This window comes from Rhea pennata, chromosome 3, assembly GCF_028389875.1.
Source record: "Rhea pennata isolate bPtePen1 chromosome 3, bPtePen1.pri, whole genome shotgun sequence".
NCBI lineage: Eukaryota > Metazoa > Chordata > Aves > Rheiformes > Rheidae > Rhea > Rhea pennata.
Window position 1 is genome coordinate 35,864,553 of NC_084665.1, and position 123,490 is coordinate 35,988,042.

The 123,490-nt window shown below is 54.9% G+C and overlaps 7 protein-coding genes across 17 annotated transcripts in view; 2 read left to right on the forward strand and 5 right to left on the reverse strand.

Annotated features, from left to right (window-relative positions):
• The window catches only part of TMEM151B (transmembrane protein 151B), a 10,516-nt gene extending 7,841 nt beyond the window's left edge, over window positions 1-2,675 (reverse strand). Inside the window, exon 1 of the mRNA XM_062573617.1 lies at window positions 2,586-2,675. Within this exon, the coding sequence (XP_062429601.1) occupies window positions 2,586-2,675 (90 nt within the window). The remainder of the gene's footprint in view (window positions 1-2,585) is intronic.
• Window positions 2,676-14,549: 11,874 nt separating this feature from the next.
• NFKBIE (NFKB inhibitor epsilon) lies at window positions 14,550-29,571 on the forward strand. The gene is made up of 6 exons (XM_062573618.1): window positions 14,550-14,845; window positions 26,734-26,836; window positions 27,432-27,663; window positions 27,899-27,987; window positions 28,309-28,557; window positions 28,921-29,571. The coding sequence occupies exons 1-6, from the start codon at window positions 14,550-14,552 to the stop codon at window positions 28,984-28,986; spliced, it is 1,035 nt and encodes a 344-aa protein (XP_062429602.1). The 3' UTR covers window positions 28,987-29,571.
• Window positions 29,572-30,751: 1,180 nt separating this feature from the next.
• On the forward strand, window positions 30,752-36,072 carry SLC35B2 (solute carrier family 35 member B2). The gene is made up of 4 exons (XM_062571990.1): window positions 30,752-30,815; window positions 31,755-31,948; window positions 32,439-32,599; window positions 33,919-36,072. Exons 1-4 carry the CDS (start codon window positions 30,805-30,807, stop codon window positions 34,855-34,857), a joined length of 1,305 nt encoding a protein of 434 aa, XP_062427974.1. The 5' UTR covers window positions 30,752-30,804; the 3' UTR covers window positions 34,858-36,072.
• Window positions 36,073-39,286: 3,214 nt separating this feature from the next.
• On the reverse strand, window positions 39,287-45,592 carry HSP90AB1 (heat shock protein 90 alpha family class B member 1). Its single transcript, XM_062571984.1, is given in 12 exon segments — window positions 39,287-39,853; window positions 40,617-40,950; window positions 41,409-41,677; window positions 41,959-42,005; window positions 42,007-42,104; window positions 42,383-42,573; window positions 42,769-42,934; window positions 43,369-43,668; window positions 44,180-44,313; window positions 44,495-44,654; window positions 44,978-45,184; window positions 45,342-45,592. Coding segments are annotated over 12 exon segments (2,169 nt in total). The 5' UTR covers window positions 45,501-45,592; the 3' UTR covers window positions 39,287-39,749.
• A 2,068-nt stretch (window positions 45,593-47,660) lies between these two features.
• On the reverse strand, window positions 47,661-89,825 carry SLC29A1 (solute carrier family 29 member 1 (Augustine blood group)). 5 transcript variants are annotated; one of them, XM_062571985.1, is made up of 13 exons: window positions 89,632-89,825; window positions 55,805-55,887; window positions 54,844-54,925; window positions 54,398-54,567; window positions 54,031-54,170; window positions 53,640-53,774; window positions 53,293-53,390; window positions 52,867-52,957; window positions 52,658-52,749; window positions 52,405-52,513; window positions 52,049-52,134; window positions 49,340-49,539; window positions 47,661-48,681 (listed from the first exon to the last, which is right to left on the reverse strand). In XM_062571985.1, the coding sequence occupies exons 2-13, from the start codon at window positions 55,831-55,833 to the stop codon at window positions 48,570-48,572; spliced, it is 1,344 nt and encodes a 447-aa protein (XP_062427969.1). In that variant the 5' UTR covers window positions 55,834-55,887; window positions 89,632-89,825; the 3' UTR covers window positions 47,661-48,569. The 5 variants fall into 5 exon arrangements, with proteins under 5 accessions (XP_062427969.1, XP_062427970.1, XP_062427972.1 ...); XM_062571986.1 differs by lacking the exon at window positions 89,632-89,825 and adding an exon at window positions 75,664-75,739; XM_062571988.1 differs by lacking the exon at window positions 89,632-89,825 and adding an exon at window positions 75,313-75,457.
• A 1,780-nt stretch (window positions 89,826-91,605) lies between these two features.
• Window positions 91,606-119,200, reverse strand: LOC134138403 (spectrin beta chain, non-erythrocytic 1-like). 7 transcript variants are annotated; one of them, XM_062571994.1, is made up of 33 exons: window positions 118,581-119,199; window positions 114,762-114,869; window positions 112,146-112,307; window positions 111,405-111,536; window positions 111,046-111,237; window positions 110,463-110,546; window positions 109,982-110,100; window positions 109,693-109,807; window positions 109,328-109,414; window positions 109,046-109,161; window positions 108,287-108,440; window positions 107,928-108,034; window positions 107,538-107,631; window positions 107,197-107,346; window positions 106,974-107,111; window positions 106,338-106,594; window positions 106,068-106,194; window positions 105,634-105,828; window positions 105,179-105,334; window positions 104,293-104,513; window positions 103,055-103,232; window positions 102,516-102,662; window positions 101,741-102,133; window positions 101,218-101,337; window positions 98,091-99,803; window positions 97,475-97,555; window positions 96,132-96,218; window positions 95,761-95,852; window positions 95,381-95,466; window positions 94,567-94,633; window positions 94,090-94,256; window positions 93,306-93,455; window positions 91,606-92,258 (listed from the first exon to the last, which is right to left on the reverse strand). In XM_062571994.1, the coding sequence occupies exons 1-33, from the start codon at window positions 119,007-119,009 to the stop codon at window positions 92,023-92,025; spliced, it is 6,660 nt and encodes a 2,219-aa protein (XP_062427978.1). In that variant the 5' UTR covers window positions 119,010-119,199; the 3' UTR covers window positions 91,606-92,022. The 7 variants fall into 7 exon arrangements, with proteins under 7 accessions (XP_062427978.1, XP_062427976.1, XP_062427975.1 ...); XM_062571992.1 differs by having other exon boundaries at window positions 94,090-94,250; window positions 108,287-108,476; XM_062571991.1 differs by having other exon boundaries at window positions 108,287-108,476.
• Window positions 119,201-119,320: 120 nt separating this feature from the next.
• MYMX (myomixer, myoblast fusion factor) lies at window positions 119,321-119,699 on the reverse strand. The gene has a single exon (XM_062573620.1). The coding sequence runs from the start codon at window positions 119,697-119,699 to the stop codon at window positions 119,511-119,513; it is 189 nt and encodes a 62-aa protein (XP_062429604.1). The 3' UTR covers window positions 119,321-119,510.
• Between the last annotated feature and the right edge of the window lie 3,791 nt (window positions 119,700-123,490).

Below are 123,490 nucleotides of genomic sequence, written 5' to 3' on the forward strand. Positions count from 1 at the left end.
CCTGAGCAGCAGGGACAAAGGAATTTTTTAGTTTGTTCCCAGACTGAAGAGCTTGTTTCATGACTTTTCACATCCTCTCATGTGGAAATGCATTGCTGAGTGAGATTCAGCTCAGCACTGGTAAGAGTAGATGCATACATGTGATGCCAACAGGAAACAAGGGCTCAAACTGCAGAGTAGCCCCTCTGCAGCCTGCTCTGGCTTGCTTCTTGCCTTGCTGGGACTAGCTAGGCAGCATCTGAAGTGTTACAAGGCTCTTAAGTATGCTGATCTGAAATACGCCAAAATGAGGCACCTTCAAATGGGACAGAATTTATTTCCCATTTGCCAGTTCCCAGATACCTCTTCCAGCTCCTGCTAGTTCTGTCCCAAGAGTCGTTATAGGCGGGCTTCAGACATGCTCTTCGGGCACTCAGCAGTATTGACAACTGCAGTAGATCCTGGCAGGAGTGGGAACATCCCATTGCTGGGGGAAGTTAGGCCTTACACATACACCATAAGGGAGCAGGAATATCTCCCCCTAATATTCCTGGAGACAAGAAGATGACTCTAAATCAGTCCATGAATCCGAACTCCCCATACTATGCCACTAAGATCACTTCTCATTGCATCAAATAAGCTACTAGCAAGCATACACTCTGTAAGGAGAGAGTGAAGCTTCCTCCTCCTCTACTGGCTGCTTCACGTAAGAGTGTGTGATAGCTGCTGGCTGAGGGAAGCATGCCCTTAGCCTAAGCAGAACAGGTCATAGATTCAAGCCCTTCTGTCTGCTCCCACAGGGTAAGACTAAACTGACACCCTAGTTGGCAGCCACAGCAGAACGATCAAAGACCAGACGATCTTCTCGTAATCCCTGTGAGGCAGGGGATGCTGCAGGCAAGGGAAACCGACCCTGACAATGTCCCTGCTACACTTGTTTCATCCAAACGGGCTCTCATTCTGGCACCTCTCAAAAGCCACTGTGCTATCTTGTATATAGTACTGATTCACAAAAACAGAGAGCTAAGGAACACAGGCCTGTCTGAAACAACACCACACTTAGCTGCCCCTCTGGAAACCCAGAATTGTCAGAGCCTGTTCATGGCACAGAAGGCACGAGACTGCTCCAGCATGGCATAAGCATGTGCTTATGCCAGAAAACCACCCCACAGTTTAGCTACAATGGTCAGCATCTTCTTGGAGACCTTGGACACAGGACACCAGGCATTGTTGAATGGTAGTAGGAAATGAGGAACATCAGTGGGGAGGAATATAAACAACTGTGTAGCTTCCCAGTCCTTGAACTTCGGTATTCCTCTCCCACTATTATTTTTATCTAAATAGAAGTCTGTATATATAGAATAACTATATGCATGCATGTTCTTCCTAAGCCACGGGGTCAGAAGATACTGGGGATTATGCAGCAGTTGCTAACTGCAGATCCTCAAACAGCAGAGGACAAGTGATGTGCCAGCTTCCAAGCACCCCCACCAAGCTGCCCTTTGAGCTGTGTATTCACAGGTGAGAACAACTCACCAAGCCAGGGTAACAGTGCCCCCCTCCTACACTGCCTAGCTGTTCACTATATGCTGTTGGCTCCCATGGTCTAAGGTGGCTCTTCCTAGTCCACGCAGTTGCTCTCACTCCTCTTGGGAATCCCAACCTGCAAGCATGTTTCATGGGGGTAAACAAAGGAGCTCACACACTTGCTTCCCCTGAGGTGCCTCCTACACACAATCCACGCCACTCCTTACACTGTGGCATCTGCTGCCTGGACTCTAGAGAAGCCATCAGCCAGGGGGAATTGCAGTTTGCCTGCAGGCAAGGCTGTGCTGCTGTCCAGCCTGTCCTAGTCTGCACTCCGTTGTCCTCCTCAGCCACCTGCCCCCAGCAGCAGCCACCGGGGTCAACCCCAGGATTTGGCTTGTCCCCAAGCCCCCTGCCTTCCTGCCAGCCAAGCCTTCCACAGGCACCTGTGCTATCTCCGGGCACTTCATTGAGCCACAGGGAAGTGTGTGTGTGTCTGTGTGGGTCTCCCACATCCATTTTTATCAGGCATGACAACCTCTTCCCATTGCAGTTACAAGCCAGTACCCTTTCAAGGCAGTGCTTTTCTTCCGTGGTTTTCTTTTCCTCCTAAATCCCAAATCACCCACTACCCCAGTCCCCATTCACATCTCCTGCGTTCCCTCATCATGCCAGCAGGTCCGCTCCTTCCAGGTGTGGAAAGTACAGGCTCCAAAGCCATCGCAACGAGCGCGAAATGAAAACCGAGGGACGGAGAAGGGGGACAGGCAGAGGCACCGGACCACGGGCAGCACAACCCGGACCGAGGACACGCGGGCTGGTTTTTCTCAGCCCTCCTCGCCGGGCCAAGCTGCAGCGAGGGAGGACAGGAGCGGCTGTGAGAGGGGCCGCAGCCACCGCGTGCCCTCGCCAGCCCCTGCTCCGCGCCCGCGGTGCCGCCCCCCGAGGGGCCCGGCCGCCCCGCGGGGCTCCCTTCGCGCCCGGCGAGGGCTCCGCAGCCGCGCGGCGCGCAGCGGCCCCCCGCGGGCGGCGGGGGCGGCTGGGGGGCGCGGGTGGGGGGGCGGCCGCTCGCTCCTCACCTCCTCTCGGACCCCCTCCGCCTCCTCCTGAGGCACCGAGGTGCTGCTGCCTCCCTCGCTGGCCGCGGCCGCCGAGGCCGGGGGGGACATGGCTGCGGCGGCGGGGGCGCCCCGCGGGCGCTGCCTCCGGGCTGCGCGGCAGGGCCGGCCCGCGGCCGCATTATCCCGCCAGGAGCCGCATTATCCCGCGGCGGGGCGGCGCGGCGGCATGGCCCCGAGCCGCGGCACGGCACGGCACGGCGCGGCACGGCGCGGCACGGCGCGGCGCGGCGCGGCGCGGCGCGGCGGCAGCGCTCCGCCGCCCGCCGGCCCCGGCCCCGCCGCAGCGCCGCGCAGCGCAGCGCAGCTCGCGCGCCCGGCGCGGCGGAGGGCGGGCAGAGCCGCGGGGGAGGGCCCGGGGGGAAGGCGCGGGAGGCGGGCGGGCGCGGGGGGCGGGCGGGGCGGCGGGTCACCTTGAGGAGGCGGCGGCCCGCCGAGGGGCTGCCTCCCCGGGCGGGAAGCGCAGGGCTTGCGCGGCCGCAGCGCGGGGCTCAGGCGGCGGCTCCGCGTTGCCGGTGCCCGGCAGCGCCAGCGAGCGCCGGGGGAAGCGCCGCCGCCGTAGCTCTCCGGCTGGCTGGGAGGGCTAACGCGGGCGCCAGACCTCACCTCCGGGCGAAAACCCCGGGAGGTTATGTTGGGCTCTGCTGCGGCTGCTACTTGTGATCCGCGTCTACCCTGCTGCCACGGAGCTGACTGCAGCTCACCTGGAGACCGAAGCCTGCTTCGTTGCAGTGATGAGCAGGAAAGTCTCTTCAGACCCCCCCCATCTAAACTCACAGTAATGTCCTCAGGACATACAGAGTCTTCTTCTCGGGAACGCTCAAGACTCATCTAGGTCCAGATTTTGCAAGTAGAGCCTAGCTGCCTCGATGGTCTTGTGAAAGTAGGTGCTCCTCAGAGTCAAACTGGGGAAATACATAAACTGCAGAATTTGCTGGAAATTGCTTCACTTTTTCTAAGCTCTGGGACTCAGCATTGGGGCCAACATGAGTGTGGCTTGCTCTTGCCTGCTGTGCACCCTGGATGGGGATAGGCTTTCTGGTCTCACTCAAGGAAATGCATATGAGGGGAACTGCCAGCCACCAGTTCCTATAGAAACAGGTGTGACAGCCAAGGGGTGCTGCTGAAGCAGCTTGTCTTCAAAAGAAGCTGGGGATGGATTTCCTCCCTTCTTTCCCCTGTTTCCATGGGAACAGCAGCAAGCAGGAGCAGCCTGCTCTGAATTTCACTGCCTACTGCTCAGGCACCCCCCCCCCCAGTCCTGTAGGCAGATTTTGGCTCCCAAGGGCTTCCAATCCACCCCCAAGTGATAGATCTCCAGAACCACCCTCAAGTGATAGATCCCATACCTCCAAGGAGAGCTCACTTGGATGGATCTCATGGCAAAGCAAGGCAAAGAGGCACAAGCCCATACCTACTAGGTTTACTGTAGTAGTACTGTATGCTATTGCATACACAAGACTGGACATAAGCAAATAATTTACATACATACATGCATGTCTGCTTTTCACAGTGTTATGGGCATAATGCTCTTGGAAGAAAGGACCTAAATTGGACTAAAAGATGCCTGTAGAAAAATCACACTCCAAGAATATTTCTGTTTTTCTCTCAAAGATGGGAAGGTCACTCAAAAAGGGCAAAGCAAAAGTGAGGAGGAAAAAAAAGGTGAAAAAATGTTTCTGTCATTGTATTTAATTATCTGTGATGGCTTTTTCTTCAATTAATTTGTCCATTCCCTTTTTGAATTCATGTTAACCTTTAACAGGTGCAACAGTCTGTGCCAAGAAGTTCCATACTATAATTACAATCTGCGAGAAGCAGCTTCTCTTCCTTCACTTGTTTTGACTTGTTACTTATTAGGACTAACCACTGTGAGAAATGTTGCTACCCTCTCTGTGGAGCCATCTGTATGAAGCCCAGCAACATATCTCTTATTAGTGGATTCCATAGCTATTGATGAGCCAGAAGAAGGCTTTTTATATCAGGCATCTTGGATTCTGGCCCTGGCAGAATAGTTTTTTGTCTTAGAGACAACACTGCCAAGCACATCATCTGCTATGTTATTTTTGAGTTGAGAAGTCACAAAGAGGTTCTGTGCCCTGCTCTATCTGAACTGAACTTGTACAAATTCTTACTTTCTTGGTGGAAGAGTCACATGACTGCTTTCTCTCTTCAGACAGAAATCTGAGGGCATGGCTGATAACATGAGTTGGAAAGAACACAAGTGTTTACCCTCTAGAGAGTAAATTAGAGGAGAGAGAAGACTATAGAGTGCAGAGGTCTTTTTTGCCCAGGGCACCTTTTTGCAGATGGACAACCACCTGTGTATGAAGAAAGATCTCTCTGTGGTTGAAAGGGAGGAGCAGGAGGTGTCTTACTTGGTTTCCTGGAGTTAGTCCTCTTTCTCTCTGAAATGAAAACCCAGTCCTCCTAAACAACCAGTTTTCAGAATCTCTGTGCCACAACTTGCTGTGACTTACTGGCTCACCAGAATTTCCAGGTACTCTGTTATCACTAAAACTTATTGGGTGGTATAATTCCTGTAGCTAATTATGCCAGGGAAAACTAAAGCAAGAAGGCCAACATCCATGGCTGCAGGCTGTGTCACCACCAGAGTGCTAGTTCACAAGGAGTGCTAATTATAACCCACTGTCTAACTACACAAATACCCTTTTGAGGACAAAAGGCAAAAACATCTTTGCTCTAACATGTGATAATCCCCCACAGTTTTTCTAGTAGGTTTAGGGTTGCTCTACTGAAAGATCATGTTGGAGAGCAAGGCATTTCTGGTACAGGGGCATTTCTGATATGATAAAATGATTGAAAGAAGTAGGGAAGCTTGTAAGAGGATATGGCAACTGAAGTAGAGAGGGTGTCTAGGTTTATTCTCCAGATATAGCCAGTACCTGCCACCCTGCAGAAATATCCATATCCGTTCTAAGCAGATATAAGGCAGTAGGTCATATTAACGGTGTTGTCCATTCATTTTCCATAATGTGCCAAGCCAGAAACAGTCTTGCTCTTTCTATCTCTGTCATTTACGGAAAATGGACTGTTAACTCCTGGATAATAGTACGGTTATTTTTTTGCCCATGCCATAAATTCACATTTAGTTTCCAGCCTCTTTGAAGGAGGCTACATTTTAAATTAGATGAGCATAAATACCTGTCCTCATGCTGAGATTTGTATCCTAAATATAAAACTGTATTTGTAGAAAAATTCTGTAGCACCCTGTGTGTGTATATAAACACACACACACCCATATAAATAAAACATTCCCTATGTTCACATAGGGCAAATATGATCAACCCTTAGTCTCTCGTTCATAAGCAATTACTGTTTTCTACTAATCTACTTCTTTTTCTCTCTTAAAAAGACATAATAAAGAATTCCCTCATGTTGGATGCCAGATTTTCTAAGCTTGGAAACTACAGTCTTTTAAATTTAGAAATTTCAAGGATATTTTGTACTGACTGCCTTAGCCTTCCAGAATGTGTTGCTCCAATTAAATTACTCCTTAATAATGCAACGGCAGGAGTGTGGGTGATGGAATGTGTTTCTTGGTCCAGTTAAGCAATATCCCTCTGCCATGGCTGCTCAGCAGTGTTGACTGCTCTGGTACCATGCCTCTGCTGTCATTATTTCACATGAAATCTTTGCCATGAGTTACATTTTTCTTGACTACATTCAGACTTCATGTCTGCCGGGAACATCCAGATGAGCATAATTTCCCCTTCTTTGCAACTTTGTTTTGTGGGAAAGAAGTTCACTGAAACCCCCGGGGGTCTTTGCCTCTGGCCAGATCACTAGTGCCTGGGAAATCAGTTTCTCAAGGTATGTTGTAGGACATGGTGGATGTAGCTAAGAAAAGTAAATCTGTTGTTCAGCATAACATGACATCTATATCTCTACCAGCAAGGTGCCAATAGTCCATGAATTGGAAAAGTTTGAAAGCCTGTGAAGTGGGTGCTCAGTGATATTATCTCACATATGGGAACTGCTGTCATTGGAAACACTTTGGTTCCCTCTCTGATCCTCCCTTTTCCAAAAGACTACGTGTGTGCCGTCTGCTTATTTTCCATCCAGCCACATGAGAACCTATTTCTTCATCACAATTATTTGTGAGGCTCCACTGAGGTTTCTGGCTCACATTAAATTGGTTTCCTCTCTACAGCAGCCCAGCAGGCTATCCAGTGCCCTTCCTCGTACTCCCTCTAGAAACGAAAAGAGGATTCACAGCTACCCAGGTGTTGTTTGACAGTCCTCAGGACAGCTATCTTGTCTGATATAATTCCTGAGCAGCAGAAACTTCCCCAAAGACCTGGGAACAGAGTTAAATACTACCATTGCAAATGTTTTTTTTCTGCCTGAATGTTTTTGGTCCACCCCACCCCCAAGAAAGGAGTAAGTCACAGAAATAAGTCACTTAGAGAACGTAGCATAACAGTAGTTATAGATCTGGGAGCTGCTTCCCCAAAAGCAGAAAACAGGTCCCTGATGAAGTTTGCCTTCCCCCACTGAGTGGAGCTCACACCTTTCTGAGGAAGCACCCTCACTTCACTCGACTCTCCCCAGGGAGTTGGGGGAAAGGGGCTAAAAGCCCCCTGCATGGCTGTTCTCCTGCCTGTCTGCATCACTTACGAGCCATCGTGCTGGCTGGGGTTGGCAGCAAGGAAACCATCCTGGGGAATGAATGCTGAGCGCAGGCTGAGGGCACCGGGAGCAGCCTGTTACCTGGGCAACACAGACCAGTTCATCACTTATTCATGGAGCCTGGGCTCTGCAGCCCACACTGGGCTGAGTCCCCCAGTCCCTGGGGAGCAGCCACCTGCCCTTTGCATGCTCTGTGCCCAGCACCTGAATATTTCACCAGGCAAAAGGCCTGCTCCCTCCCACCTTCCCTCCATCCCCTCCCAAAGCCAGCTCTTCCTGCTCATCCATCTCTCCTAACCCCTTCTGGGTTCTCCACTTACTTACAGCAGTGTGGCTTTATCGGGCCTATTCCCAAATCACGCTGATGCAAGTGTGGAGAGACACGAACTCTAATTCAGTGTGGCAGCTCTGGCGTTTAACTCTCCTGAGAGCAGAGCCGAGCCTGTGTGAGTAATACCTCTGGCAGCGCTGTGCAGCTTACCAGGGACCAGAGCAGTAGCCACTTTAATGTTGGTAGGGGAGGGCTGGACAAGCAGAGGGGCTGCAGGGCTGCAGACAGAGTGGCGGGAAGCCAACCACTCAAAAATGAAAGTTAATTGATGCTTCTTTCTCACTGTCAGCAATCCCAGAGAGGTGGCTCTGAACCGCAGGTCTGCTGGCAGGAGACCGCATATTGTATCCTCCCAGGCAAAATGGTGTGTATGTTCAGACCTCGACGGAGGCTGACTCCATCCTGCACTCTCCGGCAAGGTGAGCATAGCAGGTGAGCTGAGGTTGTTGCTCCATTGTGGATAGCCCCTGCTGGGCAAGCAGAGAGCTTAGAGTCATGAAAAAATCACTGCAATGGAGCACTGAGTTCACACTGCTATTCCACAGGAGGAGGAGCACTTTTCATTAAAGTATGTGGCCAGACAAAGATCGTCAGAACTACCCTCCTGAGCTGAGTCTGTCTTCCCACTAGCTATAAAGGGAGGCCCAGGTGATGAGATTTCTCAGCAAGGGCACAGTTTCACCATGAATTTAAGCATGATTTCACTATCAATTGTCCAAGATCATCTGCCTTCCTTCCCCTGTTCATAGCCACATGTGCCATCTCCCTTGGGAGAGCTCTAGAGCTCCCATAGCTGCAGCCTAGAGATCCTGCTGTGAGCTGAAATACATGACAGATCCCTTTAGCAGCAACCTCTCTGTAGATCAGCTTAAACCTATCACAAAATTGCAAGAGTGGGTGTTATAGTTAGGCACTTCTGAGATTAATCCAGGCCAAAGACCTTACAGAGTAGATCTTTCAGACTATTTCCCTGTACAAAGAAGCCTGTAGTTTCAGACTGTCATATATTTTCCCAGGCTACAGTGTTTTGAGTGTAGATCCCTCAGATAAAGGGCTATTAAAAAAAATACAAAGACCCATAAACACACAAATACATATATACGTACTTACTCCAGCCCTTATTGTCCATTCATTTGCACAGATGTGAACACAGAGCATTGCTGCTAAAGTCACTGAGCTGACAATTACACAAGGAGGATCATGTTTATAATGGGATTTTGTTAAAATATCTGGATTTGTGTCTCTTCACTTTATAAGCTTGAGGATTTTAGTGAGCCTTTATGTCTATCACATCATACATTAGGAAGTGAATGCAATGGCCATCCCATGGCCAAAAGCAGGATGAGTTAGGTGTGATCCCCACTGAAAGGATAAATTCATCCTTCTTGCCCGATTTCATACATTTCATACATACTTATACACAAGTGACAGAAGGAACTAGAAATTGCCTTGCTGCTCTGCAGTACTCTGTGCAACAGTGGGTATTGCATATCCTTGTCATGAAATGCGTCAGTGGAGAACCTTGATGACTGTCTACCACACACAGACAAAACTGATCACCTGCTGCATTTTGGGTCATCTTATTCAAGTGGTTGTTCCCATAAAGTCATAGGAGTGCACAGTGAAAGGACAAGATGCAACCAACAAAAATCACAATGAAGAAAATTCTGACTGAAAAAGTTCACTACAAAAACGGTCAAACAGTGGATCAAATGTCCAGAGGGGCATCCTTGGAGAGATTCAAAGTTTTAAAGCAACTCTGTGATTTCAGAGTTACCATAAGAGGGCAGCTAGGCTCATTCCCCCCCCCCCCCCCCAAAAAAAAAAGGTACCTGAACAGAACCCAATTTACCATAGTCTGCTAGAAAATCTGGCCTTGCCTCCAAGCATTGAATCCTTTGATAAACATGTTCCTGTTTTACTCTGTTAGGTCAGAAAGTGAAGTGACCCAATTTGGTGTATCACAGAGTTGATTTGCTAAGGGATATACAGAAGAGCAAGCCAATGAGAAACCTTGTCACTTTTTCTGTGGCTTTCCCTGTGCTCTTGGGGTCTCTGCTCCAAGTCAGGAGCCTGGCATATGTAATTTCTTCAGGAGCTGAGCTGGAGCTGGAATTGCAGGTAGAGGTCTAGGTTGCTGCTTGTGGTATCCAAAGATATCCCTAGTATTGAAAACTTGCTTGGAGCTTCCCCAGACTGGGCTCTGGCATTTTCCTAATGGTCTCAGGAACCCTGCTGCTGGAAACAGGGGAGATAGGGCTGCATCCCTAGGGAATAGGGCTGCCCTGTGCTGGAGTAGGACTAAAGCTGTGTGGTGGACAGTTTGCATAGAGGAAAATCCACATGGGTGCTGAGGTAGCAGCAGTGATGTTGCTCCAGCTAGGTCAAGCGAGTTTTGCACTCTGAAGGAAGCTCAGCAGCCATCATAGTGCTCTTCTGGTACCCTAGGGAGACAGTGTTTGGAGCCCTACCTTATTACTCGCTAAACTATGCAGTCCTAGGCCAATTCTGTGATGAAGTGAGACGTAAAAGGAAGGGGAAGCAGACTGATCCCTCATTCACAAAGGCCAAAATCTCTCACTTTTAAGATTCTTCCCTAACATCAGGCTAGCGCTGTAGAGGGCCAAAAAGAAATTGTTAAAGTGTCATAGAAAAGAGCATCTAAATTTTAGTATTACTAGTTAAGATGATCTTAGCCTAAACTAAATGATGAATGAGAAAATAACCAGAACCAGCCATGGGGAGGTGGAGTTGCTGGACTCCAGAGAGCTGCATTTGTAGTGGCAACGTATGTAGTATAGAAGCTATGAGTTTATTTTGTGGTTATTAAAATCCTGATGTAACCACTGGTCTAACCCTTGCCTTGCAACGATCCCAAATGTGCCAAATATGTGTTAAAATTCAAATACGTAGCATCTAACTCTGGTATAAATGACTATTACAATAACTTTATAATGATTTTGGGTACAAACACTGCTTAAACATGGTAGGAGAACACAGCTGGGAGTTAATGTACCTCTGTTTGTCCTCAGACTAGATACAGACTAGGCATAAACTCCCTTTCTGCAAGTCTCCCAGACTCATCTCGTTTATCTCACCAAACTAACAGCTTGAGGAAAAGTGCGAAAGAGGAAGACAGGAGGCTCAAGTTGCCATTAAAGTAGGCAGAATTCGGGTCTAAGAAGTCAAATGCAGAGATCTGCATTTTGCTTAGGAAATTAAAGGGCTGTACTGCAGGGCAGTGCATTGTCAGGGACAGTACTGGGAGTTGCATGTCACCTGGGGAGTCCTTCCCGTGGATAAGCTCTGTCCCAGAGCTCCTGGCAATGCAGTGTGGTGGGAACACCTTTCTGCGCTGGGTTTCTTGTCAGTCTCTGTTGGAGAGGTTATTTTATGCAGGTAGTTTTGAGTGGCATGTGTTGACACTGACCTCTAGTGGGAATAGATTGCTTTCTCTATTTTTCCCTGCAATTTTAACTATTTTAAATGACACATTTTAAAGAGAACTGGAGAGAGAGCAGAATTAGGGCTTCATTTTTCTAAATCCTCAAAAGCAAATCAGAACATGAAAATTGGCCACATATTGTATTTAAATGTTCATAGTCCCTCCACCACCACCTCCCCCAAAAGTATATATAACAGTCTAGATTTAAAGCACCTGAAGAGATTGGAAGCCCAAAATCAGTGTGGACAGATAGAAAACTTTTCTGTAAGGGAGAAATCATGAAATGGAGCCCAAACCTTGCTGAATGAATGACAGAAGGCAAATAAGGAGGCAGACTGGCAAGCAAAGTTCATATCAGATTTTTCGTTCAAATTATCCGAAGGGCAGTAGAAACAAACACACACACACGGAAGAGAGATAGCAAGAACCTGCTGATTGAGCTGGGTATTAATGAGAAGTCAGAAGTCGGCTGGGTGGTAGTGAGAAGGTCAGAGCACAGAGTGGTTGGACCTGGATGCCTAGATTGTATAGCTGACTTTCATGGGGAAAGGGCATGAGCACCTGGTCTCCGCTGTTCAGCACATACCACCGCAGTAGACCACTGCAAGACAGGCCTGGGAGAACCCTAGCCTGCTCTAGAAAGTTCAAGGCTCACGTTAGGGAGGCTGTTAGATCACTCACTCCAGTTAAGCTCATAGCAGCAGCAGCAGAGGAAGGTCACTTCCAGGGGCCATTTGGTAGCCAGATACGTACTACAGTTTGCTGTGGACTGGCCTGTGGAGACAAAAGTGGTGTCTGCATACTACGAATCCCACAGTTCCCACTTCCTAGGTGAGATAAGCTGACTGCATACTGACTGCATACCCTTGCACTGTGCTGAGGCTGAGAAGCCCTGCCAGAAACTGTAGCATGGGAAGACGACTGAGTAACGCTTCATAGAGCCAGCCTGCAACTGCTAGGAGTTGTACCAAGCCCATATGAGTGAACATATGACAGATCTATGCTAGCTGCATAGGAAACATAGCAGGGTTTTTTGTATGAGGACTTTGAGCTGCATCTCCACAGAGCTGGCTCAGCTTTCCAGGGCTTATTAGCTCAGGTTCTGGGCTTTAGCTGAACCACTCCTGGACAGCCAGCCCTGGGAGCAGTCTCTACATCTATGCCACAGCTGGGAGAGGTCATCATGAGATAATGGAGGTGTGACTGTCACTAGAGGCAAAGCCAGACAGCAGATAGTTAGCAGGAAAAATGAATCCTTTGTGGATCACCACACAGGTTCCTGGTTACTGCTAGAACAAGGCAGGGATTCTCTGGTATGTGAAGGGAGGATACATGTCCATTGGGGAGATCACATTCCTGTTCTGTACCAACAGTCATCAGTCTGCAGGACTTTAGGAAAGTACTGATTTTACCAATACAGATTTCATCAAATACCTGATTTCATCCATGCAAAAGAATCTTAGAAATCAGCGCATGATGGGGCTTCAACAGGGTACAAGAGAAAATGGCAGAGGCATTTGGGAAGGTATTTTGTGGGTAATCCAATAGCAGCTGGGTACATAAAGCTGAAAACAGAAATTCTGGATGAATGGGAAGAAAGGAATAACCACAATTTCTGTGCCGCAATTGGGGTCAGCTGTGATGGTAAAATAGCGAACACCCAAGATCAAAGGCAGTCCCAGTAAGATTTTGCCCAGTGTTGGTACCTACAGGTTATCAGACTTGTATGCAAGGGGATCAGGAACATCAGCTGTGGATGCTGCCACCGCCAGGGTGTCAGGGTATACATGGGTATATAACCTGTACATTTGCTCTGCATTGAACAGAGGGGATGAGGTACAGAAGAGTCTCCTTTCCCATAGCAGTTGTGGTCCTGCATACAGACAGTGCCAAAACACAAGTGGAGAAATTGAAACAGGTCCTGAAAGTGGGAGGCAAACTTGTGCCTGGAAGTTACTGATGCCCACAGAGATTTCCTCTGCCTGCCTCCTGCTGTGCTCCCCCTGCCCTTATGCCCCAAACTGTTTCCTCCTGCCTGCACAGAGGTGCTTTTCTTGGTTAGCTTGCATGCAGCAATGCTGTGGTTTAAGGCCTGGCTGGCCAGTGCTAGGAGAGTGACGCAAACCTGAAGTGGCAGCTGCAGCATATGAGGTGGAAGTCACTTGCACTTTGCATGTGGTTTCTGTGAGCTTTGTCCCTACATCCCCCACCAAGCTCTTCCCAGATGAGCTCCTTTGCAGATGTGTGGCATGGACAGATCCTTCCTCTCCTCCTGGATGAAGTGGAAAGCTGTCTACCTTGCAGAGGAGAAGGTGAATTTCAAGCAATAGAAATAACAAGTTAAACTGATCTTAAAGAAGTGTCATCGGCATTCAGAGCTATCTAGATTCTCTTCTGAGGAAAGCTCATTTATCAGGACATTAGAAAGTAGCCAGATAAATGCTATGCAGGTCCACAAGGAACACAGTTGGGTAACTTTGATCTTGGAAGCAGAGCACTGAAATGCAGCCAGGCCAATAGTTCTCAGGCAGAGATCTGAGCCTTTGTTTTTAGCTTTTATTTTCAGCTTTGATCTTTGTGTACTGGATGTCCTTGTGTACGCCCTTGCACCCACTCTGTGCTTTATGTTTGCTATTAGTAGCACAGAAATATGGTGTGAAGCAGCTCAGGACAGAGTGACTCGTAGCAACTGTCTGGCTTTTCCCTTCACCTGTACAGGCAGAACAGGCAAGACAGTGTCTCAGCGGGTAAGATGAGTTAAACCATGCACACAGGAAAAGCATATGTTTCGTTCACACCTATCTCTACTACCAGTAAGTGACATCTACCATGTCATTTCCCACAGAGCCTGAGGCTGTAGTCAGCACCTGTGTGTGTGTGACAGCATCCTCACCCATGCAACCTGGTTTGACAAGGTCCCTCTCCCACGTCTGGCAAACCTGCCAGTTATTTAAAGAACCAAAACAAACACGCTGAGGGAGGAGGCGGGTCCAGGACACATCAGCACCCACCACTCTGTGTAGGAAAGTACAGTGTAGCACCGTCCCCCGCACACCCGAGGCTGCCTGGCCCTTGCACACACGTACATGCCCGCATGTGGATTTGCTTCCTCCTGCACTCCTGTGCCCCGCTCTCCCCCCAGACAAAGCAGCCGGGGAAAACGGGCAGGGAGAGCAGCCCCCAGCCCGCCGTCCAGGGGAAGGCTCGCGGGAGCAGGGCGGGCGCCCCGGGGAGCCGCGTCCACGCGTGGTACCAAAGCCCGGCGCGGAGCCGGGGCCGCGGCCGGCGGCGGGGGGAATCCCGGGCAGGCGGGGCCGGGCGCGGCTGAGTCAGTGCGGGCGGGAGGAGGAGCCGCGCCGCCTTAGCCTCTGCGCCGGCCGCAGCTCGCCAGCTTTCCGGCCATGAGTCCCCCGGCGCCGGGGCTCGCCGCGGGGCTGGGGCCGGGGTCGGGGCCGGGGTCGGGGCGGGCGGGCGGCGGCCGCTGAAGCTCTGCGGGATGTCGCGGGCGGCGGGCGGCGAGTGTCGCAAGGAGGCGGCGGGCTGGGAGGGCGAGGAGGGGCAGTGCGACTCGGGCATCGAGTCGCTGCGCTCGCTGCCGGGCGGGCGGGAGACCCCGGCCGCCGCCGAGGAGCGCCTGGACTCCAGCTACGGCTCCGGCGCCTTGCCCGAGCCGCTGCCCGGGCTGCCGGCCGCCTGCCGCGCCGAGCCGCCCTCGCCGTCGCCGTCGCCGTCGGAGGGGCTCAGCCGGCAGCAGCTGGAGGCGCTCACCTACATTTCGGAGGACGGAGACACGTGAGTGAGCCGCGGGCACCCTGCCCGCCGCGCCGCGCCGCGCCGCGGGGAGCCGCGCTCTGCCCCGCGGGTGCCCCCGCACCGCGGCTCCCCGCCCCCTGCCAGCCCTGGGCTTGCCCCCCTCGGCTGCTGGACAGGAGCCAGTGCCGCGGATAAGGAGGTCCTTATCGGCGGTGGTCCCCAGCGGCCGGCTCCTCCCGAGGAACAGCTACCCGGCCAGGCTGTGGAAGACTCCCTGATCCCCTGACCTAGAGCTGCTTGTTTCGGGTCACGCACAGGTGCTCAGCTCTCTGGCATAGACTTGGGTGGGTGACCAACAAGTCACCCGAGGCAGGTCTGGCAGGGCAGACAGGGATAGGCAACCCTGCTCCTCTTCCTCCTCTGTGCCATCAGGGCACAGGCAGCGTGGCACAGAGCAGACACGCTGCAGGAAGCCAATTTCCACTTTGTATGGGGCTACTAGCAACTGGATGGTGGCGTGGGAACAAATCAACCCCCACCCCCTTCTCTGGGGGATGCAAAACTTCATCATCAATGGGACTGGCTTGTCTGTAGGAGATGGCATGTGAGCAAAACCCAAAACAAGATCAGCTATGCAGAGCAAGACCTGGTGACAGCTCTGCTCTGCCTGCAGGTTCTGCTCAGCTGAGCAACCTGTGAACTACTTGTTCTCTGGTCAAAATCATCTTGCTTTGCCTACCCAGCAGCTGAGGGACAGCTCTCTGCAAATTTGTGGTGCAACACTCTGCTAAGGGGCAGTCCTTCTGAATCTCTGTGATGGAGAGAACGAGTTTCTCTTGATGAGAGGGGCTTCCCACATTCGTAATGCCCTCTTGAGGGCAGAAACATCATATTGGAGGTATTTGGGTTGGCTTCTGGTAACTGCATTCAGCTAATCACGTCTCTTTCCTGTTTTACATTCCCTCAACGGAAGATCTTAATCACAAATGAGGGCAGAGTGTGAGTGAAATGTGCTCTCAGCTGAGAAACACAAAGCTTTGACCCAAACCCAGGCCAGAGTTGAATACTGAGTAATGGTGCAAGAGGAAGAGAAACTAAGAGGCACTAGCAAAGCAAGACAGATGAATTCACTGGTGTCCACACAACAGGCTTAAACAGGAGCTGCAAGGAGACTCTGTCCTTGCCTGGTAGAGCACATTTGTCTCTGAGATTGAAGATGAGCTGGGAGCAAGCCCAAGTGTTTATTCCCTGGGTAGTATGGAACCTGTACATCTGCTGATTAGTTCATTAATGTTCACTGTGGGATCTGCTCAGAGGATTGGCTGGAAGTCTCACAGCGAGCAAGGTTAGACTAAACGCAACCACCCACGCTCCCCAGCGAGGCACTCGGATAGCTTTCTAGTGCTGTCCTATCTATATGCTGGCTCTGCAGCTCCCCTGCATGGGAAAATTCGCTAGCTTACACAGCTGTAACTCCAGAGCCAATGTGCACAGAGACAACCACAGGTCTTAATTAGGCCAGTAGAAGTAATGCTACAGGAAAGCTCCCCCAGTCCCGTTATGTTATGTTATGCTGTGCCAGGGCTCACCAGTCCCTGTTCTTTAGTGAGTCCAGTACATGCAGCTGTTTGGAGATGCTTTTCCTGTTTGAGTCTGTCTTGCAAGGTGGCTGAACCCACTGCTTGTCAAACTTGCTTAGCTAGAACATAACGCAAGCATCTAATTAACTAAGGAAACATTAATTGGCGCTGCCTTAGTAACTCTAGGCAGGAGAGGCTTTCAGAGAGCTTTCCAAGTGGTTGCCATCACTCTTCTGTTTTCCCTCATGTATGGTTCAGTTTAGAACAGGAAATCTGTAAAGAGCGAGAGAGGGAGTGAAAAGTCTGCTGTTAGTGCAGCTCGAACAACTTGGGGCTAGGGAGGTCAGTGCAGGGAGTCTGCTTTCCTGAGATCTGCTCTCAGTGCTGGGAAAAGAACATATTCTTGTGGTCAGAGTGGTGAGTTTATGGACTTCTGCCTCTTCTATTCCTGACTTGTCTCCTAACCCTGTGGGAGAAGTAGGCGGCATTTATATTTAGCAATGCTGGACATCCACCACTCCACTCGATGCAGATAGGACTGTGAGCATCCAACATCTCTCTGAACTGCCACCACTTTTCTATGCAAAATAGATTCCTAAAGTCTAAGGAAAAGTCACTCTTCATGTGATTGGAAGTCTCCAGAAAAAAGGGGATCAGATAGCCATAGGCTGCTTCCTTTTCACCTAGCGAGGCAGACCTGACAACTTCTTTTCATCTCAGTTAGCTGCACTTCACCTTGTGTGCCTTGCTTGAATGTCTGCCACAAGACAGATTCAAGACAAGGCTTAGAATCATAGTATCATTGTTTTTTCAGCAGACTTGGGCAATAACACTTCCCTGTAATCATTGTAATTCTGGAAATACAAAAAGTTCAAGGTTTATTTGAACAGTTCCTGTTTCCTCAGCTGCCCTTGCTGATACCGAATGGAGAGGAGCACTAGCACAAAAGGAGCTAATCAAAGTGTTGGCTGCCCATCTGCTCTACCCTTCCAGCATGCATAGCTTCCCCAGTCTTGCCTACCTGTGCCTCCTCCAGACGTGTGTGCGGGAGGGGGTTGTGTTTGTCAGTCTGGCACCTGTGGTAGAAGTATACAAAGTGAAGGTAGAGGGGAGAAGCATGTGCTCAGACAGTTAAAGTCTCAACAGGATCTTCCTTGGGTTACTTCTTGCCACCTCTGCAGGAGAAGAACATTATTTGAGGCAGGATGAAGCAATGGTTCTAAAACTGACTGTTCCTCCCTCAAAATTAGAGGAGTCTGGTTTTGTAGGAAGGAAATTAGCTAACACAGGAGATGTGGGTGTAATGGCCAATGAAATGTGTGGGTACCTCTGAGCAGCCGTCTTCCATGAATCATTTGCTAAAACCCCAAACCCAACCACCCCCTCCCCAGTGCAACTGGTAGTCTCTGCTTTGAGGAAGTCAGGGCTGTAATAACTGGGCAATGGCACATCAGCCTTGGAGCAGGATCAGCAGAGCTGTAATAGCAGGAGAGGTCAAGCAATGCGAGGAAACCTGGAGCGACAGGCAGAGGATGATGGGTGCACTTAGGCCGGCAGTACCCTGGTTATTCCATGGCAGGGTAGAGAGCAAGCTCTGCCAGAAGGCTGCTCTCTTGCCCTCAAGCTCAAACTGTCTCCTTCAAGCATCCGTCTCTTCCTTTTGAACCAGCTCCTTTTCTGCTGAATTGAATCCTGATGAGATTGCTTTGCATGGAAGTGAAGAGAGGGGCTTTCCAGCTGCAGGAATGGCTAACTCCGGGCAGGCTACAGTTTGTTATCATTGTGCCCTGGCCTTCAAACACACTCAACTTTTGTTAAGAGTCCCCAAGGAAACCCCCTTGTTGCTGGCCTCACCAGGCACGAGAGCTCCAGTGTCCTGGGAAAGGGGTGGGTGTAGGGCCATCTCCTGTGGGGTGGGATGGAATGTCACAAGATTGTATGTTGCATTCCAGCACAAGGGAAAACCTCTCCATTTGCTAGAGCTTGTGACAGTTTCTGCCAGCTCTAGAGACAGTTGATTTATCAGTGTGGGAAATTTGGCTGAGCTTCCTCTCTCTAGAACTGTATGTTCTATCTTAACCATGTTTCCCCTTCTTGCTGTCTTGGTCCTTGGGCCATATGCCAGTTTATGTCCTCGGTACCTGATGCCACAGTGATGGACTCCTCGGCAGTGGGCAGCTAGGCACAGTGTAGATGAAGCATTGCAGCGTTTGTGCTGTGAAAGGTTTGATGCTACACTTCTGCAGAAGGGTTGTTGCTTTCTGCATGGGGCTCTCTATGCAAAGTAGCATGGCTTTTCTGCGGGGGTGAAGGTCGAGGGTCCCCAGCTCAGCATCCTTCAGATGGAAAATGGGACAGAGCAGTTTTGGTCAGGCGTATGTGTGTAGGGGGTGGGTTGTGTCTTGGGGAAAGAGGGTGGCAGAGGAAGCCTGACTTCCTCCTTCCACTAGAGACAAGAGCTGCCGTGTCTGCTGATAAGAAATCACGTGCTGGTGACTTGTGGGCTGAGATGCATTAGCAAGAGTTTGGAGAGAGTTAATTAAGTAAATTTTGGTCCCCACAAGAGCTGATGTTCTAGGCTGTCTTTCAAGTGATGGTAACTGGCAATTGTGGTAGTGTAACAGGTTTCTTCTACAGAGCCTTTGCCTGCGTGGGTAGCCATAAAGTACCAAGCCTCATCTTCTAGGGCCAAGAGCCCCTTTTAACAACTGACCAGCATGTGCCAGCCTTAACTCTCCCATTTCATGTAGCCCTGCTCTAGCATTCTTCTCCATTCAGGGAAATAGAGAACTTCCCCATTCAGCCTGTCTGCTCCTGCGTTGCTGCTTGCTCAGAGCCTGGCCTGCTGAATATAGATGTTGCTGAATGCCCTGTACTCTCTAGATCCTTGTGTGTGTGCATGCAGGAGTCACAGGCTTGAGGGAAAACTCAACGTGTGAGAGCAGAGAAGAGAAACCATGGTAAAAGAAAAGAGCAGGGGACTGGAGGGACACACTTTTAGGGGAAGCATTAAAGAAGTCCAATGCAGAGAGCATACCTCCTTGTTTCTGGAAGGACTGGGAGTCCCTTTGCTGAGCTATGTTGGGCTATTGCTGGCTGTCCGGCAATGGGATGGCCATAGTTAATGGGAACTGGGAACTGGTGTCCTGCAGTGGAGCTGAATGGTCTCACAGGGCCTTTCCATGCCTGTTGCCTGCATTCTTGCAGCCTGAGTTTCTCCACTTTGCTTTTGATTAATATACACGTGGCCCTTCTGTCGGATGTGCTGTGTGATTGCCTCATGCTTTGAGGAGGTACCTCCGTATCAGAGGCTGTGGGTCACGTGTGCCAATGGCTGGGCACTCAGTTGACTTCACATTCTCCCTGCTGTTCCATGTACTCAAGATTGGGCATGCAGGACCCCAGCTGGTGCCCTTTAAGAGTCACAGACCTCACACCAGATGTGAGTAGGCATGCAGACAAGGAAGCTCTTATCTCAGGAAATGGTCCTTATGGGACTCAGTCTGGCCTCTCCCCTGTGGAGGCCACATTCTGGGATCTTTATGTCAGGCAGGACCCTTTTCTATGAGTAACTGATCTCCAGGGAGTTCCAGTCCATCCCTATTTGCTCCTTAGCACATTGCCATTGTGGAGGAGAGAAGAAAATGAGGCTTAACGTGTGGCTGGTTGGAGGGAGGAGATCTGCTGTGTCCAGTTCCCTTTGCCTGGACTGTCAGCTCTTGCGCTGTACATGTCAGGATGTGGGTTGGCAAGAAAGGCCTTGGAGCCCCTTAAAGCCAATGCAGGCTGCTCTGGGCAAGGCTCCTTTAGGATGCCTGTCTGCAACTTCTTAGCTGAGTTTTCCCCAGACACCAGAAATTCCTGCATGTTGCAGGGTCACACACATGCATAACACTTGATGTGACACGGGTAAGTCCTCTTAGGTAGGGATTGGTCCTCTGAGGTAGGGTTTTTTCCCTGTCCTGATGACTTCAGTCTGGCCTAGAGGAAGTTTCTTCAGACTTTCCGCCTGTCCAGATTTACCTTGGAGCTGGGGAGAGACACAGGGAACTTCGGCACAAAGGAAAGGAAAGAATGGCTGGAAATTTCCATGCCCTGGGTTGCAGAAGCCTGTTGCCTGGTTATAATAGATGAGGGCTTTGGGTCCTTGCACTCTGTGGATGGGCTTGGATGCTGAGCTCAGCTGAATTAATGAAGAAAGGTTTGATTTGCTGTTGTTATTACTTTTTTTTTTATCCAATGTGGATAAAAGAGGAGCCAGACTTGACTGCGTAGGAAGAGAGGATGTGGGGTCTGAGCTGTGAAAGTGGTTATACTGTGTTCTTTTCAGTGAGCTATGTAGGATGATCTCTGCTCCCCAGAGATGGGAAATCCCACTGATTAGAGCAGATGCAGGGGTGGAAGGGGAGCCCTGTGAGATCCTAGACCCAAAGCTTATGCCCCATTAAAAGAACAATCCTGTGTCAGCGAGGAAACACATGCAGGGCTGTAAATGATTATTAAGAGTGTGTTGTACAGGCTCTGGCAAAGCCCAGGCACTGTCCTCTTGGAAGAGGCTATTCTGACCTGAAGATACCTGTGTGTGTACAAAAACTGTAGGAGGGTATTTTTAGTCCTTGATGAGCAAGAAGGGGAATCTGGTCTGTTTGAAATGGAGTTGTGTCGGCCAGTGAGCCTTTCAGGTTGTTTCCTGGTTTTACTGCAGTCCTTCATCTCACTTCTCAGCCTATGTCCATGAAACTAGCTTCATCCTCCTGGTCTGGGATGGGCTGATCTGCTTTCTGATTTGCGCCATCCCTCTGGTGACTGGACTGCAGGTCAGACCTGTTGTTTTGAAGAGGGTAGTCCAAATGCACCTGATGTTTAGTATTCCTGTGATCTGGGGCCCGCCATTCGCTCAAAACGCTCAAACCTGTGGGTGCAAGTCCAGAGGCTGTGAGATGGGGGCTGCAGTATGTAGGTGAGTCGCGAGGCACCTCCATTTCTCCTCCTTCGTTTCCCCCACCTTGGTATGTATCTGAAAAACAAGATGCCTGCTGCCCTATCTCAGTGCCTCTCCTGTCAGCCAGTCTCCCGTAGCCCTCATCCACCACCTGCTGCCCTCATCTGCCGGCACTGAAAACATACCTTCTGCAGGGTGACACAGGAAGGAGGAGGCTGTCTCCTGTCTGTCGATTGCTTCCCAGCTCCCTCTTTTCCCCAGGAGCAGCAGGCTGGGAAACAGAGTGGTGCTGCCCAGGCTAGAGTTCGGGCCATTCAGATCTCCCCTTTCTACCTCACTGTATCTCCCCACCTGCCTTTCCAGCAGTGCTGCCAGAGGAGCTGGGGAGTTAGTTTTCAGTGAGGTGTCTGAAGACAGCAAATCTGAAGCATTCACCAGGGAGTGATCCCTCTGTGCTCTGGCTGACAGAGCTTTGCTTCCTGCTAGCCATGGCATCCTCCCAGGGCCCCTCAAATAACAGATGTGTGCTGCCTTGGGGAGGAAAGAAGGAACCTGCAGAAGTGCATATGTGGAACCCAGGCCAGAAGCCGAGAGCATGAGAGTAAGGCTACAGCTGGCTGGGATCAGTTGCTTCCTCGGAGCTGTCAGAGGAAAGCTGGAACAGTTTTAACAGGACAGGACAGAATTGCATTTGCATGGGGAGAGGAAGGGATCCCAGGGCTAGGCTAGCAGGGGGCTGCAGGGCAGGATGGTGCTGTGTTTCCTGAGCCTTCTGGCAAAGGTTCATGCTGGTCTCCAAGGAAGTGGTTAGCAGGGCCGGTTAACTGGCTGGAACAGGAGAGCAGGATTAGTGTGGAATTCCCCTGCAGTTTTCCTCTCTGCTATCTCTCCTCTATATTGCTGCTGATGCCATTTCCTCCCGTCTCTTGTGTGAACTGTTTGCATGATTTCCTACCCATCTGCTTAGAGAAAGTGAGGAGCCAGGAGCAAATTCTTCCTGCTATGGCCTGCAGACATTGAGTTTATCTGGAAAGGGAGAGAAATTTGTCAGATTGGATGCTTGATCTCTTTTCCTAGATCCTTCTAGTATGAGTTGATGAAGGGAGAATCTGCTCTGAGAGACAAGGTTTCTTACCCAGTGGATGGGGGGATCTCCATGGTCAGCTCTTTTTCCAGAGGGAGGAGAAAAAATACCCAGGGAACTGAAGTAACTTCACCAGTTCTATTTGTGTGACAGAGCTGAGTGTCACCCTTAGCCCATTCTCCATGCCTTTAGTTGCAGGCACCCTCAACAGATATGGACACTTTTCCTACCATGCATTTCAGGTAACTTGCAAGCCTGGGAGCTGGACAGTACTGTGAAATGGGCTGTGCTTCATCCAGGACCACCTTGGATATGGCAGTGCTACGTGTTCAGACCTGGGACCATGTTCACCCCTAGGGACAGCTCTGACCCTTTTGCTCCAGGATCATGGATATCTTTCATGATGGCTAGATCATCTTATGCCATGGCTGCTTTCTATCCATGGACTTTTGCAATTCAGAGCACTTAAAGAGTGCCCTTGTCCCAGGATGGAGCAAGTGAGCAAGCAGAGAAGCTGAGGATGGACCCAGCAGTCCACCCCTAGGTTGGCCATGCTGCCCTTGCTACAGCTCCTCTGTCTGTTGCCCTTTTCAAAACTCCCTGCAGCCCTTTCCAGAAGTCCCCACTGCCCTTCCCCCGTGGCTGCAGGCATTAGCATGAGGAGAGAATGAGCAGGGAAGTGGTACAAGGCAGAGGAGAAGCGTGTGGGCGGCTGAAGGAAGGGCAGAGGTCTTAGCATGGTGTATGGCAGGGTAGAGGGCTTCTTCTGGCAAAGGCACTGGGCTGGAGTTGGATGAGGAGGGGTGTTTAGCAGCCAGTGGAGATGTCTCCATCCCCACTTCCCTGGTTTTGTGGCTCAGCTGCGAGCACTGCATGCCAGCAGGTAGCAGTCTGACGATGGCCTGGCCTTGCGGCTGCCATGCCAAAATGGGAGTTGTGCTTCTAGCCTTGGCTGGGATAAAGCAGGGATTCACATGGCATGTGTGCCTCATGTCTCCTGGCATTAGGAGGTTTACAGGTTAGCAAGAGACAGTCCAAAATCCTGGCTCACGTTACTATAATGCATCCATCCATGGCAAAGAGTCCCGCTGCCCGTGTGTGCACGTGCACACATACACACACGCACCCACACACGCACAGTGGGCTCATTCCACTCTGGTGGCTGCTCTGTGGTTCCCTTAAGTAGCTCCTGGCTCTTGCACCCATTTCAGGAAGTCAAGGCCTGGCAACAAGGAAAGAGGAGAATTAATGCAGAAATGAGAGCACAGGAGGAGGCTGTGTCTGGATTGTGAAGGAAGTGGGGGAACAGAAGGGGAAACCAATCCTTTGAAGCAGGCACGTCCCAGCTTCAAGGTGAAAACCTGGGCTCTGCCTAGGTGGGAAAAGTCAGCCATTGTATAACTGTTAATGTTTCTGTAGCATAGATGTCCAAACTTGCTAGTCCTTGGCTTCAGCTCTGGGAGCTAAGCCCAGATCTCCTGGCGCTCAGCCACCTTGTTGAACTGCAGAGCCACCAAAGCCAGGAAGAGTGAGGTGCTGGCAGTGGAAGCTGCCTGGGGTTTCCACCTCACGCGTCTGACTGCCCCACCTGCCCCATGTGATGATGTGGGCAGGACGTGGGGAGCTGCTGAAGGGACCGGGGGATTCCTGGGGTGAATGGAGGTGTGAGGCTCACTGCAGCAGGGTGCAACCCTGGTGTACATTCTCTCTTGGTGCAGCTCTGTCCCCTGGGAGCCGAGTTTGGCTCTGGAAAGTGAAAGTAGCAGAGGCTTAAAGTTCAACCTGAATTGCCTTGGAAAGTCCCCTGCCTGAGCAGTCTTATCTGTCCTATACCTGAAAAAAAAGGCATATCCTGTAGCTTCCTCCAACGTGTGGCACTTGGGAGTGGGTCTGGAAGAACAGGGGCTGTCCCTGAAAATGGGCAAAGGACACCTCGGCACAGGTGCCACAGGCTTGTCTGATTGAAAACCTGTTAGGGAATCTCCCCGTCCTGATTTACCAGGACTAGGAAAAGCGAGAAAGCACTGGGGGAGAGCTGTGCCACCACGTGAGTTTTGCAGCTGGCTCCCTGGCCCTGCCCCTACCCTGCAGCCCCTGCCAGCCTGGACCCAGGCCCCCTTCTTGCTCCTTGTTCCTGCCCCATGGCCTTCCACCAGCCCAGCCCTGGGCCCCCCGGCTTGGCCCCTGCCCCATGCCTGCTGAAGGATGCTGCCTCCTGCCCGTGTGGCCCCCGAGCCAGGCCCCTGCCCTATCTCGTGGGCCCCCTGTCCCTGTCCCAGGGAGCGCTGGCGGCAAGGGGGCACCCCATGGCCTTGTGGAGGCAAATGTGGGTGGCCTCTCCTTCCAGCGGGGAATTCCCTGCCTCTGCGTGACCTGGGGCTTCCCCGGGGACGCAGCGTTTCAGGCACAGCCTCTCCCCTGGCGGCAGGGCGAAGAGGAACATGTTTGCTTTGCAGCCGAAAGGGGGGCTTGGCTGAGGGTCTCTGGGGTCCCAGGCACTGGCCTGGCCCTTGGGCAGTGCTTTGGAGGAGGCGGAGCTGCAGCCCTGCCGCTTCTCTCCTCCGTCCCTTCACCTCATGCATCCTGGCCCCACAGCTCGGGCCTCCCCCTTGCCCTGCTGTGGGGAGGCTCTGGGTTAGCGACCTGCGGGGTGCCCTCTTTATCTTGGCCCAGGAGCAATTGCTCTTGTTTTTCCTCATGCCGCGCTTCCTTGTCAGCGGCAACCGGACAAGGAGTGGAGCCCGTGCTGGGGAGCGTGTGTCATGAAGATAAAGGACTTCTGGAGGAGCTGGCCCTCGGGCTGCTCAGCGAAGCCATGTCCTTCCCCTGCAGCTGGCTAGAAGGCGGTCCCTGGCCCAACTTCACCTTCTTAGGGCTAATATTGCTTTTTTTTTTGATGTGTGAAGGGAGGCTGGCTGGTCCCTCACAGTTGCTGGTGGCACCTGGCTCTCAGGAAAGCCCATCGCTGGGGTGTCTGGCCAGGGCTGCCAAGGATGTTCATCCCTTGGCCCTGCCTGCCTCTGTCAAGCAGCGTGGGTGGCACGAGCTCAGTTAGAGCTCGGCCTTCGGTTGGAGCTGATCCCCGTCGGAGATAAAAGCGACCGCAGGGCCCAGCCCGGTGAGGAGGCAGCGCGAGGCTCATCTCTGGCATGAGCCCGCAGAGCGGGAGCTGACGCCCGCTCGCCCTGGTTGGCGCCCCTTGGGCGCGCGCGTGCCCGCGAGCTCAGCCCGCAGCCCGGCGCGCGGACGCGGGCGCCTGCTGCCGAGCGGCCTTTGGGTGCGGGCCCTGGCGGCGCGGCCCCGGCGCAGCGGGGCAGCGGGGAGGAAGGCTGGGCAGCAGAAGCACGGGGCTGCTTGCTGGCGGGCTGGAGCCCCATAGGTTAACAGCGCAAGCTTGGAAATTCCCTCCCGGCTCGCTTCTGTCTCTCTCTCGCTTCTGTTCTGACTGCGCCGAGGACAGCGAGGGCCGGCGTGAAACTCGCCCAAGCGCAGCTTGCAGGCTCTCGCTCGCGGGCCTCGCGGTGGGGCAGAGGAGGGGGAGGGCAGGCTGGAAATAAAGCCTCGGGCTGCGAGGCCTCAGCCTGCGCAGCCATGAACGCCGGGTCCGGAGCAAAGGTGCTCCCTGCTGGCCCCCCGGCTCCGTCGAGTACGCTGAAGCTGCCTAGTGCCGGTGTCCCTCTGCGTGCCGGCCCTGCCGCGCCAGAGCCAAAAGGGAAGGATGCGGATGAGAGGAAATCGGTGAGGACTGGCAGATAGCTTGGCGCGGGGCCTGCGCTGTGCAGGTGATCTTGGGGCGCTGCCAGGCTCCTGCCCAGCTTTTGCTGTCTGCCTCTGCGGAGGGGAAAGCAGAAGTGTGGTGTGCGGCTGGCGGTAGGGGAAGTGGAATTCCCCTGGCAGCTGCCAGAGTCCAAGCCTCCAGTTCCCTCCGCGGCAGCCAGGCCCAGCCCACGGGCTCTGCAAAACAGATCCTGGGCTCCTAGGACTTCCTCGGTTTGGAGGCCTGGCTTTGGGCAGCTCGCACTCGGCTTGAGTCCTGTGCACGTTGTGAGGTTGGAGGAGGACCCTTTAGCTGCTCAGAGGGGACAGAAGGGTCACGTTCTGCTGTGACAGTCAGGCTGAAGGTCTGCCCAGGGGAATCTCAGGCTGCCTTTCTGTCTCGCTACTGAGCTTTAACTGAGAGAGGGCAAGATCGTGGAGATCTGATTTGCTGGGAAGGGTAGATGGCTGGGAGCAAGGTGAGAAGATTATTTCTCCATGAAGCACTGGAGGATCTTTGCTTTTGATCATGACACTCATCACGATATATATTTCCCTTCTGTAGGTTGATTCATCTGGCCATTATCCACTGTGTCCCAGAGGTAGCTCTCTGCTGCATTGCTCAACTGCCCAGAGAAGTGCTGGAGATCCAGAATGACCTTTTCCAGGTGTGCAGATATAATGAGGAAGGAAGGTGGTGCCACAGGCTGCTCCCTGAATAGGTGCCAAATCTGTCTGTCCTTTCCTAAAGGCTTTCCCCATCTCCTTCCTCCAGAGCAATGAAGGTCCTATGTGAGCAGTCTCTTTTGGGGGAGGGGAGAAGTCTGTGGGAAATATCTTGAAAGGGGGATGACAGCACCCAACACCACACGGTGAAAGGGGTGCCCATGCAGGCCCCTTACCACATGCACACCTGGGCAGGTGTCAGATAGCGGGGGCCCTGGGACTTCACAGACTCCCCCAGAGGGTGGAGCAGCCACAGCATGACCATGGTAGAGTAAATAACCTAGGACAGATCTGCCTGTTGGGATCAGCAATCTGTATGGGCGATCCCAGAGCTGAGGTGCAGGGAGCAGCTGGACAGCAAATCTTTTGCAGCCTCTCTACAACAGCCACACTTAGCCCTGGGACAGAGAACCGCTCCTACGCAGCAGCCTGCCCACACTCCTGTGGTGGCTAGTGTAGGTTGGCATTGCTGAGCAAGCCTGTCTGGCCTGCTGGAGATCCCCCACTTCCTAATTTTTGTCCCCACATCCTCACTAGACTCCGCTCCACTTAGCCGTGTACCTGGAACAGCCCAGCGTGATCCAGGCACTCATCCACAAGGGAGTCAACCCCAGCCTGCAGGACCGCAATGGCAACACCCCACTGCACTTGGCCTGTGAGCAACAGCAGGTGCAGTGTGCCCAGCAGCTGCTGCAGGGCACAGCCCTCACAGATGACACAGCCGAGCTCAGTGGGCACCAGCAGGACCTGCAGCTCCAGAACTGGCAAGGTGAGTGAGACCTGCGGGCAGCCCAGACCTGCAGTGGTGGGTGCAAGTGCCAGGCATGCATCTGGAGCTGCAGGGGGTGTGTGCAAGGGGGGCCAGCTGCTGTGTCTGGGTCAGAAACTGGATGTTGCATCTGTGGTAATCTGGGTGCCTAACAGAGTGGGCTTGGAGCTGGGCTCAGTGTTCTTCAGGGTGACCTGCAGTGACCATGGCACTCTCTCCTGTCTTTCCACCGCAGGCCTAGCCTGTCTGCACATCAGCACCTTGAAGGGGAATATCCAGATGATGTCTCTGCTGCTGCAGAGCGGGGCCAACATCGATGTTCGGGTAATGTTGGACATGGTGCCTAGGCACTGCTCAGTCAGGCTCCCTTTTGCATCTGCAGTCCTGTGAACTCCCTCCAGTCTTGGGGCTGGCACTGCCAGGCAGTGTCAGGATTGCTGTGGGGCTTGAAAATGCCAGATTTTGAGGGAGAAGAGAAGAAAGCCTTTTAGGGGCTATCAGGTGGCAAGGGGAGATTTGGCTGCATGACTGCAGTCAGGGCAGGGGCCTGCCTTCTTTTTGCCCAGCCAAGGGGGTGCAGATGGGTTCAGGGAGGCCCATCTGAGGGGACTTTGCACCCATGTCCTTGTCATCTGCTTGTTCCAGGAGGGCACGAGCGGGAAGACCCCATTGCACCTGGCTGTGGAGTGCCACAACCGCAGGGCTGTTCAGTTCCTGCTGCACAACGGGGCATATGTGGATGCCCAGATGTATAATGGGTGCACCCCGCTGCACCTGGCCGTGGGCCGGAAGGATGCTGCCATTGCTGCCATCCTCTCGCACTCTGGGGCTGACACCCTGCTGAGGAACATGGAGAACGAGACAGCCCAGGACCTCGCTGATGGCAATGATGATGTGAGTCTGCGAGTGGGGAGGGCTTTGGTTCTGGGAGCATGTAGTGGGGTGTAGGAGTCAGCTGATTTGGATCATAGATGAAGGCAAGCTCCTGCTTCACTCCGGGTCCTCACAGGCTCTCACAGGACTTTCTAGCCATGTCCATCCCAGCCTTCCCTACTGGGTTGCATGTATTTGCACTGGGGGACAGTGGGGTGGCTGCCTGTGGCCTTCAGCTCTAGGGGAAGCCCAGGTGTGGTTTCTTGGCATTTCCCTGGGGAGGTGGGAGTCTGCAAGGGTTGTTGGGCAGTTCTGGGCCCCTACCCTGGCTTGGTGGAGACATGACCCTGGATCCTTACACCTCTGCAACCTTGGCCTTTGCAGCTCCTTGCCTTGCTGCCCTTCGATGATCTGAAGATCTCGGGGAAGCCTGTTGTGTGCTCTGAATGAGTGGCTGGACATCTTCGACCCGTGGGACTGCCTCCTCCCTCCATGCTGTTGCCCTGATGCCCACTGGGACATTGTCTGCCTGCAGTTCAGCGGGTGCAGAGCCAGCTTGGGAGACATTATTGCCCCTTGCCCCCCTTGGTGGCCTCGGGCTGCCTTCACGCATGGAAGAAGGTGGCACTATGAGCACTACAGAAGGGGATATTTTCCTTTAGGATTTCTGCTTGGCAGGGTCTGTGCTGCAGACCAGCAGGACTGAATTTCCTGTCTCTGCCATGAAGCTGAATTGTAGGGGTCTCCAGGCTCCAGTTTACCCTGGGAAGGAGCAGGAACAGACTCCTTTCCACACCGTACAGTGGATGGAGCATCCTCTAGCACCCCTGAACACTATCAGAATAAGTGTGGGGTGAAGAGAGTTAACACTCTAATAAATGTTTGTTCTTGCTGCGGGTGCTTGAGGTCTCATGTGATCTAACACACTCCACTCTCCTGCAGCATCAGAGAGGCGAAAAATCACCTTGGGCCACTGGCCACGTGAGGGCTCCAGATGTTTCTCATCCTGCCCTAGCCCGCCTGTTCCCTTGGGTCTTGCTCCCTTCCTCGCGCAGCAGCACGTGAGCAGGAACCCTGGCACTGCCTGCAGAGGAAGTTGGCAGGAAGGCACAGAAATGAGGAGGAAAGCAGGAGAGTCCCTGCTTGCAGAGCCTTTCCAATGTTCAAGGCCATCCCTGGGGGATCCCAACCGGGCATTGCATTCCTGTGCTGTCCCACCAAGCCTTCTGGCATGGGAGCTGAAGACAGTCTATAGAAGTACTGGAAGACCCAAGTTATTGATTCTTGCTTCTGCTATCACGACTGACACTTGCCTTACTGTGCCTTAACTTCCTCCTTGGCAAAGAAGCTGGAGAGATCCTGATCCACTTCCTGGCTTGGGAGGAGAGGATGTTTAAAAATTTAGGGTTATCTTCCCACCCCACCTGCTGTGCAGCTCACCACCCTTCCCTGCCCCTCCCCAAGTGAGAGGAGCACGTGCGAAGAAGCATTAGGGAACCCATGACCGAAGGTGCTGTACGAACGGAGCTGCTGAGCATGTCTTACGCCCCTCAGCCGCGGAAATCCCCCACTCGCTGCCTGGGAGCAGCTGCTGTTTTTTGAGGCAAACCCTGGATGGGGCAATCAGCCGAGATGCTCCAGAGCAAGCCTCCTTCTTTCTCCTCCCGTCTTGGAAGGACAGACGCAAGGGAGCGCTGCCAGGAAAGCAGCATGGGCTCCCCGCAAGCCTCTCCGGAGCTTGTCCGGCCTCTGCAGCAGCCCTTGCCTGGGTTGCTCCGCTTGTCTGAGCCTTCGTCTTCGGCCGTTCGGCAGGACCCTGCTGCAAGCAAGCCGCCTTCTGCCTGCTGGTCTCGACGAGCACCGGCCGGCCCCGGCGCTGCCTTTCCGGGACGGGGACGGCGGGCGCGGCAGGGCCGAGAGGGGGCGGGAAGGGGCGGGGGGGGGAGGTTAGAAGCCAGAGAGGTGGAAGCAAAATCTGCGCTATTTTATTTTCTTTTTTTTTTTTCTTAATAAATGTTGTGGGATTTTTTTGTGGTTTCTTTTTTCGCTTTGTTTTTTCCTAGCGAGTGTCCCGTAACGCGCAGGCGGCCCGGCCGCCCCCCACCCCCCCCACCCCCGGCCGCGGGCAGCCGGCGGCGCCGCCTCCGGGCCGGCAGGGGGCGCTGCGGCGGCGCGCGCGGGGCGGCTTCCGGGGGCCGCCGGGGGCCGCGCGGCGCGGCGCGGGGCGGAGGGGCGCGGAGCAGCGCGGAGCGGGCGCCGCGGGGCGCCATGGCCCGCAGGTGGGCGGCGGGGCCGGGCCGGGCCGGGGACCGCGCGGGAGGCGGCGGCGGCACCTCCGCGGCCGGGGGCGGCGCGGCCGCGCTGCTGGGGACCCAGGGGCGCAGGGGACGGAGCGCGGCCTGCGCCGTGCTGCCGGCCCTGGGGCGGAGGGGCGGAGCGGGGCAGGAGCCCCCCGGGGCACGGCTGCTGGGCGAAGCTGGCACCTAGCGCCGCGTTTTAAGCACGTCGGTGACCGTGCCGGGTAGCGCTGGTGAAGTCCCAAGCAGCCCAGCTGGTAGCCGGGCTCCTTCCCGGCCCCGCGCTCGGCTCGGGCTGCGCCTCGCCCAGCGGGTGCGCGCTGGTAACCTCCTCCGAGCTGCGGGAGTGCCCTGGCGCGGCTGCACGCTCGCTGCCCCCGGCGGGAGAAGGGAGAGGCTGGCAGCCCTGGTGTGTCTCCCCCCCCCCCCCCATGGCCGTCCTCCGCTCCCCTCTTGCAGCCTGAGAGGGAAGCCCTGAGCTGCTTGCCCTGAAGGGAGGGCTGCTCCGGCCATGGGCTTGAAATGGGAGCTGCCAGGGAGAAGGTGCTCCATTTGATGACCTTTTTCCACCCAAGGGCTGCACTAAAATTTAACCTGGAAAGGTTTTCCAAAGCGTTTGGTGCAAGGGTGTTGTCAAAGGCAGCTCATTAGAAGTGTTCATACATCCTGTCTGAGCGTGGAAATCAAAGTTGCCAAGCCAGAGCAAACAGTGTTAACAGGAGCAAAAGTAAACGTGTTTGCACTCTTGAATTCCAGAGGACTTTTCCTGCTCCCTGTGCTGTGATGGTTCCTGTGGTTGCTGGAGTGGGATCTGGGTGCTTCGTGCTGGCAGGGAGCAGGCTGGGAGGTGGGTGGTGCAGACGTGCTGAACGGAGCTGGCCTTGTGCCAGTCGCTCACCGCCTGGCTCCGTCTCTCCACAGACTGTACGTCCCCCTCGTGCTGGCCGCTCTCCCTGCCATGGCTGCCGGCGAAGAGATCTCCTCTGCCCTGCAGGACTCGTGGGGCGATTTCTGGCTCTTCCGTTTCTTTGTGAATGCTGCTGGCTATGCAAGTATTGTGGTGCCAGGATTCCTTCTCATCCAGTATTTTAAGAGAAGGAATTACCTGGAGACAGGTAAGGGGAGCTGCTTCCCTTGTACATGCTGCCTCCCTGTGAGCTCTCTGCCACCTCTGTTAACCCCATCAGTGTGGATGGGAGGTTCCCCTGACTCTCTGTTGGACTGTGCCTGAGCTGCTCACAGAGCTGGCTCCCAGAGCTATCCAGGAGCTACCCTGAAGCTCTCAAATTTCTCTGAGGTCCTTGTGCCAGTACACGTGGAGGTGTTCTCTCAGCAGTTGCAGTCTGCCTGAGGCAGCCCAATCAAGGCCTGCTTAAGTAATGCAAGAGCTCATCTTGACCTTCTCGCTCTGCCAGGCTAGGCAGGACTTTGGGCAAGGCAGGAGTTGGTTTCAAGCCTGCTCAAGGCCTCAGGCTCCGTCTAGCAGCACATGTAATGTAGTGAGTTGGCTAACGGGGAGGAGGCTTCTCTTCCCAAGCTGATGTGGCTTGTGGTCCCCTAGACCATGGATGATTTTTTTTTCCTGTGTCCTCTTACCCTCTTCAGGCCGGGGTATTTGCTTCCCTGTCATCAAATCATGTGTGTTCGGCTCTGAGGTGAAGTCTGTGCACCAAGAGGATGGCTCTCTCCCACCACGAGCAGAACCCACAGAGTCCTCTACAGCCCGACAGGTCTTCAAGCTGCTCTTCTGTGCTGCTGGTCTGCAGGTAGGAACCCCATATGTCTGTGTATGTAAGTGTGGACCTCCCACTCAGCAGGCAGGAGGTGGACAGTAGGTTTGTGGCCACCAGCTCCTTTAAGACTAAGAATGCAGCACTGTCCTTGATCTGGGCAGGGTTGGAGGCTGAGACACAGTCTCTTGGCCAGGACAGTCCATCATGACTGCTGTGTGGCTTCTGAGGGCCTCTGGAGGTCCATTCAGATGGCATCTGGATTGGGAACTCTTGTCTGTCCACAGTGTCATCTGCCAGTCATGGATAAAGAAAATTCTGTGATTCAGCACAGTTAAGGCCGCTTGTTCTGGCCTCACCATGGATCAGAGTGACAGACAGTTTGAATCTCTCAGACTCTTCTCTAGGCCCTTCTCTGAGAGTGATGTGTCCTTTTCTTGATGGACTGGATTTGGCTACCCAAGAGAAATATTCAATCCAGCTGCAGATAAAGAGGAATTTTTAGTCATTGTTTCCTTAAGTCCCAGTTACTGCCCGAGTGACATTAGGAAGGACAGCTTTCTGGGTCTGTGAGGACAAAAAATATAAAAGTGGGCAGTCATGATACAAAACCCGTATGTCCTGCAGCCAGCAAAAGACACCCATGCTCTGGCCTACTTTCCCAGCCCATTCAGATCTTCTGGAAGGACACTCATAAGTCATTTAATCTCTCTATGCCTCAGTTTCCCCAAATGGTGTGTGTGGTGAGAGGATGTCCATGTTACTTCTGTGACAGGATTAGTACCATGGCACCAGGGCTGTGCGAGTAGGCTTACAGGCAGCCAGTGGTCTTCCCTGGAGGCCAATTTCCTCTGCAGGGTTTGAAACTAGAATTGCTTTGGATAGAACAGGGCCTAGGGAGATAGAAGTGAAAACCATGCAGAAGCCACTGGGAAATTTGCCAGGAGCTGCAGAGGGAAGTTGGCACCCAAACCATGGCTGTGTATCAGTGATGTTCTCTGATCCTGTCTGTCTGGTTCAACAGGCAGCTTAAAATATAACCGTTTGTTGTACACTAAGATGTTTGCTTTGTGGGCTTCTCTTCCCTTGAAAATTGTGGCTGTAAACTGAGAAGGGCTGATTTCATTTGTTTAGGGCTAGATGTTCCTTGCTGTAACTATGTGAGAGTGGGAGTTCCCAAAGATGGGCTCAGTAGGGGCCAGCCCCATCTCACAGTGTCTCAGGAGAGCATTGCTATGCAGAGTATAAGGCCATGCTGGGACAAACAGGGATCTCCTGGGGTCCATTCTTCCCTGTGGTTGCTTGTAGCTGCTATTGCTGGTCCTAACTCTCCCTGTATTCCTCCTGCTGCACAGGCCTCCTACCTGACATGGGGTGTCCTCCAGGAGCGTGTGATGACAAGGACGTATGGTGCCACTGACACAGACCCTGGCGAGAAATTTAAGGACTCACAGTTCCTGGTGTTCATGAACCGCATCCTGGCTTTCACGGTGGCTGGTCTGTACTGCGCCCTGACCAAGCAGCCACGCCATGGCGCTCCTATGTACAAATACTCCTTTGCTTCCCTCTCCAACATCCTCAGTAGCTGGTGCCAGTATGAGGCACTCAAATACATCAGCTTCCCAACGCAGGTGCTGGCCAAAGCCTCCAAAGTGATCCCTGTGATGATGATGGGCAAACTGGTGTCACGCAAGAGTTATGAGTATTGGGAGTACCTGACTGCTGCCCTTATTTCTGTGGGGGTCAGCATGTTCCTGCTTTCCAGTGCTCCCAACAGGCACGTGTCCACTGTCACTACTTTCTCGGGCATAATCCTTCTGGCCGGTTACATCATCTTCGACAGCTTCACCTCCAACTGGCAGGATGCCCTTTTCACCTACAAGATGTCTCCTGTGCAGATGATGTTTGGCGTCAATGTTTTCTCCTGCCTTTTCACGGTGGGCTCACTTTTGGAGCAAGGTGCCTTGCTGGAGTCAGCACGCTTCATGGCCCGCCACTCGGAGTTCACAGCCCATGCCATGCTGCTCTCAGTGTGCTCTGCCTGTGGCCAGCTCTTCATCTTCTACACCATCAATCAGTTCGGGGCTGCTGTCTTCACCATCATCATGACGCTCCGCCAGGCCTTTGCCATCCTCCTCTCCTGCCTCATCTATGGGCACACTGTCACCGTTGTGGGTGGGCTGGGTGTAGCTGTTGTCTTCATGGCCCTTTTCCTCCGTGTCTACGCTCGCAGCCGCATGAAGAAGCGAAGTAAGAAGCTACCTCCAGGCGAGACCCCCGTACAGAAGGTTTGAAGAGCTGAGGTCGTGGCGTCTGAGCTATGCCCACTCACCTGCTTGATTTCTCCCCTCTGTGAACCCACTGAGAAGCAGGTTGGGGGGTGGATAGGCTGGACCAGTGACTCACCTTTCCACCTGCTTTTCCTGGGGAAGGGACTGGAACAAGCCCAGGGGAAGCCAGGCAGGCTCTGAGCTGCCATAACTCCAAGCCTTTCCATTTGCCTTAATGGGTCAAGACTTCCAGCCATGGCATGGGCCTGGGAGCTCAGATCCTGGGAGAAAACCAGCATGGGACTGCTGGGACTCCTGCCCTCACCCTACCTGTGACTCACAGCTTCTCTCCAAAGACACTTGGAGAGTAAACAAAGGACCCTTCTTCCTTGGTACCATCATGCCTCTGGCTAATGCTCCTCCGTTTCCGTTGCTACTACAGAGCTCAGTAGGAGGAGAGGGCAAAAGAAAAACACTCTATCTTTGAAACACCTCTGTATGAGGCAAGTGCTGAGGTGAGCCTGTCCCAAGAAGGAGCAGGGTAGAAGCTCTCAGCCCTGCCAGCCTCAGCTCTCCAGCCAAGGGGTGCTTCAGGTGGGATAGGCATGGCTAAGGGAAAGACTCCCAGTCTGTCCTATCTTAGGTAGATCTGCTCTGGGAGAACACTCTGAAGTCATAACCAGTACCTTCCAGTTTGTTTTTTTTTTTTTTTTGATCCCCTGCCCCTGTTCCATGTTACTTTTCTTTGCTTCTCCCAATCCAGGCTGATTTTTATGTAGAGACTGAGGCTGGCCAGCTGAAGGCTTGCTGAGTTGTTTTAAGTTGCTTTTCAGTTACATCTGCTGCTATCACAGGCCAAAGGCTGCAATGCCCAGAATGCTCCACCACCACCTTGGGGTGTCTCTGTACCATGGTTTCTGGGCTTGGTAGTGACCATTTAGAAAAGCACAAATACACCCTCTTCTTCCTGTTGGCTGAAGGCATCAGTCTCAGCTTTCTTGGGGCCTGGCCACAGCCAGAGATGAGGCAGAGTCCACTGCTGTGCCTTGTCCCTACTCCACAGGCAGCAGGGATGGAGCAATTGGAAGCTACTCCCCCCCCCCCGGCTCTTCCCTAGCAGCCCAGGTTTTAGTGGTTAACCCTTTTCTCCCTAACACAACCTGGCAGGTTTTGGTACTTTTGAAAGGCAACTTTTTTTCTCTTTTTATTTTATTAAATTAAAAAATATGCTGCATATGATGCCCTAGAGGTAAATGTTCATTTTTTTTCCATGTTTCTAGAAGAGAGCGAGAGCGCGTGCATGTGACTCCCCAGTCCTTCCCATGTCCCTAGTCTTTCTGGGACAGTGAAACCTTCTGTCTTCCCTTTCCAAACACAGGTGCTTCTGCCTTCATCCAGGTGGGTATCAGTCAATTTGGGACACACAGCTGCAAGGCCTGATGGCACCTCTGAGCAACAGTCTTGCACACATGACTGGAGAGCACAGCCAGGACTAGACTTCTGCATGTGCTGGCTGTGGGTAGGACACAGGCTTGCCCTTGGACAGGAGTTGGGGGTGCATGTGGAGGAGCTGTGACCTTGCACCGACCTAGTCCTGTGTCTGGCTTGGCTCATGGGTGCTTGCTCCCTGCATGGCACAGCAAGGTTAGCCCCAGTGATTATAGCTCTGTATTGTGCAGCTGGCTAGAGACAGTGCTGCAGTCTGCTGAGCGCCTGCCAGCCATGGCCTCTGCAGCTGTAGCAAGGCCCTGGAGGAGGCTGTCCTTTTTGGGGTGCTGCTGCACCAACACCAGCTCTGCAGGTCCTACAGCAGAGTTAATGAGAAATAGTGTGGGCTGTTGCATGTACATCCCCCCGTTTCACATAGGAGGCTTGTGAAAGCCTCGTCTTTAAGCTACTGCTGACCTGTCTTGAGGTTTGGTGTTGAAAATAGGAATTTGACCTAAAAGAGCTAGAGAAAATGGAGGTTGAGGTGAGGTGTCTTACAAGCAAGACAGAGGGCACTGTACAGACAGGAGCTGCTTTTCACAGTGCTATGTGGAGCCCTGGGTGAGCTGGAGAAAGCAAGCAAGGCACTGCCTGGCAGCTTTTGGCTTGATACTAATGCTGAACATAACACACACTGGAAGAAGGCTGTCCTGGTACCAGGGCTTTCCTTGTGCTGAGGCAGGTGATGGGACAGCCTTCCTCACACAGCAGCAGCACAGCCCTTAGAGGGGTTTTGCAGGGAGCAACTGCACTGGTGGATGGGGCTGGTTCTTGTTAGATCCAGGAGGCCTGAGCCCACAGATCAGCAGGTGGGCTGGATTGCAGGGACACCAGATGGAAGAGAGGGCTGTTGTCCTGGCATGCTCTTGGGATGGGAGGCAGCAGAGTGGTTTATTAGCCCAGCTTGCAGGGATAAACAGAGCTGGTGCTGAGCTCAGCCTGGGCTTAGCAGCAGACAGCCCTCCAGCAGATGCACTTATAATCTGTGTTGTAACATCATATCCTTCGCTTTGCTTCTACTCCCTGGCTACACATGCCCCCAACTGTCTTTTCCCATCACGTACTGTCCCAAATTGAAAATGGAATAGCTTTTCTTTGGTCAAAACCAAGCAGTTTCTGCCTGCCAACTTAGGAACGAGACTCCTTTCTGACTGAAATCTAGTTCTTACAAACAAACAAAAAAAACAAAACAACCCCCCCCCCCAAAAAAAAAGGAAAAAAAAAAGAAACAAACCTCTTTTCCTCTAGAAGAATTGACTTCATTGATCCCAGCTATTTTGGCAAAACCCCTTCCTGCACTGGGAACCTCACTCGACATCTTTTTTTCCTCTCTGTCTCAGGGAATGACGACCCTGGAGCACTGGCTAGCTCAGCTCCCGCAGTCACAGTAGCCAAGCGATGGCCATGCTGCAGTGCCGTGCCATGCAGTGCATGCAGCAAGGGCCTCCAGCTCCTGCCGTAGGCTGCCCTCTGCTGTCTCGGGCCAGCAAGCCCCAGGGCTCCAGGGCCACAGCTGCGCTGCATGCGGGGACGCATAGGCTCTGCCTGCCCCATATGCAAGATGGACGCTGGCTGCAGCCCACTCCATTTTGTGTCCGTGGTTGCTGGCAAGCAGCCAGCACTGCACTCAGAAGTTAGTGTCACTTCCCCGTCAAAGCCTGTGGGGGCTACTCTGACAAGAGGTGACAACCTCCCCCTCCAGAGGGGCAGCACAAGGCAGGGGGCAGAGAGAACAGAGGTGATGCTCTGCAACCCCTGGCTTTTCAGTCATCCAGGATAGAGCAGCAGGAGCAGCAGCCCACCATGCTCTGGCTTTTGCCACAGCCCAGAGGTAGGCAAGAGCCCAGAAACAATACTGACAGTGAAAGGAAAGGCTGGAGTTTAGTGCACAGAGTGAAAGCAGTCTGGCATGAAGGCTGAACAGAGGTAGCTTAAATACAGTTCTGAGCTGTCCTTCCTCCCCCACCGCTCTGCACTGAGAGGGGATAGGCAGATGGATCCTGCCACAGCTCCAGCCCACAGTCATGCTCAGATTAGACCAGTCAGCAGCACCGCAAGCTCAGGTGGGCAAGCTGTGCCAGAATTTGAGAAGTGCACTTAAAAAGGTTTGTTTGTTAGGCTGTAGGGCATGCAGGACTCCACAGAGGAGAACTACTGCCAACCTAGAGGGCATCTCTCCTGCCCAGCACAAGGCAGATACACGTCAAATACCCCCTTGGTACAGGACTGGAAGTGCGAAGTGTAAGTTGAAGCAGAGCTCTGAAAACCAGTCAAGGAGCGATCAGCTGCCTGGTGCCCTGGAGCACATATTCTCCCTGAATTGCCATATGGAAGGAGGAGGTGTGAGCATGACCAACTTGAGTCTCCTGGCTTTTAAAGTGCAGTGGCAAGGGGGATTGAAAGCCTGCAGTTCACCCCTCCTTCCCCCTCCAGAGGGCACTGACTTAATTTCAGCATATGAAGCTGAAGCATGTGAAGAACAGGCCCTTAATACTCCCACCACCAAGGGGAGGTAAGGCCATAAGCTTGATGCAAGACAGGAGACAAAGGGTGTGAGAGGCGGGTTCCCAGTTTTGCTCAGAGGCAGTAATCCCCCCCTCCCCCCCCTCCACACTTCATTCACAGCGGACACACAGCAAAAGTTTCCAACAGGAGAAGCTAGAACAGATTTACCAACCTGGCTCCTCCAAGTGCTACATTAATTCTATGCAACCTCCCTTCTTGTTCCTAGAAGGGGGCAACAGCCCTGACCCCAATTGCTACAGCCTATTACCACCCAGAAATTTTATCTGCAGCCAGAGCAGGCTTGCGCAGAGGCATAGACACAGCCCACTCCTCCACAGAGCAGAAGCTAGGCTCTGTCCAACTCTCTCCTAGAACTCACAGCCTCTCTGGACTTAAGGCCCCTCACCTTCCTCTTGGCAACACCAGCCTCAGGAACAAAACACAAAGGACCACTGCCATATAAACCACATTCTGATACTTTAATTCCAGTAGAACAAAACAACAGAAAAATAATCAAAAAATAACCAAAGCAACCAAAATACAACATCCTACCCTGGAGGTGCAGGGAGTCAGCAGCTTAGAGGAAGGGCTCTTCCCAACTCAGTAAATTGAAGTGTTTGATGCCTACTGGTAAACAGGAGATTGCGTGGAGAGAAAGGAAGCCTAACCTCTTCCATCTCCCCTTCTCATCAGCTGTTTCTACACAAGCAGAAGGACATTGACCAGACAAGCCTGGGGCTGCCCATCTTACCACTGACAAATACACATCCCCTCCCTCCTCCTCCTCCTCCAAAAAAAAATCCTCCCAAATGAGACATCACCAAGGAGTCAGCAGCAGCTGGTGGTACCAGACCCCCCCCTCTCTGAGCATAGATGAGATGAAGAGGAGGCCTGGCAGGAAAGATAAAAGCCCTCCTCCTGCTTTAGTCCACCTCTTCCATGCAGGATGCATCTCCCTCCAGAGCAGGTATTTTATCTGGAACAGCTGCAGTGGGCTCTTCTGCAGTCACTTCATCTTCATCAATACCTAGGAGAAGAAAAGAGAACAAACAGATAAGGCTTCCAGGTGGCATCTGTCACCAGAGCATCAGCCTCTCTTGAAGCAAAGGCTGGCTCCTGCCCTCTACCTGAGGGACAGGGCTATTAGCACCCGGGGGTTATCCCAAACCATGGCAATTCATGACTAATATTTTTGTCTAAAAGCTCCATCAGTCTAAAAAGTTGGGTGCAAGTACAAGTTGTCTCACCAGATAGGCCTCACCTCCCATGGCAAGCTTTCGATATTCACCGTGAAGACCTGAAAAGCCACAGCTTCGTCAGTGGTGGCTCCTGTCCTCACAGAAAACAGTCCATTCTGAGCACAGAGCCCTCCATAAGCAACTTGCTCCAGGTTTCCACTTGCCTGTAGCCACCGGACACATTTGTCCGGTTCTGTGCATCACACTAGCATGGCTCATCTACCCTGCCTCCTCCCAGCCTTCAAGACAGCTACATGCTACCCAGTTGGCCAGGCCAGCACAAGCCAGGATGCTTAGCTCTACCAGAGGCTTATCAGCCCTTTTCAAACATAGGCTGTGTTGGAGATGGCACCTCAAGCAGCTTGGGTACAGTCAGGCCAGAAACAGAGGCAAGAATTGACCATGGCTCAAGCATCCTTGCAGGGCCCAGTAACAGGTGAATCTACAGGCTGTAATAACACCATTACAAGCAGATCCACAATGAGCTGAAGCCCAACCTGCAAATATGGCTCAGGACCTGCTCCAGGCCTGAGAAGCTGCATGAACACCTACCAAGCCCCAGTTTGATCATCCTATAGATGTGGTTAGAGTGGGTCTGGGGATCTTCCAGGGAGAAGCCAGAGGAGAGCAGAGCTGTCTCAAAAAGCAGTACCACCAGGTCTTTGACAGCTTTGTCATTCTTGTCAGCATCAGCCTTCTGGCAGAGTGTTTCCACAATTGGATGGTCTGGGTTGATCTCCAGGTGCTTCTTGGCCATCATATAGCCCATGGTGGAGTTGTCCCGCAGTGCTTGGGCCTTCATGATGCGCTCCATGTTGGCTGTCCAGCCATAGGTACTGGTGACGATGCAGCAGGGAGATGAAACCAACCGGTTTGAGATAGTTACCTGCCAATTGCAGCCAAGAATTAGCAGAGCATGGTCCCCACACACTCTGAACTGGGCCTAGCCACAGTGCACACAGAAAACCCCAGGTCTTTGTCCCAGGTTCAGCTGGTGACAACCCAAAGCAAACAGGGATCCTCCAAGCAGCTCCAGGATTGCTGCACAAGACTGTGGGCAGCTCAGTCAGCACTTTCAGTACCCACTGCATTTCCCACACTTACCCTCTCCCATCAATGCACGTATTTGGGTCAGTGCCCTTCATCTGCAGCCTGGCTGCTTAGAGCAAGATGGCGCAGTGCATGCTGGAACCTCCAGTCTCCTTTAGCGGCTCCTCTGCAGGAGATGAGGGAGATCAGAGGCATGCATTGAGCTGGAGCCCTTGCCTACATCGTGGAGGGCCCAGCGCTCCTCCCTCCAGCCCAGGACACAGCCCTTGGCTGAGCTCCCTCTTTCTGTCTCACCTTCTCCACCTTCTTGTCCAGAATTTCCTTCATGAGCTTGCAAAGGGTCTCAAATTTGGCCTTGTTCTCCTCCATCTTCTTCTTCTCCTCCTCATCTTCAGGCAGCTCCAGCCCCTCTTTGGTGACCGATACCAGGCTCTTGCCATCAAACTCCTTAAGCTGCTGCACACAGTACTCATCAATTGGCTCTGTCATGTACACCACCTCAAAGCCACGCTTCTGCACATGCTCCACAAAGGCTGAGTTGGCCACCTGCTCTTTACTCTCCCCTGTGTTGGTGGGGGTAGAAATAAGATGTAACCAAAATTTTAAAGTTAGTTACAGGGTGACAAACAGCACCAGTCTCACAGCCCCTAGCATAAAGCTATGGCTGCAGATGGGACTCTGGGTCCTCTTTCCTTTCTCCAGCCCACAAGGATGGTCTGTAATTTGGTAGAGAGGACCCGCTACAAGCAGCTGGGCCTGCCTGGAGACATTTGTCTGAAGACAGGGCTGTTAAGCAGGTAACCTCTCCTCCACCTCACTGTAGCACAAGGGAGGTCTGGCTCACCTGTGATGTAGTAGATACTCTTCTGTGTGTCCTTCATACGGGACACATTCTGAAAGCGAAGTCACCTCATCACCTGACTGGGACGTGTGGTAGCGCAGCAGCTCTGACAGGCGCTTTCAGTTGGTTGAGTCCTCATGGATGCCCAGCTAGGGTTAGAGAAAATGCATTAAGTCTGCAGGATGGGACTTGCATACACTCAGCCACCCTCAGGGCACAGTCATCTCTGCTGATGCCCTAACTGCCTAAGCCCTGGACCAAGGGCAAACCAGAAGGACCAACTGTCCACAAAGGCTCTCTAGAACACTTATGAGATTCCCTCTACCCTAGCACCCACTAGATGCTCACAGTACAGGGACAAGCCTGTATCTCAGCACACTAGGAGAGGGGGGAATCCATGAACCGATGCAGGGCGCCCAGCTCTCACCTTAAGGTTCTTTGAGAAGGCCTCATAAAATTTCTTGTAGCTCTCTTTGTCCTCTGCCAGCTCAACAAAGAGCTCCAAGCACTTCTTCACAATGTTCTTACGGATCACCTTGAGGATCTTACTCTGCTGAAGCATTTCACGGGAGATGTTCAGAGGCAGGTCCTCTGAGTCCACCACACCCCGGATAAAGTCTGATGAGGAAAAAGAAAACAAGAGTCAGGCTAAGCTCTAAGCTTCATCACAGGAGAAATGCTGAACAAGACACTGGCAGCTGTTCCCCTACATTAGGCCAGTACTTCAGCCAGCCACTCTGTACCAGAGACAGTACCACAGGCTGTGGGAGTTCCAACTTCAAGCTGGGCAGCTGAGGGCAGGGGAGCTCTTACTCAAGTACTCAGGGATAATCTCATCACAGCTGTCCATGATGAAGACACACCTCACATACAGCTTGATATTGTTCTTCTTTTTCTTGTTCTCGAAGAGGTCGAAGGGGGCACGGCGTGGGATGAAGAGCAGGGCCCTGAACTCCAGCTGCCCTTCTACAGAGAAGTGCTGTGTGGCCAAGAAGGAAACACAGTTGCTGTTAACAATTCCCTTCTACAACTTCTACCAGGACCCAGCAACCTGCTCCGGGCAAGCTGAACTGCCATCCCACAGGGGATGCAAAGGGACCCAGCAGGGTCTTGCCATTTCCATCTCTTCTTCCTCAGCTTCCCTGTCCTCTGCTACGCCAACTATGCCGGGACTCTCTCACATCCTGCAGCCCTAGAGAGAGAAGTCATACTGCTCCAAGCTCAACACACTCCCAGTCTACTTTGAGGGTGGCACCACTCATCCTACCACCTGCACAAAAGTCACAGGGCAAGATGAGGCACCATCAAAGGTCTCAGGAACCCTCAGCCATGCACTGAAGCATAAACATGTGGTGGCTTTTGATATGGGTGGAAAGAGACTCTTCTAACAAGGCAGCATGGCCCAGCACCCACCTTGACAGCTAGGTGGTCTTCCCAATTGTTGGTGAGACTTTTGTAGAACTCGCCATATTCCTCTTGGGTGATATCATCAGGGTTGCGTGTCCAGATGGGCTTGGTCTTGTTCAGCTCCTCCTGGTCAATGTACTTTTCCTTAATCTTCTTGGTGGTCTTTTTCTCTCCCTCCTCCTCTTCATCAGAGCCCACATCCTCAATCTTGGGTTTCTCCTCATCCTTGGAGTCTGACTCTTCCTTCTCAGTTTTCTCCTCTTCTGCCTCATCGTCACTGATCTCTTTCTCACGTTCTTTCTCCAGCTGCCGGGAGACAGAAAAAAAAAATCAGGGCTATGGGCCCAGGCTTAGACCCAAGCAAATAGCATCAGAAGTCATTTTGCCCCAAAGAAGAACACATGCACCGCTAGGTGCAGCAGAAAGCCCAGCCCACACAACATCCAGAAACCAGGGTCTCTCCTGAAATCAGCTCTCAGAGACTTCCCACTGCTTGCAAGACTAAGGTCTGTGTCTGAGAAGATGAAATTACGGGCAGAACACTCTCCCCCCTCCATGGCTGGTTCACATGATCACTACATCTACAGAGACCAAGGCCCATGAACATGGCTAGATACCCATCACTTGCAACAGGCTCCCAACCTAAATTCATCACTGGCTGAATAAGGCTAGAAACACCACTGCTTAATACACAACAATCAGGAACTGGGGAAGAGAACGGAAGAGATAGTACTCTGCCTTTTTCCATCTTCCTGTTCCCAACACACAGCTCCACTTTAGCTTTTTAGTTGGTCCCCTAAGTCCTTCCCTTACGTACATAGAATGTGATAGGATAGCCAATGAACTGGGAGTGCTTCTTCACCACTTCTTTGACACGTCGCTCTTCTAAGTACTCTGTCTGGTCCTCCTTCAGATACAGGATCACTTTAGTGCCCCGTCCAATAGGCTCACCTACAGTGTAAAAAGAGAAACATTAGTGCTTAAAGCGCAGGGCAGCTCCTCAGGCCCAGCCACTGCTAGATAGATACATCATGTGAACAGATATGAATGAAAACCCAGTCCAGCCCAGAAGAACACCACAAAGAGAGGCTTTCTGGCTGAAAGAAAGAAGCTTAGTCTTTACAATACATACCATGGTCAGTCCGTACAGTGAAGGAACCTCCGGCTGATGACTCCCAAGCATACTGCTCATCATCATCATGCTTGGTAATAACCACAACCTTCTCAGCCACCAGGTAGGCTGAGTAGAAACCCACACCAAACTGCCCAATCATGGAGATGTCTGCACCTGCCTGTTAAAGCAGAGAAAAACAAATGGAGAGGGGTAAGGGCACAGGAGACATCTGCAACTGATTCACAGCAGCAGAGAACTGGAGCAGCATGTAGAGATGAAGCAGGAAGTGCCAACAGCAAGCCAGTCCTACTCTGAGCTCCTCCCTGCTGCAGAAGAGGTGGAGAAATACACTCAAGCAGGCAGGCAAACAGTTCCCACAGCAAGGTAAAGGCAGAGCTAGGTGCTGACTGCTGGGCATGCTCATACGGTAAGAACTGCATACACCCCAGTGAAGCTTAGGGCCCAGGCTGCAGGGAGCCAACACAGCCAAAGACAACCCACCTGCAGGGCTTCCATGAAGGCCTTGGTACCAGATTTAGCAATAGTACCCAAGTTGTTGATGAGGTCAGCTTTTGTCATCCCAATACCAGTGTCCACCAGGGTGAGCGTGCGGTCCCGGGGGTTGGGGACAACGTCGATCTTGAGGTCCTTGCCACTGTCCAGCTTGGAGGGGTCGGTCAGGCTCTCGTAACGGATCTTATCCAGCGCCGAGCGGGGAGGGCAGAGCACTTAGCTTGGCCTCGCTACTCTGCGGCCACCTCCCCGGCCCCGCTCCCGGAGACGCCGACCTCGGCGGGGGCACCAGCCTGCCCAGGGGAGGGGGCAGGGCAGGGGAGGCCCCGGGGCGGGCCGCGGCGGGGCTCACATCGGAGGCGTTGGAGATGAGCTCCCGCAGGAAGATCTCCTTGTTGGAGTAGAAGGTGTTGATGATGAGCGACATGAGCTGGGCGATCTCCGCCCGGAAGGCGAACGTCTCCACCACCACCACCACCACCTCCTCCCCATGCTGCGCCTCCTCGGGCATCTGCAAGGCAAGCACAGCCCGCCGGCGCTGGCACCGGCAGCCGGGGGCGCCCCGGGCCGCGGCAGCAGTAGGGCCGGGCGGCCCCGGCGCCCTTACCGCACTGGGCAGCGCACTGCCCCCCCCCCCCCCCCCGAGCTGCTCTTTATAGGGCCGGCGCCGCACCGCCTCCACCTCGCACCGCCCGCCGGCTCCTTCCGCCTTAAAAGGGGGAGGGGACAAGCTGCGGGCCCCACGGGGCGGGGAGGGGGACTCTGCGGACGGGTAGCGTGCCCCCCCTCACCACCTCCGCGCCGCAAGCGGGACGAGGCCGCCCTTCGCAGCGCCCTTCCCGGCGCGCGGCCTGCCCCGTCCTCCGCCCGCGGCGCGGCAGCGGGGGGACTATTTCCCGCGGGCGGCAGTGACGTGCGGGCGGAGGGACGGGGGCTGGCGGTGAAGCGGCCCTTCCAGAGGGTTCTGGGGCGGGGGGGGAAGCAGTCCGCCCGCGCCCCCGGCAGGCCCGGCGAGGGCGGCGGCTGCGCCGGAGGCAGGACCCGCCTGGGCGCCCCCCGCGGCCTCCCGGCGGCCCTGACGCTGGGGAGCTGCTCCCAGCGTGAGCCCTGGGGAGCCGCAGCCTGGCGGCTCGGGGCTGCGGGACCTGCAGGCGGGGTGCCGGGGGCGCCGCCCTCCTGCCGGCCTGGAGGGGCCGCTCCAGCCCGGGCCTGGGCTCTGGGCCCTTTGCTTACAGCAGAGCAGCTCCTCAGCTCGCCTGAACCTTACTGTAGCCCTGCTGTTACAGTCACTTGGATGCTCTCAAGTGTTAGGAAGGAAATTAGGCCGTTAATCCCTGTTAGCGCTTCCTCAGCTCCTCCAGGGTGCAGAGCTGGGACGGGCGGAGGGTGTTCTATAGGAACAAGCTGGGGTGCAGATGCAGTGCTAGAGGGCAGGGCGTGTGTGCCTTGCCCACCCCCATCCTCCAAGGGGTTTGCAGCTGAGCAAAGGAGGACAGAGCCCTTCTGTTTTAACTTCTTGCTGCGTCAGGATCTTTGGCTGTATGTAAAATGCCAGCTCCAGGCTGAGCATGTGTCTAGTAACTCTGGTGGGTGGGGGAACAGCAGGGAAACCTAGCAGGTGTCAGCCCTTTGGGCAGTTAACAAGGCACCTTTTTATTCATGATCTACATTGGTGGCACCTGTCATGTGCAGGGCTCTTTACTTCGTATGGGGAGACAACAGCTCTCCTGAGGCCAAGAACCAGAGCAGTTGGTTCCAGGCACATCTCTGGCCAATGAACTCATGGTTTTGCGATCCTGACTTTTCTGAGACTCTGGGTGCAAGCCAGGAAAGTACATGGGGAAGTACAGAAGGGGGATGCATAGGATGGAGGAGACAGGCAGGGGCAAAAGGACTTCGTGGGAGAACATGCTGCAGGGATTGTGTCAGGATGGTGGGGTGCTAGTAGAGATGAGTTCAGAGCACGGAGCAGGCCTGTTTCTGCCATCAGAAGTCAGTGTGGCAGGGAAGGTGTTTGGGAATCACTGTTTTTAGCAGTAGCTAAGGGCACAAAGGCTAAGTCCCATGCCTTATCCCTTCTCTTGGAGTCGCAGGTACATAGGTCTGTATCCCTTGCAGGGCAGAGTTCGGGCAATCTCTGACCTCTGTGCACAGCTGCAAGAGAAACTCCAGGTGGCTGCTAGCGGAAGGTGGGATGAGGGGGCCTGGGCCCTTCGAGCCTCGGTGGGGGGGGGAGTGCTGTGGCACTGCAGCAGATGAGCCCCTGGAGCTGAGGAGGCAATGGCTGTGAGCAGCGTGGGGCAGAGAGGTGGTGTGGGGGGCCCAGGGCCACTTGTGAGATGATGTAGTTCTCCACAGGAGCAGAAGGTGGCACTCCAGCTGTTCAGGCACAGGGAAGGTTCCCGGGTGCACAGGCTGCTGCTGGTCGTTGCACCCAAAACAGGCAGGTGCCAGAGGTTTGTGCCAAGGCCAGCACTCCGTATCTCAGCCATGTAATGCAGCAGTGAGGCCCTGGGCCTAGCCATCCTGGAGAAGCTCACAGTGTGGTGCTGGCCACAGGGGACCCTGGGGATGCCAAAAAGAAGCTGGCACCTGCTCCTTTCAGCTCCTGCCCTGCTCAACCCCTGTGGCCCTCTTCCCTGTGGTGATGGAGACAGACACACATACCCAGCAGGGCATTTTGGTCTTTTTATAGAAAAAGGCAACTGTACAGATACATTTATAAGGCAGGGGAGAGACAAGGGGGAGGTCAAACTCCCCCTGCAGCATAGGGATAAGCAGGGCAGCCTGGTGGGAAGGGAGATGCCTGCTTTCCTCTCTCACTTCATGGTGCCAGCTCCTGTCACATGAATAGGAGACAGAAAACAGTGGCAGAATCACCAACCAGTTTTTGAAGGGGCTGGGAAATAAGCAGGCAGGGAAAAAGGCAAAGAGAGGGAAAAGGCAGGGTGTAGAGACCTCTTCCTCAGTCTAGCCATGGTGTTGGATGGCAGCTCTTCGGGTGGGATATGGATCTGTCCCTCAGACGCTACTGTGGCAGGAGGACGTGCTAATAGCAGACAGTGGGGATGAGGACAACAAGGCTATCTGGGGCTCTCCTTCCTATTTTCAGTCTCCCCAGTAGGGGAGAAGTTGGGGTGTGGGATGTTTCCACCTCCCTGGAAGGAGATAAAAGGAGAGCCAGTCCCCAGGTGCCTCAGGAACACGGGTGGGAGAGGAGACAAAACTGGACACCAGCCTTCAACTCTGCCTGTCAGAATGGAGGTACCTGAGAATGGCTTTAGGTCTCGAGCTGGGGAACTTATGCAGCATGAGGGGATGGCTGGACCTCTGTGAGATCCCAGGGGTTTTGCAGCATGGCAAAGGCACGTAGGCCTGAAGGCATCACACAGCCGAGCATGGCAGGAGCCAGGCCAGCCCTGGAGGAGTGGAACCGTCCCTGGCTGTAACATCTGCTTTGGCAGTGCAATTTGTCATGGGCAGGTGTGGTGTTTTCTCCCCATAGCACTGAGGTGTCCAGGGCCTCAGAGGAGGATGTCGAGCTGTCTCTCTGTGTCTGTGCAGCCTCCAGGTGCCTCTGCTAGATGACAATTCGGAATAGGAAGGAGATGGCTGCTCCTAGGGCCAAGCCCAGTGAGAGGAAAAAGGCCATGACTGCTCCAGCTGTTTCTGCTTCATGGGCAAGCACTTTCCTGTGGGAGAAACAGGTGTCAGACCCATCCTTGGAGGGGGGAAACATGTGCTGTGCCCTGCTACGAGCTCAGCTGCAGAAATGGGAGGAGACCACACAGTAAGCAGAAGCTGTGTCCTTCTGCGGCAGGGGAATGGTAAGAGCAAATTCCACTTGGCTCCAAAAGCCTTGCCTCTAAATTATGGGCTCATTAAAAAAAAAAAAAAGCATCAGGCAGGCTGCCTTGAAGCTCCTGGCGCCAAGCACACCCCTCCTTGGCTCCTGCCCTGATGCACTGCAGCCTGCTTGGCTGAGCCCCAGCAGGGCTCCTCATGCTGCCTGTGTTCCTGTGCTGGGCAAGGCTGCTCACCCCTTTGTGTGTGCTACAGTGCCTTCTGCTCCCCTCCAAAATCCCGTTGTGTTCAGTCCCTTCCCCAGAGTGGTACACAGAGAAAATGGTGAGCCCAAACAATATCATCCTCAGCTCTAGGATACAACACAAGGCTAGGAGAGAGGACATTAAGGTTATCTTCCCAGAAAGGAGGTGGTGTGACCATCCCCCCTCTGCCCTGGAGGAATCCAGATGCCAGAGTTGGGCAAAGCCTGGACTGGAGGAGCTGTGCCTGGGCTGGCACCCACAGGTATAACCAGCTCTTCCCTTGTCCCTAGCTGTTACTCACTTGGGCCCAAAGCACATACAAAGGCTGGCCAGGTAGCCGTTGGAGATGGAGAAGAAGATCATGAAGATGATGTACCAGGCGTCGTGAGAGAAGATGACAGGCAGGTAATTGCGGGGCTGCACATTGCACAGCATGAAAAGGGGTATAAAGATGACACGTAGGACCACCATCACTGGCAGGAGGCAGCTGTCTTTTCCAGGCTGTGAGAGGAACACATGTCACTGAATAGCTGAATTCCTTGACCCATTGCATGTCAGTAAGGGCTACAGAGGGGCTGTCCCTTCTGTCTGCTCTAGAACTAGAAGGATCCACACAGAGAGCAAAGCTGCTTGGAGACTTTTCCTGTTGCAACAAATTTCAGCATTGCCTTTTGATACAAGGGAGAGATCAGGGCTTCCAGACTCACAGTTCCTGCCTGCTGTCCTTCAGCATACACCTGTGAGTCTGTCTATCCTGATTCTACAGCTTCCGGCATCCAGCTGTGTGGACTCCCCCAGCCCACATATACACAGATACAGCTATTTGAGGCTTGAGTGCTTTTCTCTTTTCTTTTTTTCCCCCCTCGCCTTCCTGATATCTGCGAGGCCATCACTCACGAGAAGGTTCTCACTGCCAGACATCTGTCACTGATATGGGCGCTGCGTGGAGCCACACTCCAGCAGGCATTGTAAGGACGGCTGCAGCAGAGAGCAGAGACAAGGATGACCGGACAAGCCTCATGGACCCACATTAGCATCAGAGACTCTGGGGAAAGGCCTGATATATGTGGAGAACATCTGGCTTGAGCGGGGATCATGAAGACACTGTTCTGGTCCCCCCCAAAAAAGAAGAGGCAAAATATCAGACTGTTGCAAGCTCTTCAGCAGAGATGTGAGTATGAACACTTCTTCCCCAGTAAGAAGAAATGGAAGAATTCACTGACATTCATCTTTCCCTCCCTCCCTTTGTAGGGCATGCTGTCTCAGCCTGGCAAGCATCCCTTGAGCTCAGCTGCTGCTCTGCTGGGACTTAGTGCAAGCTGTCCTGCCTCTGCAGGAGTTTGTGACTCGCTATAGGTAGGGAGGTCAGTGTGCAGAGAGGAGAGACAGACAGGGCACCTGTCCTAGAAGGTCTAACTACTGCCCTACAAATCTCATCCCAGTTGATTTGGAGGGCAGCAGCACCAGAGCCAAAATACTGAGCTGGACTTCTGAGCAACTGCTAAGCACTTGCTGGAAAAACAGTTAGCCTTATGTGCACACAAGCCATCTTGTCCTGCAGCAAATCATTGCACAGGACGAGGCTGGCTGAGATAAATCCCTTCTGGCACATCAGCACCTTCAGAATGGGTTTTAACCAGCTCTTTGGCCTCCCACATCATCTCCTAGCGAAGGAGGATGAGATCCAGGAAAGGGATCATACTGGGACTGTTTCGGAGTGTGCTGTGAAAGGCACTGACTGGGTTAAGGTCCCTCCAGATCCTAACAGAGACCCTGGATGAGTGGAGCTGGGACAAAGTAGCAGGCACTGTCACCCTATGTTTTTCTGAAGCTAGGATCAAGGCAGTCCCTGGTAGCTGTGTGAGGGCTGGGGATGTCACAGATGTGCTTGGTTCTGTCTAGAGTCCTCTCAGCGAGGTATCAGGGTTACAGATGACAGGATCCAAGGTCAGAAGGGACCTACAGTTGCCTTGGGAGTTGGTGGCCCTGCCTAGGTTGGTGTCACTGTAGGACTTTTCATGAGTGCATAGGGTTCCTGAAGCAACACCAACTGTCGTGTCTGTGGGCAAACGCACAAAAGCAGCATCCTGTTTTGCTTAGTGAGTGGGAGAAGAAAAGGAGAGAGCAGGGCCTTGACCAGGGAAATGAGGCCTAAACCACATGCAGTCAAACTTTCCACACAGTGTTGTTTTGGAAATGTCTCCTGCTGGGTTATCCCACCATTGGGGTTGTGGCCTGGACATCAAGCAATTTGGCTTGTGGCCAAGGCCGGGGGCAGTCAGTAGTGATGGCCAGGAGAGAAGCAGCTCCAGGCTGCAGGGAAACCTAGCGCAGCCAGGCCTGGACAGACCTCATGTTGTGTGGTGCTGCAAGGAGTTTCTTTAAACAAACATCCTGAACAATATAGGGGGAAACAGAGCCTGGGGTAGGGTGAAGGGGCAGGAAGAGATGTAGACAGCACAGCCCCCTTCCTCACCCTCCGCCATCGCAGCCTTTGCTCTCATCCCTCAGCTCTAAACCAGGCAGGGGAGATGGCAGGGAAGGGATGTGGGATATGGCTCGGGACAGTTCAGTGTCCCACATGGCATGGCTCTGCCCCGTTCCCAGGCAAGGCTTTTTAAAGCAGCTATGTCCTGTGTGAAGGCCAGAGGTTTTATTCTGGGCTGCACTGTCTTTCACCTTCTTGCCCTGCTGCCATCCTGCCTGGCTGCTTGCATAGCTGGAGTGAAGGTTTGTTTACAAAAAGGCTGGAAAGGAGAAGGCAGCTTCATCCAAACCATGCGAAAGAGGGGTGGAAAGAGGATGGAACAATACTGTGACGCTCGGATCTAACCCATAGATTTTTGCTTTGCACTCAAAGCCAGGACAGGAGTCAGCCCAGCACCTCCTTCCTCCCTGAAGACCCAGATGGCAGCCCCAGTGAGAGGCATGGCCAAGAGGCCAGGGGATAGAGAGTACCTGAGTGCTCCAGGAGCAGAGCCTCAGCATTCCCTCCCTGACCCATGCTTACCCACGTGAAGAGAGCTGTGAGACTCCGTCCTGTCCAGTCAAAGACATTAAACATCAGGAAGCAGGAGACGGGGATGAAGTAGAGACCTGCAGAAGGGGAAAAACATCACTGACCAGCTCAGGGTGCCCCAAGCCCTCCTGCTGACTGCACAGAGACCATCTCATGGTCTGAGCCCTCCTGGCTTCCCACAAAGGGCTGAAACTCTCCCAGTCAGGTCAGCATCTGCATCCAAGCTATCACACAAAGTAGTCTTCTCCCTTCAGGCACTCCTACAACTTCAAACTCTACTTTTTTTCCTCCCATTTAGCTCTTTCCCAGTCTCATCTTCCTTGCACCCCATACCTGGCCACACTTACCCCATTTGTTTCCCTCTCCAAGTATAGTCGACACCTTAGCTGTGATGGAAGGAAAGACCCCGATGGTGACAGTGAAGACAAAGCAGACGGATACAGCCATGACCCAGAGCTGGGGAAATGAAATAAAGGGGCTGATACCAAACACAGGGGAAGAGACCAGTGCAGGGGTGGCCATAACACCCTGTGATGTCCTACACCCATGTCCATCCCCTGAAACAAGGGGAAGGGCAGGCATTGCTGGCAGCTCACAGACCTTTTTAAAAATGGAGAGGATCGAGGGCTTCTCATCAGGGTTGTGGATAGGGATGATCTTTGAGTTATTCTGCTCCATCCCATTGGGCTCATCTGCAGGAAGAGATAAGAATAGGGTGTAGTTGACCTTGGACAGCAGAGATGTTCAGTCCTGTCTCATCCTTCCCCTCAGCTCTTCCTCCCTTTCTCTTCCTCCTGTCAGTCCCTCACCTTTCTTAATCAGGTCTCTCTTGGTCTCCAGCTCTGCATGGTACACACGGTACTCTGTCTTATCCTTCATGGAGTAGTAGCGGAAGAAATCCTGCAGCGACACAGTCACACAGAACTCATTCATGTGTGGGGAAAGAAGACTGCCAGGGAGTGGGTGTTTGGGGCTATGCACTGACAGCAGATTGTGCAAAATGGGTGAAGTATTTGCTCCGGGTTTCTTGCTCACCCAGGGGCTTATTTCCATGCAGTACCCCAGGATACAGAGATTTCAGCTCAGAAATCACACAGTTCCCCTGGGACAGAGGAGGGCCTGTCCTGACCCAGGAGGTGGATGCTGGTAGGAATGTCAGTGGGCCAAGGTCTGTGCTGCAAAGCACAAAGATCCCATGTTCTCATACTTTCCCCACCAAGAAGGCAAAGTCTTACCATGCGAGGCAAAAGGATGTAGGAGAAGATTGCCAGCACGATCGCCACACATGCTGTGGTGAAGTAACCAATGAAACTCTCTGGCTGCTGAGCACCAACTGGGAGCACAGGAAGGGAGGAGACCGAGAGGAAAAGGAAGAGGATGAAGATGGTGAAGGGGACAAGGTCCTGCTGCCATTTCCCACCCATCCCTACAGCATGATCCCCGGACAGGGCCCTGCAGGGAACGAGGTCTCCTGCTTGTGCCACTCTTCGTTTGCTGTGAGCACAGATTGCAGTTTCTAGCCAGCCCTGTTAGCAGCATGGTCCAGGAAGACTTTGTCACCCATGAGGTAGGGATTACTTACTGGCAATACTGAAGATCATTGCCAGAGCGGCAAAAGTCCCTGCCAAGCCCTGCCCGCTCATGATGGGAGCTGTGTAGCTGACAGGCAGGAGCCCTGCCAGTCCGAAGAGGCTGCTCTGGAGGATGGCACCAAAGGCTGCAGAGGGAAGGACAAGAAGAAATGAGCAACCAAAGGCAAGGAAGGACTGCACCTCTGTGAGGAACTACCTTGCAACCAACTCTGTAGCTCTGAAGAGCAAGGCAGGGACCCCTCTCCCCTCTGCTTTTCCCTGATCTCCTGCAGTGCAGTTTGTGCTCTCCTCCCCAAAGAAATCAGTCCTAGCTGTGTGATTCTACTGTTATAGAAGAGCTCAGCACACTGCCCCTTTCCTTCCTCCCCAAGGCCCACTCACAGTTGATGAAGACAATACTGATCATGGTGAAGATGAAGAAGGGAAGAGGCTCCATGGTGACTTTCACCATGATTGCGGTGATTAGGAACACCAGCCCAATGGCCACCAAGCTGCCTGAGATGCGGATCTGCTGGGGAATCCTGCAAGAGAGGGTCTCAGTGAGGAAAACCCACCCTCCGCAACACCCAAAGCCAGGGCTTAGACTCTCCCAGGAGAGGCCCAGCCATCCACAGTACAGGATAGTGGTGTTTTGTCTTTAACCTGACTCTGGACAGGCTACAATTTTGCTCAGTGCTGGGGCAGGAAGACTGGTGAGGGCTAGGATGTCCTGTGAGGGCTGGCAGGGCAAGGATGGGGCAAGGCTCACCGCTGGTGGATAAAGGAGTTGAGGCAGGTGAAGATGAGAAGTGGCACCATGGCACAGAGTGTCATGAAGTTGTCAAACATGGACTGCAGGTAGGAGGGGGATGAGGTATTCCCACCAGTTTCATTCTGGAAGTTATTCGTGTTCAGGTCTGCCAGGCGGCTGATGAAATACTGTAAAAAAAGGAGCCAGGTGGGGCTGAGCTGCTGAAAAGCTTCTCCCCGGCACAGTCAGGCTGCATGTGCTACCTCCCTGAGTCCAGGGCAACTCGTGCCAGCTCAGTGCCTCACATGGCCCACCCAGCTTACCCACATCCCCATCTCCCCATCTGCAAATGTTGGGGGCCTTACACCATTCCATGCTGCCACACTGTCACACCCACACTGCCGTCCCTACAGGTGACATGGGATGATTAGTGCCCCTGACAGTGGTGGGACAGAAGTTCTCACCTCCCTGGCAATCATGAAGAAATTCCATGGCAGCAGTGTTCCCAGCCCAAGGATGAAGAAGATCAGCCAGACAGCTTTATACCTGTGAAGTGGACAGAGCGGTTCAGTGCAGGGCACTGTCTGGGCAGCGCAGGGGACAGGTATCACCTCTTTTCCTGACTGCCCTCCAACCCACTGTGAGACAGAGCAGGAAGAGGAGTGAGGATGGAAACTCACAACTCAGTGCCATCTGTGGGACCAGTGCTCTCAATAGCAAGGAGATTTACACCAGGATAGTGCAAGGGATTTATTTTGCCCTAGCTCTGCCACTGGTTCTCACCAGCTCCCAACAGCCTCTGCTCACCCAGCCTATCTTGAGCAGACACGGCCCTGCATTTTCTAGCAGGTTATGAAAGCAGGGGAAGGCTGATTCCTCTTCAGCATGTGGCACCCAGATGCATAGCGACTGTTGCCAAAGCTGGGAGGGAGTCACACTACCCAGGAACAGCAGTGCCGTGTGTCAGCACTGACTGTTTACAGCCCATCTGCTATGGAAAAATTGACAGCAAGAGTGACTTGGGGAAAGGGACTCCACAGATGGGGATGGAGCATGAAGATCTGGAGAGCAGATTGCCATCAGGCTAGGACCCGGCATTACTGGCTCCAATATGAGGCTTGTACCCGGCATGACAGGCTCCAATATGAGGCTAGGACCTGGCATGACTGGCTCCAATATGCTCTCCAGCCCACAGCTTGAAGGGAACAGGCAGTGAGCAGGTCATGCTGGGCTGGGCAACAGGCTTCGGGGCTGGAGCCATCTCTGCTCCTTCCAGCTCACAGTGACGTGGTATTCCCAAGGGGGAATGGTATCACAGCTCTGTAGCCCAGAAAACTTGCAGGACAAGGGGCAGACCGGGCCCCTGTCCCGTCAGATCTGGTATCCTGGATATGCCCCCACACCCACACAGGGGCCCAGCAATACCTGTCTTGGGGCCCATCTCTTGCTGTCATCTTGTGTGGAGTGGTTCAGCGAAGGTCCCAGTAAGTCTTGTGGTTGCTCTGCGTCTGGAAAACAAACAGAGGATTTTACTGGCGAGTGAGGCACACTGGCCAGACAGGGACAGCACTGGTTTTAACCTTCCTCTAGATGGGCTCTCCACAAACCTGGGAGACAAACAGAGCCCTGCAACTCACAAGAGCATCATGCAACAGCTTCGGAAACCTGCAGATCAGAGGTCTTCGGCTGAGAGGCTGACAGAGGAGGCCACACGCTGCTATTCAGAGGATGCCTAGCCCTTTCCTCCAAAAGGGAAAATGCTTTTATGAGCTACCCAGGCTGCTCTACCCCAGCCGCCTGCCTACTCCACAGCAGGCTCTTAAGAGATTTCTGAGCCTGCAGCGCTCTGCCTCCAATCCTCACGCTCTGAGTGAAGCACATGCGCAGTGGGCTGTGTCCCTCCCTTGCCATCCTCATGTCTATCCAACACTCAGGCATGGCAGGACTAAAGACAGATTTTATTCAATGAGTCCTCTGGTCAGAACCACACAAACCCTCCATTTCCAGTTCCCTATTGCCTAGGGTTCTTGCAGCCCTTTCCTGCATCACTCCCGGAAGCAGCATTTCCAGGTCCAGCACGGGACATCCTTGGTGGGCCCTGGTACTGCTCATCTCTCTCCCTTTTGCACTCTTACTGCACAACACAAACCTCCTGCTGAGTCCTGCCCCCGCCACCACCCCAGCATTGCTTTCCCTACAGATGGCCAGCTCTGGAGACACATCCCCAGAGGCCGCTGAGACCTTTCCCCTGCCCCATCCCTCCCTCCCTCCCTTTTCAGATAGAGCAGGATTATCTGCCCGGGAGAAGCCGCAGGCCTGCCTTGTCCTTTTCCAGTCCAGCTGGCGCAGCATTGGGTATCCAGTCACTTCTCCCAGAGCTTCATCTACAGCAAGACTCCTGGAAGGCAGCCCGCAGACGCCCCTAGGCATGGCCCTCGGCCACCTGCCTCTCCTCCTTCCCCTCCCGCCCCGCGGCCCGCTGCAGCCGCAGCATCCCTGCCTGCCCGCAGCAGGCTGCCTGCCAGGTAGGCGTCCTAGGCAGCTGGCAGGCAGCAGCATGCTGGGAGCTGTAGGCCGCGCAAGACATGGCGTGTCTTAAAGGCAACCGAGGCTCTGCCGTTTCGCAGGTGCCTCTGTCCTTCACCTCTGCACTCTCCCTGCAGAAAAAGGCAGAAAGAGGCACCACGCTCCTGCAGGCTGTGCAGTGCAGGAGAACTTACAAGTATGACAGGAGAAACCAGAGCCAAAACATAGCTGACAAGGTGTGGAGAGGTATTTGGGAGGCCCATTAGCTACTTGGAAAAGCTGTATCAGGCCAACAGGCATGCCTGTGCAGAACGGGACTGAGATCCCCCCAGGTCAGCAGCTCCCACCTCACACTGCTGGCACCAGCTGCGGCATGGCTCCTCTTCCTTCCTATGCTGACGGCTCAGGATATGATGGCTCCTCTCCCGCCCCTGAGAGCCACCCGGGCTTCCAGAGAAAAACTTAAGAAAATCCCCTCGCAGCCGGCTGCCAGTGCCTCAGCTGCAGGAGGCTTCTTGAGCTGTGGCACTGGGTTAGCAGGGGGGTCTGCCAGTGCAGCTGCTGCCCCCTCACATACATGCGGACACTGGTGGTCACCCACATGCAAAATGACCTCTCCGAAGAGATCTCCTCCACTAGGCAGGAGAAAACCAGTAGGTCCCAAGCAAGCCCACAACAAGCTGCCCGTTGGGCAGACAAGCCCCCAGCTCCACTCTCAGCCTCCCCCTGCTTCCCGCTGCTCCCACCAGTGTCCAGGCGGGCCGGGGGAGGGACAGGCCCCACAGATGTACCTGGGGAGGACGGAGCCAGGACAGGCTCCGTGAGCTGATCCTCTCCCTGTGCCTGGGCAGCGTATTTGAAGGTGGCACACCCCCCACCTCCTGTGTCTCCCTGTCCCACACTTCCCCCTCCCCCCCCCCCCAGAAGGGATGAGCGTCAGGCTCCTGCTTGAGTCACGGGGCCCTGTGGGTCCAGCTGCATCCGCGGAGGAGGAGGAGGAGAGGTGTCAGGTACCACGGCTGGCAGGCAGCCCGGGTCCTGCCGCCCGGATGCCTGCCCGCAGTGCCAGGGAAGGGAGGATATGAAGGGTGTCATGAAGGAGGCAGCGTACAGCCGCCAGCCCAGGGACGGCTGCATGCTGTTCCCCCTGGTGCCTCGCAGCCCCCGCTCCTGTCCACAGAGTGTCCACAGCCCGGCATTGGGAGCCCCGGCCTCCTCGGCAGGCAATGCCCGGCCAGGCGGCCGCAGCCTCCTGCCGGCTTTGTTTATTTTCTGTCTCACTTTGCTAAGTGCCTTCTATTTTTTTCCACAAAGAGCCAGTCCCTGCCAAGGGGCAGGCGGGTCAGTGCTCATTACGGCAGGAAACACATCCAGCCACTAGCTCTTACAAACAATCCTACAATAAACAGAGAAGGTCAAACACACCAGCACAGGCAACAGGTGGCAACCACACTCCGACCCGCGAGAGCAACTCTGCTAGGGCTGCCTGGGGGGCAGAGACCAGCCTTTGCACAGGGCTGCCCCCCCGCCACCTGGCTGGCACGCTGCAGCTCTGACCTTACTCATTTCTCAGCAAGGTCTCCCAACGATGCCATGGCTATCTTGGGTGCAGGGGAAGGAGGGCCTGCCGAGGAGCCTTGGCGTAAGGGCGCCCAGTCTGTCTCTGGGCACAGAGCATCCGTCCTCAATCCTCCCCCTCTTCTCATATGTGATGCACAATCATTGCTGTGGATGTCCACATTACAGCAAGGTAACATGCAGGACTGGCTTAATAAATGACAGGTTGTCTCCTTTGACCCAATACAAACAGAGATAGCGTAATTATAATTGCCCATTTGCTCAACACAAAGGCCATGACACACTCTAAGTGACACCTATTGTGTTGGGACATACACAAGCGCATTGTGAGCCAACCCCTGGGAACTCCCGGCACAACCATTGCGTAGAAGAACACCCAACCTCCCTAGAAAAACTTGCGCTGCTGGAGGGCTGCACCTGAAGGCAGTGGTTTGCCACTGGACTTTGGAGATTTCCCTCTCTCTCCCTCCCCACGAGTCACCTATTTTTCCGCTTCTGCTGCCTTCACTTAAGGTGAGCAAGCACAAGTTTGGCTTTCCAGTTAGGAGTGGCTTCATGGTAATGGATAGGCATGCTACAGCTTTCACCCAGGAACACCAGCCCTTTAAAGAAAACCTCTTTACCCTGCATTAGAGCCACAGCACTTTCCTTACATCTTGTAGATAAGGGGCTGCTCACAGGCAGAATGGAGAATACCTCAGTGTCCTCCCACTGCTGATTATAATGGATCACTTTGCAGGGATAAGATCAACACTTCCTCCAAACGCAGCCAAGATGGGACAGGGCCAGATGCCTTCCCAAGCTTCACTGCATCCCTTATTTCCGTTTGCTGTTTTCTGAGACAGCAGATACCTCTGGGCAGAGAGGCTGATCTGGACATCCATCAAGGTTTACCTGCGGGCAGGGAACAGGTGCAATATCGGTGTAAAAGTGACATGAAACACTGGTGGCCATGACTCTGTTGGAGAAAGGGAAACACTTTAAGACTACCTATTGAAATTTCATGTTCGTGCCTGAACTCTGAACTGGCCCTTTGCACGTGCAGGGTCCTTATGCCAGCTGTGTCATGGGAACCAACTGCTGAGGCTGCAGCTCCAGTTCCTCCTTTTGCAGTTAGCATTCTGCACTCCTCCACCTACAGCTGTGACTACACATATATTTCACAAGATGTATGAATCTGCACAGTTGTGCATCTCGCTGTAATACTGCCACAAAGGCAAGCCCTCACACAATAAGGGCAGGCACATGGGATCAACCTGTCTAGCTCAGTATCTTGTCTCTGACAGAGGCCAAAGGTGGATGCCAAAGGAGGTAAGAATGGGTTAAGCAAATATATGTCTCCAGTTACTCTTTCAGCCTCCAGTCAATTCTGTTCTGGAGACTCCCTGAGCCAGATGCACTTTTTGTGTGTTTTGTAACCCTCAGTGGGCTTCGCTTCTGTGAAAATGTCCACTTTCCCCTTTAACTCATGTGCCCTTTAGGCAACTGTCACATCCTGCAGCAAGGAGTTCCTCAGCCACACCTGTGAAGGACAGTTCACCTTGTGCAAAGGACATGCTAGCTTCATTTGATGCTCCCTCATTCTTGTATTCAAAGAGCAGATGAACATTACATCCCTTCTCCATGCCAGCCATGACTTTAGAGGCCTGGATCATATCCACCCTACAATATTTTTTCCAAACAGAAAATTCTAGCTTACTTAGTCATACAGGAACAGCTCCATGTCTTTGATCTTCCTTGTTGCTTTTCTCTGAATCTTTTCCACTTCTACTAGACCCTTTTAGAGATAGTGAGCCAGAACTGTATGGAGATTGAGGGTGAGCGAGCTGTGGATTTCAACAGTAGCAGTTTTTTTTCTCTCTCTCACTCTTTGTTTTTTAATGACCTGATGTGTTTTTCTGACTGTGGTTGCACACTGAGCTATCTGAAATAACCCCAAGTCTTGCTCTCAGTGGCCAGCTCAGAGTTTGCCATTTTGTTTGCAAATCTCGGACTATTTATTCCCCTTGTGTTTCACTAGATATTCATCTAAATTTAATTCCATCTGCCTGCTGCCCAGTCTTGTTAATGGTTTATAATTCTTCACAGTTGGCTCTTGTCCTCACTAACTTGAATAATTTGATAGCATCAGCAAACTCTGTCATCTCATTGCTCATCCTCTTTTCCAGGTCACTCATGAATGTGTCAAAAAAACTATGGGACTGAACACAGGCCCATAAGGGTGTATGAGTGACAGCTCTCCACTTGTGATCTCCTTCCGTTGCAAAACTGAGCACTTACTCCTGCTCTCTGCTTACTGTTTTTTAAATCAATTAATAACCCATGCAACCACCTCCTCTCTTGACCAGCCAGTTTCCTTAAAAGTCTGACATGGAAGACCTTGTCAAATGCTTTTAGGAAAGCAATGTGGACACTAGTAGCCATACCTCCCTCATCTGCTCACCTAGGAAACCCTGCAAAGCACTCCTATAGCTGTGGGAGGCTGTCCTACCTGTGCCAGCGCCTCCCCCAGACACTGCAGCTCTCTCAGTGCCATTGATTCAATTTGTTGCTATCATCTACTCGTTCACCTGGCACACACGTTTACTATGCAGCTTTTCCATGAGACTTTCTTAAAACTCAGTGTCAAAATTTTTCTACTTCCCAGTCCTCAGGGACCAGGGCAGTTGTGAATGAATGACTGTATATGACAGATAATAGTTAACACCTCCATCCCTGCCTTTCTGTAGCCCTCCTGTTGAATATCGTCTTGTCCTAGTGACCTGTAGCCTTTGATATTGTCTGTTTGTTTTACAACTTTTCCTCTGGACTCTTCAGATTCTCTAGTAAGTCCCCCCAAAGAAGGATGCAGGTGTGGAAGAAACTCCCCAGGCTCTTCTGGAGTGGACAGAGGCAAAACCTTCCTTTAGCTTTTTTGCTGTGGTCTCATTTTCTCTGATCACCTGCTTCTCCAAGTGACCATGGCACGCTTCCTACTCCTGATGTGATTTACAAGCAGTTATCATCAGAGAGCTGATAATACTTCCTATTACTCTTGTTCTCTGCCTGTTTAGGCCCTGCCTCTGTGCAAACAGACTCGCTGTCGCATCTGCTCCCCTCACCACTGCTTGTCGCTGAGTCCTGAGAAGGTGGCTTAACAAGGCAGCAAGACAGAAGTATCTCTGCCTAGCCCTAGCCCCACCGCCTCACTGCTTGCAACCCCCTTCACATTGCAAGGCCCTGGCAGGCTGAAAAAACTCTTGCAATGCAACTGGCCCCAGCACCCTCACCCCACAGAGATTGCTGCTGCATGCATGGCAACGTGCTTCCTCTTTGCCTCTCTAGGAACTGCCCCAGCTGCAGGCACCGTTTCTCACTGTGAGCCTGCTGCACCCTGCTCCCAGGCTCCTCTACCGAGGAAGGCAGCTCCAGAGCCTCTCTGCCTTTAGGCTCCAGCACACATGCGGGATTTCTGCAGCCACCATGCAAGCTCCAGAGATATGAGGGATGTCCCCACTCCCTGCACCCATTGCTGGCTGTTATCTTGCCTGCCGGATGGCGTGGGGAGGTGAGGTGAGAGCACTCCGCACTGGGGTATGTTTTGAACTGCACACACCAGCCAGCTGCAAAAGCTCTTATCTGGACAGTAAAACAAGCCAAGAGAGGCTCCGGGGCCCCAGCAGGTAAAGCAACCCAGGCATGCGTGTAAATTAAGCTGGAAAGAAGGGTTTCCACACCCTCTGTTTACTTGCTTAATTTGACACACAAGCCATGTACTAGCCTAAATATAGCAATTATGCCCCTCTTACGTGCCCCATGTCAGGTCACTCGCTTTGTCATATATAGGTTCTAGTTTCTGACTGCACCACACTGACCCTGAGTGTGGTCAGTGTGGGCTGCAGTCTGAAATTGCTTCCAGGTCCTGGCAGGACTCCAGTGCTGTGAGGCTGCAGAGGTATCAGCTGTCTCTGGAGAGCTTCCCATGACAGAGAGTGGGCAGCAATAGTCAGGGCCAGCCCTAAATCCCTCCAAACCAATGCAGACTGGACTCTGCTGCCCATCAAGCAGCTCCCTCACCCCGCAGCCATGGGCCTCTGTCTCCCCACCACAGATGCTTCCATCCCTGTCTTATAACTGGCAAAAGACAGGCTACTAAGAGACAAAAAAAACCCAAAACAAAACAACAACAACCAAAAAAACAGCAAAAGAGAAGCACCCTAGCAATAGTAGCTCCACAGGTAAAGGCATACATCTCTCTCCTCAGCATGCAGCAAGTGCCTAAACCCAGGCACTCCCAGTCTCCCACCCAGAGAAAAACCCTCAAGGCACCTACACATCACGTAGTAGAGATGGATGCTGTTCGGCATTGCATCAGGCACTCAACCTCATAGCTGATTCAGTGACCAATGCCTCCATTGCCAAAGGATAGCATTTTAATGTTGCAGCAGAAAGCTTACCAGAAGGGGAGGTTGGTCCCAGACACTCAGCCCTGGTCACTTCAGGCCACGCGGGGTAGCTGGGACTCTGGGGACAGCAAAGTGTAGGGAGAGGCTGGAAAAGCTCTTCAAATATCCAGTCAGTCGTCTGCTCCAAGGCCAGTGGTTTGGGAGTGGGAGAGGAGATAGAGTGGCTAGGGGAGGGCAGGAGTTAAGAGGAAAGCGTCATTTCTGAGGAAGCAGAAGGAACTCATCCAGATAGGGTCAACAGCAGAGGAGGAGAGATAAGCTGCTCTCAGAGGTCTGTTTGCAGAGACAGGATTCGTCACGGCATTTCCAACAAGCTATCGTTCTGGATGGCACCATCTCACATACATGATAACTTACCTCTACCTCTTGCTGCACCCGGTTGGGGTAAAGACCCCCAGGACACTTTTCAAAGCCACACTGTCACCTCAGCCCTTCTCAAAGGGGAAAAATTGGGATAAATGAAGGACAAAAAAATAGTACTGAGCAAGAGCTATTTTCTGTGCTCATTTCCCAACAAACTTCCCACCTTTGCTTTCCCTAGGGCACACCAGCACGTCCTGGAAAATATGAGCTGGTGCTGATTCTCCTCAGTTGCTGCCCTTGGGGAAGAAGACTATCTGCTCCACATCAAGGCCTCAACCTGCTTCTTCAGATGGTCGTCACACTTGGGAAGAAGACATTTTTTTCCATAATTGGTTCTCAGGCCCCCTTTCTCAGATGTTTAGAAAAATAAAGAAAAGATCCTTTCTCCCAAGGGCAGAGAGAGGAATTAGCTCTGAGCTCTACTCAATGCATCTGCAGAAACCTCCAAAAAGAGCAGAAACTAACAGAAATTCATGGGGGACCCTGTTGGTGCCTCCCCCCAGCACTCAGTCCTACAGGGGCTACGTGGCAGGAAGAGGGAAGTGGAAATCAGTGAGTGAGTGGGCTCTGGCCCGCTACAAGCAGGCACAGAGGCTTGCACAAAGCTCACACCATCTGGCCAGAGTTTGCTGTAGGACCAGAGGGCAACTGAGCTGTGTACAAAAACACAGGAGGTGGTGAGGTGGGGCAGGTATCTGGGAGGCACAGCCTGGTTAAATAACAGGCCAGACCTGATTAATTAAGAGGAAGACAAGCTATGTGGGATGCAAAAGGCTTGGTCTGCAGGAAGCTAATTGTTTTCGTCCCCTGGTAGACTTTATCCCCTCTTGGTGTGCACACAACCAGCCACAGCCATGGCAAAAGACCAAGGCAGATGCATCCTTGGGCTGTCCAGATGTAACCCTAGCCTACAACACCTTCTGAGACCCACAGCAGCCCATCGTGCTGTTGAGGAGACCCCAAGGAGATTTGCCCCAGACCTTCACCTTTGCCCTGGTCCTCCATGGCTAACAGCTGTGGCCCTGCAGGGGACCATAAATACTGCCTGTGCGAGGTGCCACAGTCTGGGGGCTCCTCACAGCCCACATCAGGAAGCAGCACAATGGGAGGAAGCAGCGTTTCCACTTCTCAATCAAGAAAACTCTATAGGATCCCTGGAGGGAATGACAGGAGAACATTAATGTAAAAATCAGCTGGGAGCACAATGGGAGTCCAGTGGCACCCCCCAGGCAGGAATAGGTCTTCCTTGCAGGGAGGAGCTCAGGGCTTGGCACAGCAGTGACATAGGCCTCTGCGTACCAGGAGAGCCAAGCACAGTGGCTACAAGCAGTCTCAGTCATGCCACATGACAAGGCACAGGGCTGGCTCCTATCTACCCACAGCACCACCTTCATAGACTGGAGGTGCTTCCCATCTCCACTCCAAAGGGAGTGAGCTGAGATGCTCACTGTAGCCAGACCTTGCAGGATGCAAGGGCCTCAGATGAGTGACAGGTTGGGGCAGTGCTTAGGTAAGACCTCCCTGGAGCATAGCTGCCAGAAGTATCTCTTTTGATTTAGTAGTTTCCCCTTGTATCAGGCCCAGGCTTACTCAACAGCAATCCCTATCTGTACAGTTGGTATTTCTGTAGGCTGTACTTTGGGCAAGTGTGCCACTTGCTCAGAGAGGGATGGCCAAGCCTACAAGAACTTTTTACTCCCTCCTCACACTCCCAGATGAAATGAGCAGAAGTGGGAGCCATAGAGAGGAAATACACAGCAGAGAAGCAACGTGAGACAAAAGCAGCCTGTGGCCAGACAAGTCTGAAGATAAGGACTGAACTAAATTCACGGGAAGAAACCTAGATAGGCTAGTTAAGTCCCATGACTGTGGAATGAAATAGATGGGTAAAATGAGTCCCCCATACATGGTCTTCTCCTGGAACTGGTACAGCTGTATCTACAGCAACATGTAGCTATCCCACCCCTGAGGCCACTGCTCAAGGAGTAATAATGGAGGGGAAGAGAGGCCACCTGCCCATCGGTGGGCCCTAGGATGCTGGGAGGGAGAAGGGAGAAGATTCCTCCCTCATTGCTTCATATCATTGGCCTTGGGACCAAGCTCAGAGCTGGCAGGTCCTGGAACGAGTCAGGCCAGGAGCAACACAACAGAGGTGAGCAAGGCGCAACCTACAGGGTAAGGCTGTAGGGGGAAGGATGAGAATGACTTATACAGCAGCTAGGAGGTCCTCATAACACCCCTGCAGTCAGGGGCATGGGAGGGGGTTATGAAATCACTGGAGAGTGATTTCAACCCCCCCCCCCAGTCCTTCCCCAAGCTAAGTGCAGAGTCTCCCAGGAGGAGATCTGGAGGGCTCAACTCAGCCCTAGCGATGGTCCTCTTCCCAGATGTGACCGTGCACTTTACCAGAGCTCCTTTTACACTAGAGAGCCCTGGGGTTCGCATGTGCGTTCCCAAAACAGGGCACTTCCGGTGTGAAACTCCGTAAGGATTCATGCAGCTGCAAAGCCGCATGCAAGAGGGAGTATGGGGGAAGCCTACAGCCAAACACCAAGAAGACTGCACGTTCCCACAGCAGCCCCTCCCTGCTGTGAGCCCAGGATCTTCCCACATCCTGGGGTATTTTCACAGGAGAGGCTCATGAGCTGCTGCTTTGTTCCAGCTCCGGCTCTTTCCCATATCAAGCTGGTCCCAGATGGAAACATGCAGAGCTTGGAGCAGCCAGGACCCCCTAGCAAGCAAGACCTCCCGGCAGTGAGCGGCATTTGCTGAACCAAGCTATCCTGGGGCTCAAACCCTTGTCTTGAGCTGGTATGAACTACTGTGTGTTGGATGGGATGGGAGATAGCACAGCACAGCCTTTTCAGGAAAGCTGCCTCAGGCAGCCTGTCCTGCACTGGCTCGCTGCACTCCAGCCTAGCTCGCAAGGCTGTGCCGTGCTTCCCCATCTGAGCTTCCGTGAGCAAGTGAGAGACCTGATTTCAGGGCTGAGATAAAACAAGACTACCTCTGCCCCAGGAGTACTGTGCAGAGAGAGCTGGAGGTTGTCATACCTCCTGAGATGCTTTCACAGGGGCAGAGCTCTCATTCAGCTAGTTGTGCTCCTGCTCAGCAATATTTTGGAGGCTGGTTTGGGCAGGCTGGGCTAGAAAGCCCAAGTGAGTTGCAGAGCCCTGCAGCTGCTTCCAATTTAGGGTGGGGAGGGAGGGCGAGGGGGGGAGAGTGGAGAAGTGAAACCAAAGCCAGAACAACACAATGTTCCCCTGGCACCACCATCCTTCCAGCTCCCAAAATTTGGAGGGTAATTCTTCCCCGACAATTGGCAGCTCCTCACAGAGGCTGGGATGGATGTGTGGCCCAGCCAACTGCCGCGAGCCTCTGGCGGGTTGAGGTTGGCTCCATCTTCTATGCATCAGCTGTGGCCAGTGGCTGGGACAAAATATAAGGGCTATTTTGGGCCCCCACAGACCAAGTGGCCTTTTGCTTGTAGGCCAGCTCAGGAACAGAGACCTTGGCTGACCACCGCTTTCAGCATGAAATGTTCACAGCCCAACTGGGAAACAGGGGATGCTGAGCAGGAAAGGACGTTTTGGCACTGGCTGTGGTCCTGCCCAGTCCCTCTGCCAGCTGCCTGTCCTGCCAAAAATCAGCTCACTTCTTGGACAGCCACGGCATCTTAACTGCCTCAGCTGCTAAATGCAGCCATTTCATGATGGACAGGGACATGATGGCTCTGCTACACGTTATAGGGAACATGCCTCACACACATGTACCCTTTGTCACAACCACAGGACATCCCGTTATTTTCCCAATCCCAGGACCAAAAGGAGCAATAAGGCTTGAACACTCCAGCTGGTCGCCTCACCCCATGCAGACCCTGCCCAAAGCCAGTCATTTCCAAAGTTGCAGACAGTTCCCAACAGCAGGGTAAAGCCATGCTCGTAAGTCCAAGTAGTTGGGGCACCTCCAGGATCCCCACACACTATTTCCCAGCTGCCTTTATATTAGGCTCCAGGAAAGATACTGCTGCTGTCACAGTGGTTCTGCGAACCAGCATCACCACATCGCTGCTGTCAGCTCCAAAAGCAACCTGTGGTCCATGCATGGTCTGTGCACCAAGGGGACAGAAAGCAAAGGCAGTAATAAGTCATCAACAGAGTGGAGCAAGCAGAATGAATCGAAGTAAACACCCATGGCAGAAACGACATAAGGCACTTCTCCCACCCTTTCCCCTCCTCCATGAACGACTCAGCTTCCCCAGATGCCGTGGCAGGACTAAAGATCTCGCAGAGTGCAGCCAGACCAAGCGTCGCTGGCTCCAGCCGACACCTCCCTAGGAGGGAATAAGTCAGAGCAAAAACCTCCTGCTTTAGCACTGGCCCCAGCTAACCCATGGCAAACAGCCTGGTTGTGGGACAGGAAAACATTTATGTGAGCAAGATTAGTCAGGCAGAGCCAACAGGAGGTACAGAAGTCTCCCCTGCGTCTGCCTAAATCCCAGCAAAACAGGGCTTCAGATTCGCCTGCACAACCAACAATAAGAAGTCTGTCCGCAACTTAGGAAAGGGCAAGTCACATCCCCTCTAAATCCCTCCCTGCATATGCTACTACCTCTATGTAACCAGCCACCCACCTCTTGCACCACAGCCACAAAGTTGAGGGCCGGCTGGAACAAGCAGCATCTGCAGAGACACCTCAGGGATACCACCAGCCATGAAAGGACAAGCCTCCTGCATGAAGGCTTTGCATGCACCGCTGCCTTGCTCATGCCCACCTGCTACCTCCTCTGCTCATCCAGAAAATGGATGAATGGGGTTTTGGAGATGTTGATGTTAGTGTGCAAGCTCCTCAGGGCAGGGACTATGCCTACAACTAGGCCTCCTGAACATTAACTCAAGGAGCAGAGGAGATGAGGACAGATCTGAATCTTTCTGCTGACCAGACTCAAGCATACTGTACCTCTGTCAGAGAGGGCTGGCCATTCGGCTATGCACCCAAGTCTTGCTGGAGCTTGTCCGGGTGTCTGAATATGTTGGGATGTTGATGTACTCACATGGTGATCCCAGATGATACAGAGTCCATTGGCTGAACCCTGCTTAAGCAATTGCTTTTGGCACACACATTCCCCTCTCAATGCAGGGAAAGGAAGGGAGGGACAGCTGGTGGCAGACAACTTGTAGATAGCCATGCACTTCACTGGTGTTAATTTTTGTTTCTTAATGAAAGTTTCTCTTCACTCCAGATGAGCGTTGTATGATGGAGGGTAATTATAAGAGCTGCCCCTACACAGCTTTTGGAGATATGCTCCCATCTCGGCTCAGCCCCGTTTCCAGGCTTGGCAATGACATCTTTGTCTTGCCTGTCCTCTCTGCAGCCAGAGTGGGTCCTTCCCTGGGGAACTTCAGGGTGTCTCTATATGAGGCTGTCCTAAAGTGACAACAGCAGGATCTCTCCAGGCCTGCAGCTCAAGAGTAGGCTGAGAACAGTGGGCTATCTCCCCCCGCCCCACCAGATGCCCCGGGAGAGCAGGCTTCCTAGGAGCACCGACCGCATCCTTACTGCTTGAGCAGTGTGGCTGCACAAGTCGAGCGGCACATCCTCCCTGAGCCCGTCTCTGAGACAAGAAGAGCAGGGAATCATAAAGCTGTAAGGCCACAAAGAGCGTCATCGCCTGAACTTCTGTATGGGGACGGGGAGTTTCTGAGTCCCTGTCCTGTGCTCTCACCATGGATGCGGAGGCTACTCCCCTATGCAGCCATAAAGAAGAAATCAGTTCCTGGAGCTCATACCCATGCCAGAAGCCCAGGAGAGAACAACAGCCTGTGAGCCAGGACTCGGAAGGTGTCCAGGGAAGGCTGCCGTGATGGGTAAGCAAACTATGCCTCGTACTACAAATGACAATCCATATAGCCACGTCAAGCAGGCCTGGTACTAAGGTCACCTTGTGGGCACAGGCTGGCGTCCTCAGCCCTCGGGCAGGCTCCCAGAAGGTACGCGGCTGTGAGGGGCCATCCCCCTCTGCCTCCCCAACTTAGCAACTGCTACACACGGAGGATGGGGAAGGTTAGCCAGAGGGCACTGGGAGCATGCTGAGTGCAGGCTGAGCCAGCCCAGCTGCAGAGCCTGAGTGGAGCCGACAGTGGCACCCACGGCCAGCTCTCCTGGCAAGCCAGAGCTCCTTTGCCTGGCTGCCCAGCTCCTGCTGCCTCTGGGATCTGCCCCAGCCTCAGTTGCCCTGGCAGATCATAGAACCATAGAATCATAGAATCAGTAAGGTTGGAAGGGACCTCTGGAGATCATCTAGTCCAACAAACCTGCTCAGCAGGGTCACCTAGAGCACGTTAGACAGGGTTGCATCAAGGTGGGCCTTGAATATCTCCAGAGAAGGAGACTCCACAACCTCTCTGGGCAACCTGTGCCAGTGCTCTGTCACTCTCACAGGGAAGAAATTCCTCCTCACGTTCAGGAGGAACTTCCTGTGGTTCAACTTCTGCCCATTGCCTCTTGTCCTGTCACATGGGACAACTGAAAAGAGTTTGTCCCCATCCCCTTGACACCCTCCCTTCAGGTACTTATACACACTGATAAGATCCCCCCCTCAGTCTTCTCTTCCCCAGGCTAAAGAGGCCCAGCTCTTGCAGCCGTTCCTCATAGGCAGATGCTCCAGCCCTCTGATCATCTTCGTAGCCCTACGCTGGACTCTCTCCAGTAGTTCCATGTCTCTCTTGTAGTGGGGAGCCCAGAACTGGACACAGGACTCGAGATGAGGCCTCACCAGGGCTGAGTAGAGGGGCAGGATCACCTTCCTCAACCTGCTGGCAACAGTCTTCCTAACGCAGCCCAGGATACCATTGGCCTTCTTGGCCACAGGGGCACATTGCTGGCTCACAGTCAGCTTGTCATCCACCAGCACTCCAGGTCCTTCTCTGCAGAGCTGCTTTCCAGAAGATCAGCCCCCAGCTTGTACTGGTGCTTAGGGTTATTTCTCCCTAGGTGCGGGACTCTGCACTTGCCCTTGTTGAACCTCTTGAGGTTCTTCTCCGCCCAGCTCTCCAGCCTGTCCAGGTCTCTCTGAATGACAGCACAGTCCTCAGGTGTGTCAGCCACTCTTCCCAGCTTAGTATCATCAGCAAACTTGCTGAGGAGGCACTCTGTCCCCTCATCCAGGTCATTGATGAAGAAGTTGAACAGGATGGGAGCCAGTACTGAGCCCTGGAGGATGTCACTAGTCACAGGCCTCCAACTAGACTCCACGCCACTGATGACGACCCTCTGAGCTCTGCCTTTCAGCCAGTTCTCAATCCACCTCACTGTCCACTCACCTAACCTACACTTCCTGAGCTAAATCGAGAACTGATTGGTTCTCTGATGCCGTTCACTGCAGCTCAGCTGGGAGAGCGAAGACCTGAAGATCTAAAAGTCTCTGGTTCAAGCCTGGGCTTCAGCAAGGGAGTCCTTGTTGCTGCAACCCTGTCTGACATGCTCTAGGTGACCCTGCTTGAGCAGGGAGGTTGGACTAGATGATCTCCAGAGGTCCCTTCTAACCTTACAGATTCTATGATTCTATGGCCATACCAGCCTCGTGCTGCCATAGGGAGCGGATGTGAAGACAGGAAAGAAAAGCTGCAGGGAAAGGTGAACTGATTCTTAATAGCTTGGTTACGTTTCAGTCTGAGTGCTGGTATGGTCTGCCTGCCACAGTTAATGGGTAATGCTCCTGCTCTTGTAAGGACAGCACAGAGGTCTAACTGACTACAGTCCTCAACCGCAGCACAACATCTACTAATCTTGATTGAAAGCACTGTGCTGGCTCCATAGTCACACAGTCTCCACCAACATGCAGTTCTCTTTTATTTCTGTCTGTACTCTTATCTGGCTGCTCCTCGAAGATGCTGTAGTTATGGCTCTGGGATAGAGAGCTGCACATGTTCCTTGGGTGCACACAGGCATCAGAGTACCCCATGGCAGGAGACTTTTCAAGGAGGAGGGAGAGATGCCATGCAGAGAAATACCATAAGGGAGCTTGTCTGCAGTACCAAGGGAAAAAAAGTCAGATCTCTAGACTTTTGAAAGCAGGCAGGCTGTCATCAACCCTGAGCTCCTGGCTAGACTAAGAAGGGGGATGTATGATCTGTCTCTCCCACCTTCTCCAATCTATTCGCTGTGAGTTTTTCCCAAGCCTTAAAGGACAGAGCTCCTTTCAAGAAGATTTCCCACAAACAAGCCTGCAGAAATGCAGAGGCACAAACAGGACTGCACCCCTCGGGCAAGTCCTCACCATCTCCATTCTCCTTGAGGAGCTCTGGGTGAGGTGTTTCAGAAGTTGCTATTGTGGCTGCTGCCAGAGACTGCCCCAGCTTTCAGCGGCATGTGTAAATTGGCTCCCCCATGTGTAAATTGGCTCCCGTCACTGTTTGGGATTGATGGCTACTTGTGCTAGGTGCAATTAATCAGGGAGTGGCAATGTCCATACTTGTAGCCACAGGCACCAGTGCCCAGAATTGCGTAGCATGCTGGCAGTGTGGCCCAGGCTGGCTCCCCTGCAGCCTTGCAGATGCGGAGGCTGGAGCCGCTTCGTTCCCAGTCTGGGGGTGACGATACAAGTTCAGGTTGACGTCTTGTCCTTTGCCCAGCGAAGCTCGTAGACTGACGCCACATGTTTGTGAGGAGACCCAGCCCTGCTGCAGTGACTCACTCTTGGTACAATAGTTTGGTATGTGCCCCGAGCAGGCAGTGTAGCCTGGCACAAGAGGCCAAATGAGTACCCCACTGGTACTACCACTGCTCCTAACCCACTGAACCATTTTCTCAGCCCTGTTTCTTTCCATTTACCGGCCTCTCTCTGCCTCCCCTCTCTGCAGCTTCCCAGATTTCTCACTCAGTGAATTTCCAGCTCCCAATGGGAGGAACTGGAAATTTCACAGTGAGGTGCTTTCCCACCAGAAAAGTCCTAAAGGAAATGAACTAAAAGAAAAACCCACTGGCACTGGTGTGAGGGGAAGAACACAAGGCTTTGTGGAAATCTCTCTGATTTTCTGCTGGCTTCCTCTGTATGACCTAGCAGGCAGACGGTAAGCCTCTGCCTCTCATCTGCCTGAACAAAAACAGGTCTCCTAGAGATGAAGCTAGTCTGTGCTTACCCACAGCTTATCCAAGAGACTGAGAGACAGCCTAGAGTGCTGCACCCAGAATACCAAGCTCACTAACTTGTGTCACTCCTAGCTCTGGAATGGCCTTGTAAATCCAGTGCTTTGAGCTTCCCCTTTATCAGAGAATGGTAAGATCAAGGAAAAGTCTATCCCAAGCTAGAATAGAACCAAAATGTCACAAGGCTGACTTGTCTTTACACCTCCGACATCAGAAACTAAGTTACAAAAGCCAACACTGCCCTTTCTCAACAGCTTCACTTGTCCTGTGGGAGCAACAATTCTTTTATGCTTTCCCCCTGCAGCACCATGGCTCCTCTGCCATGCTGGGATCTCTGCTACCAGGACAGCAGGATTCTGGAGTGGGAAAGGCGGTGCAACGCTTTGCTGCTACTTCAGCTGGGAGCAGTGAGATCCTACTCCCAGGGTCCATCAAATGATACATCTTGACGTGACCAACCACATTACCCCACACGCTTCTCCCCCAATCCCATGTCTTGCACACTATTAATCTAGGAAGCACCTTGTCTTCATCACACCACTCAGTCAAATTATAATAGCTGTGTGACCCCTGACCCCTAAGCCTGACTCTTGCCCATCTGCAAAAGTCCATAGCTCATTCCACATATTACTTCAAGCCTGATCTTGCTAGCGGGTGAGTAAAGGGATGAGGGATATCGAGTTAGCATGGAGAAGAGAACCTGAGAGCTCGTGTTGCTACGGTCCCTTGGCTGCTCACTCCATTGCTTTGAGGCTGCAGCACTAGAAGAGCTAGCACTAAGCTCAGCCCCTTCCCATCTAGCCAGGGGAGTCAGCTGCTCCTGGGCTCCTCCTTGCCCAAAGGGTCGGTCTCCAGCTCTGCCTTTGCTAGGGGAGCTGTGAGTGGTGCCGAAGGATGAAGGACAGAGCATGGGAGGTACAGGAGTGGGTGAAAGGGGAGTTGTATCCTCTGCACCCTGGCTCCTTCCCAGACCACGACAAAGAGGAAGATTGGTCAGGCCAGGGCAAGAACAAAGCCCATAGTCATCTTCAAAGAGCAGGAGGCTCATTAACACCCCCCACCCTGCAGATAATAAGAGGAGGAATGTCATGTTGGGAAGTGATGCCAGTAGGTAATTATGCAGCTTGGGGAGGCAGGGAGAAGAAGGACAATAGCAGGATGGAGCTGCCTTATTGCCCTATATGCAGGGGATGTGCTTGCTGAGTCAGGCTGAGGTGGCCTTCTTTACCCTCTTCTCCCTTCACTTCACTCTAGGTACCCTGTACAGTGTATGCCCTTGTCCAAAATACTGGGACATGGGCAAAGGGGAACAGCCCGGTTGCAAACCACCTTCTAAGGCCTATGCTACAGCCCTTAGGGCCACCTGGAAAGCTCCTCTGCTCCATTAAGACTTTCTCAGTGAAAAGAAAGAAAGTTTACCTGTCCTACCGGGAAGACAAGGCAACAACAGGAATAGGAGTGCTCAGGAGGGCTCTCCAGTATCCATGCTGCACTGTGATTTTATCAACAGCCCACAAGTCACCCTCAGCAGCCAGCAACCCCAAAGAAAAGCATTCCTGCATAGTCACATCTTGAGTTAGCCTTGTAGTGGAAGCAGGCCCTGGGAAGCCCATGGCTGCCCAGCAGGTTGCTGGACTGATGAGCGGAAAAGATGCAGCCGAGACGAGATGCAGTGCAGGAGGGGAGTGGGATTTCCTGTGTCGGCATTCACAGCACTCCTTCAATTGTGTCAGCTTGCAACAGGCAACTCGGGGGCAGCCGAACAGCTTCCTGCCTCAGATCAGCAAGGAAGCACATCCAGCTGGGCCAACAGCTGCATGAATTCCTACTGCTGCCCCTAGCCCTGGGGGATCTACGGGGCTCAGGGATATAGACTCATTTGTCCACGATCCCACAGCCCTGGGGTTTGGCCACTGCTGACTTCCCACAGTCTGCAGCTCCACAGCCCATCCCTGAAAGGCAGACGTGAGTACTGGCAAGTGTAGGCAGAGGCTATGTCAGCTGGGCCAAAACTAGTACCTAGCAGAGAAGAGATTTGACCACAGGGATGGGAGGACTGCACAGAGGGCTCCACATGGAGCTACCTGCGCTCTTGCCTGGATCACACTCTCTGTTAGCACAGTTCATCTGCATAGGAATACACTTACTGAAACCTTCCTCTGCATCCTACCACCAGCTCAGAGCATTACCTTATGCAGACCCAGTGCAAACCAGGACCAGGGCTCTGAAGCAAAAGCCTCTCATGCCCACCTGCTCCACTACCAGACAAGAAGCTCTGCCTGCCTCCCTGCATAGCAACACGTGGCGCCCAGTCTGCACGCCCAGCCCATGTGCCTTCCAGCAGATTTACACAGCACGTGCGCTACTGCAGCAGTTTGGCAACGACTGCTGTGCAAACACACAAGCCTTGATCCTAACTGCCAGAGATGCACATCCTTGCAGAGAAGGGATCACTGCACGGACCCCATGGTAAAATTCTACATCTGGACCTACTCGCCCAAGCTGCGGGGATCAGAGCATCAGCGTGCTTTGGGTCCCTCAAACCACACACAGGCACAATCTCCCTCTTACTCCAGGAATAGCCGTGAAAGGGGATTTGTACTTCCAGCGGGAAGCAGCACTGACTGGCAGGAAGAACAACACGGCACCCTAAGAGGCAGCTATGGCATTAAACATCTCCCCCAAGAGAGAGCCACGACCTACACGCAGCCTCCCCCTCTGCGGCGGCACCGGAGTCCCGGCCACACGCGCCCGGGAGTCTTGCAGCAGGCTAGCGCTCACTCGGTGGGTGCTGGTAGCGAGGAGACCAGCCCCACCGCTTAGGAGAGCCGGCGGTTGGGGAGGAGCAAAAACTGAGAGATCCGGACTCAATACCTTCAGAACAGGCGGCCGCCGCCGCCGCACGCCGCTTCCCGGTCCGCGCAGCCCTGCCCGCCCCGCTGTGCCGCCTGGAAATAACCTTCCCGTCTCCGTTTCTCCCACCGCCCGGCTGCGCGCCAGCCGCAAGGACGGGCCGAGTCTCCTCCTCCCGCTTTAGCCGCCCTCAGATGCCGCCAGCGCCGCGCGGTGCCCGCGGGGCCGCCCGCCGGCGGGCTCGGGAAGGCGGCGGCGGGGCCGGGGGTCCGCACCGGCTGCGTATTTCGGGGAGGAGGAGGAAGGGAAGGGGATCCCCGGCGCACCGCGGCGAGCGGCCGGCCGCCGCCCGCCCCGTCGGTGTGCACCCACCTGCGCCCGGCTCCGCGCCGCTCCGCGCCGCACCACCAGGCTCGAGCGCGCCACGCCGGCCCTGGCCCTGCCCCCGGCCCGGCCCGGCCCGGCCCAGCCCGGCCCTCCCCGTGGGCCTGCCCCACCGCCGGCCCCCGCCTCCGCCGCCGCCCCGCCGGGCAGAGCGCAGCCTCCGCGCCGAAAACGCGCGGGCTCTGCCGGGCGCGCACGGCAGTGGCGGAAAAAGAAAGAAAGAAAGAAAGAAAGAAAAAAGGCAGCCCGCTGTATGCGTGAGCGGCGCCCAGCTCGGGCTGTGCACCACTGTCCCGTGTTAGTAAGTGCTGCAGCCCTGAACGCAGGGAGGCAGGCCCTGGTGAGCTGCACCGCGCCCCTCCGCTTCCGCGCTAGGAAAGGCCCCGCAGCCGACGGGCACCGCGCGGGTGGCGAGGGAGGAAGCTTTTCGCAATGTGTGTTGGTGGCTTTGCTACCGGGGAAGGGCCAGTCTGCAGACCCCCGGAAATGTAACGATTCCTGTCTGCAGGACAGCAGTGCCAGCACCCAAAAGTGGGCATCAGCACCAAGGGGTGGTTCTTTCAGGTTGCCACCTCCAGGCTCCTTTTCACAGTCTGTCATGCTAATCAAGCAGAGAAGATATCTATCTACTACTCATTTGTAATTAACCCCCCCCCCCCTTTTTTTGCATAAGTGATAAGGTGCAGTGGAATTGAGGGTACTTTCTCCAACAGTAAACCATTTCAGCAGGCCCATGAGTTCAGTCCCATACCCAGCCGGCTAAACATCTGCAGAAATATTTCTGCATAGATCAGTGCTTCACAGTGCTTCCGCACTCCACACATGGCCCTTTTTCTTCTCTATCTGTTCACCTACACAGCGCAGTCAAAGGCAGTGACGTCAGGAAGTTCCTGTAATGGTTTATGCACTAACTGCAAAGTTTGACTGCTACGGGGTTTTCTACATTAATAAGCAACCTCAGAAAATTCTCTCCAGACAGCAATCAGTTTTAGTTAGAAACTAAAATTAGAAGTTTTAAAACCCCATATTGTCTTGTAGATTCTCATCCTCACTACTCTCAGCAAGATGATCATATGTATTTCCCTGCTGAATCATATCATAGAATCGGTAAGGTTGGAAGGGACCTCTGGAGGTCATATCTAGTCCAACCCTCAAGCAAGTGGCCCATATGGAGATTAAACCCATGATCTTGGCATTATTAGCACCATGCTCTAACCAATTGAGCTAAACCATATCCAAACATTAAGCCTTCATTTTAAAATAGACCAACAGAACACCTACATGTAAGCAAAGAGTGCACAAAACGAGAGGAAAAGGCAGTGGGGACACGAGTGAGACAGCCGCCAGTGCTTTCTGAAGCCCAGTGGTGACCTTGGTGCATCACTGCTATGAAATCACTTCTTTGCTGTCTCGTTCAGCAGCAGCCTCTGGCTGCCGGATTCCTCCCACTGCCCTCATGGCAGATATTTATGGCAATTACAAGTTTTTGAGGACAGATTCTAGGGTGTGTTGAAACCAGGAAGTCAGCAACATAAAATGTTCCCAAATAATAACACTGGGGGCGGTTATACAAAGTGTGAAATTCATATTAGATCAAGTGAGTTTTAAAAGCTGCCACCTCCAGTTAAGCTCCTGCTGAATCTCCTGTTGCTACAGCCAGGCAAAGAAGGATCCAAAACCAGGGCCTGCCTTTCCCTGGCCTTTCCCTAAACCTCTCTGATCTGGATGGGCTTGTTCTGAGTGAGCTGCAAAGCTGGCAAAAGTCTCACCCTCTCCAGCATAAAGGGAAAAACATGAACCAAGATCACCTCAAAATCCACAAGGAAAAACAAAACAAAACAAAAACAACATAGTGGTCTAATGCCACCCCTCTTCAGCTTTGAAATCTGCCACAAGGTCACCTACCCAGCCCAGAGAACTCCTTTGCAAGTCTGTGGGAACTCAGTGTCCTGGCTGCTTAGGCCCTGCCTTTCCCCTTGAGAAATCCACATTCAAAGCTTAGCAGCATAAGCTTAAATTTTAGCATCAATAAAATTTTATTTTTATATATAAAATCCAATTTTAGCACAGGCTAAAAGCTACAGTAACCAATCCACCATGGATTCCTCAGTGCTGGCTCCAGGCTGTTGGTGCCCATTTGAACTGCTGGGTTTGTGGAAGCCAGCACCAATGTTTTTAGCACCATTAAGAGACTCATCACAAAATCTACCTCTGACTTGATATTCCAGGAAGTCTCCGTGTCAGGAGCGAGTGGGTGTGGCTGCTGCCTCACCCCAGGCTTTTAGTAGCTGGGTACTGGATTAAATGTTATCAAATTCACAGCGCTCTTCTCCATCAATGCAGGCGCTCCCAAGGACTGGAAAGAATGTCTCTTAATAAAGATAGATGTCTCTTAATATGAGACATGGGAGTTAAAACCCATTAGCACCGAACAGCCTCGCAGCCATCAGTGACCGCAGGCGGATGGGAGATGGCTGAATACCCGAGTATGACAGTGGTTCCCAGCTCCAAAGTACAGCACAGTCCTCTTGCTGTTTCTTGCCACGCAGGTCCTCAGTCCTACTTGCCTACTACCAAATGCCTACTTGCAGGGCTGGGTTAGACAAAGTTTTCTGGATGAGCAGGTGACCTGGGGGTAGCAGGACGCCTTGTGTCCTGCTATGGAAAGCTATAAGGCTACAGAAAAACGTTCTTTAAAATCCAGCCCTAAGAATAGAGCTCACCTGCCTGATCCAGAAGAGCAGAGATTTCACCTGATGAGTCTTGTCTCCTGAGAGGCGCTTCAGGGCTCCCTGCAAGCATGCCCACTCCCAAGAGCGAGGCACTGCCACCCCAGACAGGCAGTCCTTAGGCAGTGCGATGCTTCAGGCCTGCGGTTAGAGCCGCAAAAGATTCCTCCTCCATAAGGAAGGGTGATGAACAGGCTGTGCTGCTGGTCACCATTCAGTTATCACCATGCAGACAAATATTAGCCCTTGTGGCAGGGAGAGCCACCTTACTTAATTTTGCCAGGACATACTACCTTTGCTGTGCCCTCTGCTCCCAAATGCCTCTCATGTCATCATATTCACTTTTGTGAGCATAGGAACAAGCCTTCCAGAAGAAGCAAACAGCTGTGAAAACTATTTCTGCTCCAAACTGGAAACAACTGGTGCTTTGCGCAGCAACTGGTACCAGGACCATCACTGTATGATACCATTACAATGCACATAGCTATTTTTTCTCTTGTATAATAATCAGTGTAAAGTGAAAAGCTAGCCTGAAATGAGGCCTAGGGAGTTGTTACTCTTCCACCCCGCTCGTCCACTAACCAGCACGTGTTGCCAAAATATGCTGCTGCTGTTGGCAGATTGCTATACTCCCCTGAGCAAAGGGAGAGGGAAGAAATGTGCTTTCCAGGAGGAAGATAGCCAGCAGAGCCTTTCTCTTATATAACACAGTGAGTCCCATCAGCACGCTCTACAAAAAAGCTGCTCAGCTGATTGAGTTTTGTCTCTGAACTTCAAAAGTGTGCCACAGGCAAGAAAGTCATCACCTAGGGCCCAATTTGCAGGCTACACTCACAACTAGTTTTTAACAGGCATAACAAATAGGCAAAGTGCTTTCCTTTCAGGTACACTTGTTGCCAAGCATGTTACAAAAGCTTCTCTCTCTCTCTCTCTCTCTCTCTCTCTCTCTCTCTCTCTCTCTCTCTCTCTCAGCAATTCCCTGCTTCAACTTAGGTGACTAAATCCAAAAGGGGAAAGCAAACAAACAGCTGTTTTTGAAAGCAAGAGCAAAAAGTGAAATATATTCCAGGCAGTTGGTAATGATGCATCATATGATCTGAAGAAATACTTTCTGTGTCTCTTGGGCAATATTTGAGTCGCAGGGCCTGAGGAGCCAGTCAATATTTGTATGAGCTTAGTGTTTCAAGAATCCTTTACCCTTTGCACTCACATAGAAACTTTTCCTTGGAAATTTCCAGGCACTTTGCAATCATATACGAAGTAACTCCTGCCGCGAGTTAGAGGCACTTTTCTTTCCCCCTACCTTGCCTATGTTTTGGGTACAGAAAACTGAGGCCCAGCAAGGACATCAGGCTGCGAAAGGCACAGGTTGTGGGGGGCTCCAAACAATCTCTCTCTCATTTCCTTTACAAAACCACATTTTCCTTTGCAACTCCAAAACAACCAGGAGCTCAGCACACCGCTTGCTGGCTTTGCTCACTACAAATGAGCAACCTTGTCACTGAGCTAGTAACAGAGCCTGAGACTGCTCCCTGGACCTCAGGTGCCTGCAGTCCCAGCCTGCTCCATCAGGGTCCAAAACGGAGACTGTCTTAGTCCAGGGGACTGGAATAAGGGGCAGTTAAACTGCAGGTTTCTCAGTTCTTAGCAGTGGGATTCTCACTTCCCCTCCTGACACATATTCATATAGGGATTTTTTGCATTTTCAGTGAACTCCCCCGCAGCCTTGTACTCCCAAGGCAGAAGTTGTCTTCTCAGTCAGAGGCTCCTCAGAGACCTTGCCAAGGGTCTGAGCAGAGGCTGAGGTCAGAGACAGGGTTTTCTTTGAGGGATGGTCCTGCCAGGGCAGGGCAGAGGCAGACCGCTGCTGCCCATGCTGTCAAAGAGACCTTCTGTCTCCAGAGCTGAGGCTGGGACCTGGCAGAACCAGGACTGCACTGGGCTTGTCCCAGCAGGGCCACGGGTCTGGCCTCCGTGGGCACAGGGCTGGTGCTGAGGCATCCTGCTCGCAAAGGACCCTTGTGAGAGCAAAGGCAGGTATGAGAACCTGCGTCACCGGTGCCCTGCTCATGCAAAAGCAAGGCCATAAAATGCACCTGGCATAACGCAGTGCCTCGACCCACTGCTGGGAGTGGTCTCCAGCACCTGCAGGGGTACAAGGCGAAGCTGGTTTGCTCCGCTTAGCCCTCAGCAGGGCTGAGGCAAACAAGATCTCATCCTATTAGCATAACTGGCAGGGCACTGCAGAGCAGGCCCCTCTGCAGCACGCTGGGGGAAAGTGGTGACCGTGTTCAGCGGGGACGGGAAGGCTCTGGCGAGCCGTGCTCAGCAAAGGGCTGCGCCTCTTCGCCACGTCCCCTGCAGGCCTCCAGCAGCTGCCTCCACCTGCCTCCAGGGACACCCGCGCTGCCCCCCGAGAAGGCAGCAGTGCGACAGCTCATAGATCCTCTGCTCCAACCACATGCACCACAGAAAAGCCTGGGCTGCCAAGAAACAGAGACCCAGTGTGTTCAAAAGGCAGAGCAGACAAGCAGGAGGGAGGGTGGCAAGCGGATTAGCAGCGGTATCCGATTTTGTGCACGTGGGGATTTTAATCAGTCACATGGAGGGAAATGTAGAAGATGCTGGACCTCTGTCAGGTGCCAGCAGGCTATTAACCTATTAGCCAACAGGGGGAAAAACACTATGGGCCCTGGAAATCCCGTTATAATGATACCGTAATGGTTCTGCAAGCTTTGATCGTCAACAAAAATCAACTGCCTGAGCCTCTTGCTGCGGGGACGTGATGTTCAGCAAATGATTCAGGGACCACTTCAGTTTTGCTCTTCACTCACTCTCCCTGGCCAGCTCATGCTGCTACCCAGGAGCAGGGTCCTTGTTTCAGCACTGCCAGCCAGCCCTTTGGTGGTCCCCTGGGGACGGGGCGCCCAGCCCCTGCGCCTGGGCAGATGCACTGCGGGAGGTGGCGGGGCAGAGGTGGCACTCGCCCGACCGCCAACGCAGCGCCTCGCGGGGCCGCGGGGGACGGAGCGGGGCTCTGAGCCCTCCTGAGCGGGGCAATCCAGCGGCGCGCCTCACCGCTCGCGGGGCGCCACGCAGGTGGCCACGGCACCGCCGTCCCTCAGCTTTCTCACGCGAGCCGACCTGCCGTGATGAAGTTAGGCAGCTCGCTGTTTAAATCTTCCTCTCCGGTGACTGGTCCCTGGTAAAGTTCCCACGCCGCCAGCTACCGTGCCAGGCTCCCCGCTGAGCCAGGCCCTGGGGACTCCTTCACCACGCGGACCGAGGATGGCAGGACCGGTGCCACCAGAGGAACGGCCCTGAGGCCACGCTTACCTGCTCTGCTCCACTGCCTGCAGCTGCCCGCACCGCCCACGCAGGCTGCTGCCCAAAATGGGAACGAAGCAGAAATGAGGCTGCTCCGGTGGGCTGCAGGCACCTGCACCCCCCTCCATCTGCAGCCTGACAACAGCCTCTGCCTCTTCCTCCCCCGAGGGCTCTGTGCGAGGCAGACTCTTCCCCTTTCAGGAGGTGATTTAGGACTGGGTGGCACGTTGCATGTGCTTTTTGGCGACGCAGCCTCCCCGCTACCCCTCTCCCTGGGCTCCCCAGTAACAGCACCCTCGGAGGGGGAAGTGCTCATGCAGGGCGAAAAAAAAGAGCTTATGCAGGACACACTGGGGCAGAAACAGGGGTAAACCTGCAAAGCAGAGCCAGGGCAGAGGAAGGCATTTGCTGCCGATCACCCTCATCGTCTTCCCACTCCCTCAGCATCTCTTTATGTGGTGATAACACCACCACCGCTACCCCCAAAGCACTTGTGTCCGTGGTGAGCAAACAACCTGGAGATGAGGCAGGAGTGGCCTCAGCCTCGTGGAGGGTGAGGGGGGCCGCGGGCTCTGCCCTTCCAGCTCAGCAGGCAGGAACAAGCCCTGTTCAGTCCGCTGGGCGGGCACAGCTCGGCAAGGGGCCACCTCGAGGGCTCTGGGCTCTGCGGGGCCGCTGCCAGGAATGGCACTGAGGTGCAGCCTCACACCAGCCTCTTTTGAACCGCTGGAGGGGAGGGGAGGGGCCACTGGCCCTGCAATAGCACCGTCCCAGGGTGGAGAGGCCACCCGAGGCTGGTTCATGCTCTGGACTGGTCCTCTGCCCCCCACATCTCAATGGGATGCAGTGAGGAGAGGCCAGCCTGCTCCCAGGCACAGAGCAGGACGTAGCTGTTGCTCCCCCTGGCAGCCCTGCAACCAGCTCTCCATGTTCTTCATCTCCCTTTTGGGCTGGAGGCACAACCCCTCTCTCACAGCCAAAGCCACTGCTGAAGGTCTCCCATCCCTGCTTCCTCTTGGAGGTGGTCCTCTGGCAGCGGTTTCCCCCATCCCCCCCATCCCCATCTCTGCCACCCTCTCCACACTCCATGTGTTCTCCCTCCCTCACCCCAGCAGCTGCCTTGCTGCTGCCCTGTTTGCCCCTTTGCTCTCTCTTACAAGTGTTTACGGCCTAATGACACTGATTAGCCCTGGAGTTGCTGGGTGGCTAGTTACTGAGTGACAGACGAGCAGCCACCAGGCCCAGCGTAAAGTGTTTTCCTCTTTCCTGCAGCAGGCAGTTTCCACCTGCAAGGGCTTGAGCTGAGATTGAGAACTCAGGACACTAGTACTGAATTTGTATTAGTAATGCACAGGCTCACGATAGCACGGGAGGTGCTAGGCTTAACCCTCGGGAGAGTGGGGCCTTCCCTGGCGGCTCTGAGGTGAGGTGGACAGGAACGTATTGTGGGATTAGGATATCCCAGGCCTAAGGCACAGCCCACAGCAAGTGCCCCTTCCCTCACCACTTTGCATCAACACGGGGCTGTCCTGGGCAGAGGACGGAGCTGGCAGGCTGCCCTGGCAGGAGCAGCATGGGCACAGGGAGCCACATGTACCTCCAAGGTCATCCGGCCCATTAAGGCCAGGCTTGGGGGCACAGCCAGCTCCTTGGCTGGTGGCACCAGCGTCCTGAGAAGGAGCAGGGCCATTGAGGAATGAGCTGGCTGGCACCCAGCCGTACTCATAAAACCTGGCAGGGGAGCTGTGGTGGCTGGGAAGCAGGACGCTGCCAGGGTGAAGGGAGAGCTGGAGCTGCTGTGTGGTCCCACTCCCTTCCCACAGTCCCCCTGGTGCCCCCAGGCCTCTGTGCCCATCCACACCCAAAGGGAGCCAGGATGCATGGGCGCTCTTTTGATTTCCAGGCACATCCTCCGTCTTATTCACACTCATTCAAAAGCCACAACATGCCTTTTGGGGAGGGCGGCTGAATGCCAGCGAGTACCACCCCTGTGGAGGGGGCTGGCAACCGTCCGCCTGGGGCAGGGAGGCAGGAGCAAGGGGCCGCCGCTTTCCCACCATGCCACCTCTCGGTGCTGCCAGCCTAGAGCAACAGGCTCCTGTCCCTGGGCTGACACTGCAGCAGCCACAGCCCCAAGGACCCTCTCCTCCCTGCTCGTGCTCCTACCTGGCACATGGCCATGTACGGGAATGAGGGCTTGAAACCGCCCCAGTAGCTTTTGCGGCAGTGCCTGCTGGAGTCTGTGCCTGGCCCGACGCAGTCGCTGGCTGTCATGTAGGAATTCAGCTCCGTGTAAACGTCTGGCACGGCTGATTAAATCCTGTTTGGAGAATGAATTCTATCCTGTCACGCTTTTTCCCTTTGGGCAAATCAGTTGCGGAGCTGTGGCTGAATGCACCCAAACATCTCCTGGCAAGGTATCCAGGAGGGAAATTTCCCACAGCTTCCAACAGTACAAGCTATTCATTAGTTCACCTCCCTTGCCAGTCATGCTTTCCTGTGTTCCTAAGCCATAACATTGCCCCAAGGTCAACCAACAGTGCGCAGCCATGAGACATCAAAAGAAGGGCAAGCCAAACCCATGACCTGCAGTCAAGCAACCCTTGCATGGCCAGCCCGGGGAGAAGATGGGACTGCACCTCATCAGATACCGCTCCTGGGGAGAAGGAAACCCTCAGAAACCACCCAGTCAAGTACTACCAGCATTTGGCATGCAAACATCCCCAGCTCCATTGGAGAGGCATATGCAATGGAGCCTGGCACATCATGTGCTTTCTGAGATCTCAAAATGAGGGGCACCTGCTTCTCACTGGGTGTAAGATAAGCTGAAGCAGGTGATGCTGAGCCTTAGGGTTTGGCAACTATTGTTCCTTCACTGTGCTTGGGAATGACCTTATCTCTTTCCCTGAGATAAGGAGATGTGTCCATGTCAGGTGACAAGGAACTATGGGGTTCCAGTCTGTGACTCCTCCCCAGGTTTTACCACATGGTCTCCAAAGGACACAGGGCAGCCATTACATTTCTCTCCCCAGTGACATTCCCTCCCCCCCCCGCCCCAGACACACACACCTTTCTGCTGCTTGCTGACTTTACCCATCGCAAGGCCTGGTTGTGTGTTGGCACCAGTACCAGAGGTGGAGACGTTGCTCCTTCTCCTGCCCGAGGCACAGGGGTGTCCTAGGCCTCTCATGCACTGATTTGAGGCTTGTGACCGGGGGAAGCACCAAGCCCACCTCTTCAATGCAGCGCCCCATCTATGTGCTACCGACGGCCCTTCCAGAGCATGGCACCTAGGGGGGGCACCCACTGCTGACCCCTGCCCATATCTGGGCTCAAGCACTTGCTTCAGAGCTTGCTGAATGCAGGGAGACCCAGGATGGACTTGGGGACACTGTTAGCACTGATGCAGCAGAGCAGAGCGCACCGCTTCCCCAGGGCCCCCACCTCCTACCCACAGCAGTGCCTGCCAGTGCTCTCTGGCACGCACACACCAAGCAGGCATGGGGATAGCCTGCTGCTGTAGTGCCGCAGCATTCGCAGGGGTGACAAATTTTGCTCTGGTGTGGCACATGTGCCACCAGGCTGGTTTGCCAAACCCCAACAACTAGCTGTGTGGGGATTTCCACGAAGGTGCCCACGTGCATAACAGCTGCTCCTCCCTGCTCTCAGGGTGCTCAGGAGAGGTGCCAGCAGGGGTGATGCCCCCCCTCCAGGAGCATGGGGGCAAAGCCCAGACAAACTCATCGCAGAGAGGGAGCATGGGGAGCTGCTACCCTCTGCTGGCAGGAGCTGGCCTGCACAACCCACATTACAGCTGCCTTGGCCTTTTCTTCAGGGCCAGCTCTTGAGTGTCTGTGCTGGCTATGGGGTGCTGCTGCCAGCCCTGCTGGCCCACAGCCAGCTGGCAAATGCCCAGCCTGGAGAGCTCCAGCCTGACCTGCACATCCAAGCACAGGGCAGTAGGCTACAGCTCCCCTGGTTAGTGCAACTTGCGCCTTTGGCTTAACCCCAGAGGGACCAGCACATGTTGGGCTCCTGTCGGCCCTGAGTGGATAGCTTCACCCTCTGCAGTAGCAGGGCAGAGAAATGGTCTCCTAGGTGCACAGAGAGCATCTTCCTGTCTGCTCTGTGCTTCCAGCCTTCCCCGGGATCAGAGGAGCATGAGAGGCTCACTGGGAATGGCTTAGCTGGCCTATAGATTTAAATGCCTCTGCGACCAGATGTGTGCAGGAGGAAGGGTGAGAAAGCAGAAGGAGGGAGTGCTGGAGTGGCACGCAAGGAGGCCCAAAAGAGGAAGGAGCTGATCCCTGGCAAGAGGGGAACCTGGACACAGACACCAATCTGCCATCAAACTCCCTAAATCGCCATGGGCACTGGGCTAGCAAAGGCCAGGCAAGCACCAGAGTGGTGAGCCGCTGTACCACCAATGGTGCTGAGTCCGAACACAAGGGTGAGGGAGCAGGGAGATGCAGGTATCACTAGCATCGGGATCAGTGTGTGCAAAGTGGGACCAGGGTTGCCAAAGCACAAGAAGCAATTTGGAGAGCTTGTCCTGTGTGGTGTGCTATTCCATGATGGGTAGAGTAGAGAACCTGGCCATGAGTGGTAGCTAGGAAGTCTGGGGTATAAACAGGGAGATCCAAGGGCAAAAGCTCCAGCTCTTTGGTGAGAAGGAGCAGGGCAGCATTTGCCTGTAAGTAACATGCAGTGCAGAAGGGAGATGTCAGGGACCGTGTTAGGAAGCAGAGTTTGGGGTCCTGCTGCCACCCTGGGTAGATCAAGGCAGAACACAACATAGTGACAGTGCCTGTTACACTGAACACGATGAGACCTCTCCTGCAGAGCTGTGCTTGCAGCTAAAATGCAGGCCACAGTGCAAGCAGTCCTGACTAGTACTCCGCTTGCTGAGTCTCACAAGGATGGGATGGCAAAGACAAGAGGTGCTCCTTCTCTGGCCAGCCACCTCAGTGTGCCTGACCTCTTAAAGGGCAACATGCAGTTAGACTGATTTTCCCCGCTGCACTGGAAGAAAAGGCAGCAAGGAGCAGGAACGAAGCTGGCTGTTGCAGCTGGGTGTCCTTGTGCTGCTGTCCAGTACAGCAGGGACAGGTGGGGCTTTTACTGCCTTCCCAAGGTCTCGTAGTATAAGGCTGACTTGACACAAATACTCTCAATTTATTGGGATTCACCATCTCCAGGGAAGCGCAGCCTGCTCTGCTAATGCTGTGACCTGGACTAAGTAAATCTTTCTGGCAAACCAGGTGAAGGTCAGTCTTGGTAGCAGCAGTGGCTGGCTTCCCAGAAAAAGCCCCCCTGCTAAGTATGGTCTTCAGACATCATCTACTCCCTACCTTCTCCACTCTTCCTACAAGACCTGGCACCTCCAACTGGTGAAAATGGTTGGAGAAACCTCACCTGACTTCTGCTAGTGCTAGGTCCAGAGCTGGCAGAGTTGGGAGGTTTTGCAGAAGAGCTGAGCTGCTGAGTGACATTCAGCAGTGATGCTTCTTCCCTTGCTGTATAGATGCAGCTACAGAGATGCTGCAGTTCCCACAAAAAGCCAGGCAAAAAGCCAGGCAGCTTTCCTTCTGAGAAGATAAAGAGCTCCACCAAAGGCAGACTTACCAGCAAGCCCCAGAGCAGCTTTGTTCCTGACAGCTGCCTGGCTCAGGTAAGCAGCCATCCACACTGATGCAGAACAGCCTGCCAGGTCACTGCTGTCCCTCACCCCCATCTTCCCACTGCTATAAGCTCCTTTTAGCTTGTCCTCAAAAAAATGTTCTACCCCTGCTTGGCAAGGAGCGGGGTCTCCTTATATGTCTGTGCAATGCCTGGCCCAAGCAAGCCAGCAACAGCATGTGGCCACTGCATCCTCCATCTTTTCAGCAAGAGCCCAGGGACCTCGGCAGAGGAAGCTCACAGCCCCATGAGCTGCTCCACCACCCAGAGCCCCAAGTCCAATCTTGCATGGGGTGGTGGGATGGGGGACCCTGAGGTGCAGGAGGCGCAGGCAATGGCCGCAGGCAGAACCCAGGCGTTCTGAGCCATAGTCACTCCCACCAACCATTAGCTCCTTCCTGGCACCGTTTCCTTTGATCGATCCATACTGGCTTCCTTCATGCCTTAACTTTCCCCATACAGCCACTACAGTGCCTGCTCCATCCCAGAGGCAGCACCAGGAGAGGGGACAGGAGCGGCCAGCAGCTGCCCTCGGAGCAAGCAGGCTCCTTCCCCCCCGCCACCCGCTGGGGAGAGACCACATGCCGCCGGTGCTTGGGCCTTTAGCAGGGTGGCTGAGCAGCACGGTGACTTTGCGAGGCACCTTGCGCGGCGGCTGCAGGGACACGGGGCATGCTGTGAACCCTGCTCGGCCTGTACCTTTGTCTCTCGCCTCTGCACGCGGGGCAAACACACGAAGGGCTGAGCCTCGGGCCTGGGGGGCAGCCAGGATTATAGCCCCCCCCGCCCCCCTGAGGAAAACCCACTGAGGGTCGCATGGGAGAAGCGTGTGGGGAGGAAAGAGCTGGATGGGGAGCATTGCAAGGGCTGAAAGTGGGCTACTGGTGCTTGGCACTCAGCCTACAAATGGATAGGGTCATGAGAAAGCACCTGGCTACAGGGGCAGGTTAATCAAACATGCACCCAGCTGGCCAGAGCCAGGGCAGGAGAAGAGCCAAGAGGCATTTGCTGCCTCGGTGCCAGCTGTACCTTGCAGGACAGGTCCCACGCTCAGCGCTGTGGCAGGGTCCCAGGCAAGGAGAGGAGCGGAGCAGCCCCCAGGCGTGCAGGTAGGAGTGCATCTTTGCCAAAAGGGGTAAAAGCACACGTTGGACAGCCTGCCACCCACGCAGCATGCCGACCCCAGCTGCCCTGCACTGCCACGGGACGGGTCCCAAAGCAAGTGCTGCTGATATCCCAGCTTTCCTGGCACCGGGCACAGATGCTTCCCTCCATGCCCAGTTTACTACCTCTGCAGCACCAGTCCCTAGACCTCCCTGCAGGTGACTGTCCCAGCCCGGGGGGCAGGGTGCAGGCAGAGCTAGTCCACCCTGGGGTGGCCCAGGGCACAGTCATGGCTGCTTACATGTTTTTCCCGGTGGCTGCAGGGCTAGCAGGGAAGCTGCTTCCCCAGTGCTCCCGGCTGGCAAGTCAGCATCCGGCACCGGTGGGGCAGAGCTCTGCCAGCAATACCTGCTGAGCGCTCGCAGAGTCCCAGCGCACTGCGTGCTGCGACAAGGATGCGCTGCACGCCGGTGCAGGACAGGGGCCAGGCAAGAGGAGCCTGTCTGAGCAGCCAGCACCCTGCACCACTGCCTAACCCTGCCTTGCACCCAGCACTGCCCTGGCCCCTTCCCCACCCCGAACTGCAGCACCAGCGTCTGCAAGAGGGATGCTGCCTCCATCGCTCCGCTCCAGGCAACCCCAGCACAGGGATGCTACATGCTCTGTCTTTCCTCCGTGTCTCCTTTTCTCCTTGGTCCTAGGGCTTCCTCCCTGGCCCCACGGGCAGAGCTTGCTTGCACCACCATGCCCCAGTGAGGACAAAGCGCTTTGAGGGGGATCTGGCCTGGGGGGGGGGAGGTCTGTGCTATGGGGCATCACTCTTCTGTGAGCATTTGCCCAGGCAGGGGGCTGCTCCCCGTCAGCCTTTTCACTTCTCGCAGCAGCGCCAGGCTCCGAAAGCACTCCCCAGCCATGGGACTGGAAAGCCCCTGCTTTTGGCTCAGCTCCCTGGGCTGGAGCTCAGCGCAGGGCCTGGGATGCAGGGTGACCTTGGGACAGCTGTGCTACCAAAATGCAGGGCAAGCGCCTGGCTTCAGAGCCAACCTCCTCCCCAGGACCGTGGGCGCAAGACCAGCGCTGGTGGCTCTCACCCCTCTGCCTGCACCCTGCCCGTTACCTGGAGGAGTCTGCTCTCCCGGCGCGGCTGGAGCTGCTGGCTTTCTCCTCCCTGCCCGGTGCCGTGCAGCGTCAGGGTCTCCTCCCGTGGAGGGGCTGGCCACAGAGCCGCCACCGCACCGTGCGCGCTGCAGCCGGAGCAGGTTTCGAAGCCTCGGTGCTGGCTGCGGCCGGCTCAGCACGGCTCCTGCTGGCTCAGCAGGTAGAGGCTGCGTGCACACGCGGATTAGCGGGGGGAAGTGGCTTCTCCCATAGAAACTGCAAGCGAGATTCGTCAGCGGGCTGTAGCGGGGCCGAGCGCCAGCGTGACGAAGAGGGAGAGGGGAGCGCCGGGAGGCTGCGGGCGGGCAGCAGCCCCGCAGGAAAACACCGTGTGTGCCGGGGGACGGTCCCCTGCTGCGCCCCCGCTGTCCCCACTGCGTCGCCCTCGGTGCCGCAGGTGCCAGCACGCCTGGGCTATACCCGGGGATGAGGGGTGCCCCATCCCTTCTCCCGTGGCGCGTGTCACCCTGTGCCGCTGCGCTGGGGTCGGGCCGTGGCGCCACACTTGCTGAGCCCACACCCCATTGCTGTGGGTCAGCACCTCCCTTGAGGCTGCATCACGTGCCTCCCGGGGCCGCGAGCCTGCAGCCGATCGCCCCAGACCCGTGGCCCCTCGGCCGGAGCCTGGGGCATCGCTGCAATGACCCGGCGTCTCTGAGCAGCTGCTCGCCCAGCAGGCACGGCCGGTGCTGCCAGCGCCTCCCCTCGCTTGCCTCCCTGCCCTGGCCGGCCAGCGCTGGCCTCGGCCCAGGCCATGCCCCCTTGCCGGCCCCAAGGAGGCCAGCGAGCTGGCCTGCTCCTCGCTCCTCTCTTCCCGTTAAGGCAGTGCGCGCGGATCGAGCTTCGGGGCTGGAGGAAAACAGGTGGTGGAGCCAAGAACGATGGAGCCAAGCAGAGTGCAGGGAGGCTCGAGGAGAGGCGGATGGGGCTGGGCTGCTGGGGTCCCAAACTCACCCTGTGCCTAGGAGGCAGCACCCCTCACCTTCATCTCCTTCCACGTCCTCTTTGGGAGCACAAGAAAGCCCCTTTCCAGGTGGCACTGAGGTGCCCTCTTTCTCCTCCTGCTACCACTTGCACCCACCGCATTGCCTGCCCCCCACCAGCCCTGAGGGCCACAGCAAGGGGGAGAAGAGGAGCAGTGGTGGGTAGCAGGAATAGCTCTATGCCTGCAATTCAGATTTCTTTCCCTCCCAACACTTGCTGCAGCTCTGGGAGGCAGCCAGCAATTCTATTTTAAGCCCCATCCTGCATGTGTGGAGGAGACAGGGTGTACAAGGGCCCAGGAGGGAGAGGCCCTGCTATTGCGGCAAGGATTGCAGGCCCAGGACACTTCCCCTTCTCCCCTCAGGCCTTGTGCATGCTCAGGGGCCAATATGGGCAAGCCGCTGTTTCCCCTTCCAAGCATGGACAGGAACCAGAGCAGCAGAAGCCAGTGTAACCTAGAGAAGCTATTGCGAAATATCTGGGATGCAAGAAGCCCCTGGGTCCAGCCACACTCCCCCGGCCACCTCCAAGCCACATACCACTGATATGGTGACTTGGGCCAGGTCTGCCTGCGAGAGCGCAAGGAAAAGATGGGAGCTGCCTCTGCCCTGAGCATGCTGGGCAGGGCCTTGCAGGCAGGATTTGCTCTCTAGACATTGACTTCTCCCCTGAGCTCCCAGGGCAGGAAAAAGGGGCCCAGGCGCCATGTGGGATTAGCTGGGCTGGATACACGCACAGGCTGGACAAAGCTTCCTTGTGAGAAAGGCCAGGCAGCTCAGACTGCAGCCCCGTGTGCAACTGAACCCAGGCTGCAGGAGCCCTCCTTCACCTTTGAAGCCACCACCACCCTCCTCAACAAGGGCCACCTTGCAGAGCCCTCTCCTTCTCTGCTGGTAGTGCAGGTGCTGGCCTCCAGCAGTGGCAGCGCTGGAGGAAGATGCTCCCAGACTAAGCATTTGTCTGTTTTTTAATAAAAATAACCCTCTCAACCCTGATTGTGCTGCGTGTAGGAGGGATGCCTGGGGATCCAGCTAAATCGGCAGCAGGGAGAACTGCCACCAGCTTGGTGAGGGCAAGTAGAGTGCCCCTGCCTGCCGGGAAAAGGCCCGCAGGGCGGACAAGGGGCTCAGCACCTGGCTGAGGAAGGCAACAGTGGTGGCTGGGGTGAGATGCAGCCCCTGGGGCTGTGCTGAAGCAGAGCCACTTGCTGCAGCATCTCTCCTCCTCGTGGTGCTGGGTGCCCCAAGGCAACGGTGAACAGTGATGGCTGGTGCTGGGAGGAGAGACTTTACTAAAGTTGCACCTGAAGCAGGTCTGAGAGGAGGAAAAGGGGAAGGCATTTGCTTTTCTCCTCCTTGTCTGGGGCTCACTCCTTCTTCCCAAAGAACTTCTTGAAGACAGATTTGTTCTTGGAGCGAGGAGGGCCCTGGGTTTTCTCCCCCAGCACCTCCCGTGGGCTTCCTGGCCTGGCTACAAAGGAGTGGCAGCGCGTCCTGGGCACAGCTGGTGCTTGCTCCCCAATGTACAGTGTGACAGAGTAGCTGCTCCCGGCCTCCACAGGTTCCTTGGGCACAGCTACGGGTGTGATCTTCTGGTAGGTGGCTACAAGAGAGAGAGCAGTGAGCAGGAAGGCCAAGGCATGAGCTGGGGTCTGCCAGCTCACCTAGGGACCTCTCCGAGCTGGACATGTGTGCAGGGCTCAGGGCACTAGAGTCCAGGCTGCAAAGACATAGGCACCAAGATGGTACTGGAGACAGCCTCACCCCCTGTCCTGAGGGCACCCTTCTTGCTCCCAGTGGCAGCTGTGGGGTCAGGGGCACTGGTGCCACCTCCTGGCAGAGAGAGTGAAACCAAGGTCTTGCCTAGGGAAGCTAGCTAACCCCAGGTAATACCTGTAGGGCTGAACAGAGCAGCCCGACAGTGTGCTTTGACCCCACACAAAGAGGCTGCACAGGAGATGGCTTCTGGTGGGATGGATGCCAGTGACTGGCTTGACTCGGGCAGATGCATGAGTGACGCTTACCAGGAGAAGTCCACGTGTGAGTGTAACACATCCTCCTGGCCCAGCATAAAGGCCACTCAGGCAGGGTGTCTGACGGGAACTCCAGGAAGCTGGAGCTTCTTCAGCCTGGATTTACCCCACACACTAACACAGCCTCAGCAGAAGCTGGGCCATGACTGCCAGCAGGCAGCCCAAACATGCAATGTCCCTTCTTCATGGACACAGTACCCTGAGCTATCAGCTCCCAGCTCCCCATGCTTCCCCCTTCTCCAGCCTCCTCCTTGCTGGGCTGCAAGACACCACAGGCTGCCCCATGCACCAGATGAGTGGGGACACCAGGTCAGACAGCGGGCACACGGATTTGCCACGTTGCGTGAGGGAGCTGCTGCAGTACCAGGCAGCAGCCAGCGCACATCCCTCCAACAGAAGCCCCAGATATACATGATGGTCCTCCAGCAGCAGCTCCCACCCAGGGATGTGGGTCCCAGCTGGCCATTGACTCATAGCTTGGGCTGGCTAGTGGCTCCTAGGACTGGGCTATGGGACAGCCTGTGTGCTGAGCAGACAAGTGATGGAACAGAAGGGCACAGGGACCTTTCGGCAAGGCTGTCCCCTGCATGCATGAATATACCCTGACATAGCTGTACCTGAGGTGAATGAGTAGGACCTCCTCTTGTTGGCCACCAGCCCATAGTCATCTTCTGGGCAGCTGTTGTCCCATGACCCAGGAGACCCACTGGGTGACCACTGCCGCTCCCTGTGCCTGGCTGCATGGCTGGCAGCTCCATGAACATCCTCTGAAGTAGAACAGAGACACATCAAGGAGGAGCTGACACAGGCGGGGCAGGCAAACACATGCTCAGATGTCTCTAAAAGTAGGTTGCTTTGGCCCAAACCCAGCATGGTCTGCAGATTTTGCCACTGCACTAAGACACACATGGACACCTTTGTATCAGCCTCAGAAGGTGCTGGGAAACTTACAGGGGGCCTGGTTATCCTGGTAACTCCCAGGCAGTGAAGGAAGGCAACTTTTCTGAACCAGTCAGAAGACCTTCCTGTCCATCCCCAATCCCCACTCCTGAACAAAGGACTGAGAAACTACTGGCCCAGACACCACCAAATTCAAAACTGACCTATAATACTACAAATTCCCCCCTTATCCCTCTCTGGGCTGGAGACAGGAGTCAGGAAATAGCAGACTCCTGTGCTCAGCTCCACTCCCCACACTCCCCAACACTGTATTCACTTGCTTATGTACTACCCACCCTGCCTGAGGATGCACTGGCACAGGCGCAAGATGCAACAGCAAGCCTAGCTGTCTAATATAGACCCTCCAGACAGGAGCAGAGCATCTCAAAGATTGCCTAATAGTCCTGTATTTGTGTACTGAGTAGCCCTGTAGCCAGGAGGCCTATGGGGCAGGAAAGTCACCTGCTGAGGATGCTGCTACATCTGCTGGGCCATCCTGGCTCCCAAAAGGTGGAAGTCTTTGAGCGGTGTTTGAGCAGGGTAACACCACAATCTCTTGGCTCTTGGCAGTCATGGCCTGAGAGTGACCCTGGAGGTGGGAGCTTCCTGGCCCAAGGACCTTGCTGAAACTCAAAAAAAAGCAGAGATTTACCAAATTAGACTGGCCTACAGAAGATCTGCTTGCTGCAGGCTGAGGAAGAAAGACTGGACAGAGTTTCAGTTGAGGGGTCAAGGTGAGGAAGTGGTTAACACCCACTTTTGGCACTCCGACTCCTCTGGAAGCAGGAGGGTGCACAACAGCACACTTATTACTATGATGTTGACCATGAAATATGATAAGAGGAGAGTGCCTTGCACAGAAATGTGGGATATCATCATAGCAAGGAGACTTTGCTCTGGCCAAATGGAGACCTAGCTAGCCTGCTTCTCGCTACTCACCCCCCAGTAGAGCTGGTGCCCTCAACACTCTGTGCGGCTGCCTGGAAGTAATCCACTTCAGGGAAACCTGGGGGCAAAGCAAACAACACACTGTGGGGCAAGAGAGAAATGCTGTATCATTGTGCAGTGCTGGAAGTGTGCAGGACCACCCCACTGAGTAAGCCCAGGCTCCAGCTCCCTGCCTGACCAGCTGAACCATGGGGATGATCAGACTGCAGAGCTGGCTCCTCTGACCTCTTCTCTAGGGCCTGCTGTTGCTCACACAAACCAGCCTACTATTTTATTACAGCACCTGAGCCCCCTTAGTTAATGGTTATAGCAGTGGGAAGGCCTCAGCCTTGCAGTTCTCCTTGCCTCGAAGGCAGGCAAGCGGTTACCAGGCTCCACAAAAGGGACAGAGAAACAAAGGGCATGGGAAGACCAAGGCCCAATTGTAGTTTTCCTGACACTGCTTTTATGCTGCTGAGGCTCCACTGACGTCAACTGTGTTATTCCTGATTTATAACTGTGTATGCAGTGTGAAAACAAAGCCTCCAAATCCTGCCTGGCAAAGAAATGCAGTTCCCAAGGCAGGTTAGAAGACTGCATAAATCAGAGGCAGTGCTATATTTCTTCTCTTCTGATCTCACATGCATCAGAGAGTTCAGAAAATGCTACATACACATAGTGACTGTGTGAAGATGACAACAGAGTTGTACTCCTACCCCAGCCGTGCCCCTGCCCCTTGTTTCTGCCCTGTGTCCCCTGCCAGTTTGGTCCAGAACTCCACTGTGGCCCTGCATGTCCCCTCTGCCTGTGACCGGGAGCTGCTCACCTGAGTTCTGCTGCAGCTTGGAGACCCACTCATTCATGAGCAGCTGGGATGGGGCCCTTAGAAGATACTCAGAGCCATCTCGTAGCCTAAGAGAAGAACAGAAGTCAGCAACAAGGAAAATGTGGGTTCCAGACAACACAACCTTCACCAGCCTTGGAAAAAAAGGGAAGCAGATGAGAAAGAAAGAAATCATGATCCAGGCACTGGGAGCCCTCCATTCTCTGAGCCCGCCCTTGCTGGAGGTACCTACATAACAGCAACACACAGCCAACTTTAACATGCTTGAGCAGCATGAAGACATTGGGGCTATTTCTTCTCTAAGGAGTGCTGCGGCTGTAAAGTTTCCCACCCCCCTGGTGTTACGGGCTGGAGTTACTCACTGGAGCCTGAAGCAGTTGGTCTTTTTGGTGTACTCTGTGTCTGGGGTGCAGACCGCCCCGGAGAGGTTCAGGGGAAGGGCCACCACGGAGCTCTGCAGCACAGCAAACATCAAAAGCAACAGCAGGGTTTGCTGGTTCCCCTTTCCAGGGCCACACGGCCATGGGTGACAGAGTCACCTGGCAGCGCCCTAGCCGCATCGCTCCCCCCAGTCAGCCCCTCCTGGCCCCAGCAGGGCCAGCTGGGCTCCCTGAGGCCGAAGGCATAGGAGAAGCAGGGAGAACAAATAAAGGACCCAAGTCTGCTTGGCTCCAGCCCCAGCTGCTGCTTCCTTCCCCATCCTGCACCCACTGTGTCACTCATCCCACGGTACCTTAAGGTTGTCCCTCCGGTCCTGATAGAAGCACAGAGTCTGCCTCATCAGCACTGCATGGAAGAGGCTCCAGGCGCGGCAGGTTGCCTACGGGACACAAACAGGTGCTGGTGGTGAAGCTTGGCCCTGCCAGGTGAAGGGGATCTTTTTGCACCAGGAGCCTATAATTATGCAGTAGTGGGAGCTGCCAGGGGCCATATGTCCCACCCCAGCCTGAGCAGTCCTACTGCCAGCCCTGCACTCTCTCTCTGCAGTGGCAGGATGGACAGAGGCACTCAGGGGCAGCACGTCCCTTAGGGTTGTCCACGCTTCCCAGGCAGCCCTAGCTCTCCCCAGACTCTTTTTCTAGACACTGCTAATCCCACCTCCTCATGCTGGTTGGAAGCATCAGCCAGGGAGCTTTGGTACAACTGTCCCCTGTTGGGGCCATTCAGGCCAACACCTCCTTTTCACTACCCCTCTCCAGCCTCAGATTTACTACTCAGGGTTTGGGAAAAGAGAGGTGATCTGTTGCCAATTAAAACACTCCTTGGACACCTGTAAACTGTGACCCCAGTGAGGCCAGCAACAGTGTAATGTTAGTGCTAGTAGCATCTTGGGTTCCAGTCCCTCCTTAAAACCTGAAAAGCCTTTAGGTGCTTGGGAGGCCCAGTGAAGGTGCTGCACGCACCCTTCCAGCAGTCGTGTCTTCCCTCCCATGGATGAGCAGTGATGTCCCCAGCAGCTCTGCTGTGACATGGTACTGCTGTTCAGGATGGCTGGGCAGGAGCAGAGACTATGAGAAGCTCCTCACTGAGGGCCAGTATCTTGACGGGCTTTGAGCTTTGTGCTGAGGATACTGTCCTCTGTTGCCTTTCCTGGAAAATGTTCCTATGTTTGGGAATGCAACAGCGACAGCCTCATTGGTACAATGACAAGTGGCTTTGGTGGGGGTGTAAGCTAGGTATGCCCGTATCAGGTCAGACAGAGTCCTTTCCAGGTGACATTTCTGCAATTCTGTGTGTGCTAGAGATAACATATCTCTGCCCCCGTGGCCTGGAGGCAGCCAGCTCCCAGGAGCTGTTGACTTGGCTGCATTATGCCTTTTGGGCGGGAGGGCTGTTGTTTTGCCTTTGCAGGCTGGAGTCTGGCTGTCCAGACAAGGGGAAAGTTCATTATAATTCAGTCTCCCCATTGGACAGCCAAGTACCTAGGGTACAGGCCTGGCTGCCATGGCCCCTGTGCTGCTCCCAGGAGGGTGCTAAGAGGTGCACAGAGGAGCCTGCCTACCAGCAGCACCCACATTCATGTCACATATGTCCCTGCACCCCACTGCCCAAGGGACCATACAGCCATGATCCTACCTTTCTACCTCCTGTCTGCAGTAGGTGCTTCCTCTCCAGTGTCCCCTCCATCATCTGAAACTCTGTTTTACTAGGGGGAGCCTGCAAGGAGACAGAAGATGAGCAAAGCAGCCCTGGGTTAATGGTAACTGTTCAGCCCTGGGAACCACAAGGTCTTTCTGACCTGCTAGTAAACTCAGCCCCACCACTGCTGTCTGAGGTGTCCCTCAGTCCCAAAAGTAGTGTGTGTGATGGGGGGAGGTACCTGCCTTCAAAGCCCAAACACAGGCACATGCAGCCCTTGTGATGCTCTGGTCATGAGCTCATGCCTCCCTCTTCCTGGGACCATGCACAGGCCTGTGGTCAAGGCCCACAGTGGAGCGGGTGCTAGCCATGCAGAGAAGCCACTTACAGCCACCAATGTTATCTGAGGTCCATCTCGGGTGTTATAGCCAATTCAGGGACTGGGTGGAGGCTCCCCAAGCACCTCCCAGCTTGCTGCATGCACCCCAGGGTGCTGTGGCTCGGTGGCAACTGTGGTGGGCAGCAGAAACCCTGCTGCCTGGCCCTACCATTCACATGGGCTTTGGATAGCTACCTGACCCCAGCAAGAGTACACCCTGCCCACAGCTCTGACCTTGCTGCCCTCTCGCTCCTCGTCCTGATGTCGATCTCGTGTGCCAAGGCTGTCTGCCCAGGCTGTAGACATGGATTGCCCCATGCCATGGGATGCATCCATGCAGGGAAGGGCTGCCCCATGCCTGCTTGGGCTGCCACTGCCCTTGTGCCCATCGCTGGGGCCCTTTTCTCCTGCTGGGCTGTGGAGCAGCTGGGCAGAGGTGGGAAGAGTGAACTTGGCTACTAGCACATTATTGGTTGCCGAGAGGATCAGAGGCCCGGCAGTGACGTCGGGGCTCTGCAGGCTGCTTGTCTCGCTGGCCGGCAGGCGGCAGGCACCGTTCTCTACCTGCGGGCTCAGCTCCGTCTGTTCTTCTGCGTGGTCCCAGATGGCCTGCAGCTCCTCCTCCTCCTCCTCAAACAGCCCGTGGGCTGGGTGGCAGACCTCTGATGGGCCTGGGGTCTCAGGGCCAAGCTGTCGGCAGCCTAACTCGCTGGCAAACACGGAGAGCTGGGGGATGGCTCGGGGGCCCGGGTGGGTGGCAGGAGAGCCCAGGCCCCCGCCGGACGGTCCTGCCAGGACTTCCCTGCCGGAATTCCCACTGCCAGTGGGCCGCTCCAGCTGGGCAGCACTGGCACCAGAGCTGGCCCTGGCCACCAAGGCAGTGGGAGAGGGACTGAGCTCCACGCAAGCAGCTTCTCGCAGCCTGGCCTTGCAGCCGGCTGCTCTCTCGGACCCCATAGTGCCGGGGCTGCGGTCCTGGCCCAGCCTGGCAGCCAGCTTGTCCCACTCCCGGCCGACCTGCTCGTGCAGCATACTAATGTGGGACAGCCGGTTCAGCCTGAAGTCCAGCAAGTCTTCGCTGGTGCTGCCGGCGCTCCTCCGCTCCTCCTCAGGGCAGTGGGCTGCCTCCAAACCCCGTGCTTTCTGCCGGCTGTAACTAGGGTTGAAGCTCACCTCTTCGAACCATGTTCCTCGCTCGCCCTTGGGGAGCTTCCCCAGGCCTTCGCCCAGCCTGTGGGGACTGTGCCCATCTGCATCCCCCTCCTGCCGTCCAGACCTGCCTGCTCCTGCAGCCTCCCACTGCTTTGCCCCCCTGCCCTGCCTCTTCTCCTTCCCCTCTGCCTTCTCCAGCCGTGCTGCTGCCGTGGCACCTCGGAGGCAGCCCAGGATAGTCAAGTCCTTGGGCAGCTCCAGGCTGAGGACAGACCCAAGTGAGAGGTGGGGGCAGGTGTCTTTTGGCCCAGTGGCAGGTTGTGTGGTGCTGGGCCCCCTGCCGTGGTGGAGAAGGCCAGGTTTGAGATCCCCAGGGGCAGCCCCACACTCTGCATCGATGTCCCGCACCAGCGGGTTCTTCACGTAGAGCAGCAGCTCCTCGAGCTGGGGGCCAGGTGCCCCTGGCGCCGCCTTTCTCCGGCCACACTTCAAAGGCCACGTGTTGCTGGGGCCATGCCTGTCCTCGGGCAAGGGCTGCAGGGAGCTGGGGCCCATGATGCCCTGCAGTGTCAGCAGCCGCGCATGCTCGGCCTTCGCCTTCTCCTTCCTCTGCAGGCTGTTGAAGATGGAGCTGGGGCCAGCCCTGGGCAGGGTGTGGGAGGCCACTGCGGCCCCAGCACTCGATGCTGGAGGGTGGCACGCTGCAGCAGGTGCTTGCTTTGCTGGCTGCAGCACAGCAGAGGTTTTCCTGGCCCTTTCGCCGTAGCACTCCTCCATGCGCAAAGACGCATTCGCCTGGGGACACAGTGGAGGGGAGAGGGATGAGCCTCTTCCTGGCGGAGCCCCAGCTGTAGGCACCGCAGTGAGGCACAACCCAGCCCTCGCTCGCCCCATGCCAAGAGCCCTCTCCCTAACAGCAGCTGGGGGAATGAGGAGTCAGGGGGCTAGGCTCCCTCCACACTCCAAAAATGCTCGCCCTCCTTGCTGGCACCATTTCCAGAGCTAGGAGCTGCACAGCTTGATCCTCCGCACCCAAGGGCTACTTCCACCTTGATACATGGTGAGAAGAGGCACGAAGGGGACACCCTGCTCGTATTACAGAGCCAGCCCCCCAGGTGTGTGCTGCTGCCCCAGTGTAAGGGGGCTGCCTGCACCATAGAGCTCTCCTCCCTCACTTCTGCCCTCTGAGGGGCTACTCCTTGGGGTCTACAGAGAGAGCAGTCACTGCGGCATGCTGGCAGCCACCTGCATGTGCCACCAGGCAGCAGTGCTAGGTGAATGCAAGGGCAGAGCATGTTCTTTTCCACTCTTTACGCTCTCCTTTCCCACGAAAAACATCTCCATCCCCTCCCCCTGCAATCTCAGCCTCACTTCTGGGTTTCTGTGACTGCAAGGATGAAAGCAAATGACTTTGCCTGGTGGAGCTAGAACAGCGTTTCCCTGTACACCCTAGGCTGCATGGTACCTGTCACCTCAGGCCCTTCTGGTGGCTCTTCAGTCTTTTGCCCTACCACAAGGCCCTCTGGCATCTCTGGCACCCACTACCCCTTCTTGGCAGCTCTGGCCTCTTCCCTTGGTCATCCAGGCTAGCTGTTTGCAGGGAGGGCCCAGCACTGCTGGTCTCAGGAGCTCCTTGCAAACAGCCTTTTGAGCAGGGTTTGGAGCAACAAGCGTATGCTACGTGGCTGCAGAGCCTCAGCAAAATGCCAGGCTCCCACCACTGGGGTTGCAAGGCTCGCACATGCACCCGGAGCAAGCTCCCCTCCCAACACACACATGCTCACACGCAAATGGCCAGCTCCATGGCCCAGCCACCCTTACCCCCTTCACTCAGCTGCACAAGGGACTGCTCCTGCCTTCCCACAACTAGGATGAGGGCCTCCCACTGCACCTCCCATGGTCACCAAAACCGTTTACACCTGGGGCCAAACTGTGGCCAGCCCTCTCCAGCTAAGAACTCTCTTTGCATGCTCCAGCTCCCACACTGGAGACCCCGGGGCACTAGTGGTATTTCCCTCTGTGCAAGGTGGCCCATTGCCATGTCTGCACCCACTGGCCCTGCTGGTGGGAAAGCTGGCCCCAGCCAGCCTGCCAGGGCAGGAAGTAGCACTGAAGAGAGGCCACTGCAGGACAGTCAGGTGGATTAATAGCAGGCAGCTTCATGCCATGCAGCCGCTTTGCCCCACATGCAGTTTCCTCGGGATGTTACCTCTTCCACGGATTGGCGAGATGGCTTTCTCTTTCGCTTTAAACTACCCCAAGTGTTTCCTAAAAGCCCCTGGCAACGCTTCCAAAAGGTTTTACAGCTTGAGGGTTTAGTGGTAGGGAGCTGAGCATGGGGAGAGAGAGACACAGAGAGATCTGAAGGAAGAGCAAGAGTAGCCAGCTACAGAGAAGAGAAAGCAGGCAAAGAAGGTGCTACAAGCTGGTGCTTAGCCCTCAGGAATAACCCAACATTCAACAGAGCTAAAGGTCCCTCTCGTCTTTCTGCTGTAGTCTGAACACATCGCTTGGAAAAAGCCTAAATGGATCCCACCCATGGGAGCAATCCAGGAGCCTTCATGCTGCACACAGTCGCAGCTACCCGGTTTGCCTGCCACATGAGGACATCTGCATTGGAATGCAGTTCCCTGCAGCAGCTCCAGAGAGCCACAGCAGTGGCTGGGCTGGTGGGCACAGGGAGCTCCCACGTGGCCCTGTTGATGCCACAGCCCCTGCACAGCCTCACGTACCATCTGCAGAGCCTGCTCCCCGGGCCGTTCTCCACCTAATGCCAGCTGTGAGTGCTTCTTCTCTCCCTTCTTGTTGATGCTCAGGATCAAGTTGACTGTCCCCCCAAGGCTGCCAGCCCCCCGAGGTGGCAGCAACACCGTGGAAGTCTCGGAGGGATCCCAGATGAGACCCTCCTCCTCAGGGGGTCCCACGCCGGGGGGCGCCAAGCTGCTGGGCTCCGGTTGCAACAGGGCATCTGAGAGGGGTGACACTGGAGGGGAGATGGCCGTTTCCTCCAGCACCTGTGGCTGCAGCTCTAATTCTTGCGTAGATTCGTGCAGGGAGCAGGGCGCAAACCCTTTCAGGCCAAGGATGCTCTCTGCATGGGGCTGAACGCAGGGGACTTGCTGCTCCTGAGGAGCAAGACAAGAGAAGGAATATGAAGGCTGGAGGAGAGGACTGCTCCAGAGTCACCAAGCACTCTTCGAGGTTCACAGCCCCTGCTTATGCTCCTAGAGAGGCTCAAGGTAAAGAACAGTGGCATGGAGATTGCCCAAACTCCTAGTTGGAGGCAGAGAGCCTAGGCCTGGCAGCTCAGACGCTTTCTCTGGGCAGTCTTCCCTGCCTGTCCTATCTGAACCTGAGAGTGTTGGGGGTGTCACCCCAAGGTGTGACACATCCCTCCTCTACCTTCATATCACCTGCTCCATTCTGTGACTTTGCTACCCTCAGCCTTGACCCCTTGAAGCAGGTCCTCCAACTTCGCTGATGGTCATCATGCAGCCAGGTACTCACCTGGCCAGTGGCGGACAAACCCAGGGGACTTCCAGGGTCCCTTCTGTCCTCCTGCTTGCTCCCAGGGTCCCGCTGGTGTTTCTGCGCTCGCCAGCGTACCAGCACCCAGCCCAGCATGCTCTGCAGCTCCTCCATGCGCTCCTTTATCTGAGAGGAGAAGAGAAGCTGGGCAGTTTGCAAGGACACCCTGCTTAGACTCTCAGCTTAGACTCAAGGACACAGACCCTACCAGGACACCTCCTACCAGGAAAGGTTCAGGAGGTGTTTGGGACCAGAACTCAGTCAGTTTCATCCAGTACTGGTCAAAACCTTTCCGATCTTCTTCTAGCTGCAAGGTGACCCTGTCACCTGAGGCACTCTGAGGAGGGTCTCAGAGCCCTCGGTAGTTATGGGGGAAGTGCAGCTCGCTCTGGCCAGCTTCCTGGGGCTTTGTGTCCATAGCTTTCTCTCTCCTCCAGGGACCAGCCCCAGAGGGTTTCAGTGAGGTGCTGAGAAATTATTCCCATCCTTGCAAGGGGCCGAGGCTCCCTGCTACTTACTGTCTCGCTCAGGTAGTGCTCCTCAGACACCAACGTCTGCCCTGCTGCAGCCAGTTCCTCAAACTCCTTGAACTTGCCTTCAATCTTCCTCTCCAGTTCCTCACACTGAGTGTCCAAAAGGCCATGGCTGCCTGGGCTTTCTGAGAAGATCTGAGCCCGTGTGTCCTCTGTCCAGGAGCTGAGGGCACAGGAAGCCCAGACATAAGAATAACCCAGCTTATTCTCAGCTCTGCAGGATCCCAGGCGAGCAATTCCCAACCAACCTCAGGCTGAACCCTTGTCTTGCAGGAGGATGGAGCTCTCCACTAGTACCAAGCAACCCTAAAGCTGCCCTTCAGCTGTGGTGGCTGTGCAGAATCCCAGGCCCTTCCTGCCATCCCTTCCTGTGGTTCAGCTAAGAACAGAGCTGCGAGCATGCAAGGGGCAATGAGATGTGTTGCCTTTACAGAGGACATGTTGTCTGCATGAACCCTGATAATTTTAATAAGGACTTGGCACTTACTAGAAGAGGCCCCTGCCTCTTCAAGCTGAGGCTGCATGGTGCCCTCTGTAAAGAAGGCTGCTATTTGCCAGAATCTGGTGCAAAGCAAGCAGGCTTCCCCCAGTAAAGGCAATCACCAGCTCTCTGTTGTCCACCTTAATCATTGAGCTCTACAGTCTGAAAGCAGGAACTGGGAGCAGGGTAGAGAAAGAGAGTGTGAAGGGTAAAAGCCTAACAGGAGTGAAATACAGGAGGAGGTGGATGTGAGGAAAAGAGAGCAAAGGGAAAAGTGAACACAGCTGGATGGAGGTACTGCAAAGCTGTCAGGGCAAAAACTGGGATGGGCAAGAGGGGTCAGCTCCCAGCTGGGACATCCCAGGCAGGCTCAGGAGTCCGGGAGCTGAGAGCTGAGAGCCAAAAGAGAGCATTCTTTGGTACAAGCAGTTGGAAATCATCAGAAGGCATGTGAAAACTCTGCTATAACTATCATTTATCTTCCGCCTGTTCTCACAGTCTTTAAGACAGCTTGATGATGTGGTGGCCCATGGTAGGTCTGGGCCCTGCAGCAGGCTGTTTTGTCTGCACAGTCGCAACACACCCTTTTGCTTCAGGTTACAAACAGTCCCTGCCTGGTTTCTACTCCACCATCTGCTCATGGACTTGTGAACAGCCTGAACTCTAGAAACATCACAGTCTCACCAGCTCCCCCCTTGGAGCAGAATGGCAAAGGCAACTCTGACTGCTCGTCACCACTTACATCATGGCTAAATAATCCTTGAAGAACTGCCGCAGCCGGCCAGCCTGTTGCACGTGGGCCTTGTTCTCCCTCAGCAGCTTCTGCAGTTCTTCCCAGGCCTGCAGGACTCCCTGCACCTCCGGGCTGACACTGCACATCCGAGCAGGGCAGAGCTTTTCCAAGTGGGCAGCAGCCCTCTCCAGCTCCTCCAGTTGCCCCTGCAGGATCTCTGACACAGCAGACTAAGATCACAAGGCAAAAAAGGTTAGGGCACTTAGAGCAACGTGGCAAGGGACGCCTGACTCCTTTTCCTATCCTGCCCGAGGACACATTTTACCTGCTGATCAAGATCCAACCCATCCCATTTCCTTTTGCACAATAAGGTCAGAGAAGGCACTAACTCTTTGGCGCAAGATGCCTCTGGGCCCCAGGATGAAGGAAATGGAAGGAGCATGCTGGAGGGGAGCTTAGGGTTACTCTGGGGCATGGGGGGTCCAGGCCGTGGGGAACAGGAAAAGCCACGCTCCGTGGGGATGATGGGCAAAACAAAAGGCTGCAAGAGTGCAGAAGAATGTGGTTTCTCCACACCAGCCTGCTCTGCCCATGTGAGTCACCTCCCTGTTGATGGAAAGATGAGTGAGGTGTTGGCAGCCTGGCGCTGGCACACGGGAGCTGACGCAATCTCTCTCCCATTCCTTGGCCTAGGCCGGTGGAGGGGAGCGGGGCTGGGCTCAGCTCGGCTGGAAAATTCCAGCCCAGCCCTCTGCAGCGGGCCAAAGCTTACAACACCTGGGCCCCTAGGGGCCAGCACCTCCCCAGGACAGCCCCGTCCAACTGGGACACTTCCACACCACATCTTCTGCCAGGCGCTGAGTGGGCAGGATGCCTCCCAGCTTCCTGGTCTCACCTCCATCTCCTGCTGCTGACTCAGCAAGCCCTGCAGCCCCTGGAGGTCTTTCTCACTCTTCACAACAGCAAAACTGCTCTCCACTTGGGCAATGTCTTGAGCCAGGGCTTTGGCTCTGCATCGGATGGCCTCCAGACGCGGGCACACCTCTGCCAGCTAAACATGTAGGAGAAGAAAGATGAGCCCCAAGGTGGCATAGCGGGTGTCACAGCTTGTGCTCCTCAGCTTCATACTGCAGTCTGTGCCTGGCACAGCCACAGGGCACTCTGCTGCAAGGCAGGGAGCACCAGCCATAGCAGGGATGGGGATACCCTCCTTGTGCACAGTGGGCCCTGGCTGTCCTGCCACTCTTGTATCTCACTGGGACTGGCCCAGCTGTGCTCCCCATTCTAGCTAGGTGGCATGGCCAGCCCTGGACAAGCCACCCAGATCGCATCCCTGGGTCCAGCCCCTACCAGGCGCTTCAGGCTCTCCACCTCTGCCGCCGCCTCCACAGCACGTTCTCGCTCCTTCACTGCATCGTTCAGCATCTCCACGGCCTCTTGCAGCTGTCCCAAGGGGTTGCTCATGTCCTCACTGCTTGACGGTTGCTTGGCCGGGGCTGAGAGCAGGGGCAAAGACCCCTGCAAGCCACGATGCCCACTCTCTGGCTGAAGCCAACAAACATACCAGGTGTAAGGGAGATGGGGAGCAATGCCTAAAATGGCTGGCCTGGGGTGGGGACCCGCAGGGCCACAGATCGACCCTCGGGTTGGTCCTGGCTGCTATGAGCTGACAGCAGTAGCACCAGACCCAAGTGCTGGCTGCAGTAAGATGAGGGGAACCCCAAAAGGCAAATGGGCAGTGCCAGGCAATGCCGAAGGGTTCGGGGCCCAGCCCCATGGCTCACCGGAGGGGGTCGGTGCCGGCTCCGCGCCTCCTCCTCCTCTTGCACATTCTGCAGGAACTCGGAGAGCACCAGGGAGTCACGCAGATCCGCGGCCCGGCGCCGCAGGGCTGTCTGCACGCGCGCCAGCCTGCCAGGGCACAGGCGTCACCCAAGTTTTGCTTGGGCGCCAGGACTACGTGGCCACCCCTTGTGGGGATCATCCTCCTCCTCCCTGCCCTCTGCTGAGGCCCAAGGGGAATGAGAAAGGAGGGAGCCTCCCCCAGGACTCACTTTTCCTCCACCATCTCCACCTTCCTCCGCATCTTTCTTGCTGCCTCACGCTCTGTGGCAGGCTCATCTGTCACCTCCTCCCGCAAGGCCTGGAGTCTGAGGCCGCAGACCAGGAGCTGTCTCTCCAGCTGTCCTGTCTCTTCCAGGTCCTTGCGCAGTTCTGCGGGGCTTCTCATGGTGGCTGGTTCTGACAGTGACTTGGCCACGGCTTGCAGCCACCGCTCAGCCTGGTCTAGCTCCCCCACCAGCCTCAGGGCCTGCAGGGACAGCATGGAGGTGGGACCAGCCCATGAGCCAAGGGAGGCAGGAGCCATGCTCAAAGCCAAGCATGAGGCAAGGTCCCACGGCAGGGTGCCTAGGGCACATTCAACTCCTGCTTAGCCATTTGGAGCAGCATGCTCGCCACAGGGCTATTGCCAGACCAGCCAGAGATGTTGCTGCCAATCCCATGGATCCTGTCCCCACAGGCACCAACCCTGCTCGCTGATCCGAGCGAAGGTCAGGCCAGGTCTACATCTCCTTCAGCCAGGAGGATCAGAAGGTACAGCAGCCAAAGCCATCCCCAGCAGCCTGGTATGATGGAGATGTTTCTCCATGTCTATTCCTGATCTCCACTCCAGTGCTGCCTCCACGTACCTTATCAATTTCCCTCAGTACAGCCCCGTTCTCTTGGTGCTTCCTCTGTAAGTCCTCCCAGAGCTCTCCCAGCTCCTGCAGCATGGCCTCTACCTGTGGGCTCCCTCGGGCCCCTGTGCTCAGCAGCTTCTGCCCTTCCTAGAAGGAAGCAATCGGTGTTACCATCAGCCCTGCTGGGTATCCCTCTTCCTGTTCTGCACCTATCACTCTGGACAGGGCTCACCAGGAGCACAGCCTCGATGTTGGAGCTGTTATCCAGGATCTCTTGCTGTAGTGCAACCCGCTGTGTCTGCGCTGCCTCCAAGCTCTCAGCATTCTCCATTGGACTCAGGTGGACACTGGGACCCATGTTCTCCTTGAGCTGGGACATAGCCTGCCAAGGAGCAGTGCAGCCATGGTGCCTTAGTGCCCAGATCAGGGACCAGTGCACATGTGCAAGCATGTATGCACATGAGCAAAAGGAGGGTTGGGAAAAGAGATCCCTTGACAGTGGGTCCCCTGGACAGGCTGGGAGCAAATGGGAAGAGGCAGGGGGATGCGCCTTGACTCTTGGGGAGACATTACCACATTCGCAGCCTGGCAGAAGTCCTGCACGTGGGCCTCTGGCTCCTGGATGCCCCACTCAGCCTCTGGGTGTCCCAGCATTTTCCTTCTCCTCCTGAGGGAAGAAGGAAGGTCAGGCTCTCTCCTTGCACAGGCATCCTCCTTCCTTTAGGATTTTCCAGAGGGAAGAGGTCTGGGACCTGCCACAAAAGTCTCCCAGTTCAGTGCCCCTTTCTGTCCTCACAGCTAGCCTCCATCCCTGCCCTCTGGCCAATAGGCCTAAGGAAGGATCTTTATAACTGAGGAACAAGCTGGGTCCCAGTTAGTGCCCCTTACTCCCACCACACTTCCCCAAGCTCACAGCTCTCCCCTCTGCCCCTGCTCCTGGCAGCAACCACCGGGAGCCAGTACCTCTTGCTGTCGCCTCCAGCAGGGAGTTGTCCAGCTGTGGGACAACTGGGGCTGCTCTCTTCGCCTCTCACATGCTCTGCCATGCTCCTTCCAACGTCCTTCTGCACCTACAGCACAAAGGCCCTGAATCCTCCTTTGCCCAGCCTAAAATACGCTTCTCTTTGTTCCAGACTTGGTACTTGTTGCCTCCCATGAGCAGAGGGCGCAGGTCACTGGACTGACTGCTTTCAGCTCAAGGCATGATGGGTCACTAAGCCACGGTGGAGTGCTTGGGGTGGGCTTTGGCCAACAACTGAATACTTTTCCCCTACAAGTTCCCCCGTGTTCCCTACAAGCAGAGGCCAAGCCGCCATACTCACTGTGCTCCCAGGACCTCTTTTCTGCTTGTCTCCTCCTGCTTCCTTGTCCGCTGCCCCATGGCTGCTACCATCTGCTTGAGACTCATGGTTCAGAGCAGCAGCTTCGCCTCCTGAGAAGCTGCTCGCTAGAGCCAATGCTGGAGACTTCTCGTTCCTGAGAAAGGGGGCAGAGAAGGGATGTGAGGGAGGCCTGGGGAAGAAACACATGGAGAAAAGAGACCTAAGCTGAGCTGATCCCCCAAAGACAGCTTGCCAAGAACTAAATGCTAACCCAGGTCTTTCCCCAAGCCTCTGGCTCCAGTTTGGGGATTTCTAGCAGTTAATGGCAGAGATTTGGGACCAACTTTTCCAGTGGGTCAGTTTTTCTGGTGGTCTGGCCAATTTGGAGCTGTGTAAATGGCAGCCCAGAAAAGCTAGCATTTTCTTCCTGTGATAACTCAACAGGCAGAGACTTTGCAGGGTGTGTTGGCCCTTCCACCTGCTTCTTCAAATCGGCCACCCGCTTTTTGTGCGTGCAGCTCCTCCTGAACCAGAGAGCTAGGCCATACCGTTCAGTGCATTTATGAGAAAATTGAGGCAAGCAAGAAGGTAGGGAGGTGCCCTCTGAAGTCAGGGGGCTGGCAATGTGACCAAGTCCAGACTCCCGAACTACACTTTAAACATAAACTCTTCCTCTCAATTTTGTTGGGAATCAGAAGTGGCTGCCCACTTCAGCTCTGAACTTTGCAGGGAGAAGTCTCCTGCCAGGCTATGTCCTACCTCAGTGCCTGCTGGAGCTGGGCCCAGCTCTCCTTGACATCTCGGTGCTTGTGGGTGACTCGTGCTGCCAGGCTGGGCTGAAGGCTGAGGAGCTGGGACACAGTCACATCCAGCATCTGAAGGAGAGAGAGCGAGCCAGTATGACATGACTGGTGAGGGATGAGCCACACATGGCAGTGGTCCTGAGTCTGCGACAGCAACACACTACCAACTATCTAGGAGCAGCAGAAGCAGCAGGAGCAGGACTTGCCTCCCCAGTTCCCTGGTATACCCAGCACTCACCATCATCTGGCTGGCCATGTCCCTGACGTCCCGATCCCGGCCTGGCTCAGCCTCCCCTTGCTTCCCCACACCACAGACACTTCTCCACTGCAAGAAGAAGCTGCAGTCAGTGATGAAAAGGGGCCAGGCCCTGCCCTCAGCACTGACATTCACACATTGCTGCAGGAGAGAGGCACTCCGCAGGGGCATGCTTGCTACTCTGGCTCCCCATCCCACACTGAGCGCCAGCCCCCAGGTGCTCCTCAGCAGCCTCCATGCAGGGGATGAGAGCTACACCCTCTCCACCCAGCCGTCACTCTGGACATGCAGTAACTCGGCATGAGGCTGTGCAATTTGGGGCTGACCCTGGCCTGAGTGCTCAGTACCTTGGCATTAATGGCCCCAAGAAGGGTATCTGCTTGCTGGACGAAGGTTGCTACCTCCAAGGCCAGCTGCAGAGCCTCATGATGCTCTTTCAGAGTCCCCTGGAGCCGCAGCCATCTGCATGGATAAATGGGAAGAGGTCAAGGGCAGCCTGTGCCACAGCGTTGGACGTTTCTGCCGGAAGCTGTTCAGAGGTGAGGAGAGGCTGGACAGGAGGCAGGAGATTTATGATGTCCTTCAGTCCCCTATAGCTGGGCCTCCTGCTGCTTAGCCTGTACACTCTCCACTCACATTTTGTTGAGATGCTTGCGCCGGGCAGAGATGCTTCTGCTCTCACTTTTGCCTTGTTTCTCCAGCTTTTGGGCCAGGGTGTTCAACTCCTCATGCAGACTCTGGTACTGTTGCTCCTCCTGGCCCAAGTAGAGAGACAGAAAGAACCATCCCTCATCAGGGCTAGTCCTCCGTCTGTCCTCCTGCTACCCTTTCAGAGACCTCGCACTTGGGCCATGCCGCAGCATTGGGATCCCCAGGGCTGGTGAGGTTCAGGGTTCCTGGCATTACAGACTTTGGAGAGGTTTTGGAGAGCATGTTGGTGGTTTTGGTGACCCAGTTCATCAGATTGGATGGACAGGGCTGGCTGTTACTGGGCCACCCACTGCCCATATACTGTAAGATCGGGCAGGAGTGGGGAGATGGAGTGGGACCTGGGCAGGAAGGCCAAGCTCTTCCCCTAGGAGCTGCCCCCTCAAGAAGCATCCCAAGAGCCTCTTACCTGTTTCAAGTCGAGGATGCGGCGGGTGAGCTGGATCTTGTCCAGGCTTTCCTGTAGGAGGGCTGCCAGAGAGGGTTTCTCCTCCTGGAACAGGGGAAGGGTGTGAGGAGGTGGAAAGACACACTGTCCACCTCTACAGCCTAAACCAAATAGGGTGGCCAGCACAATTATAGAGAGTAATTAAACCCATCTCTCCCATGTTCCATTTCTGACTGACAGGATGATCATGGGTGCCTCATGTCCCTTCATGCATCTGGATCTCCTGTCCCCAGGGATAATACACTGAGCAGTGACACTGCCTGCAGGAGAGCAGGGACCTGGATCTCACAGAGGATCAGATATGCACCACATCTACAAGCAGGAGCATGAAGCCACAAGGTATAGACAATTGCTTTCTGCTGGAGCCCAGGATCCCTCTCCCATGGCCTCTCCCAAGGGACGAACACCTGCTCCTGGGCTATGCAGCACAGGGCCTCAGGGATGTGATACGTGGCCAGATTGCTTACAGCACACACAGGGAGGAGCAGAAGGCCTTGTCCCTCCTGGCCAACCCTGACTCAGCCAAGCTCTCGGCACACTGTACCTTCTGCCTGATCCATGCTTCCAGCTGCTCAGCCTTCCTAGTGAAGTCCTGCAGGCTACGTAGTCCGCCCAAGGCTTTGCTCTGGCTGACAGCCGTCTGTCGGAGGAGCTGCCACTGCTCTCGCAGGGCCAGCAGCTGCCGCCGCACTGTCTCAGCACTGGGGCTTGGCCGGCCCATCAGCTGCTCGCCCATCTGTGATGGCAAAGGACACACTCAGAGGAAGGTGCTGCCCTTGGGGCCCCAGCCTGCCGAGAAGGCATGGGAAGAGCATGGAGATGCCAGCACTGCCTGGCTATGGCAGAGGAGAGATGGGGGAAAGTCCCCGTGGCGAGGGGGTCTGCACTGCAGCCCAGCTTCACCTGGTTGAGCTTTATTAGTGTGTTCTCAAAATCCTTCATGTCCCTCTGCAGCGTCTGAGCCACCTGCTCCCAGTCCTGCAGGTCGCAGCCGTCTTTCAGGTCCCGCAGCTTGCCTCGCACCCAGCCCTCCGCCTGCCACGCGGGGAAGAGCCGTGAGATGGGCAGTCTCCGGCTCTGCAAGAGCCCCGAGGCTGCGGCAGTGGGGATGGGATGGCAAGCGGCGCCTCTTTTTTCTGCCTGCTCCAGCCCAGTGCGGGCTGATGGGAGAAGCTGTGGCAGGCTGAGCGGGGAGGCTCTGTGCGAGGCATCCCCGCATGAGACATCTGCTCTCCTCGCCTGTGCAAACGCGCACACGCGCATGCGCGCCCTCTCCGGCACGCGGATGCAGCCCCTCTTCACTATCCCTATTCCCATGCTGCTGGTGAGGGAAAGGGACTCGGGGGGGAGGAAGAAGAGGGGGAGGAAGGGGGACATTTATGTGCATGTGTGGAGGAAGCCGGGCCCTGGTGCGAGCTGACCCCCTCTCCCCGGGGCTGACAGCCAGGGAGCGGCAGCCAAAAATGATCTCATGCCACAACAATGGCTTCGCTCGAGGCCGAGAGTTCAGCCCTCCCTGCAGCGCACCCCACCCCACGGCTCATACGAAAGGCTCCCGGGTGCAGGCGGCCCCCTCGCCCCTCCGCCGGAGCTGGGCCGCGACGGGCGCAGCCCTGCGGCCAGGGACCCCCGGTGAGGGCTCACCTGCAGCATCTCCCGGTTGAACTGGGCTATCAAGGGGCTCAGGTCGAGAAGCTTGGCCGGTCCTGTGCTGCTTCGCCCGCTGCTTTTCGGTGCAGCGGCTGCGATGGGCTCCTTGCTCTTGGGGCTTTCTCTCCGAGCAGCCACTGTGGGGCCTCCTGAGAGCTGCAGTGGGCAGAGGGGGAAGAGTCAGCGTGCCTCCCCGAGGAGCCCTCCAAGAGCCTCTCTGGAGAGAGCTTGTCAACGGCGTTTTGGAAGCTCAGATAAATTATGTCAGCCTCCCTCATCTCCGATCTGGTTGCTTCACTGACATATTTGGAGCGTTCTCACAGCGTCCTGAGGCACAATTTCCCTTTGCAGAAGCCGCGCTGGCTGCGCTTACAGCCCTAGCAGGGGGGTTACCAGGCTGTTCTTCATTCCCAGGTCACTCCTAGCTGACAGGCTGGCACCTAACGCCCAGGCTTGTCCCAGCACCCTTGGCAGAAGCAGATGCCGCATTTGTTGCCCTTTCAGCCTGAGGCTGTGCGTTTCTACAAGGAGCATATGCATCTATGGTACTCTCTCTGCATCACCCTGGTAGGGCCTCCAGGTCACCCAGGGCTCCCCCAAGGAGCCAGAAAGGGGTCAAAGCAACCCGGGAGGGTTGTGCTGCTGCTCCCAATAGCAAATGGAGCAGAGCTGGCAGCCAGCTCCCCAGACGTTGCAGCCACGGCTGCATGAAAAACCCTGCTGGAGCTGCAGTGAGGGGCAGAGCCAGAGATGGGGCATGGGGCTGGGTGCTGTGGGGCAGATCTGGAGTGTGGGGCTACATCTGGAGAGGTTTCTCTACGAGCAGTAAGAGTGTCACAGAGCTGTCACAGAATGCTATTTGCTTTTCTCTTTGTGAACAACAAAACTTGCCTGGACACGATCCTCTGCTACATGCTGTAGTGACCCTGCTTGAGCAGGGGGGTTGGACTAGATGATCTCCAGAGGTCTCTTTCAACCTCAACTATTCTGTCATTCTGTGTGTAACCCTCCTAAAACAGTGCCCAGCAAGACAGGGAGCTCCTGAAGAGGACCCTGGCTCTGCAGCTGTCCTGCTTGCCTCTGCCCCCTCCCTTGCTGCATGCCGCCAGGTGCTGGGGACAGCCTTTCCCAGGACACACATCCTGTCCCTTTGAGTGTCGAGCCGAGCGACGAGGCAGGAGAGCCGTAGAAACAAAAGGGTGATTCTCCAAGCTGTCTCTTGCCATTGCCTACATGGTGCCAGCGCAGCCGCCGTTCCCAATGAGCTCAGCCCATGGCTCCTTCAGGGGCATCTGGAGACTCTTATTCTCAGCGAGCGGCGGCGGGGGGAGAAGCATGGCATTTCCCCCAGGCTTTGGTCTCGTGGGCAGCCGGCGCTGACGAAATGCTCTGTCAGAGCTCCAGCCCCGTCGGGGGCCACATTGAAGGTCAGCCAGCAAAAGAGCTGGTCCTGTGCCAAGCTCAGCCCCGGGCCCAGCCATAGAAACCCCTGGGGAAGGCGCAGCCTCAGAGGCGGTCACTTCCCAGCATAGCGAAGGAGCCCTGAACCCCACTGCTGCCCAGGGACAGAGCTGCCCCTGGGGCCTGGTTCTGTCCAAAGCACCGCTTTCGAAGCAGGGGGGTCATGCTAATGTGAACTGAGCTAGAGTTTCACGCATGGTCAAGCCAGGACCCAGCCAAGTGGCTGTGTGCTCTCCCCCAGGCCGCAGCAGTCACACTTTCTGCATCCCAGGTTACGTCAGGCCAAGCTCTTGACCACATGATGGTCAATGCTAAGCTAAGGTAAACAGGAGACTGAGCACTGAAGCATTTTGCTGAAGAAACCTCTCCCAAGTCAAACCCCAAGCCCAGCAAGGGGGGAGGTGCAGGACTCTGCTTGCTGCCTCCTCTGATCAGGCAGCAATTGCTCCCTTGATCTGCACTGGAAAACAGTCTTCCCCAGATGGCAGGCTCTGCTGGTGGGCTCAGCTGGTGGGCTCGGCTGTGATCTGCCCCACTAGGGGTACCAGCTGTACCTGGCAGCCTGCCAGGGTGGTATCTCAGGGGAGTCTGTGAAGCAGAAGGTTTCAGGCAACTGTTTCAGGCCCTCTAACCACTCTGGCATGTGTTGCCCCGCTGATGACATGGGAGTCACTTTTCAAAGCCTTTCTGCCTAACCACAAGAACTAGAGAAATCCTTTCCCCCCCAACCTTTTATTTTATTTTTTTTTAATTTTTTTTTTATTTTTGTAGAGCACAGATTCTCAGACCCTCCTATGACTTCAGGATCTTCAGTCTCTTGACATTGGCCAGTGAAGAGCCTTTAATTCAGCCCCCTTGGAAGCAAAAAAACCACTCAGCCGCAGGGGCTGGCCTAGGTACTAACCTCAGCTAACGCGCTGTGGTGCCCCACTGTGCCCAACTTGCCCCCTTGCTAATTTAAACCAGAGAGGCTCCATCCATCCCTGTTCCTGGGCACACTATCAGTCCATAGTGGGCATGTCTCACTGCTCTGACCACACACTACAGCTTTGGCAGCTGACTCACAGCTCTCATTTGCTCAGCCCCAAACCCAACCAGACTGCACCCCTCAGTAAGGCCTGTCTAGATCATGAAAGCTGGGTCACATACCGCATAGAAGGGGGAGCCTCGGTCCACCAGTGAACAGAAACCACCAGCATGGGGGCTCCTGGCCTCCTGCTTCTCTTCCTCCACGTCCACTTCCTTTCTAAGAAAGACCTAGAGGTGGGGAGATGCAGCCCCATGAGTCTTGCAGCGTTTGACCCTCTGAGTGGCCAAGGATTCCTAATGCATCATGACAGCCTCCTTCTGCCCCAGAGCAGAGGAGGCTGTTGATGATACCCAGATGCATCTTAGTGAGATTCTTCCCCAGCCCTCCGCATTCATCCAGGCCAACTCCCTCCAGGCAGCATCCACTAGCTCCACCCATGCCTTCAGCAAGTGGCTAGGGCTTCTAAGGTGGCTTTGCTCAGTGCCTTCTGCATGTTAGCTTCCCCACACTTTTTCCCCTTGAACTGTCTCCCAAAGCAGCAGAACCCCATTTTGCAGCATCCTCCAGCGCCTGGCACTGTCAGCACGTCTTTTTCCTTGTGGGCAGGTGTAGACTCCATTGCCTCCTCAGGACAGCAAGGGCAGAGGGTGCAAGGCAAAGGGAAAAGTTGACACTATTGGCATGAAACACCTCAGCCACTGATACCTGATCACAGCCTGGCTGTAAAGTAAGAGTTAAGAGGGTTGCTGACTCACAGAGAAGGGCTCCCTTGGGACATGGGCTGCGGGTGTGAGTAGGAGAGGCAGGAGGAAGGAAGTCCAAGAGCCATGGCCAGGCACAGAGAGGAGGTCCAGGATGAACTCTATATTACCTTATTGCTAATGGAGCCCAACCCCAGCACAAGAGATGCGTAGGATTGCTTGGATCATACACAGAGCCAGTCACCCTTATCCTCTACTGCTGGACCTCTTCTTATGCCATCAGATATAGCAGGCCAATTTGGGGACCTCCTTCCACCCTCTCCCCAGTGCCACTTTGCTTTCTCCATAATAGCTATATAACCATGTACAATGAAACATGATGAGCTGGGCTCTGTGTACTGCCCTAATATCCACTCTCAAATCTCCCCTGAGGCCACAGCAGAAGAGGGAGTGAATCAACCAGAACCAGAGCTGGCCCAGCACCACTCAGACCACTCTGGACAAAGCAAGACTGGCTCCCCGAGCAGAAGGAAGCTTCCTAATGCCACAGCAGGACTCGAGGAGTCCCACAACCCAAGAGCTCCTACCACCAGAAAGGCTCAGATCCCCCCCCACAGCTTCGTGATCCTACAGTCTCCTGCCCCAACAGGCTCTTTTTTACGGGAGAAGGGAAGTGTACTACAGGCAGGTGGGAAGCTTTGCCCACCATTACCTACAAATCTGTCCCCGGGTCTGGCAGTCTGACATCAGGCATGCCTGGCTTAACTCTGGCCCAGACCCTGTTTACCCTCTTGCAAATTATTTCAGCAGGGCTTTCTGTAGCAGATGAGCACTACCAGGCCCTTCCAGGGGGCTGTTGAGCCTGGCTGGGTGGCAGAAGCTGTGCCACTGGCTGCAGCTGGCCACGCGACAGCATCCCATCCTGAGCAGGAAGAGCGGGCAGGGAGCAAGGCTGAGTCACAGAGGAACCGACGAAGCGAGAGCTCAGCACTTCTGGCAGGGCCATGCCAGCAGCTGCGGGAAGCACGGCTCTCTTGCTAAGGAGAGTGCTCCCCCCTGCCCCAACTGCTGTGTCTAGAGATTTGAATGCCTGTTGAGGGAATGGCAGGGAGCTAAAGACAAAAAAAATTTACTAGGCATGAGATCCTAGGAAGCCCCTCTTTTCAGCGGCAACGTCCCATGCTTGCTGCAGCCTGCAGGGCCGTTCCCCAGCCAGCACTTGACCATGGGAGATAAGCCCACAGGTAACACAGGAGATTTATTTAAGAGCTGTATCTTGCGATCCATCAGCTGCAGGAAAAGGGGGCTGTCAGTACAAGGATGACTTCATCCTTCCTGCGGAGCTGCTCCACTGGGGCTGCCCCCACACACCTCCCCAAGCCCGTCCAGCCAGAGGTGGGTCCTCGCTTGTGCAAAACAATAGTCTCCGAGGTCTCACACTGTCTCAGGGATCAAGGGCTGCGGATGAGGAACTGTGCCTCCACTGCTGCTGCCCACGCAAATCAGAGCAGTCTAACCCAGCAGCTCATTACCCCAGGCCTCACACACATGTGCATCCACACACGTGGACACGCACACATGAGCGCGTTCTTGGCTCACGGCTGGGGATCAGATTAAAGACTTCTTCCTTGGGGCCTGTGAGGTAATGTGTTAACCAGTCACCAGCAGGAACTCAGACTTCACAGACATTTAGCAAGTGAAGTGAGGGTAGTGGCCTCAGCTTCATCCTCTAAGGATGCTTTTTTCCCTTATTAAAAGCCAAATGTGGCACATCAGTTCACTGCATTCCTTTAGAAGACTAGGTGCCAATGACTTCATACGAGCAAGACGAGGAGGGCCAGACCCTTCCAGGCTACTGCTGAGCTGCGCTAGTTCTGGCAGAGGTCCTGAATGCCAGGGAGGTGGGGGCAGGAGAGAGGGAAAGAAAGGGGCACAGCTGGGGCATCTGGGCCAGGCTGGCAGGGGCCATGGGGCAGAAGCAGACTTGGGTGCCTGGGGCTGGACTAGCAGGGGCGGTGGGGTAGGCTTGAGTAAGCCCTAGCAAGGTGCTCTACCTGTGCTTCAGCCTGCTTTCGTGCCCAGACTAGGGGAAAGCACTCCTCTCCTCTTCTCTCCTCTGGCTACCACCCTACGTAGCATGCTGTTTCTCCCACTGTGCCCTGGCTCTCTTGCTCTTCTTCCCAAAGCTCCATCTTGTAGTCTTCCCCTCCCATGCAGCTCCACCTCCCCCATGCTGCACAGACAGAAAGGGCTGATCCTGCCAACCTTCTGAGTCCCCCAAACCACCACCATTATGAGCACATGTCCCCACCTTATATGAAAGAGGGGAGCCCTCAAGCAGATCCCCTTTGGGTCGCGCAGGCTCAAGCTACGCAGTGAGGACCTGCCTGCCTGCTGAAGCAACCAGCAGCTCTTGTGAGGCTGTGCCTAGCCTTTATTGGCAATGAAGAAGAAGGTTTTGGCAGTCAGCTGCGCTGCTCTCCCTAGCGCTATCCCACTGCGAAACCAGCTGTTGCAGGTCAGGGTTAAATCACAAGGAGTTCCTGTCTGTTCTTTCCAGCTATGAGGACAAGGTCTCTGAGCTTGCCTTCCTCCCTGTCCCAGCCACTCAGGGGTCTCCTGAGCTCCGGCACCGATATATGAGGACGTCCGCGTCTGCTAGCGCTGAAACTGAGAGGGCAGGATGCCAAGATGTCTGGGTTCTGCTCCCAGCCAGGGCAGGGGACTGACAGGCACTAGCCTTGTCCTGGCTCTGCCTCACTGTGTGGCCCTTCATGAGTCACTTCCCTTCTCTGGCCTCGGTTTCCCCACCGGTAAAAGGAAGAGCATGTTCCCAGTTCCCCTCACACAATCAGATTATCACAGGCATCCAAACAGCAGAGCCCTACACAACTTAGGCTCTAGGGCAGAGCTTTTCTATTTCATTTTAGTCCCAGGGAAAGCTCATTTCCCACTCTCCCCTCAAGACCTCTTACCCTCCAGCCCCACAGTACTGGGAAGAGAAGGTGTGGGAAGCAGAGAGGAAGCAAGCTGTCCCAGAAGCCCTGTAGCAAATGTTCCCTGGAGAGAAGGCTTTTTGGGGAGGACAGAAAGAAGGTGGCAGAGATCCCCCTGCTTGGGCACAGCCTCTGCTAAGACCTACCCATCCCCTCGCAGACAGGGATGGGGACCTCAGAACAGAGGGGCTGGCCCTAAAAGGACAGGGAGAGCAGGGTGCAGGGTATAGGAAGTCCTTACCTTGAACTGAGCTTTTCCTGGCCTGCTGTTATTGTTGTTGTGGTTCCTGTCACTGCCAGTGTGGGCAGGGTCCTCAGGTCCCCCTGCGTCACCTGAGAGAGCCTCCCCATGCCAGTTGGACAGCGTTATCTTCTTAATGGAGCGGGCAAGAGAGTTGCGGTTAAGCCGATCCTCGTTGGTGACTCCTTCTTCCAAAGTGCTGGCACTGTGTGGCTGGCTGTTGGGGGCAGCAGGGCTGGCCTGGGCCTGGGCCAGGTAGAGGGAGATGCGTTCATTGAGGTTGTGTCGAAGGCCATGGTGGTTATCCAGAGCAGGGGCGAGAGCGATGCCAGGGCAAGCATCTCCGGAGAAGTCGGCGGCACACTTGGGCAGGGAGAGCTTGGTGCTTATGGTGAAGGGCTGGACCTTCCTCGCTGTGCTGCCAGACATCCTCTCCCTCCCCGCGGCGACGCGGCCGGAGAGACGCTCTGGAGGGCGGAGGACGGCGGCAGGGGACGGCGCGGCCCCGGGGCTGCCGGCGGCAGGGTGGAGGAGCAATCCCGGGCCCAGCCCGGAACCCCCGGGGCGCCGGGACAGCGCGGGGCCAACTCTGCCCCGAGCCTCCGGGCGCCGCGGACGGCCCGGGCGGCGCCGGCCGCGGGCAGCGCCTCTGGGCCCCGGGAGGGCTCCGGCGGCGGCCGCTGCCCGCGCGGGCGCTCAGCGAGGCGGCCCCGCGGAGAGGGGCGGCGGCCCGGGGGGCGGCCCGGCTCCCATGCCCGGGGCCGGAGGCACAGCGCGGCGCCGGAGGGCGGCCGTCCGGCCTCTTCTGCCGGCGGGCGGGCCCCCTCCGCCCCCGCCGGGGCTCGTCCCCTCCTCTGCCCGCGTCCCTCCTCCCGCGGCGGGCCGGCGGAGGCGGGGAGGAGCCGCCGTGCCCTTCCCTTTCGGGCGGCCTCAGTCGTCCACCTTCTTGTGCAGGTTGAGGATGCAGAGCAGGCAGGTGAGCAGGGCCTGGCGGCTCTCCCGGGAGCGCAGGCGGCCGCCCAGGCGGCGCAGCGGCGGCAGCAGGCGCTGGCGGGCCAGGAGCAGCAGGCGGCCGAGCAGGGCGCGCAGCAGCACGGCCGCGAGCAGCGGGGCGGGCATGCTGCGCCCGCCGGCCCTGCGGGCACACGGTCAGCCGCGCTCCCCGGCGGGTCGCCCGCACGGCCGCGGCCGGCCCCGACTGGCACGGCAGTCTTCAGCGCCAGCGGGAAACGCGGCTTGCCCCCCCCTCCGACGGCCCCGCCGTTGTCCTGGCAGCCCCCGCGACGCAGGCGGCCATGCCCCGGGAGTCCCGGCAGTCCCCCCGCCTCGGGCCATGCAAACCCACAACCCCAAACTGGACAGCGCTGGAGCTGGGCACCCGTGGGAGCCCCCGCACTGTGCTTGAGGGTCGGCAGCCCCATGCTGTTGTGGGAGCCTGAGCCTCCTGGAAGTGGATGCAACTCCAGTGTCTCTTACCGTCCTTGGGATCCTTCCTCCTGCGGGACACTGCTCTGTTTTCTCCAAGAGGAGCCTTTACTGCTTGGCTCCCCTAACGCAGACCTGCCTCCGGCCCCAATGACAGAAACGTCTGCACGGCGCGGGACAACAAAAATCTCCCGACTGCCCATTTAAATGCCCCCTCCTTCCAGCCCAGACCAGACACACGCTTACTGTAAGTGATACTGCCCCTACAGCCTGCGACCCCATCTGTCAGGGTGACGGTGTTGGACAGGAAGGGGGGTGAGGGAGGAACAACATCTGCCCACCACAGTAATGTCGGCTGGCAGGGCAAGGTCCTGTTTCACTATGCCTTATTACAACCCTTGAACGGGCAGCTAGGTCCAAAATATGCCTGTTTGTCATTCCCTTCTGGCCCCAGCAATTCCACCCTGCTCCCACAAGGGACAGGAATACACACAAAGCAAATTGCCAAGCAGAGAGTGGGCAAGGGATACCCCAAGACACAGAAGCACAGAAGAGGCAATGGGGCATTGGGAACCCGGAGGGAATACCCACAGGAAGAGCTGTGATCTGGCTCCACGTGGGGCTGCAGGGCAGACTGCTAAGCAGTGTGGCCTGTGCCTTCCAGCTGCCCTCTGCACGCTGGGCTGGCTTGGGGCAAGCAGCCAGGGCCCTGCAGGCCAATGCAAGCTAGCCAGAGTAAGGGTGCAGGCAGGAAGGTCCATGTTTCATATCTGTGCCCTTCCACTTCCCTCCTGTGTCTAACCTTTGTTTTGTTCCTGGTGGCTGTCTGGCTTCATTTCCTTCCCTTGTTGTTCCCTTCAAAAGGCCTGCCAAGGCCCTATTCTTGGCTCTGGGTCATGCAGAATTTGGGATAATGAATAGGCATAAGGGACTGAAAGCTACTGCTCTCCTCTCCATCTTCCAGCTGCCTGATGCAAGCTGTTCCTTGCCCAGAGAGTCCCATCCAAGGGCAACTGCAATTAGTTCAGGCAGGGTGACCTTTCCCAGCCCTGTAGATCTCTCCTGGGGAGCCAGCGACGCATGAGGAAAGAGGGCAGGCTGCGCCTCAGCACAGAGACACCACGTGCCCGGAAACAGCTCCTCAGTGGCCCTGCTCCAGGCCCAGGAGCTGCATGATCAGGGGTGATGTGAGTCCCTCGGGACTGGCTTCCTGGAGCTTCCAGGCCTTCACGTATGCAAGCGTCGGAGAGCTCTTATAGGCATGCTCCCACTGTGCACCGCCTGTGTCCCCCACAGGGACCCCTGCAGTGTTAGAGGCAGCCAGAAGAGCCTTGGAAGGAAACAGGAGCCAAAGGCTTTGCTGCAGCTATGTCAGGGTTTCCACTCTCCCCAGAGAGAGCTTTTCCCCTTTTGTCAGGGAGGCAGTGGTTACAGCATTTAGCCTGGTGCTGAGACTCCAGGGTCTCATGGATGACAATGGGCAAGCTGCTTCCTCTCTCAGTGGCTTGATTTTCAATGCCACCAGTACAGCCCAGCAGGAATATTTCCTTATCATGCAGAGGGCTCTTGCAGTGTCTCTTCACCTACGTGGGCTGGAGTCTGTGGGGATGAGAAGTTTAGTATCACTAATCAGCAATAGGCATCATAGGGAAGGATGAGAACAGAGATCTTATTCCCTGGAAAGCCTTATCTTAGGACAAAGCTGTGCCTGAGCAGAGGTGAACATCCCATCCTACAATGCCTATGGGGAAAATCCTGTGTCACACAATCCCATGGGAGAATAGGAGGCACAGGCCCTATGCAGAGGTGTTCCTGTGTGTTCCCAGGGGCATCGTGTCTACACGTTACACAGCTCAAGGATAGTCCCAAAGGGTGGGGAATGGAAAAATCCTGGGAAACAAAGAGGCTTCAGTGTGTGCCTTCTGCAGGAACTTGTTCCTTTCTAGGGAACAAGCGCAGGTAACAGCAGAAGTAGTTATTCATGCTACAGTACCAGCCAGATGCTTGCAACATCCCAGCACTCAGCTGAAAGTAGGGCAGGGATTGTTTGCCGAACTATTGGGACTCATTGTAAAGAGACAGATTTTTGTGCCAAAGATCCACAGATTTACCAAGCCCCTTTCCCCATCTGGAAGGTCAGGCTCTTTGGCTTCATTTCATATCTGGGCGAGAGCATAGCACAGGGGGGAGAGGGTGAAGGGAATTAATCTTGGTCCTATAGTGATTAAGGAGGGGAGCTGGAAAGAACATATAGTCTGGGAAGAAAATGAAATCCTGCCAGTACCTCCTTTTCAACCCCAAACACAAGATTTAGGGCACTGGAATCCCATCAGCATATGTGCCTGCTCTCATGCTAGGCCACATCTCCTCTTGGTCCTGACGTTTTAGTCCCTGGAGCCAGCTTATTCCTTGTGCCATGCTGAAAACATGCTTGCTGATCTCCCCCTTCCCAAGGCAAAACAACTTTGCAGCCCAAAGGTCAGTCTGCACCACAGATGGTTTATCAGTAAGAGAAATATTGGATACTAGGACTATCAATTTGATAATCAAAGGGCCTGTGTGCTGGAAAGGAGCTCCTTGCTGTTTTTTTGAAGCATCCATGGCTACTATTTCTTCCCTCTCCTTAACATGTGAAGAAGTTCCTCTCCAAGTCTTACCTTGCTATTGCTGGTTCTTCATCTTAAGGTCTCCATGGGCCAGAGCAAAGCCACTCTCAGTGCAGGTGGTTGCAGTGCTCTGGCAGAGAATCATTTGCACTCAGGATATGGGATAAGATGCTGGTGACTGCCCCTGTGCATTCTTTACCAAGGGGCTCAAAAATGCGTCATCAGGTAACCCATTCCTTTTTACCAGGTACTTATCAGGGCCTCTTTCAGGTATCCATTTTCTGTAGCATACCCACTGCACAACTAAGTATCCCTATTTAATTGCCAGTGAGGGCTGGGATCCATGTTCCCATGCATGTACACCCCTCCATCACTTATTTCTCTCCTCTTGGACACCTCTGGCAGTCATTTAGTAGCCAGATATCAGGAAAGAAGCAGCACAAGATATTCCTGAGTAGACTGAGGCAGACAAGGAGTCATGTAAAGCCTGCAGAAAGAGTAAGGATGTAAGTGGGAGAGAAGGGCTGGAGGAAGCACAGCTGGTCTGTGCATGACAAGGGCAGGGGCCGTCCTCAAGGCGTCGGCAGGACTGTGCAGAGCTGTCTTCTCCCCAAGATGCTCCCCCCTCCCCCCGGCCGCAGGAGAGCATCTGCCGCGGATGCCTGGGCAGTGACGCATCCCACCACACTGCCGCAGAGAATGGCTCCTTGTCCAGGCAGAGATGGCTCTCGTGGCCCAGTTCCCTCTCCTTCTGATGGGCCAGCAGCAAGGCAGGACGAGAGCCTGCCAATCGCGCAGGAGAGTCCCAAAGCCCTGGGGATTTGGCTTGCCCAAAGTCCAGCCCCTTCTTCCTGCTGAGCAAGGGTGAGCTCACAGCCC

Coding starts and splice junctions, on each gene's coding strand:
- NFKBIE (XM_062573618.1), top strand. CDS start 14,550: ATGTCGCGGGCGGCGGGCGGCGAGTGTCGCAAGGAGGCGGCGGGCTGG. Junction 14,846..26,733: donor ATTTCGGAGGACGGAGACAC/GTGAGTGAGCCG, acceptor TCCCTTCTGTAG/GTTGATTCATCTGGCCATTA. Junction 28,558..28,920: donor TCGCTGATGGCAATGATGAT/GTGAGTCTGCGA, acceptor TGGCCTTTGCAG/CTCCTTGCCTTGCTGCCCTT.
- SLC29A1 (XM_062571985.1), bottom strand. CDS start 55,833: ATGACAGCAAGAGATGGGCCCCAAGACAG. Junction 52,958..53,292: donor ACATCCTTTTGCCTCGCATG/GTAAGACTTTGC, acceptor GTGTCGCTGCAG/GATTTCTTCCGCTACTACTC. Junction 48,682..49,339: donor TGTATGTGCTTTGGGCCCAA/GTGAGTAACAGC, acceptor TTTCTCCCACAG/GAAAGTGCTTGCCCATGAAG.
- SLC35B2 (XM_062571990.1), top strand. Junction 31,949..32,438: donor AAGGAATTACCTGGAGACAG/GTAAGGGGAGCT, acceptor TACCCTCTTCAG/GCCGGGGTATTTGCTTCCCT. Junction 32,600..33,918: donor TCTGTGCTGCTGGTCTGCAG/GTAGGAACCCCA, acceptor CCTGCTGCACAG/GCCTCCTACCTGACATGGGG.
- MYMX (XM_062573620.1), bottom strand. CDS start 119,699: ATGCCCGCCCCGCTGCTCGCGGCCGTGCTGCTGCGCGCCCTGCTCGGC.
- LOC134138403 (XM_062571991.1), bottom strand. CDS start 119,009: ATGTCTGGCAGCACAGCGAGGAAGGTCCAGCCCTTCACCATAAGCACC. Junction 106,195..106,337: donor GTGGAGATGGTGGAGGAAAA/GTGAGTCCTGGG, acceptor GTGCCCTGGCAG/GCTGGCGCGCGTGCAGACAG. Junction 99,804..101,217: donor CTCGCCAATCCGTGGAAGAG/GTAACATCCCGA, acceptor CTGTGTCCCCAG/GCGAATGCGTCTTTGCGCAT.